We start from the raw sequence: 140,263 nt of genomic DNA, 5'->3' as shown, positions 1-140,263 counted from the left end.
CGGGGGCCTGGAGCCTGGGATCTGCGGCCAAGCCTGTCCGAAAAGGCCCTGGCTGACCTCAGGTTCTCTTTCAGCGGGTCCTTGCCTTAGGGATGGAGTATCTGCTTTCAGGAAATTCCATTTGTGTAGTGTGTATGCCTGTGCACACGCCTGGACCCATAATCATAATATCACAGCAGCTCGTGGGAGCCAGTGCTGGCCCTCCAGCACGTGGGCCGGGGACCCTCCAGACCGTCTTGCTCCATCTCCTCGTACTGAGAGCCATCAGTACGCCGGGGGCCCCCCTGGGTGGCTTCATGCCTCGTCGGATGCGCTGCCTGCTGCCTTGCTCCTAGAAGGAGGAAATAATCCAGGAGAGAGCACAGAGCTGCTCTGCCTGCTGTGGGGGGAGGGGCAGGTTCCAGGTACTGTGCGCACCAGACCCCGGAGGAGCCCCAGCGCCCATGCACAGGTCCACAGCGGGTCCACAGCGTGAGTTTCTTTTCTCTGTGTCAGTCATACTTGTGTTGCTTGTACTCTTCTGGTACGGTGTAGCTCCTGGCTTGTTTGTTTTTATTGTTCATTCGTTTATTCATCCATTCATTCATCATTGTGTGTTTGGGGTGCAGGTGGGTGGGTGTTCGAGTGTATAACACGGCACCCACGTCCAGAAAACTTTCAGGATTCACTTTTCTCCTTCCACCACTTGGACAAGGGGATCAAACTCAGGTTGTCAGGCATGGTGGCAAGCACCTCCGCCCCGCCCCCTGCCCCCCCCCATCCTCTGCTGAGCCGTCTCACCAGCCCCATCTTATTTTGGAATCTAGCCTCAAACTCACTGAGTAGCCAGGGATGACCTTGAACTGATCCTCCTGCCTCCACCTCCCAGGTGCTGGGGTGACAGGCCTGAGACATCACCTCGGTTTGTGCATGAGGTGGGGCCATACGGGGCCCAGGGCTTGGTGCTTGTCAGGCCAACACCACACCAGCCCTTCTACAGTCTGGGCCTTGAACTGGTGATCCTCCTGCCTCAGGCTCCTGTGTAGTTAGGCCTCTATCACCAGGCCCAACTTGGAAAAGCAGTAGACTGCTCTCAGAGCCCTGGCTTTACTCCGGCGGTCCGGCGGTCTGGAGAATGTTCTAGTCTGTGGATAGATGGGCCACCCATGCCCTTTCCGGCCTCAGGGCCTGCTGCCCTCTCGCTTTGCTGATCTGTCAGGTTGGGGACTTCGCTCTGTTTATGCTCCCAAGCACCTCCAGATCATTGATGATTAAACCCTGTACAAACAGCTGGGGTAGGATTGCCGGCAGCCACGTGGACGAGGCCGCTGCAGGGTTAGGAGAGCGGCTGACGGCTCCTTCCCGTCTGTTTTGTTTATTTCGAGTGGGTGAGAAAGGCTGTTTAGAGACAGGCTGGCAGGCCTTTCATGCCAGCACTCGGGAGGGAGGCTAAGGCAGGTACAGCTCCAGGTACAACTCCAGCCTGCCCGCAGAGTGAGACCTGATCTCGGAAAACAAATGCAGCCTTTGGGGATGGACTTGGTGTCATGCCTGCCCAGCGTACGCGAAGCACTGGGCCCGTCCCCAGCTCTGTGTTAATCCCAGCACGCAGGTGGCTTCCCAGTTGCTTCAGCCATGTTTTTTTGCTACAGAGCCTCTCACTGGGCCTGGAACCTGCTGGGTAGGCCAGACTAGCCGGCCAGAAAACCCCAAGGATCCTCCTGTCTCTGCCTGCAGCACCGGGATCAAAGGCACGTGCTACCCGCCATGCCTGGCGTTTGGCTTGGATGCCCGTGTGGTAGGCGCTTGACCTGCTCGGCGTTTTCCCATCGACCTTCCCCTCCCCAGGCCAGGAAAGTAACGTTACACGCTTCGTTTGTAATTTTAAAGTACTGAAAACAGTTTCCTTTCTATTTCACGTCTCTGGGGGGGGTGCATGTACATGAGCATATATGTAAGGCTGAGTGTACTGTGTTCACAGGGGCCGCAGAAGGACCTGGGGGACCCTGTTCTCTCTGCCATCTTCCGTCATAGTCCTTGAGACAGGCTCGCTCACTAAGCTGGTGGTCAGGAAGTCCAGCCATGCTCCTGCGTGTGCCCCTCACAGTGCTGGGGCTCTAACCATGCCCCACTGTTGTTGGAAGTTAAATGGTGTTGGGATAAATGACATTTATTATTTGCCTTGCAATTATTACGGCAGTATTATTTAACCCATTATCATAATCAGTAAGACACAGACATCTGTTAGATTTTATAACTGCTTTATGACACCTTGGGCTGGGCATTTTTACCTACACTATCTCAATAACCTCCCCATCCACTTCCCAGCCCCCATCCTGGCCATTTGCCCTAACCATTACCTGGGCCGCCTTCCATCCATAATCTTATAAATAGTTGCTCATCCTTCATCTGGATCGCTCCTTGTTCCTTTCCACACCACTTTTGGAGTCCTTCCTCCCAGCCCACGTGGTTCCTTTTCCATGCTAACACACCATGGCTTCCTCCTCTCTTCCCGTGATCCTCCTGTTCCTAAAGCTGGGAAACCTTAGCCACACCTACCCCATTCTGCCCTGCCCAGGTCAGGCCTCTTAACCAACCAGGCAGGAATAATGTCTTAGGCAAATTTACACCGCAAGGACAGGGCAGTAACCAGATCTGAGGGCCAGTCATTAGCATCAAAATACAAGCGTCAGACCAGCCCCCAATACCCCCATTGCATGTGGGTGCTTGAGTCCAAACTCTTTCTTTCTGTTTGCCAAGCAGTGTCAGGTCCTGCCACTGGCCATCTCTCTGTCCCTGTGTGTGTGTGTGTGTGGGGGGGTGTTGTTTCATTTTGATTTTGGTTTTGAGACAGGGTTTCTCTGTGTAGCCTTGGCTGTCCTGAACTCACTTTGTAGACCAGGCTGGCCTCAACCTCACAAGAGATCTGCCCGCCTCTGCCTCTCGAGTGCTAGGATTATAGGCACACTACCGTGCCTGGCCCCCTCTGCTTTCTTTTCTTTTCTTTTTTTTTTTTACTATAGTTATTTATTTATTTTGTTTTTTGTTCATGGTTTGGTTGTTGTTTTGGGGTTTTGTTTGTTTGCTTTTCTGAGACAGGGTTTCTTTGTGTAGCTCTGGCTATCCCAGGTCAGGCTGGCCTCCAGCTCAGAGCTCGGCCTCCGCCTGCCTCCTGAGTGTTGGGATTGAAGGTGTGTGCCACCACCGCCCAGCTGTTGTGTGTGTGTGTGTGGGGGGGGGGGGGGGGGGGGTTGCATGTACCAAGTGCGTACCACGTGCAGATGGAGGTTAGAACACAACTTTCTCCTTCCACAGTGTGGGCCCCGGGACCAGACTCAGGTCATTAGGTTTGGCAGCAGCTCACCCACTGAGCCGTCCTGCTGCTTTTGAGACAGCAGTCTCATTCTGTAGCCCAGGCTGGCCTCAGGTGCACCGCAGCCCCCCTGCCCCAGCCTCCCAGTGCTGGGTTACAAGCATGTGTCAGCACAGCCTGGGAGAAATGTGTGGTCATTTCTCTTCTGTTGTGCACTGGCTCTGTGAAAAAACCAAGGCAGAAAAGCGCGAGAACTTAGAGCCAGGCACAGCGACACACACCTGTCCTCCCAGTGTTTGAAGGCAGCCTGGGCTAGTCAGTCTTCCGCATCCCACCCCCACCTCCAGCACTCCAGCGCGCTGTGGGTCGGTCAGCTACCTGGAGAAGTGGATACCCTGGCTACTGCCCTTCCTTCTGACGCTTGCTCTCTCCTCTTTGATGCGTATGGTTGCCTTGCCTGCATGTATGTCTGTGTGTTACATGTATGCCTGTGTATTGCAGAGGCCAGAAGAGGCTCATACATGCCCCCACCCAGCTCTAGTTGCAGGTGGTGGTGAGCTAGCTGACCTGGGTACTAGGGGCTGTCCCCGGGGCTCATGATCACTGAGGGGCTGGGTGCTAGGGGCCATCCTAGGGGCTCAAAGATCACTGAGGGGCTGGGTGCTAGGGGCCGTCCTCGGGGCTTGAGATCACCGAGCGCTCTCCACTCCTGAGGCATCTCTCCAGCCCTCCACCTTTTGGGGGCAGGAGCGGGTCACTAAGTCTTCTAAACCCAGGGCTCACATGTTCAGCTAGGCCGGCTAGCCAGCAAGTCCCAGGGACCCTCCTGTGTGTGCCCAGGGCTGGGATCACAGATGTGAGCTAGCCTCACCCAATAGTTCCGAGGGTCTTGGGAACTCATGCTCATGCTCATATAACTCATGAAACCATCTCCTAGCAGTGTGCTTTTGTTTTGAGAGGCCTTTTCATCATTATCATTATCATTATTATTATCATTGTTGTTACTGTTGTTGTTATTTGTGGTGGGAACTCCCGTTGAGGTCCAGGGTGGAGCCCACAGGCTTGCACAGCAACTGTTTTTGTCCCCCAAGCGATCTTGAAGGTTCCGTTGGAGAGGAGGCCATACTGCAGACCCATGCTGGCCAACACTCTCCAGCCTTCTAATGTTGAGAATTCAGGCCGTCCAGCTTTGTGCCCAGCTGGCCGTGGAGTTTTCACCAGGCAGACTTTACGGCCAGAGCGCTTTCCAGCTTCGTCATTTATTCCACAGTTCTAAGTCGTGTGGACAGTACAGGTTTTTCTCTCACTTCATCCTACTTGCCTTCCTCAGGGAACCTGATTTCTGCTTCCCTTCTTCCCACACTTGCTGGAGGTGTCAGTGGTTGTGGTTAGGGTAGATGGGGCCAGCCTCCAGCTCCATGTCTAAAGGTGACCTGGACTGTATGATGGTTCACCTTGGGGGTCCGGTTAGTGGGGTTCAGAAGCCCTGGCGGGCTGGACTGGGTGCAGCTGGTAGAGGGTTTGCCCGTAACTCAAGAGTCCCTTACCTTTTGAACCCAGGGTAGTTAGTGGTCCATGTCTGCCGGCACTTGGAAGGTAGAAGCAGGAGCATCAGAATTTCACCGTCATCCTTGGCAATCTATAGAGTTCAAGGCCAGCCTAGGCTACTTAAGACCCTGTCTGGGAAAACAAAACCAAACAGTAGAATCGCCATGGGAACAGAGCAGGCTTGTCCAGGAGGCAGCTCCTACAGTGTTAGCTGAGACCCACCTTCACTGAGTGGTGGCATTCCATTAGCTCCAGGCTGAATGAGACCGAATGGACCAGCAGCTTTCAGCTCTCTGCTGGTGTCAGCCTCAAGGCACCTCCTGAGCCACGGGTCCTGGGGAGGGCTTGGAGTGGCCTCACTCCCCTGCCTGGGTCACTTGGGGTTCATCCACTCAAGAGCTTCCGTCTGTAGGCCAGTCTTCGCTGTCACTGTAGGCAGCCTTGGAAACCTTTTGGCCACCATGTCTTTAACTACCCTTCACTCCTCGCGTTCTGTTCTGCTGGATCTGACTATGGACGGCAGGTCCTCAGGGTTAATAAGTCCCACTGTCCCAGGGCGTTCAGCATTCACTCCCAGTTTCTTTACTCTGTCATCAGGGATGGGTGAGTTTTATCCTACCAGCTTCAAACACCTTCCTTTTCTTTCTTTCTTTCTTTCTTTCTTTCTTTCTTTCTTTCTTTCTTTCTTTCTCCCTCTCCCTCCCTCCCTCCCTCCCTCCCTCCCTCCCTCCCTCCATCCTTCCTTCCTTCCTTTCTTTCCATACTTCCTTCTCTCCCTTCATCCTGTTGTTCTTCTTGTCTTATTGTTCTTACTGTCCTTGTTCTTGCTCCTCCTTTCCCTCCTCCTCCTCTGTATAAATGCCAGCCCATATGTGGAGACAGAGGACAACGTAAGGTCATCGGCACTCTCCTCCCACTGTATGATGGAGGGATGGAGCTCGGGTGGTCATGCTGTGTTCCTGGGGCAGTGTGTACTGCCAGCCTGTCCTGTTCATTGAGTTCTTTTCCTCCTCTGAAGGATGAAGGGATATTAACTGATACCCAGGACTTTGGACCCTATTGACTGTTGCGCTCCAGCAGCCATCCTGGGTCACCTGCTTCATCCTGCCCTGTGCTCATGTGGGGCTTCACTGCTCCATGGCTACTCTCTGCTCCCCTCGCTGTGCTCCTGATCCAAGGGAGCAGCTCCACCTGTGACATTGGGATCCCACAGGGTCATTCTTCCCTCAAAGCCAGAGACTCCAAGAAAGAAAGTACTCTAAAGCTTTCTAACTGGGCACACCTTCCCAGCCTGCTGGTGTCTGTTTACTGTCCTGAGCATTGTGCCCTGGTCCTCCTAAATGCTAGGCAAGCTGTTCGACTGCTGAGCCACGCTCCAGCCCCTTACTGGGAGATTCTAGCAAGCACTCTGCTGCTGTGAGACATACCCCTAGCTCTTCCCACCTTTCATTTTGAGATGGTGTCACTAAGACTGCTGAGGCTGGCCTTGAACTTGCACTGTAGCCCAGGCAGGTCTTCAACTTTCCATCCTCCTGTATCAACTCCCTGAGTCACTGGGATGATGGGCATGTGCCCCCAGGCCCAGATTGGGCTGCTCTGTGTTGGGATGGGAGAGGTGGACACCCCCACCTGTCTGCAGCAGTGGTTACATTGCTGGCTGTTATTTCAACCCAGTGCATGCTGGAACTTGTGGCCGCTGCTGTGAACCATGTCTGTATCTGTGTGTGATTTGTTGCAGCATGCGTCGTCTTGAATGTCGTGCTGCCATGGCAAGTGCCGATGCTGGACAGCCCCACCAGAATCTGCCAAACTCCCCACTTGGCCAGTGAGGAGGCTCAGGGCACCCAGCCATACCTGGCCTGTTTACTGATGCCCACAGTGGCTGGATTAAATGGCTTCAATCGTCCCAGCCTCAAACTCTCAGCTGCCATTAACCCTTAAGCAACACAATAACATTTTCTTAAACATCCATTCTCTGTTGGAGGGGGTCGTGAAATTAGTGCAACCTCTGTGAAAATCATTTTGGAGATTTCCTTAAAAACCTAGTGCCCAGCTATTTCACTGCTGGGCATATACCCAGAGAACGTCACACTCCACAATGGAGATATTGCTGCTCTGTTCACCATAGCAAAGAGCTGGAACCAACATGGTTGTCTATCAACAGACGAATGGAAAATGAAATTTGGTAGACACACCCTCCCTGGAATACTATTCCACTGGGAAGAATGATGCAGCTGAAAACGGAAAGTGGACGGGCTTAGAACGTGTACCATGGGCAAGGTCGTGGGACTCACTGTGTGCTCTCTACCATATGCTCTATCTCATCAGCATATTCCTATGTGTAAACCGTGTAATATGGGGCTGTGCTGTATGACAGGGAGAGAAGAGAACAAGACAGGCCAAGTACTGGGACGGGGAAGACTGGGTGGTAATGGACACGGATGTCCAGCTGACGGGTTTTCTCGTTCTGATACTGACGTGGGTTGTCTGGGGTAGGTAAGTGCATAAACTATATTCCGTCCCAGAAGTGCAGAATTTAGTGTGAAGCGCCACACTTTTGCTCCGAACCCCTTTCTAGCCGTATGGAAGTTGATTGAGCTGCACAGACTTTGGGTCTAGTTAATTTTCATGTGAGATGTTTCTATTCATAAGGTTTTTCTAACAAAGTTCATAAAATTACAAAAAAAAAAAAATCAATCCTTAAAAGTTTAAGATCTGCTAGTGGCATGGGTGCCGTGGGCGCGAGGTCAGAGGACAGCTGGGTGGGCTTGTCCTCTCCTTCCACCCTCATGTGGTTCTGAGGATCAGACTCGGTTCTTCGGGCTCACGGATCAAGTGTGTTGACCTCCAACCCCTTCGATACTGCGGACGTGGGAAGTCCAGCCTGCGTCCCCAGGAACTCCAGGATGACAGCGGGAGAGACCACTGATGAGTGTGTGGGCCTGACGCTGGGGAAGGGACAGTAGTGACGGGGGCAGGAGCAGGTCTCTGTGCTAGACCAAGGCCAGAGGGCAAGACGGAGGCAAAAGGATACCCCCGAATGAGTTCAGCCCCAAGGCTGAATGATGCCAGCCCCAAGGAGGAGGGCCAGGTGCCAGGAGAGATGGACCAGGGGACTTGCCATGAACGGGGTCAAAAGCGTGGGACACCAGCCTTTTAAGCGCAGGGAGACACAGTGGAAGCCTGGAGAGGGCAGAAGTGCAGTGGTCTGCGGAGTAGCAGCGTGCCGTCTCGCAGAACGTGCGAGGCCATGTTTTCCTTTTTCAGATAGGGTCTCGCGTGGGCAGAGCTGGCTCTCAACTGGCTGTGTTGCCAGAGATGCCCTTAAACTTGTGGCCCTGCCCCTGCCTACCAAAGGCTGTGGTGGCAGGCACACAGACAGCTTTTCTTTGGCCATGATGTGAACATCCCTTCTCTGTGGCTCAGTTTCCCTCTGTGGAAAGCTGGAATGTGATGCGTTGGTCGCTGCTTCCCCCTTGCCTAAAGGAGCACCCTGAACACCCACTCAGCCCTCCCTTTTCACTGGAGCAGGCAGTAAAAAGGATCCTGGGGCCGGGGAGGGGGCTCAGCGGGGAAGAGGGCCTGCTGTACGTGCATGAGGACCTGTGTTCGAATCCCCTGTGTCCAGTCAGTGTAAAAGCTAGGCCTGGCGGCTCGGGCCTGTGCCCCAGCCACATTTCCAGTAGGGAGCGGAAACAGCCTTGCCGGCTGCTGGCACAGCTCCAGGTTCAGCGAGACCCTGTCTCCAGGGAATAAGATGGTGAGTGACGGAAGCAGGGCCCCCCCCCACCCCCTTCTTGTCTCTTGCACACACGCATGTGCACACACCACATACATATATGTGCACATACACACGTGGGCCCTAGAAGCTTCAGCTCCCCAAGAACAGCAGGTCCTGCTCTGCTGGTGCGCAACGAAGGAATGAGATTTGTTTCCACAAAATGAAAGTCATTTCCTTATTGTCAGCGGACCTCTGCCAGCACGGCAGTGCTGCCTCCCAGGAATACGTCTGCTTTCTCTTTGCTTCCGGGCCCCAACTTCTTCCATGTTGATGGACTAGGCCAGCTGCACCTACCCATGCCAGATAGGCCTGGGTGGGGCTGCAGGTAGGGACTGGGAGCTGCCTGCTGCAGCCAGCCCTGTCCCACCCACCTGGGTCCCAGCTCCTGGGCTGGGCCGGGCCAAGTCTGGGCTCTGGCCTTTCCATATTAGGAAGGTAAGGCTCGCTCGCTGGCCCGGGGCTACAGAGAGGAAGTCCTGGGTGCGCTGAGTTGGCCTCTGCCGCGTTTGGACCAGTGGAGCTGCTGTTTTCGAACTAGCAAAGCTTTCCTGCTCTTTAGATGGGACCCGGGGAGATAGCAGGCGTCCCCAGCACAGAGCCGTGTCAGCCGTGGTGCTGAGGCAGGGCTGAAGCCGTCACGTGGCTGGCTTGATCATTACTGTTCCAGGAAACTGCTCTCATTCCAGAAGGACAGGCTCTGCCACTGGCTGCCCTCCGGGCCGGTTGTGTGTGGAAGATGCCTGGCCCTTTCCGGGAGACTCTTCCTGGCTCTGCCGTCAGCTCCCTAAAGGGTTTCCTGAGCCAAATTGGACAGCCTGGACCTGAGCCTTCAGAAGTTGCCAGAATGGAGAGATTGAGAGCCTGCTTCTGCCCTGGCTCCTCCACACGAGGTTTCATTGATACTTTGTCCTGGTCCCCTGTTTGGTGGCCTGGCCTTACAGGACTTGTGGCTTTTTCTGCAGTGTTCTGAAATCCGTGTTTACCTAGAAGTACAGCCAAGGGATTCCTACAGCTTGTGTTTACAGCAGATTGCGCGTTCAAATAACAGCAGGTACTAGTTCTGTTTTTATAGCACTGGAGACTCAACCTGAGGCTTGACACAAGCTAAACAGGCTGTCTTCCCTGACCGACTGCCCCCCCCTCCCCCCCCCCCCCACTCATCCCCGCCCTCAGCTTTGCTTTTGAGATGGGAATCTCACTAGTTGCACAGCCTGCCCTGAAACTCAACAGCTGTGAGCACAGGCAGCTCACACTAGCCGTTCTCCCTTTCCAGTATCCCAAAGGCCTGCCCCATGAGGCCCAACTAGATTTAACTATTATTATTATTACATGAAATTCAAGATCTGGACAAACAATCCTTGACTTCGCTAATTGTTCTAAAATACAGTGCACTTGGCTTTATTCTTAAGGAGCGCTGAGCACTGAGGCAAAGATCAGGCTCCCCCAGAGCAGCTCACATCCAGGAGGAAGCAAAGCCGTCTTCAGCAAGGTAGCATTAGCTGGGGAGGCAGCTCTGGCCCAGGGTTCTTTGAGCCCTCCTGAGTACTGGATCTGAGTATCAATCAGGTTTGCAGGGCAGGAGAGAAGCTACCCACAGCGAGACTGGGGGTCAGGTTCTTTCTGTCTGCCAAGGGAGTCCACTCACCATACCTGTATTCACTCGGGTTAGCCTCGGTTTGTGTGTGACAGGGCCTGGGTCAGACGTTTTTGAGTACGAAGCCCAGTATGGTTGCACACACCTTTCAGCTCAGCACTCTGGGGGCAGAGGCGGGCGGATCTCTGGGAATTTGAGGCCAGCCTGGTCTACTGAGGTCCTGGCCAGCTGAGGCTATCTAGAGAGGTGTCATCTCTAATTACATGGATGTGCATATGCGTGTCTTGCCTGCACGTATGTATCACATCTGTGCCTGGTGCCCTTGGTGGTCAGAGTAGGGTGCCAGATGCCCTCTGTGTGGCGGTTACAGAGCCTGTGAGTCACCGTGGCAACACTGGCAATCCACCCAGGCCCTCTGCAAAAGCAGCGAGTGTGCCCTCTCCACCCAGCCCCAGTTTGCCCAGTTTCTTTAAAGTTCCAGAAGGCCTGAGCGCAGACAGCCCTCTGTTCCATGCTGTCATGGCTGTGCCCTCCCCCTGCTCGTTTCCTGCCGTCTCATACGTGCCAGGCAGCACACCACCAGCCGAGCGACATCCTAAGCCCTTGCTTTGACTGTTCATGGTTGTTTTGAGCTGTGTTCTCAAGCCTAAGCTGGCCTCGAGCTCGCAGCAATCCTCCTGCCTCAGCCTTCTGAGTGTTAGATTGCGGTAGGCATAGGCCGCCATGCCAACCTTTCACCTTCAGTGTGCCACGACCTCTGGCAGTTTGGCAGATGTCCCTGAAAGCATGCTCTCCTGAGGACATCCCTTGCGGGGCTGGCGGTTGGGTGCCTGCTAAAAATGCAGCTCCCCAGGGCCAGCCGGTTGCCCGGGTGTCAGGAGTGACGCTACTGATATGATCGCAAATCCCCCAGGAACGGAGCTCAGGACACCTCACAGCAGAGCCTGGCCACAGTGACCTGCCGGGTGTGCACTTCTGAAAAGCTGGGCTGATGCACCATCTGTGCGTGCGTGCGTGCGTGCGTGCGTGCAGGTCAGAGGCCAGTTCTCTCCTTCCACCTTAGGCGGTGGATTTTAGGAACCGAACTCAAGTCATCTGCTCAGCATGCACGTTGACCCGGTGCCTTTGGCCAGCTTGGTGTGGTTCCCTGGGGAGGGCTGGCGTATCCGACTGTTTTGATCTAGCCTAGAGAAGCCACTGCCGACCATCAGAGACCAGGGGCTGGCAGCAGTCACCCGCCCCAGAGCCTGGACTGAAAGGGCCCTTGGTGCATAGGTCCCTGTGGTCCTAGTCTTTCCCGCACCCCTTCACACTGACCCAGCACCGTGACCCCGGGACCCACGGCCACAGCCACCTCGGCTCAGCTTTCTGGTGTTCCGGCAAAGTGGGTTTCCTTCCGTGTGCTCATGGGTAGAGGTGGGCATCAGGTGCCCTCCTGCACTCTCCACATTATTTTTTTGAGACAGGGCCTTTTACTGGGACCCGGCCTGGCCAGTGTGTCCTCTCATCTCTACTACCCAGTGCCTGGCTTTTCCGAGTGGATCCTGGAGGACCTGAACTCAAGTCCTTGTGTGCTTGCACACCAATCGCTACCCGCTGAGTCACCTCACCAGCCTCCGCTGAAAGATGTTTTAAGTGAAATACACTAGAAATTGTGAGAACTCCTGGCTTCGGGACTTGGGACTTGAGCACTACTGATCACTAAAGGCTACTGTTCATCTGGCCCCCAGGGTGGAGGGCTCGCCTGGCACGCCTGAGGCCCTGGGTTCCAGCCCAGCGTCCCATAGCCCTGTGCGAGGGGCACACCTGTACCCACAGCGCTCAAGAAGGTGGGGCAGGAGGCTCAGGCATCCCCAGGTCGTCCTCGGCTACTTGGAGTTCAAGACCAGCCTGGGTTTCAAAATAGAAAAGCTGTTCCCCGATCCAGCTGTGGTTTTCCTCGGCGCACACACAGGTGAGGCCTCTGTGCCTCTTGGCCTCCTAGGAAGAGCCCCGCAGCACACAGGAACCGGAGGGGCAGTCTTGGTCACCGTGCCCGGTGCCCGGCAGAGTTCCCTCTTAGTGGAGCCGAGGCCTGGGGACTCTCCCCTCCTATCCCCACACAGAGCTGGGCCAGGCCAGTGCTTTGCTGGCTCAAAGGCACTCGGCCACAGGCAGAGCCTTCCGGAGTCATTTGCTCCTTACAGGAAATGGCTGTCAGAGGACTGGCTGCAGCAGCAAAGGCCATGGGAAGCTTGCACTGCAAGGCAGTGCCATGTCCCTCCCTGGGATTGTCATAGCATGAGAATGACTGAAGGGAGCCTTTGCTGGTGGAGGCCTTAGCTCATGTCTGTGGCAGGGGACCCGTAGCTACCCAGAGGTTCAGTGACGGAGAGGATCCGTGGTTTTCCCAGAGTTTTCAGGCAGGGGTGTGTGAGTGTGTGTGTTCCTCTTCCTTCACCTCAGTTCTTCAGTTCCCAGCGTGGACCGCACACCCCATTTATGCGGTGCTGGCGAGAGAACCCAGGGCTCCGGCTCTTTTCCAAACAAGCTTTGCCTGATGTCAGCTCTCAGCTGCAGTCCATTGCTCATTGACCCCTCAGTTTATTTCATCAGCATGGCAGATAGTTGTTCTGTTCCTCAGTGGGTCAAAAACTGGAGAGTACTCCATTCCATGGTGCGGGATCTGTCACATCTACACGGACTTGTAAGGTACTCATTGTGGTTAACCCAACTGCTGGACGGTATCAGCATCCTTTAAAATGGCACGTGACGTCACTCTAGAAAACAGATTCTCAGCCCCCCCGCCAGGGGCTCCTCGAAACACACAGACTTCTTTAAGCCAGTTTGTATTATATTGATTTTTAAAATCTTGTTTGTGTCTGTATGTGTATTTCTCTGTTCTGTGTGTGTGCGTGAGCGCGCACACACACATGCATGCCCATGTCACAGAGGGGATGAAGAGGTCAGAGAATAGCCTTTGAGAGTGGGTTACACTACATGGGTTCCAGGATCAGACTCAGGTCATCAGGTGCCTCTGCTGGCCGAGCCATCCTGGCATCCGATTTGTTGGGTTTTGTTTTTTCATTTTCCTGAGACAGGGTCTCGTATAGCTGAGGCCTGACCTCGAACTTTCGATCCTCCTACCTCCACCTCCCAAATGCTGGGATCACAGTCGCATGCCACTATTCCAGGTCCAATTTGTATTTGAAGGAAAATCTGGAGTTCTGAGAACACCCAAGCAAGGCGAGTCTGGGGTAAGTTCCTGGAGCCTCATCTGCCAGTCACTGAGCTGTTGTTAGCTGGGCAGCTTTATGCTGTGAGGCCTCCTCAGGTAGTTGCTCTAGAAAACTCATGCGTCAATTAACACATTTTTCCTTATTGAAAAAGAAAATTTGAGGCCAGGCATGGTGGCACACACCTTTAATCCCAGCACTTGAGAGGCAGGCGGACAGACCTCTGAGCAGGACAGCCAAGGCTACATAGCAGATCTCTGTCTCAGAACAAAACAAAACAAAATAAAAAAAAAAAAAAAAAAAGAAGAAAAACACAGTTTAGATGCAGGAGAGATGGCATAGAGATTAACAGCACTTGCTGCTCTTCCAGAGGACCTGGGTTCAGTTCCCAGCACCTACCTGGCAGCTCACAACCAGCTGCAGCTTTGGTTCCAGGGGATCTGATGCCTCTAGAGGCAGCAGCCAAATAGTAGCGCTCAGAAATGTGCTCAAGCAAAGCGTTTGTGCACATTGGATTTTAAAAAGCAATACCATACAAAGGGGAATCTAAGTGCTCTTCTGTCTTTTGAGGCAGAGTCTTACTGTGCTAGCCCAGGCTGACCTTGGCTTCTCTCTGCAGTCCAAGTCTGCCTTGATCTTACTCTGCAGCCTGAATCGTCCTGCCTCAGCCTCCTGAGTACTGGGACACTGACAGGAATGCGCTACTCCACAGTCTGCCCCTCTGGGGTGTTCACACGAGAAGTGGGGTGCTCAAGGCACTGCTCTCACCAGTGGGGAGTGAACGGGCCTCCCCTCCAAGCCCGAGACGTTCCTCACACGAGGGTGGTCGTGGGATGGCCTCACCCTCTGCAGAGGCTCAGGACTCTGTCTCCCCCCCAGCGCCCTCCCCCACTGTCCCTTGGGTTGGCTCTGCTAAGCCAAGTGAAGGCCTGGTGACGGAGGGGAGGGCATGCGGGCGGCTGTGTAGAGGACAGATGGTCGATTCTTTTTAAAAACTGTGCTGGAAGCCTGCCAGTGATCCTCGTGCGTCCCTGAGGCTGAAAGGAAGCTACCTTTCTCAAGGCAGTACCCCGTTCTGACCTTCCCACACTTGGTAGCGCCCTTGATGGCAGATCCCTCTTCCAGAGATGGAGTTGAAAGGACATGGTGGCCAGGCTTTGGGCAGAGGCTGAAGCAAGAATTCTGAACAGAGCTCGAGCTGTGCCTGGGCTGCAGAGGAGAGCTCTGCCCCGAAAACGGGGCGGACTCTCTTTTGTTCTGTTTTCTCTGTGTGTGCATATAGAGCAGGCATGTGTGTACCACACAGGGTTCTAGGGATTCGAACTCGGGTTCTTGCACTTGCCATGCCAGAGCCTTTCCCTCTGAGTCACCTCCCCAGCTCCAGCTGAGGCTGTGATGGTCACGCCAACTGTGTACCAAGCTGAGGCCTGATGCCGGACAGTGTTCGCATCTCCGGGAGAAATCACCCCAGTCTCAGCAGCCCAGCCACTGGCCTCCAGACAGGGCGGGCCTCTGTGTGCAGCTCACGAGCCTTTAGGCAGGAACTTTGGTATAATTTGCCAGCCACACAGCTAGTCATTTAAATCTCCCCCGTTGAGTGACTAGTTCTAGAATAGAGTTCCTATTCACTCCCAAGAAGCCACACCCCAGCGACCAGACCAGCCCACCCTAGTCAGCTTTCACAGTGAGTGTGTGTGCGTGTGTGTCCATCCCTTTGTGCCATACGGTATGGATAGAAGTCAGAGGACCACTTAAAGGAGTTGGTTCTCCTCTGTCATGGGTTAGACTTGGTAGCAAGTGTATTTTTTTACCCTGTGAGCTATGTTGCACCAGGCAAGAATGTTTTAGAGAGACTCCTCAGCTGGGAATGGGGGTATAACCCTGTAAGCCAACAGAGAAGAGGCTGAGGCAGAAGGATTGTTCTGAGTCCAAACCAGCCTCAGCCACAAAAGAGACCCTGTTTTTATAAGTAAGTAAGTAAAGTAAGTAAGTAAGTAAATAAATAAATAAATAAATAATCGAGCAAATGAAACCCAAAACAGCAGAGACCCTGTTTTTAAAAATAAACAAATTAAATAAATGAATAAGAAACAAATGGAAAAAAAAAAAGCCGAAACAGCAAGATTTCCCCACTAGGTGGGTGCTGGCATGAGAGTCTGCCTCTATGGTAGATTCCATGAGGGACCACAATCCCTGCCTGGTCGGAATCGTGACCTCAGCAGGGTGGGGTCAGAATTGTGAGTGGAAGGTCAGAGCAGTGCGTGACACCTTCTTGAAGATAACTGCAAACAGCTATGGTGGCTCACATCTGTAAGTCACGGCAACTTGGGAGACTGCAACAGGAGGATTGCCACGAGCCCCAGGCCAGTCCTTCATAGCAAGGCCTTGTCTCAAAATCAATAAATAAAGGTGGGGGAGGGTCAGATGGGCACAGCAGCACACACCTGTATTCTTGGCACTTGGGAGCCTGAAGCGGGAGGATGAGGAGTTGGAAGTCAGCCTGGGCTACAAATAAACATCAGAAAAAGAGACCAAGACTATAGTAGCCAAGGCCCCGGAACCTGAGAGCAGGTCTTAGCGGGAGCACTGTGATGGAAGACAGTGGGGGTCCCTTGGGGAGACAGCTTGGCCTGGCGCCTTTCTCACCGGCTCCTGCTGACAGGGCGGCCGCCTTGGGTTGAGTTTTGGAAGAGTGAGGCAGGAGCTGTCCCAGCAGGTAACCTAGAGATGGTTATCACCAAACCTGTTGCCAGTGCAGCAGGGTGTGGTACAGCAGAGGGCCTCAGTCACGGATGGGCGGGACTTTTATGGCTGTGAAACAGCCATTCCTCCCCTCCCTAACCTCCGCAGCAGCACGAAGGGAGGAGAGAGGAGGGAAGGTTGGTCTGCTGAAAGTCTCCAGCGACATCACGAGTTCACCTTGGGTTTTGTTTTGCCTGGTGGTACTGGAAGTAGAATCCGGGGCCTACATACATGTACACAGCTCTCCCGCCTCTGAGGTAGCGCTCTGGCCACTCGGGCTGGGGGGACTGTAGCCTCGGCCACTCAGCTGTACCTCTGGCTCTGACTCTTGGTTGGGGCTGGAGAGGTGGCTCAGGTCAACAGACACGTGCTGCTGCTCTTCGAGAGGACCACAGTGAAGCTCCCAGCCTGCATCCCGAGCATCCTTGCACCCTCCCAGCAGAGTGAGCTGTCCCATGTTGGCTCCCTGTTCCCTGTGGGTGGAGAGGGAGGAGAGGCACATGTGGAAGAACTAGAGGACATTTGTTCCCATGACAGCCTTCCTGCACAACAAGGGTTGACCATGTACGCACGTGCTCACACACAGGGACACGCGTGCACGTGGGCTCCCTGTTCACTCAGCGCAGGCAGTCTGAAGTCACTCAGCCAGCACAGCTTGCCCGCCAACAGCCCCCAGCCCGGCCCCCTCCTCAGGTGGCCCGTGTGGTCACACCCAGACATCATCAGTCCTGTGCTAGATGGCTTACAAAAGGCTTACAGGCACGCACAGCTGACAGTACACAGACTTGAGGTCTTAGAGAAATGACTGATACATTTTCTGAGTCCAGGCACTGACAGAGGAACTGGGGCAGACAGCCTGCTGGGGGAGGAATGCGCCACAGAAGCCCGGGGTCCTGAGCTTGATCCTCACAGCAAAACAAACAAAACCACAAAATACCCAAAAAACAGCAACAACCAAAAAACCAGGTAACCCCAGCACTGGGGAGCTCACTGGCGGCCAGCTTAGCCTAGAAGCAAGCCTGGATCCCGAGACGTAAGGTGGGGAGTAGCTGGGGAATGCCACCCAAAGTTGGCGTCTGCCCACCCCACACGCACACAGCTGCCCCATGCCTGAACTCACAAACCAAGTTTCTGACAATAGCAGAACTCGTCACTGGGCCGAGAGACGGTAACCTGGGTAGAAGTGGATCAGATGTGTGTCTCAGGCCGTCCTGAACTCATTCTGTGCCTAACGCTGGCCTCAAATCTGTGTTTTTTCCAGGGTGTGTATTTTATTTCGTATGTGCGAGAGCACAGAGACAGGCAGGTCCCCAGCTTGCCAACCAGCCAGTGTAGCTGAAATGGCAAGCTCCAGGTTCAGCAAGAAATCCGTTAAAATTCAGGTGGAAAGTGGCAGGGGAGACACTCAGCACGAGCCTCCAGCCTCCACACGCCCACCCGCATGCACACCAGTTAGATGTTAGGTGTGCTCAGCAGGTGATGCCCATTTCTTAGAGATGGGGTGAGCTGCCCACCTTGTTTGAGCATGTGGCGTGGTTTTGAGGGTGGGCAGGGGAGGGCAGGGCCTTCCAGGGTCAGATTCGTTTATCTGTGTGTCACCCAGTAGACACCCCAAGCTTAAGGCTTGTAAGCCTCAAGTTCAGTGAGAAGGCAGTTAGAGAACACACACACACACACACACACACCCTGACTAAATGTCCATGGAGCATCCCCTACGTCTGTGTGGTGGCGTTAGTTTATGCCTTTAGGGTCTCGGCATAAGCAGGCCGTCGTGGTGTTCGCCTGTCCTGGCACTCAGGAAAGGGCAGGAGGACCTCAAGTGCCAGGCTGGTCTGGACTCCGTAGTGAGCCCTGACTTCAAATGAGTGAGGAGTAGATGGGTGAAGTCTGTGTCCTGGTGAGCCAGGGTCCTTCAGCTGTTTCTTGCCAGATGGGTAAATGAACAAGGGAGCAGTGAGCGAGTGAGGTCTGTGCGTAAATGGTCAGGCTCGGCTTAGCTGTTCCCGCCACCCCACCCTGGGGCCCAGGAACCACAGTCATTGACCCCACCTCTGTCCTGGTTCGGGTGGTACCTGCCGGGGGTGTTTCTATCTTTGTTCACAGGCAGAGTATCGCTGATGCCAGAGTAAGCCTGAGTCTGTTTCCAGGGTCACCATTCTGACGGGGACACCCCACAAGCCTCAGGCTCGAGCTGCTCCTGCCACGTGGGTTCGTGTACCTGGTGACCAGTGCCTGACCAGCCTCTGTCCTCCCTTTACAGATGCACCTTCCGGTTCCCGAGCACGGCCATCAAGATCCAGTTCACTTCCTTGTACCACAAGGAGGAGGCCCCCACATCGCCGCTGCGGCCACTGTACCCACAGATCTCCCCACTGAAGATCCACATTCCGGAGCCGGACCTCCGGAGCCTGGTCAGCCCCATCCCTTCCCCGACCGGCACCATCAGGTAAGCGTCCGCTGCAGCCCCGCTCGGGGAGATTAGCCTGCAAGGGAGAGTCACCCCCAGGTCACCACCTGCCGTGTGGCCTGATCCTGTGACCCCAGCACTGCAAAGAAAGGCTAAGGCAGGAGGATCTTCAGTGCATAGCCAGCCAGGGCTGACATGGGCATCCAAGGACATCCTGGTCCCTTGGTGAGAGAGACCTTGTCTCAAGAACAAATAGGCTGGGCTGCAGCTCCCTTCGGAAGAGTGCCGTGTGGGTCCTGGGTTCAGTTCCCAGTACCTCACAAACTGGGTGTGGTGGCATATGCCTGTGATCCTGAAGGCATGAGTTTGAGGCCAGCCTGGGCTACGTGAGACCCAGTCTCAAAATAGAGAAGGGAGCGGGGTTCAGATTCTGACAGGGGTTTCTCAATGAGCCAGACTTCCCTCTCTCTGCCTCTTGTGTTTGTGATGCTTTTGGAGGCGCTGTGCTACCCGTTAGGTGCTGGGGCCATGCTGCCCCTGAGCCTTGTAGCACAGGCCAGCCCTGCAGAGATGCCAGACAGTGGCCGGTACTCTTGTGACAGTGGCATAGGCGTGGCACACTCCTTGGGGGCAGGACTCTGGGGACCATTGTCTCCAGCGGAGCCAGGATTGTGCTGTCCATCCCTGAGCCCTGGGCATGGGTCGCTTCTATGGGCACCTCACTCGGTCCCCAAAGTTTTACCTCCTTCTCCAGGGTGATACTTCATGCTAGCTCCTTATTTAAAAACTTTTCCCCCCAGTGCTAGGAATCAAACCCAGACTTCTCCGAATACTAGGTGTCCTGGCTGGTTTTGTGTCTGTAGATTCTGTGTTCCAGAGGTTGCCGAACTTGATAGTGTAAGAAGGGGTCATGGAGAGCAGCTGAGGCTTGGCGCTGTGTGAACCCAAGAGAGGCCATTGGTGAAGGTGCAGCCTTAGCGGCAGCTGAAGGCCCAGCACTGAAGGGGTCATGCAGGGAAGTTGAGGCTTGGCACCAGGAAGAGAGCCTCTGATGAAAAGGCTACTGGTGACGGTGCAGCCCGGTTGCAGTAAGGGAGCCCAGTGTTTTGGAGATGCGGTTTCCGTGGGATGACCACCAAGAACAGCAGCGGTGGGGTGGAGTCATCCAGAGTCACACAGAGCCTAGAAGGCAAGCTGTGTGTGCTGCAGAGGGCAGAGCTGGAGAAGTGAGCGGGCTCATGGGAGGAGCCCAGAAGATCATGAGTGAATCCCACATATTGGACATTGAGTTATTTACACTGTTGGAGTTTTGTTTGCTTTGATTTGATTGTGACTGTGGCCTGGTTCTTCCTTCTTGAAGAAGGTATTTAATTTCATTTTGATTTTTACAGGAGCCCACAGCTCCTTGAAAGACCTTGAACTTTTAAAAGAGACTTTGGAGTTTTAGAGAGATTGGCTATTTTAAAGAGACTAATATTTTAATGTGCCTGAGTTTGTAAAGGCTGTGGGACTCTTAAAGTAACTTATGTTTTTAATGTGGTCTTGAGGATGAATGAGAAAGGATGTTGGCTTAATAGCGATGTGTTTGTGTGTGTTGACACGCGGTCGGTTGTACTGGCTGCTATTGTGTCAACTGGACACAAGCTAGAGTCCCATCAGAGAGGAAGGAGCCTCAGTTGAGGAAGTGTCTCCATGAGATCCCGCTGTAAGGCATTTTCTCAATTAGTGATCAGTGGGGGATGGGGAGTCCTAGTCCACTGTGGGCCGGGCCATCCCTGGGGCTGGCGGCCCTGGACCCTCTAAGAAGGCAGGCAGAGCAAACCAGCAAGCAGCACGGCCTCTGCGTCAGCTCCTGCCTCTGGGGTCTAGCCCTGTTTGAGTTTCTGTCCTGACTTCCTTAGATAATGGACATATGGAGGAAGTTTCAGCCAGATGCACCCTTTTTGCCCCAACTTGCTTTTTGGTCATGGTGTTTCGTAACAGCAATAGTAACTCTAAGACACTAAGACACTTTGCTGTGACGAGACACCGTGACCAAAGCCACTAACGTATAAAGAAAATATTCAATGGGGGACTTGCTTACAGTCTCAGAGGGTGAGTCCAGGACCATCGTGGTATTGGGCATGGCAACAGGCAGTCAGGCCTGGCACTGGGGCAGAAGCCAGATCCGCAGGCTAGAGGCAGAGGTGGGGACCACGGCTGGGCGTTGTCGGCTCTGGAACCTTGACGCCCATCCGCAGGACACAGCTCCTAATCTTTCCACCAACTGTGGACCAAGCATTCAAATACATGAACATGTCTCATTAAACCACTACACCGGGCAAGGGCTCACCACTAGCCACACCCTTACCCCCTATTAGACATGGAAGCTTCCTGATGCTCTGATACTCGGGCTGGCCCGGAACTCCTGCTCCTCTGCCCTCCGTCCCCAGCTGGGAATCACAGGCCCCGAGCCTGGCTGGAGGTCACTGCTCTTTTGAGTTTATATATAAGGAGTTTTTTTTTTGATTCTGGGTTCTGGAGGTTCCAGGTCAGGGGCTCACATCTGAGGGTGCCCTTCTTCCTCGGGGAGCCCTGAGGTGGTTAAAAGTATTAGCAGGAGTAAGTGTGTGTGTGTGTGTGTGTGTGTGTGTGTGTGTGTGTGTGTGTGTAGGAGTCCAGTTAACCCTTGGTTTCCCTTTGGGAACTTGCTTTGTTTCTCACCGTGAAATGTGTGCACAGGCACCCTTGTCCAGAGTAGCTGTCCATCCTCCCAGGCTGTGCCTCTCGGCGAGCTCACAAGCACAGAGCTCAAGCGTAGAGCCCCAGCGTGGTCCTGGCCGTGTGGACAGTGCTTTGTGTCTCTTGTTGGGCGGGCCACATCCTAGCAGCTTCCCACAGCACCCTGTCTCCCCGAGTGTGAAGCCTGCAGCAGCGGAGCCCTCGGGAAGGCGGGCGAGAGTGGACAGACAGCCCCTGTGCTCAGCTCTCGCCTGTGTCGTCGTTCAGGCCGGGAATGGCCCTGCTCTGATGCCCAGATTCCGTATGCCTGAGGCATCCTCTTCCAGGTCTTGAACTTGGATGCGGCCCCAAGGCTAGTCTCCTTAGGGGTCACAGGTGGTCAGAGCACTGGGGAGGGTCTGTCTGTGTAACTTGCTCTGATATTGGTTCATTTCTTAATTATACTGATTTATGTGTTTGTTTGGTGGTTGTTGAGAGGGGCGTGTGAAGGTCAGAGGACAAAAGGTGGGGCTCATTGCTCTTCTCTGCAGCGTTGAGAATCCTGAGCCCCCAGAGCCCCGGATTTAGCTTTTGAGACAGGGTTTCACACTGTAGCAAGGCTGGTCCAGGACTCACTGTGTAACCCAGTCTGGCCTGAAACTTGGAGTAATAATCCTCCTGCCTCAGCCTCCCAAGTGCTGGGTTTCAGGCACTAATGTTTGTGAGAGACCGATGGTCCCTGATAGAGTCCCTCCAGCCCAGCGGTCATGTCCTACCACTTATCCCCAGGACTCATGGCCCACGGTTAAGAAAGCTGCGGCCTGTTATTTGGACAGAAATCACTTAGCTACGAAAAGGCCCAAGGTGCTCAGGGGAGGGGCAGGTGGTACAACCTGGAAAGCTTGATGCTAGAAAGGGCTTATGTTCAAGACCAGCCTGGGCTGCTGGGCTGGGCAACTTCGCCTGTAATAAAAAGAGGCCTGGGATGAGGTCACGACACTTCCTTAGCCTGGAAGGGCCCAGGGTTTGGCCAGGCAGCACTCCCCCGAAATCCCAGCTCTTGGGAGCAGAAGCCCGGAGATCACATCGAGGCCAAGCTGGTCCACATACTGTGTTGTAGACACACCAGGCCCACGTAGCGAGACCTCATCTCAGAGGCTCTGGGTTCAACATCCAGCGCTAGGGTGCATGACTGTGGCATTGAACAGGCTGCTTTTTAGTGCTGTTTGCTTCTGAGCAGGCTCGTACTGTGTGGCACGACTGGCCCCCATCCTCCTGCATCTGTCTCCCAGTGTGCCACCATGCCTGGCCTCCTAGAGCACTTCCATTAACAGTCCAGGTAAGGACAGCAGTGAGGGGCTGGGGCCGTGGCTGGCTCGGTAGAGTGCTTGTCTAGCCAGGAAGCCCTGGATGTGATCTCCAGCACTGTGTAACACCAGGCAGGCCCAGTGCTGCATCCCAGCCCCACCCAGCACTGGGGAAGTGGAGGCAGGAGGATCAGAAGCTGTGCGCCATCCCCGGCTACACAGAGGGCACAATTCAGCATGAGACCCTGTCTCAGAAACTGATCAGCAGCCAGAAAACAGCAGCCAGCCGGTTAAGACCCTGGGTGAAGGCTGGGATGTGGGTGGCTTTTGACCAGGTGGGACAGTAGCTATAAAGCCCCTAGCCCCCTCTGCCGAGTGACTGAGTCCAGACTGTCTACCATGGTCCAGGCACCGCAGGGAGGGGCCGGGCCCTCGGCTCCTCAGTTCCCACGGGGTCCTTGGTCACCTGTGTGTGAGATGGTGGCTTGGGACCTGCTGTAGCCTCCGTGGGCCTGTAAGCGTCACAACAAAAGATCTCTGTTGACATCCGTTTATCTCCCCGCTGTGGAATTCCATTGAGCTTTTGTAAAGCTCGGGAAGGCCTGAGGTTCGCCTGCCAAGACTTTCTCAGTTTGAGTTTCAGTGTAGGGGTGGAGCCCACGTGTTTACAAACACGCCCTGCCCTTCCTCTCCCAGGCTGCGGGAGCCGGGGCGGGGCAGGCTTGGGGGAAGGGCTTGGCTTCCCAGCCGCCGTGGGCCCCGCCCTGAGCAGTCAGCTTGCCTAATTTGGTGAGCTTTGCTAGCGGGTCCCGATTGGCCGACTTGGCCGACCTGGGTGCCGAGGCCAAGGGGCCTCCCAGCTGGGGCTCCTCCCTCCCTGGAGCGGGATCGAGGCTGGGTACCTGCCCCTCGTCCCCTCTCCTCCACTCCACCCCCACCAGGCCCTGTCTCCGCTTCGCTGACCGGCCTGGGCGGCTCCATGTTTCCTAGGGCGGCTTGTTCCACTGTGGTTTTGTTGTGTGTACGTTGGGGTTTTGTGGGGGGTGGGGAGTGGGGGCGCCCTGCCCCAGCCTGCAGAGCTCCGCCCAGCAGATGAATGAGCTCTTTGAAAGAACCGGCAGCTCCGGCAGTGTTTTGTGACCTTGCTTTCTGCGAAGAGCAGGCGATTTAGGAAAGCAGGGAGCTGGTTAATGATTTGCCGAGGTTACTCAGGCCAAAGCAGGCTCCTTGGGGCTACACTTAAGCCAAGTGCCACAGCAGCCATGAAAGTAGCATGTGGAGCCCCGCACAGGGCAGTTGCCAGTAATCCCTGCACGATGGGGCCCAAGGCAGGAAGACTGTGAACTTGAGGCCAGCCTGGGCTGCATAGTGAGCTCTCGGTTAGGGAATTGCTCCGTGGGTGAGTGCTGTGGGCCCCCTGGGAGCTCAGGGTTCATGGATCCTGTCTCGTCTCGAACGTTGAAGTGGAAAGGCTACGAGATGGCTCAGTGAGTGCTTGCTGCCGAGAATGAAGACCGGAGTTTGGTTCCTAGAAGCCACATGGCCGAGGCGAGAGCTGAGTCCCGGCTTCCACACCTGCTGCACAGCGCCATGCCCTTCCCTGGGTATAAACAGCAGAGGCCAGCAGTGGTGACCTGAAAGACGGAAATGGAGGCATCAGAACCGCAGAGCCCCAGCCCTTTAATCGTGTGTCTTCAGCACGGTTGTACTTGATTTCGGGCTCACTTCAGCCCTTGTGCTCTCTAGTCTCTTGTTGTGATCTTTTGCCTTTGGAGGGCATCTAGTCTGCATCAGAAATCACTGCCCCGCCCTATGCCCCCCCCCGTCCCCGCCCACCCCCTAGACTTAGTTTCACTTGCTTGTGGTTTCACTTACTCACAGTCCAAAAATACCAAGTGGAAAGTTGCAGAAAATGAACAGCTTACACATTTTCAATCGAGAGCAGATCTAAGCAGCTCCATCCTGCATATGACCCTCTGCCCAGGGTGCCCGGTGGCAGCTTAATTCCCAGATCGGCACTGGGGGTGGGGGGTGGGCATGCAGCTCCCTGGTAGAGTGCTTAACCTGGCATGCACCAGGCTCTGGGTTCATCAGTGCTAGGTGGGGAAAGAAATAAAAAAAAGTCTGTCTTAACGAAAATAATGCCAAAAATTCAGGTATGCCCGAGCCCAGGTGGCTGTGCTGGTGAATGAGGAGGTGTCCTGCAGGGGTGTGCGAGTGTCGGAGCAACAGGGCATATAGCGCTGGGTGCTGTCCCGGGCCCCAGGCGCGCATGGCGGCCTCTGCGCGTGCGCCCCCAGGAAAGGAGCCCCCTGTGTGCTTGTCCTCCTGGCACACTTTGGTTCCTCCTTCATGGTGTGTAGCTTTTCTGTGCTTTCGTTAGAACCTGAAGACTCTGAATGCTTTGAATGTTTGGGTCTGGGCGTTTATAGACACTGAGGTCTGCTGTCTCCTGTTCCCGTCTGCACCCACAGGCCTCACCCTGTTTCCTTTTCGTCTGAAAACCTGAGGGCTCCTCCCCACTAGAGGGCTTAGGGCCCTCCGTGCTCCCTTGGCTTCTCCCTACTGTCTGCACATCCCCTGGGACAATCTGGGGTGCTGCAGCATTGAGTTCTGGGGTCACAGGGCACATCCGAGCTGCACGTGTGCGGCATCACCAGGGCGTGTCGAGTGGTCACCTGTGGGCACAGTGCGTGCCCTGACCGCCCCTCCCCAGGCCTCCCACCGGTGAGAAGCCACAACACAGAACTGACCCGGCAGAGGCCAGAGAGGCCGGGTCCAGCACCCGACCCCACAGAACTGTGGGGTGATTGCTCCCCCTCCTGTCTCAAGTCTGGACAGGTGGGTGAGCTGAGGACCCGAGTTCTGGTTTCCAGAACACAGCTGTCGCATGGGCCAGCCTCCAAGCTCATCCTCCACACATACCTACTACGATCACACACGTGAACGTGCATGCACACATACACATAGGTAATTACATATACGTACATGTCATATATACACATCTTTAAAAAAGAGTACCTGACGTTGGTGTGTTTCCCACCTTGGGCACTGTGCGGTTTCAGGAGCACAGTGCTCCTGGGAGAACACATTCCTTTTTTAACACGTGTTTATTGGTGCGTGTGGAGGTCAGAAAACAACTTTCAGGGGTTGGTTCTGCCGTTCTGCCACATGGGTCCGAGGTGTTGAGCTTGGGGTGTCAGGCTCGCCTGCGAGCCCCGTTATCCCCTGAGCCATATCGCCTGCACAGAGCACAGCCGTTCTTGAAGAGAAGTCTAAGGCATTTGGCTCTGGAAATGCGCCTTCCCTGTCCTTTTGTTTTGTTCAGACTCAGCAGTAAAGGGTGGAAGTCATGTCATTCCCACAGTGGAGGGACTCCCCCAGGCCCCTGGCCTCTCACCACATCGTCTGCCATTTGCCAGCACCTTCCTGAGTCATGGCTGTGGGTGGCTGCCCTCTTTTTGGTTGTAGCTCTCATGTTTGGGCTGCTTACAGGGACATTCAGATTTCACTCCTCCCTCTCCCCGGTAAACTTACATCATCCATGGCTCGGCTCCTGTCAGCATTTTCCTATTGTATCTGTGTCATAATTCTGGGGCCTAGCCACTTCCTTCCTTATACGCTGCCTCGCTTTCCCTTCTTAGAGTGTGTGATTCCTCTTTTCTCTTTAGTTCAGCCCTGCCCGTGTCCTGCCCCCTCCTTGGCTGGCTGCTGCCTCCCCCAGCCTGGACCTGGCTCCAGAACCTTCTGACCCGGGAAGCCTCATCCCAGACCCCTCAGGAGACAGGGTGCCTTTCTCTTTGCTGATTTCCTGCTTTGTTTTATTAAAGGAACGCTCATCCTTTTCTTCCTGAGAAAGGGTCCAGGAGAGGAGACAGAAAAAAACTCCAGCCCGTTTTAAAAACGTGTTGAGGTACGGGCAGTTGAAGCCAGGACTCAGCATGCTAGGCTCGAACTTGCGGGCTGGTCTCGAACTCACTATGTAGCCTAAGAGGCCTTTAGCGTCATATTCTCTTACCTTCCTGAGGCTGGGGTGACACCCCTCTACCCAGAGCTGTGGGGGAGGATGGCGGTGCGCAATCTTACACGTGTGTGTGTGAATCAGGTTCGGCCTCAGGTACCATCCCTCCGGTACCCCAGGGAGCCCCAGGGTTCTCCACCACGCCCAGCCTTTTGGCATGGTTCTGGACATCACATGCCCATCCCCATTCCCCACAGTGTCACCACCCCAGCCCTGACCCTGGTCATGCCTCCAGGCCGTACCCACCCCCGACTCTGACACTACTGTTCCCCTGAACCCAGCAATTCTGACACTGGAGGAAAGTGGCCAGACTGCCCCCGCTGCCCGACATTGTCGGGGTGTTGACCGAGGGTATCTGCAGGAGCACCCCCGTTTATCTTGAGCAGGGGGTGGGGTGGGGTGCAGTTGCTCCTTCGTCAGATTTGTTGTCTCGGCTTGAAATCTGCTCGCAGTAACAGGCAGAAGTACAGTGGGGCGGAGGTGGGAGAGCCCGGGGTTCGAGGTCTCCTTCAGCTGCACAGGGAGTTCAAGGCCAGCTGAAGAACTAAACCAGGGCCCTAGCTTCAGCAGCTCCTTTGCTAAAGCTGGAGCAACGCAGACAATGTTAAAAATGAAAGAAAGGAAGAAAAGAGAAAGAAAGCTGACCGAGCGTGCCCCTGCAGGCCGCCCATGCCTGTCGGGAGCGCCGGACACCTGCGCCAGGCAGGGCTGTTTCTTGGCACGTCTGGGGAGTCCAGAGAAGCACCGTTGGAGCCTGACTGCCGGGTGTGGCCCAGGCTGTCTCGGGGCCAGCTTGAGATTATCAAGGTTGCTGCTGGAACAGGCCAGGGCCAGGCTGGTCCCCAGGAGCTGACTGGCGCCCAGAGTCTTCAGGCTTTCTCACTGACTCCAAAGTGTGCCCGCCGCCAGGCCCACAATGTGTCTTACGTATGTGATGTCACGTGTGTGTGTGTGTGTGTGTGTGTGTGTGTGTGTGTACAGGCATTTTTTTAGCTCTGCTCCCCGACCCAGATGCCAAACTCAGACTCTATCACACCATCCGCCAAGTCCTGGCTTTCTCCCTGGGAGGTGGGCAGCCAGCCTGTTTTAGGAATGGGGCTCGGGCTCTTCGGGGAGGGGTCTGCTCCTGCCTTGGCGCAGAGAGGGTTCCTTTTGGCTTTGGTTGCTCCGGATCTAAAGGCAGAGTCTTGCTGCAGTTGGCTGGTCTGCGGCTTTCCACCGCTCTTGCTTCTGGCACGCCTGCTGTGAGTTTCTCTTTCCCAGGTGCCTTTTCCAAGGCCCTTGAAGTGTTCTCCAGGCCAGGAAGCCCTTCGGAAGCCCTGCTCACTCCCTCACTCCGGGTCTGGGATTCACCTGACTCTCGGTGGATCGTTTTAGGGCTCTGAGACAGCTCCAGCAGCGGGTTGTCCTGCCACAGGCTTGGCTCTCTCCTTGCAGCCTGCTTGCAGGGATGGGTCAGAGGGGAAAAAACAGGCTGCCATGAGGTTGGGAAAAGAGTGATTAGAAGCGTGGCTGTCCTGGAGAAGCCGCTGGGAAACTGCCGTCCCAGGCCGAGAGGCTGAGGCCACATAGACATCACTCACAGACAGGCGGAGACAGAGGTTGCTTTCTCAGGACACACGCACGAGTGCACGAGCGCGCACACACACACACACACACACACACACACACACGCACACACACTGAGCCCAGAGCCCCACACATGCTAGGCAAGCACTCTAGCGCTGAGCCATGCTCCAGCCCCTCACTTTGAGACAAGTGCTCTACCACTGAGCTACATTTTCAGCCTGTTTTGATTGGGAGGGGGAGATGGGTTGGGGTGGGACTGGGACTCATTCAGTCTCCCAGGCTGGACTTGAACTCATTCTGTATCCCAGACCAACCTTGGCCTGTGATCCTCCTGCCTCAGTTTCCCTGCAGCCGTCAGGCCTGCCTCCTGACTCTCTTCCTGGCTCTAAGATGGGCTTTGCCAAGCGCTGTATGTTACTTCCGTGTAAACCTTCCGTGGGCTCCAAAGACCTGGACCCTGGATTTTACACCAAGGAGCGAGGGTGTAGCATACAAGACACCGGCCTTGCTCTGCATGCCCCACCATCACCCGTGCCCTCAGAACGAGCAGGAGGATGCCCAGGATGGCCGCTCTGCCACCTCCACGGCTTCACACAGCTTTCCAGGGTCCTGAGAACTCTCCTGCACCTGCCTCCACCCACACTGCGTGTGCGTGACCTGTCACTAACTAGGAGGTGCGCCGTGTTCTGTGGTGACTTCTCAGGCCCATGATCACCACTGACTTAATGCCTCCGGTCATTCAGGCAGACTCTGAGGGCAGTGAGGGACCCAGGCCTGCGCAGTGTGGGGCTGGTCCCGGTGAGGCCAGTCTTCAGTGGTGTGCTACCATCCCATGAACACGTCTCCCTTGACCATGCCTTTGCTCCAAGTCTAGTTTTGAAACCTAAAATCTTTGTTTGTTTGCTTGTTTGTCTGTCTTACCATGGGCTGGCCTCAAATTCACTATGTAGACCATTCTAGCCTTGACCTCCCCGAGACCTGCCTGCCTCTGCCTCCCGAGCGCTGGGATGAAAGGAATGCTACACCATGCCCAGTGAAACCTTGTGTTTGAGTGTGTGCATGCTGAAGGGACGTGCTCTCGCAGCCTGCCCACCTGGTACTTGAGATTATATTTTAGATTCAGAATTAACTTCTGGTTGGTGTGGCAGGCATGCTGGAATCCCCATGCACGGCCACAGAGAAAGTTATAGTCCGTCTTGGGCTTCGTAATGCAAGTCTGTTTCGAGGAAAAGAAAAAGAGAGAGAGAATTAAATTCAAGCCAGACATGGTGGCTCATGCCTCTATTTCTAGCACTCAGAAGATGAGGCAGGAGGATGGTGAGTTTGGGACCAGCCTGAGCTACATAACAAGACCCCCTTTAAAAAGAAAAAGAACCTCAGGGAAAATTTCCTCTGCTTTGCTGATTGACCTTTATGTATGTGGCCAGGCCTCAGCTGGTCCCAGGGACATGGGCGGGGAGGAGGCCATGGCGTAAGCTGGAAGAGAGCTCCACAAGCACAGGAATGATCAGATTTTGAGGTGGTCAGAAGAGAGCATGAACCCTCAAACCAGAGGCTTTAGGATTATGTGTGATGTGTACCTACCCCTCCTTCCTACGGAGGGGTTGTGACCCCGGAAGGAATTCACCCACTATGCCTCAGCGAGCTTTCACTGGTCCCTTGCTCAGTCCTGAGCAGCTCCCAGGAAAGGGAGATGGACCCTCAGCCACCCACAGGCTTGCACCCCAGGCCTGAGGGACACTGCACGTGGAGGCAGCATCCTGAGCGAGTTTGGGGAACCAGGAGCCATCCCCGAAGCAAAGGTAGCTTCAGGATGAAGCAGAGGACAGGCTCTGGAGAGCCCTGAGCTGGGTGTTCCCACAGCAGGAGCAGCAGGCAGCGGGAGGGAGCAGCGTCCTGACACTTGTCCCATGCAGACACAGGTTTTCTGCAGTGAGGGCAGAGGCAGGTGGACCACACTGGCGAGACCCCACCCTCTTCAGCATTTGACTGCTTTTCCCTGTTTGAAAGGTTTGGTTGGTTGGTTGTTTTTTTCAACTTCTGCATTACATTGTGTTTCTTTGTGGGGTGTGTGTGCGTGCTTGCGCCCAGTGGCACACATACCACGGTACAGGGGTTGAGTCAAGACAGCTTGTAGAAGTCTGGACTCCCCTTCTGCCACCGGGGCTCTGAGCATCAAACTAAGGCCAAGCCTAGAAGGATGCACCTTTCCCACCAAGCCATCTCGTGGGACTCTGTTTTAACAGGAAAACTTTTTTCTTTTTTTTTCAAGACAAGGTGTTTTGTTTTGTTTTTCTCTCTTTTCTCTGTGTAGCCCTGGCTGTCCTGAAACTTGGGCTGAAGACCAGGCTGGCCTCCAACTCAGAGAATCACCTGCCTCTGTCTCTGAGTGCCGGGATTAAAGGTGTGTGCCACCACTGCCCAGCTAAGGGAAACCCTTCTTAGAACCAAGACTTTGGGTGGAGAAGCAGTCTGTATTATTATTATTAACAATAATATCATTGCTTTGTAAAAGATTTTGTTTCTAATATTGTGGGGGTGGGGCCTTGCACATAAGTGAGCCCAGGCATCCACAAAAGCCAGGAGGGGCCGTCAGAGCCCCTGAATCGGGTTATAAGTCGTCCTGAGCCACCTGACGTGGTGGGTGCAAACTCCAGTCCTCTGCTCTTAACTGCCGAGCCATCCCTCCAGCACTTAACTCATTCATTCACTCATGGTTCATTCGTCCATTCATTCATTCATTCCCTCGCTCATTCATATGCGTGCCTGTGTGTGTGTCTGTCTGCACCACGGTACACACGTGAGGGTCAGAGGGCACCCTGCAGGAGTCTGTGGGGGTACCGGGGATTGAACTCAGGTGCCCTGCCTCAGCAGCGAACATCCAGCTGGAGCTGTCTTAATCCATCAGCTCACCCCTCAGCCACCCAGCGGCAGCCATGGGTCTGGGTGGGGGCCGGCTGGGTCCTCTCCCGCACAGCTCACAGCTATGCTGCCGTGGCCTGTGGTGGGTCCAGGTGGTGCTGGAGCCCAGGGCAGAGTCCTGAGCCCCCTCCCCTCCCTGCCAGCAGGCCACCTCCCGAAGCATCTGTTTTAACTTCCCTCCTGTGGAGTTACTGGCCGTCCAAGCCTGTTCTTAGGGCGCCATCTTGTGGTCACCGTCGCACTAGCCATACCTTTACCGCCTGGAGCTGCTTTCCTGCTTAGGGACTCTTGGCACGGAGTCTCGGCTTCTTGCAGCTGTGCTCCTGGCCTCAGAGGAGAGAGGAAAGCATGTTGTCCTCTCTTGGGTTCCGTCGTTGCATTTCTGGAGTTTTCTGTCGCTGGTCTCCCAGAGTAGCAGAAATAATCCACTCCAGCCATTATCCATGTGTCCGTACCCAGCCTCACCTCCCCGGGCTCTCAGGCTGACCGTGTGGTCTTTGTTTTCTCTTCAGTGTCCCCAACTCCTGCCCAGCCAGTCCTCGAGGAGCTGGGTCTTCCGGGTACCGCTTCGTGCAGAACGTGACCTCAGACCTGCAGCTGGCCGCGGAGTTTGCAGCGAAGGCCGCCTCTGAGCAGCAGGCGGACACATCTGGCGGGGACAGCCCCAAGGTCTGAGCCTCAAACTCGCTGTCACGTCTTGGTGGCCAAGAGCGAAGCAGGGTCCTCAGGGTGGCTCAGGCAGGCGCTCCAGGGTGGGCCACTTCCCGTTGGTGGGGAGCCGGAGACCTGTCACCCAGCCACTTCCTTCTTGTTCCGTCCACTCCTGGAGAGACGGTTTTAGAGTTTAGTAAGAGTCTTTATGACAAGTGACACTTTTTTCTTTTCTACCCACCCTCTTTTTTTTTTTTTTTTTTTTTTTTGGACAGGGTTTCTCTGTGTAGCCCTGGCTGTCCTGAACTCACTCTGTAGACCAGGCTGGCCTGGAACTCCGAGATCCACCTGCCTCTGCCTCCCAAGCCCTGAGACCACAGGTGTGCATGGCCACCCAGCCCAACCACCACCCTCTTTGGACAGTGCTGGGAATTTAACCCAGGAGAGATTTGTCACCAGGCTGTTCCACCAGCCTTCTTTTTATTTCTATTTTTATTTTATTTTTTTGTCAGGGAACAGAGTCTCAGTAAGTAGCCCAGGCTGGGCGCCAGGGTGTCACTGGGATTGTTCTGGGACACCGTCTTGCATTTCCCAAGGGTGCTGTGGACCCAAACTTGGGTCTGCCTTCCTTCCCGGCAAGCACTTCCTGCGCTCAGCCGTTTCCCCGGGCCCTCTGTTCTGTTCTTTCGTTCTCTGTTTTTTTGAGAGACTCCCGCAGCTGAGGCTAAAACTCAGCCGGCCTGGGACTCCAGGTTCGCAGCACACCTGGCCGAAGGGTGCTCTTTTGGCTTCCCGCTGTCGTTTGGGGTTTTTAGACACCGTCTCAGTCTACCCCAGGCTGACGGCAAGATCAAGGGCCTCCGCCTCAGCCTTCGGGTTGCCGGGGCAGGTGCTCCATGGCTCTGAGTCTGATGTGGGCATGCCAACGGCTGACCTACTGCAGCACTGCTGTCTGTGTCGGGCCTGGGTGGTCTGGGTGGGGGGACTCTGTCCCATGTGCCCCTCCCCCGTGACTGTTTCCCGTGAACCCCGCCTCCAGGATGAGTCGAAGCCGCCGTACTCCTACGCGCAGCTGATCGTGCAGGCCATCTCCTCGGCCCAGGACAGGCAGCTGACACTAAGCGGCATCTACGCCCACATCACCAAACATTACCCATACTACAGGACCGCCGACAAGGGCTGGCAGGTGAGGCCGGGGGCCGGGGCTGTGCCAAGGATGACCTCCTGCTCCCGAAATGCCGGGACCGCAGGCACGCACCACAGTGTTTGTGCAGTGCCGGGCGTGGACCCCAGGGCCTCACGTGGGCCAAGCACGCTACCCACTGAGCCACATCCCAGCCCTAAAGTGGTCTGTTTGACCACTTTCCCTCCATGCCTGGTTGCAGCCTTCTTTCTAAAATCGTTTTGAGACGGCGGCTCATTCTGTAGCCCAGGCCAGCCCTGACATCATGGCAGCACCCCTGCCTCAGCCGTGAGCCCCCACACCCCTGCCAGCTGACTGTGCCTGTGCTTGTTGCCCACTGTGACCCCGCGTGACGGCAGCAGCTCACTGCACGCAGCGTTTAATCCTGCAGTGCGCATTCGGGAGTTCTGTGCATTGTCCCTTCCCGGGAGGCTGGGAGGGCCCGTTCTTCCACCTAATTGGCACAGATTGTACCACTTTATCCTTTTCTTTGTAGTTAGCATTTTCCATCGGCCAGCTTAGCCAGCAGAATCCTTTTGTTTGGGGGGGGGATATGTTTGTTTTTTTGTTTTTCTATTTCTTTTTTTTTTTTTTTTTTCTTTTTCTATTGAGTCAGGGTCTTGTGTAGCCCAGGCTGGTTTTGAAGGTTTTGAACTATCTATGTAGCGAACAGGGACCTTGCACGCCTGACCCTCCTGCTCACGCCTCCTGAGTGCGGAGGTTCCAGGCATGCACTAATGGCGCCTGGTGTCCGTGGTGCTGGGGACAGAGCCCAGAGCTTCCTTCGGGCTAGGCCAGCAGGCCACCAGCTAAGCCACGGCCCCTAGCTCCACAAGGAGCTTTTCTGAGCCTTGAGCTTGCTCACTGGGTAGCCCAGGCTGACCTTGAACTCATGATCCTCAGCTTCCCAATCACTGAGATGACAGGCGTGAGCTCTCACACCCCGCCTCCAGGATGTGCTTTAAGCCCAGCCAGCCTTGTCTGCATCCCTGACATGATCCTGCACACCTGCCTGCCTCCTTCCTCAAAGAACAGTGGTGGATTTTACTGTGTGGAGTTCGAATAGCAGACGCTCCCCTGTGCCCCATGCATTCCCCAGGAGGATGGTCACCTGCAGCCACGTGCCTGTCACCCGCTTCTGCTGTGTCTGCTGTGAGATCTGTCCCCTGGTGGCTGTGACCCACAGATGTCTCTCTCTGTCTCCTACAGAACTCTATCCGACACAACCTCTCTCTTAACCGCTACTTTATCAAAGTCCCTCGGTCCCAGGAGGAGCCTGGGAAGGGCTCTTTTTGGCGAATAGACCCTGCCTCTGAAGCCAAGCTTGTGGAACAAGCATTCCGAAAGCGGAGACAGAGAGGTGTCTCCTGCTTCCGCACCCCCTTCGGGCCTCTGTCCTCACGGTAAGCCCCCCCATGGTCCTCATGCTCTTCTGAGAAGCTAGAGTCTGGGTCACAGCAGGGGGAGGAACTCGGCGCTTGAGGACTGTGCTTGCTTTCTGGCGTCCACTCTTAGACCATTACACTTCTGTCTTTGCTGCTCTCTGGCTTCAAGACAAGGTCCGACTTTGTGGGCAGGTCGGCCTTGAACTCGTGAAAATCCCTGCTGGGTTTGCAAGCATGCACTGTGATGCCCAGTACGATGCCAGCTCTCAGACCTCCATGCTGGTTGGTGCAGTCAGCGAGGTGGTCGCTGGCTCCTTGTGCAGGAGGCCGAGCCAGCCGTAACCAGTTCAAAGGGTGGGGATCCTGAGCTGTAGCTGATCGGCCAGGCTGCCCTGCTCACGTCCGGACCTTGTGCTCCCTCTGCCATTAATGGAGCCCTGTTGGGAGCACAGCTCCCCCACTGGCGGGTGGCTTTGGCTGGATGGACTTGACCATCAACAGTTCCCCTGGGTGCTGCGCCTGCCTGGCCGTTTGCACAGTTCTCTGACTACATAGTAGCAGAAGTGCCGTAGGAGCCGGTACTTCTCCAGACAGCTGTGAGTGTGCCTGTGGCCACCTGCCGATGTGCAGGTAGCCAGCAGGTGGCAGGGACCCTGAGGAATGCTCCCACGTGCAGGAACCCAGGGTCGCTGACTCCTCGGGTAGGAGTGTGTGCGTCTGTGCTGGCCTCTTGTGCTTCTGAGATATCACAGTCCTCACGCTCGCCCAGGAACGCTCTGGGCTTTTGTAGTGCTGGGGATTCAGCCAAGAGCCTCATCCTGCTAGTCAGGGCTCTTCCGCAGAGCCACACAGCCAGCCCCTTGCTGGATCCCAGGCAGGTACTCTGCCACTGAGCTGCACCCACAAACCTGTTTGCTCTGCTTTTCATTTTGAGTCAGGATCGTGTTAAGTTGTCCAGACTGGCCGTGAATTCAGTCTAGCCCAGGCAGGCCCTGAGCTTAAGATTCTTCTGACAGCCAGGCTCCGTGGAGCTCGCTGTGATCCCAACACCCGGGAGGCAGAGGCAGGCAGATATCTGTGGGTTCAAGGCCAGCCTGGTCTACAGAGTGAGTCCAGGACAGCCAAGGATACACAGAGAAACCGTCTCAGAGAGCAAGAGAATCCTCCTGCCTCTGCCTTCTAAGTAGCAAGCCTTTTCTTTTGGCATAGGCTGAGCCGCTCCTGGAGAGGGAAAGGACCTTTTAGGCAGTGTATGCTGAGGATTTGCCCTCGCTGGGGAGCAGTCCTTCCTCCTCCCCTTCAGCCTGTTTAGTGGAGTGCCTACCTGCCTACCCAGCTGCCCACTGAGGGCAAGTGGTAATGCTGGGAATTCACCACCAGGAAGCCTGAGAGCCAGGAAAACTTTTGGGAGATAAAAGAGAAAACCCTGGAGGTGTGGGGCCTGCACCTTGGTTACCGTTGGGGTGGGCTGTGCTCAGGATCATCGGGTTCAGGGTAGGGGATTGACATGGGGTGTCCGCAGGAGTGGCTGAGCAGAGGTGGGTTTGGCTGTGGGTGTGTCTTCTGCACTCCGCTGTTGTGACACCGCCCTGCTGTGCCCCTTTGTCCTCACCAGGAGTGCCCCAGCCTCCCCCACCCACCCTGGACTGATGTCCCCTCGTTCCAGTGGCCTGCAGACCCCAGAGTGCCTGTCTCGGGAGGGCTCCCCCATTCCACATGACCCTGACCTGGGGTCGAAGCTAGCCTCTGTTCCCGAGTACCGCTATTCCCAGAGCGCCCCAGGTAAGGCGCAGGCTCGTCCTCTCCCCCAGTGTGGCCGATGGGCTGGCACCCACCCACATCACTGTCCTCTGTCACCCTGCAGGCTCCCCAGTCAGCGCCCAGCCGGTGATCATGGCTGTCCCTCCCCGACCTTCCAACTTGGTGGCTAAGCCTGTCGCCTACATGCCAGCTTCCATAGTGACCTCCCAGCAGCCCTCCGGCCACGCCATCCATGTGGTGCAGCAGGCCCCCACCGTCACCATGGTGAGGGTGGTTACCACCTCTGCCAGCTCAGCCAACGGGTACATCCTGGCTAGCCAGGGCTCAGCCGGGGCCTCCCACGACACAGCAGGCACAGCCGTGTTGGACCTGGGCAGTGAGGCCAGAGGTAACGTGGCCACGCTGGGCAGTGTGAGCCTGGGCCGTAGGCTCAGAGCCCACAAAGCGGGCGGGAAGGTGGGGCTCCCACTACTGCCTTCCTTTAAGACAGCTGGATTCTCCCTGGGCTGAGTCCTCCTTGTTCACTTGAATTCTGTTTCCCCCAAGGTGACATTCAGGCTGCAGTCTTTATGCCTTTCTTTCTGTCTGTCTGTCTGTCTGTCTGTCTGTCTTTCCTAGATCGGTTTCACTATTGTTCTGTGTGTATGGGCACTTTGTGTGCAGTGCCTGGGGAGGCCAGAAGAGGGCATCGGATGCCAGCAGACTGGATTGACAGTTGAGCCACCCTGTGACGAGCCGGGCCAGCTCTCCAGCCCCGGCTTATTTTAGATGGTGTTACGCTGTGTGTCCCCGTCGAGCTGGCGTAGACTCACTGCCCTCTTGTCTCAGCAGCGCTTAGATCACGGGCATGTACCCTGTACCCGCTTCCAAAAGAAAGCCGGTCTGGGGAGCTCAAGGAGAGATGCTGGTGGCGCCCTTGGTTTTGTGAAAGGCAGCCCCAGAACTTTCTGGACAGCCGTGTCCCTTGGACGTTATTCCCTCGGGGGACTCGGGCTCACTATTATCTTCGTATTTTCATGTCATCCTACTGGAAACAGGCTTGAGCTGACGGCACAGGCCTGTCTTCCCCACCCCTGGGAAAGTAGAGGCCAGCCTGGGCCGCTCGGCGAGCTCAAGGCCAGCCTGCGTTGCTAACTAGACTTTGTCTTAAAAAGTTGAAGGGGCAGCAGTGGCCCTGTGGGGATGAAGCTCAGACCAGAGACCCAGCACGCACGTAGCCTTAGCTAGGTCCAGCCCGTAGCGCCGCCAGCAACAACAACAAAGTAATAGTGATTATAATCACAGACCCGACATCTTGGTGAAGGGGATAGTCACAGTCGTAGAAGCAAACTGTCTCATTCTAAACAGTACATTAAATTTGGGTTGGTTATGGTTATACAGAGTAGATTATATTATGTTATGTTATATTCAGATTATATACAGGTTATACAGATTAAATTTGGGCTGGTTATAGTCATGTGTGTGTGTGTGTGTGTGTGTGTGTGCGCACGCGCGCGCGCATGTATACTTTTTTCATTTTGTTTTTGGTGTGTGTGACAGTCTTGTGAAGCCCATACTGACCTTAAGCTTGAACTCACTATGTAGCCAACGGTGACTTTCGAACCCCTGGTTCTTCTACCTCCACTCCCAGCATGTTCTGAAGTCCTGTTAATTTAAACATAAATTCCAGGGTTTTCCTTGGGAAGCCCTCTCTCCCAGTGCCACCTCACTCCCCGGCCCCTCGGCCAACCCAAGGCTTTGGAGGGTCTTGGTGTCTGGGGCCGTGTGTGGTTCTCACTGGCTGCCTGCCCCACAGGTTTGGAAGAGAAGCCCACCATAGCATTTGCCACAATCCCCGCAGCCAGCCGAGTGATCCAGACGGTCGCCAGCCAGATGGCCCCTGGAGTCCCCGGACACACAGTCACCATCCTACAGCCGGCTACCCCAGTGACCATCGGGCAGCACCACCTTCCGGTCCGGGCTGTCACTCAGAACGGAAAGCATACCGTGCCCACGAATAACTTGACTGGCAACGCTTACGGTGAGGCCCCCCGGCCTGCCCTCAGCCTGAACCTGGCGCCAGGGATCTGCCCACAGGCAGGGCAGCGCAGCTCAGGGGATCTCTCGCTTTCCTCATCATCAGCTCAGTGTCCCGAGCCTGCTGTGTGCCAGGCAGGGACACCAGATGTCGACCAGCGTGACAGTGGGGGTTGGGCAGCCTGCAGGGTGGGGTGCTAGACGACAGTGGACCCCAGGATGGCGGTGCTTTTTCTTGTTGCCATAATAAAATACTCAGTTCCAAACGCAGTTTAAGGAAGGAAGGAAGGAAGAAGGAAAAAGGGGAGGAAGGAAGGGAAGGTTACTTTTGGCTCGCTTTGAAGGTACAGTCCACCATGTCCGGGAAGGCATGGTAGTGGCCAGGAAGCAGGGAGAGGAAGTTGGTCCTCAGCCAGCAGTCAGGGATCCCAGTGTAAGATGGCGTCACTGCAGCTGGGAAAGGTCTTCCCTCTTCAAGACCCCGATCTCGAAAGCCCCTCACAGACATGCCCGGGGGGAGGGGCTGTTTCCACTGAGGGGACAGTAAAGATTAGGCACCAGAGATGGGGGGCGACCTCAGAGCGACAGAAGCAGCAGCTGAGAGGGTCCCTGAGTGTCTGACCCAGACTCAGCGAGGGCGGGGGAGGAAGCCTGTGTGTGAGGTGTTGACAGATGGCAGTGTGGCTCTGCCTGACTGCTCGGGTGAGTTAGTGGGGACCCTCAGGTAACCTCTTCTTCCCACCCCCAGCCCTCACCAGCCCCCTGCAGCTCCTGGCGGCCCAGGCGAGTTCGTCCACGCCGGTGGTCATCGCCCGGGTATGCGAGGTAGGGCCCGAGGAGCCAGCAGCAGCCGTCTCGGTGGCAGCCGCTGCCACACCGACCCCAGCCACCTCCACGACCACGTCTGCCTCTTCCAGCGGGGAGCCTGAGGTCAAGAGGTCCCGGATAGAGGAGCCCAGTGGGACAGCCGCCCCGCAGCCCACGGCCCTGGCAGCCGCCGGCCCTCAGGGCCCGGGGACCGGCGAGTGAACTGGCCTCGGGAAGGTGGAGCGGGACTCACGCCACAGGAGCGCACCGGCGGCTGCACCACGGACCGACCCGGAGAGAGGCTCACAGCGACCTGCCACACGCACGTGCAACGAGGGTGGCCGCCATACTCGGACAATTTCCTTTTTATCTCCTGTCCTCCCAAGGTTTGAAACAAACACATAAACACGTTCAGACAACTTGATTGTACGAATCTGGGGGTTCTGTGTGTGTTTTTTGCCCCTCCCTCATGCCATCGCCTCTCCCCAGTTGTTGTGGGAGAAGGCCTAGCCCAGCTCCTCAGGAACCCATCCCAGCCAGCACCCACAAGAAGAGCCCGCACCCAGGACTGGGCAGAAGCGCAGCGCAGACCGAGGCTGCTGTCTCTGGGAGCCGGTCCGCAGACTTCCTGTTTCTCACTGTGGGGAAGAGACCAGAGGACGACGAGACCCTCCCAGCCACAGGCTGGGTCACAGAGCCCACTCCCCAAAAGTGACAGAGCTGCGGCATTGATTGGGCTCACGGAGGTCTGCTTTGGCTTTGGACCCTAAATATTTCTTTCAGTTAAACGTGGAATTTGGCCTCATCTCAGATCTGAGACCCACGGAAGGGGCCACGTGTCTTTGGATCCCCGGTGGAAGCCAGCTGAGGGACGACAGGCCCGGGCGCACACCCACAGCAGCCCTGTAAACATGCCGCTCTCCCCGATAACTCCAAGAAGGACTGGCACGGCTCCCACGCTGATGTTGCAAAGTGCTTCCGGTGGGGAACCGGCCCAGGGTCAGTGCCCATGGCGTCCATTCCCACAGCCCTGGCAGAGCCCAAAGCCGCAAGCTGCAGTGGATGTCCAGGAAACCGGGCAGCTCCAGGGGGTGTCGGCCAGCCCCTTGCTCAGCAGGGAGGATGTTGGCGTGTGCCCTCGGACAACAGCAGCGGGTACGCCCCTGTGTTCCTGGCAGGCAGCGAGGGACTGTGAGGTGCGCTGCTCCCCCCCCCCCCCCACATTCCAGTTTTCCTGAGCGCCCGAAGACCTGTCCAGTGTGAACATGGAAACCCTCTCTTCTGCCGAAGCCGGGGGTCCGTGACTGTTATCCACCGGAAGGGAAACTACCTCTCCGGACAGCTGTTGGTGCCAAGTTTGATCCCAGTGTGGCAAGAACCAAAGTGTGAGGGTCATGCGAGGACTCCGACTCCCAGGGACGGCCCCTTTGTATGCCCAGACAAGCTGCCAGCAGCACTTTAACACCAGGCCACTTGAGCCGGAGACAGTGAGTGTTTCCCTTGGCCTGGGCATGAGAGTTGGTTTCGCAGAAGCAGTGGAAGCAGCTGCGAGACAGGAGACTCCAGGAACTCAGCGCTGGTCCTCCTGGAGGGCGGGCCTCGGACTCCAACAGCGGACAGAGCCCGTGAGCGAAGAGCAGCGGATCTCAGCGGGGCCTCAGCCGGACAGCCTGCTGGAAGGGCTGGCAGGCTTCGACCTGGAGGCTGTGGTCGTGGGAGGCCGCCAGTCCCCACACATCAGGGATAAGTGCGGAGCCCGCCTCTCTGGAGCTCGCTTCCAGGCTCCCCAGCCGGTCCTTTCTGTAGTCCCAAACCTCAAGCTGGAAGGAAGCTGTGCTCTGAAGGCCTCCTGCCGGTTGCCTCGGACAGAGAAGTTGGGCTGGGGTGATGGTGGGGGAGGGTTTGTGGGTGGAGCTGCCCCTTGGAGTGGGCAAAGGGCTGTCTCCCACATCTCCTCTTTGTACCTGGCATGAGCATGTTCTCTCTGTGTGCCTGGTGTGAGCATGGGGTTAGAAAAGTACAAATGAGGTGGGTCTCTGAGTTGCTTTGGGGTCTGGAGTGACAAGGGATGTTGATACCACCTGCTGGTCTTCCGCTCCATCAGGTTCCCCATCATTTACTCCAGGCCTGTGCATGGCTACCCTCCAAGGCAGATAAGATTGTGTGTGGATTGTCATGGTAGGCGCCATGTGTGGCCCCTGCATGGAACTGTGGGTCACCGTGCCATCACATCTGTCATCAGGTCCCCTCAGTCTGGCCCTGAACAGTTTGCTCTCCTGGGTCCTGAAACATCCACCCTCTGTTGCAGACCCTCTTACCTCAGCATGTGTGCGGAAGGATGTGGAAGGAAGAGTGGGTCACACAACTGTCCCAATGTCCTGCGTGGCCTTAAGGCAGAGGATCCTGAGCCCCTGGTTGGACAGCCTGAGCTAGAACGGGAGGCTAGCCTGGTGCCGCTGCCTCAGGAAGTAGGTTGGCCATCTAGTGGACAGCACCCCAGCTCAGACCCAAAGTAGCCCGTGCTCAGAGCAGGAATGCACAGCTAGCCGGAGCGTGCCCCTGTGAGCTCCGAGCCACCAAGTGGAGATCAGCTAAGCCGTCTGTGGAAGCCAGAGCTTGGATCAGGAGCCAGGAGAGTCATCATTGTGAGGACCGTGGCTGGGAGCCCTGGGTTCAGGCACAGATGAGAAGCCGGGGGCCTGTGGCTCAGAGCCCTCCAGGGCTCCCGTCTCTGGCAGGGCTTCATCGCTTCATCGGAGCTTGTCTTGCTTTGTTAAGTGTTCCCTGGTAGACCAGGTGTCTGCTGTCCACACCTTGACTCTCTCTGACTTTCGTATCTGGCACTTCCTAGACTCAGAGGCTGCAAGCTTGTAAGAAGTCACCATGGCAACTGGAGGTGGAGAGACCCCTGCCTGCCTTCTCACGCTGCTCCTTCTCCCTACCCTTCCCCTCTCCCTTCCTTCCTCTATTTCTCCCTTCCTTTTTCTATTCCTGCCCCCCCCCCTCGCCTCTTCTATCTCCCCCACACACTCCCTCAGCTTTCAGTCCAGCATCCAGGGCTCATAAGCATGTCTGTCCTTAGCTCTTGGTGCCTTGCCTCTGTGTAAGATGGGCTGTCCGGCTCACCGTCCATGAGGAAGTTCTGCAGATCCTTCCCCTGCACTGTAGGCCCCCACCCCTGTCCCACGGCTCTCCCTGCCCCCCGACAGGCTGCCAGGGATTGAGGTAACAGGCAACCACTCATCTTCCCTCTGAAAGGGGGAGTGGCCTTCTGCAACCCTGTGGGAGAGCTGAAGGTGGGTACAGCCAGGTGACAGGGGCAGTGTCTTCCTTGGTAGAGGTGAGGGGGCCCCTCTGCACAGGGATTAGACAGAGCAAGGTGGGGTTAGGTAAGCACAAGAAGGAAACCGTAGAGATGAGCAGGTGGTGGGGTGGACTGTGAGGAATTACTATTCCTCAAGAACCTCACGGTCTGCGTTGCTCTCCCCAACCTGCTCAGCCAGCCCGACTCTCCCCACATGAATAGCTCAGTGCCTGCTTAGAATAATTCAGAAAGGAACACGAGCCTTTGTTCTAGTGAAAGATCCCTCGTGTGTGGGGAGCACCACATCCAGATCGCTAGCGGGGAAGTCACAGATGGCCACAGGGTAGCCCCTTGCTTTGGCTCAGGGTGACAGAGCGGTCACCTGTGTCCTGGCCTCCAGTCTCAGAATACCTCTGTTTAGAAGCAATACCATAAAGGGTAAGTCAGGTTGTTCCAAAGATCGACGCCTCAGGTACCAGCTTCCCCCGAGACGGCCCTCTCAGTGCACTGTGGCTTGGGGATGAGGGTGGGGTGAAGAACCCCACACAGAACAGACAGTAGCCAAGGCTCTCCGCCGGCCTCAGTCCTCTTCCACCTTTCATCTTGTGGCTTCCCTGCTCCAGGCCTTGGGTTCAGGGTGGCTCTTGTCCCACCTACTTGTTGGGCTCTGTTTTTTGTTTTGTTTTGTTCGCTTTGTTTTTTGTTTGTTTGTTTTTGCTTGATTTTTTTCTTTTTTCTTTTTTTTTTTTTTTTTTTTTTTTTTTTTGTCTTGTTTCTTCCTGTGCCAGAGGTTAAACTCAGGGCCTCTCACATGCTTGCTGAGCTGCACTCCCAGCCCTTTTGATTTTTATTTTTTTTAAGCTTGAGACGGAGCCATACAAAGCTGCCCCGGCTGGCCTTGAACTCGCGCTTGAATTGCATGAATTGCTGGAGTGACAGGCCTATGTACCACCACGGCCCGGTGCTGCTCATAGTTTGTTTTTTGTACCAAAAGCTGCTACATTGGTGACACAGAGCAGGGTGTGACCTGGCTGCCCCCACAGACTGGCACGTGGCACCCGCTTCCTAAGGCTTGTGGTTTGAACAATTTGGGACTGTCCAAGAAACTGTCGTTCTTGGAGTTGCTGCTTCCCTTTCTCTGGTTGCCCCTCTCGCCAACCCCCTCAGGGACAGCCGCTTCGCATGTGGACTTTTTTGACCCAACCACAGGTGTTTCCTTTGAAGTAAAGCACAGACCCGTTTCACTGACTTTGTTTAGGGGAAATAGTTTTCTACTCATGTTTTAAAACACAAAAGCTCTTCGAGTGTTTCTGGCTGCTGGTCCTACCTGCTCCTCTGTTCCCCCCCCCCCCGCCCCCGCCCCCGCCCCAGGCTTGCCTCCAGCAGGCTTCAGCACTGCTGCTGCAAGGAATGTTTCAGAGCCACCCTTCAGGGGTCAGGCACAGCAGCCTGCCTAGGCGCGACCCACAGATGAAGCCAGCCACGGGCCTTACCAGAGGCACCACCTGGCCTCCAGGCAGGACAGAGGGTCCCTGAAGTCCCTGATGGGAGGAAGTGTCCAACCAGAGGGAGCATGAGGGGGAGGTGAGCTGGCGGGACTGAAGGCCGAGGGCCGCCTGAGCTGGTGCAGGCGGTGGTAAGGAAAGCAGACCCCTTAGCGGTCATTCAGAGGGCTTCAGCCACCATGGAAAGCAGCACGTGTGTTTCTGCACTGGGGCTAAGGCTACCTAGAGCCCCCAGGACCCCTTTCCCCCGGCCCTCGTCTACCTCCCCGCCAGCTCCACCAAGCCCCACCTTGCGAGAGGACTGAAAGAGCCTGCTGGAATCCTACCTCCGGAGCCCTTGCTCCTTGGACTGCTCACAAGGTGACCGGTGTGGAGGAACCTGGGCCCCAGGAGCCAGGAAGAATCGTGAGTGCGAACAGCGACCAGGCGTGGTCCACAGCCCCTGCATCTGAAGCTCTTGCTGCCATTGGAGCAACGGCGGCACCACCTCCTGAGTTCCTGGGGCTGGCATGCCCGCTAGAGCCTGCCCCACGATCCACCAGGTTCATCTTCTCTGGCCTGTATGTGTCCAAATGGCGCCTTGGCTTCTCGGTCTGAATTAGCTGGTCCAAGAATTTTTTTGTAATTGGTACAGTTGGGAATTCAAAAACCTAATATTTTTAATTGGGCCCTTCCCTCCCATCTTCCCTTCTTAACGCCCTTCCTGGGCGGACGGGCATCTGAGATCCCTGATAGTCCTTAGCGTGACCCCTGGGGGAGGGCGGGAAGGAGAGGGCAGGCTGTCTTCCAGGTCTCTCCTTGGATTCTGCTGTGTCCTGGGGGACAGCAGCTGTGCACGTGTGAGGGAGGGGCTAAAGCCAATAGTGAGGTGGTTCCTTTTCTTAACCGAATGGTAATTCTGTAAAAGTAATGGGGGGAGGGTGTTCAGGGAGTGTGTGTGCGCGCATGTGTGGTTTTGTTTTTGTTTTTTACAGTGGCTGTCTAAAGTATTTTCATGACATGTTTAACACGTAGTGCTTTAAAAGCAGTGGTATCCTATGCTGGGAATCCTACTTCCAGAGATGGGATGTGAAAAGGTCCCACCCAGGAGGCGGGGTGAGAAAGGCCTGCGGACCTCGTCCCAAGCAGCACCCCGGGGCGCTCATTTCAGATGGGATACAGTATTTTTTTATAACAGAACCATCCTTTTTTTAAAAAATGTTTTGACACCTGAATGTGATTTCTAACTATTATTAGATGTTCATGTTTTAAAGCTATAACAAAGTGGAAAAATTCTACTTTCTTTTTCATTCATTTGAACTGTTCTTTTATCTATTCGATTGTTGTATGTGGGTGGGGAAGCTCTGTTTTCTCCTCTTAGCGTTTGTTTCTATAACAAAGAAATAAAAATTATATATTAAAGAGATACACCCACGGGTGAGAGTGGTCCCTGTGAGTGGGCGACTGTGGAGGACAGACAGACCTGGACACACAGACAGATGGCCTGGACACACACCCCTGCTCCTGGGAGGGAGAGACCTGACCCCAGGTGCTTCCGATATGGAAGGGAAATGGCTGGACACTCTGCCTCCTCTCAAACTTCCTGGGTGTCCAGTCCAGGAAGACATGGCGTCAGAAAGAGTCCTGCGGGTGCCCGTGATCTGAGGACTCCAGGGTCCCCTGTGTGTCACCCGAGTTCTGAGGAGATGGAGCTGGTGTACAAAGGACAAGAGCAAGCCCATCGCCCTGACTCTTGACACAGGTCCCCGGCTAGGCCAGGGTGTGTCTGCAGGTGTCCGTGCAGAGACACCATGACAAAGGCAACTTATTTTAAAGGGGGGGGAGGGGCATTTAATTTGCAGCTCGCAGTTCTAGGGGTAGAGTCCTATGACCATCTTGACAGGGAACATGGCAACAGACAGGCATGGTGCCGGAGCAGTAACTGAGAGCTCACAGGTTGGAACAAGTAAAAAATACAGCTAACTGGGAATGTGTGGGCTCTTGAAACCTCAAAGCCCCACCCTAGTGACACACCTCCTTATAACAAGGCCACGTCTCCTAATCCTTGTCAAACTGTTCCACCCATTGGGGACAAAGCATCCACGTATATGAGCCTATGGGACCCATTCTCATTCAAAGCACCACACCATGGTTGCCTCAGCGGCCCTGGCAGACATCTGACACCCTGTTTGAGACAGGATCTCTTTGCCACTGTGTAAGCCAGAATAGCTGGTCCTGTAGCCTCGGGAGATTCTCTTGTTCCCTCCATCTCCTGTTGGTACGCTGGGATTACAAATGCTTACACTATGATGCGTTGCTTTGACGTGGGTTCTAGGGACCCAAACTCAGCTCATCAGGCCTGTCACCCACTGTGTCTTCTTCCCTGCCCTGCCTTGTTCTTTGAGACAGGGTCTCTCATTGCCAAGTGAGATAGGCTGGCTGTCCAGGCAAACCCTGGACACTCCTATCCACCTCCCCAAGTGATGGGAATTTGACGTGGCCACCTAGGGATGGTTCTCGTGCTCGCAGAGAAAGCACGTGATCAGTTGAGCCATGTTTCCACGTCTGCCCATTTCTCTCTGAAGCCTGGCTTATTCTAAGTCACAGGCACTAGGTATTGAGAGCCAGACAGACATGGGGCCAGGTTCCCACCGTGACAGCTCCTCTGTCTATGTCAACTTCCTTTTTTTTTTCTTCTTCTTATTTATTTTTGGTTTTTTGAGACAGGGTTTCCCTATGTAACTTTGTCTGTCCTGGATTCGCTCTGTAGACCATGCTGGCCTCGAACTCAGAGATCTGCCTGCCTCCACCTCTGGTGTGCTGGGATTACAGGCGTGCCTCACCACTGCCCAGCGTGTGCCTGTATATTTTCGTGTGGCGCAGAGAACTCAAGCTCTAGTCCTCCTTCTTGCATGGCAAGCAACTTGCTGACTGAGCCATTTCTCCAGCTCTATTTTTTTTTTTCCACTTAAACTGTTAGGCCCAGCATGAGCCTAATTTTCAGAAGTGATGAAGAGAACCCAGGAGACCAGATCTCATCGATGCAAAATCGCAAGAGGTTTATTCTGACCATTGCGCAATGGGGTCACCCCTGCTGGTCAGCAAGGAGTGGCACTGGGAGACAAAGGCCTGGGGATTTTAAAGGACAAAGCACCGGAATTTTTAGGGGTTGCAGTCTTGGCAATTCAGGATTGGATGAGGAAGCTATAAAGTGAGATGACTGGTTAGTCTTAGGTGCTCAAGCTTGGCCAGTCCTGCCAAGTGTGGATGCGGCTGCAATTGAAGGTGGGGGTGGTTAGCTCATCCTTGAATGACCGGGGCTTCGGGCTTTTGGCTGGAGGTCAGCGTCTACTCAGAAGGATTGAGGCCATCTAGGTTGGTTGCCAAGAAACACTATCTCGAAGACAAGAGTCTGGTCATTCTTTTTGCTGAGTGAAGGTCGTTGCTTGCTCACTTTTTTATAATCTGTCCTCACAGATGGCCAGGGTCACATTCCTCTGTTCTCTGGAAAGGTACTACGAGGCTTTAGCTTAACCTGGGCCTAAAACTCAAAAATATAGGCTTTAGAAGACATATAGGTTACAAAGTTAGTCTGATCCTTTCAAAACTATTTTCCACTAATAAGACCACCAAATAACCTGCTACAGATTTTCAGAAACAGATCAAATACCACCCATGGTAATACTGCTTAGTGGGTGTATGTGTGTGGGTAGAGGAAGGGAAAATGAATGATCAGTGCCTGGCACACAGGTTCCTGTCTTGCTGGAGATGGTCCCGGGGCCGCACGCGGGCTAGACAAGTGCTCTAGCACCGAGTCACGCCCTCAGTCCCTTACTGGGTGATGCTAGGCCGGCGCTGCAGGGCTAAACTGTGCGCCCAGTCCCTCCAGCCCACAACCTACCACTAGCAGTTCCGGGATGAAAGGGAGCTGTTCCGGAGCCAGAAGCCCCGGCCTCAGAGGACCACAGTTCCGGAGTCCCCTGGCTGCAGGCTGACCGACGCCCCAGGGCAGGCCGGAACCGGCTTCTGTGCCGCAACTCATTGGTCCACGGCGTCCGCCCCGCCCACCTGCCGCAGCACCGGAAGCCGGTCTGGCTCTAGCAGGGTCCGCCCACTTGATGTGACACCGGAAGCCGGCAGCTTGCGCTCCAGGTTCTCCCACGTGACGCGGCCGGGGCGTGGTGGGGGCGGTACTGGGGATAAGAGGGCGGGGCGAAAGGGGCGGGGCGATCACGTGAAGGTCACGTGACGCGCTCCCGGAAGTCCGCGGCAAGGCTTCGGGAGCTGGTGGGGCTGAGGTGCGGCGGCATGTTCCCGGCGGGCGCGGAGAGTCTGCTGCATCAGGCCAGGTCTGCGGATCTGGGGCTGAGCCCCGAAGCCGGGGAGGAGCGGGGAGGTGGCGGTCACGCGGCGCGGCTCGGGTCCCCGCGTGGCTTCGGGGACGGCCAGCCTGGAGCAGTGAGGCGCACAACCCAACCAAGGAATTTCCTCTGGTGCCAGGCTAGCGCTGGCCGTTCTCTGAGCGCCTAGGTTGCGCCCGTCTTCCTAACTAGCCCGTCCAAGACTTGATGGCACTTGATTAAACGAAGGAAATGGCAACCAGAAGCCCAGACTTGATGCATTTGGTAAACTTAAAAACCAAAGGGACAAATCTGGACTCTGAGCTGAGCCACTTGTCTGGGAAGATTAGAATAGAAAGGGTCTCTGGGATCTCAGGGAGCAAGAGCGTGGAAGAGGTAAAGTCTGGGGTCTGCGAGCAAGGCAGAACTCCCAAGATAGGGATTGCACAACAGGTCAACGCACTTGCTGCCAAGCCTGAATGACAGCCGCGGTTCCACCCCTGGGACCCTCGAGGAGCAAGGAGAAAGCTCCTTTTTTGTCTTCTGATCTCCCCTCGAGGGCTCCCCACATGCACATAAGTAAATAAATGTAAATTTTGAAACAGCAAGGTAATTCTCTGAGCTCTTTTAGGGAAGCGCTTGGTGACCCAGCCTCACAGCCTGCCACGGGCCCCAGCCCTCCTTGCCTTCAGTGCTGGGTGTGCACTTTTAAGCAGTGTGTTACATGGGGACTCTCGTGTTGCTTAGCATGTGACCTCATGCCAACATGAAAATGAGGTTTCCCACTCAGATTCTACTCGGGGTCATGAAGCGGAGGAAATGAAAGGCAAAGGAATGCATTGGCATTATTTCTGTCAGAGCTGTAGCCACAGGACACAGGGTATCTATTCCGGTCATCCTGTCTTGTAGAGGATGTGGTTTATCGCTGTGCCCCGGCTAGGCACAGCCCCGGGCCAGATCGTGTCTCCCTTTCCGTAACCTGCCTGTTCTGCAGGCACCCTGGCTCTGGGTGGAGAATGTAGAAAGCAGAGTAGGCTGGTGTGGTAGCAGAGCTGTTGGAGATCACCTGCAGCCTTCAAAGAGCACTAGGACGGGTGAGAGCCGCAGAGACATAGGCTGCCTGGCTTCCTCTTGGTTCCCAGGAGCCACGTTCAAGCAGCTGGCAGGCAGGTTCAGAATGGGGCAATGTGCAAACTGCCGGCCCTGTCAGGAGACCACAGTGCAGGTGTCAGCCATGGCTTAGGAACTTGAAGGCCCTCCTCAGCGCCCACAGGCACCTCATCCATTTCATTCAAACATGTTTATTTATTTGGGGTTGGGTGAGACAGAGTCTTACTTGGTGTGGCCTCTGGAACTCACTCTGTAACCCAGGCTGCCTTCAAACTCACAGAAGTGCACCCGCCTCTACCTCCTGAGTGCTGGAATTAAAGCTGTGCGCCACCACACCCAGCATTTTTTCATCATGGGCCTCTATTTTGTAGTGCCGGGGATGAAACCCAGGCTGCATGCGTCTGCGCAAGTGCCCGTCTGCTGAACCGCAGTCCAAGCTGTTTTCCTGCTGTTAAGCTTTGTGTCCAAGCTGAGAAACAGATTTTCATACCGATGGCTGGTGTATTCGAGTTGAGCCAGTGACATGTTCTTTCAGGCCTACCTTATCCTCTGCTCTAGTCTTTGTTGTTCACTATAGAAGGTTTGTAGTCTTCTCACAAGTGGGAGGCTCACTGAGGCATGTTTGAAAGCCAGCTTGAGAGGGCTGGTAATGGAGCTCAAAGGAAGGGTGTTTCCTTTTTATGCCTAAGGCCCTGGGTTCAAACTCCATCAGTGCCATTAAAGGTGGGGTTAATGGGAGCCAGGTATGGTTATGCGCCCCTGTCCATCATGGGAGGATGAAGGAGAATAAACAGCTTGAGTCTGGCCTATATGGCAAGACTCTCTGGGGGAAGAGGAGGAGAGACAACTTGGATTAAAATATTCCTGACTTTTGAAAGGCTCAGAAAGCCTTTCTGAGTGTGGTGGCTCACTCTTGTAATAGAAGCACTCGGAATCTGAAGCAGGAGGATTGCTGCCAGCTCCACCCTCGCCTGGGCTGCAAAGTCTCAAAAATGTGGTGTTTTGTTTTGTTTGTTTTGTTTTTTGCCATTGGAACAACAGAACAAGGTTGTTTGTGTCACCACTTAAGGGTGTCACTAGGAAACTGGAGGTGCTGCACATCAGTTCCTGGAGAGGAGCCTGCCCACACTCCCCTTCTATAATTGGCCCCTGGGCACTGTGAGCCTGGGTGACTGTTGCGCTGGTTAGGGATGGCCCCCCCAGCTGGGGATGTGCCTATGGCTCAGGACAGCACCATGCTCCCTCTGTCTTCCTTAGGGATATCCAGGATGAGGAGCTGCAACGCTTCTGCGCCCGGGTCACTAAGCTGCTGCAGGAGGCCCCGGGGCCAGCCACCACGGATGCCCTGCAGAGGCTCTTCCTCATTGTCTCAGCCACCAAGTACCCCCGGAGGTGAGCGACTAGCAGCACTGGGTCCCTGTGCCTCCAGGGCGTGCCGACGCACTCGCCAAGGATCTGATCTGTCGCCCGCTGGGATCTAACCCCCCCCAACCCTGCAGGCTGGGGACGATGTGTATGGACCTACTGCAGACGACCCTCTGTTCACCCACAAGCCCAGAGCAGCTACAGGTCCTCTGTGCCGCCATCTTGAGAGAGATGTCACCTCTCGATGACCTGGCCCTGTCCTGTGATCACACGCAAAACACCCGGCTGCTCAGTCTAGTGGCCTCTGTGCTCCTGGCCCAGGTACCACAGTTGCCACGGGTGGGGGTTCGGGGGTGGCGTCTGTTTCCGGTGGTTCTGGTGTCTCCGGAATACAGCAGGCTGGTGTGTGTCCCTCCATGTACCCAGGTGTCACGGGGAGCCACTCAGCCGGGACCCCACTTCCTTGGATGTCTAATGACTATCTCAAGCGAGCATAGGCCTCTGCGCTCCCCCGCCCCACGCATGGGTGCTGGCACACCAGGTCTCTCTGTTGATAGCTCGGCCAGGCTTCAGGCCTGGGCTGCCTGTGTGATGTTTCTGAGCATCAGCTCCCACCCAGGATGCTTCCTGGGGACTGAATTCGGGTCCCCAAGCTGGTAGGATCCTCACTTTTCGTGCCCTCAGCTCTCTGCCCTGCTTTAAAGGGAGACAGAAAGGGAGAGATCAGATGTGTGAGCCAGTGCATCTTCCAAATCCTCGAGAACCGGCTACCTGAGGGGCCCAGTGTCAGGCACCTCCTCCCCGCCCTGTCCACGATCATTGGCCTGGCCCCAGGCGCCCTCCTGGAAGGTACTGGACACTTCCAAAAGGCCTCCTTGCCTCCTTTCCCATGGCGGCTGTGGTCTAGGGTGCGGTGGGAGGAGGGTTGAGCTGTCTGGAGAAGCCTGTGGACCTCCCCAGGTTATCTCCCTGGTGCGGGGTTCTCCTGAGCAAACTCAGCCCCTCCTGGGAGTCTGGGGGTTTACCTTCCCCCCCTGCACGCCCTCCCCTCCCTGCAGATCAGACCAACCTGCTCAGCAAAAGGCTGGTGGACTGGCTGCGCTACGCCAGCATCCAGCGAGGCCTTCCATATTCAGGGGGCTTCTTCTCCACGCCCAGGACCCGGCAGGTGAGTCCCAGGCAGCAGAAATCACAACAGCCCCGTCACATGCTGGGGATGTGGCTCACTCAGCGTGCTCGAGGCCTGAGCCCCACAACCCAGGAGAACCGGGATTTCAGTCATCCTCTGCTGCGTAGCGAGTTTGAGGACGGACTAATGTACATGAGACCCGGTCATGAAAACAAAAACAGCCGTAGTCCCTCCTCCGGTAGCGCTTGCTCTCTCTCCGACACATGGACGGCACGCATAGCCAGTCTCACCAGGCGGCTCCTGTGGACACTGCACATCCGTCCTCTTGGTTGTGCTAAGGTCCCTCGTTGTTGCCTCCACCTTGGAGTGGTGGGTGCCGTGGGATGGGGCGTGCACTTGGAGTCCGGCTAGCCCTAGCTCCTCAGCTTGTGTGCCTACAGAGGGTGTAAGGCATGTGTCTGAGCTGGAGTCTTTAGGTCTTGGGGTAGGCCTGCCTGGGTCTAGGAGTGGGTGCGTCCTGCCATACAACCTAGGGAGGAGGCAGGTACCGCAGGCCCCTGGCCATGCTGGCGCTCGCAGCCTCCTAGTTCTGCTCTCCTGAGGAGTCTGTGAGCCTGCCAGGCTTGTCCCAGCCCCGTCCTTCCTCCCACAGCCGGGTCCCATCACTGAGGTGGACGGAGCGGTGGCCTCTGACTTCTTCACCGTGCTCTCCACGGGCCAGCACTTCACAGAGGACCAGTGGCTGAACATGCAGGCCTTCTCCATGCTGCGGAAATGGCTGCTGCACAGCGGCCCGGAGGACCCGGGCAGCCCAGATGCAGGTGCTCCAGAGGGAGGGAGGAGGGGGCTCAAGTACGCCGTGTCTCGGGTGCAAGTAGGGGGTGGGCAGGAGGCAGCTGTGCCCTAGCCGGACAGCACAGCTGTTTGTAGGCCAAGCAAGGTGTGTGATGAGTTTGGAAGCCAGCAATAGAGGCCCGCTGGCCCCAGGAAGAGTTGAGAACACAGCCAGGAAGTGTTCCAGAGTGTTCCCAGGTAGGCAGCAAGGTCATCGAAAGCAGCCATTCATTCACAGGCCTGTGTGACCTCGCCCGTCTGCAGGCTTGGGTTATAGACAAGTCAGGCTGAGCTGTTGATGGTGGTATGTGACTGTGAGCCCAGCACTTGAGAGGTGGAGGCAGAAGGATCAGGAGTTCAAGACCAGTCTCAGCTAGTTTGAAGTCAGCACCGGCTACAACCCAGGCTGTTTTGACACCCTGTCTCAAAAACAACAAAAACCCAAAATGAAGCCAAGTGCAGCAGTCCATACCTATCATGCTGGCACGTGGCGTTCTGAGGCAGGAGGGTTGTAAGCTTGAGATCCAGCTCAGCTACACAGCAAGGCCTGTTTTCATACACTAAAATACGGAAAAGCCAGCTAGCAGCCGGTGGCGGCAGCCTCATACTTGAGGTGAGCTTGAGCATTCTGGGAGGCTGCCTATCCACACAGGGCCATCACGCTTGTCCCTTCCTCCTCCAGACGACAGGTCGGAGCTGGAGGGCTCCACCCTGTCCGTGCTCTCGGCCGCCTCCACCGCCAGCAGACTGCTGCCCCCTCGGGAGCGCCTGAGGGAGGTGGCCTTCGAATACTGCCAGCGCCTGTTGGAGCAGAGTAACCGAAGTGAGTGCAGGCTACCTGGCGCTGCCCCACAATGCCCTCCAGGGTGGGCTCTTGTCACCTAACAGCCTTTCAGGGCAGTGTGAGACAAGTCACCTTTCTCTGTTCCAGGAGCGCTGAGGAAGGGGGATTCCGACCTACAGAAAGCTGTAAGTAGCCTCGGGGTGGCCGGGGCAGGGGCTGCCTGGACCCTCTGACGCAGCTGTGTCCCTGCAGTGCCTGGTGGAAGCCGTGCTGGTGCTGGACGTGCTGTGCCGGCAGGACCCCTCCTTCCTTTACCGCACCCTCTCCTGCCTGAAGGCCCTGCACAGGAGGCTGGGGGAAGACCCAGGCACCGAGCGGGCACTGGTGCCCCTTGCCCAGTTCTTCCTGAACCATGGTGAGTCTGGGTACATGGGAAGCAGGCCGCAAGAGCAGTTTCTTCCAGACACTCAGGTTATCACATTTACAGTTTTGTTTTGTTGTTTATTGGCAGTGCTGGGCATGGAACCCAGGTCCTTCATATATTAGTCAAGTGCTCTGCCACTGAGCCACACCCCAGCCCCTCACAGGGGGATTCTAGGTAGGTGCTCTGCCACTGAGCCACACCCCAGCCCCTCACTGGGGGATTCTAGGCAGGTGCTCTACCACTGAGCCATACCACCAGCCCTTTTTGAATTTTGATTGCTCTGTTCTGTTTTTACTCGGTTGGTTGGTTCTTTCTTATTTTTAAACAGGGTCTCATTTCTGGCTAACTTGGAACTCAGGGAGATCCCACCTGCCCCTTTTAATCCTAAGTGCTGGGATTAAAAGAATGTGCCACCATACCCAGCTTCCTTTATTTTGAAATGAGTTCTCATAAAGTTGCTCAGGCTGGTTTTGAACTTGTGATTCTTCCGCTTCAGCCTCCTAAGAAGCTGAGGTTACAGTTCTGTGCCAAGCTCGGAACCCTGCTGTCAATTTGAGGCCTACCACCTTCCTGACAATTCCCCATGGTTTGTGCCCCATGTCCTCAGGAAGGTGGAAACACCTCCAGGCTTTTGGTGTTCTGGAGCTCCGCCAGGCTGTCTGAGCCCTGGCCTGTAGAACTACAGGGAATCCTTCCTTTGAGTGCTCGTGCCCTGGTGGCATGTGCTGTCTTTCAGGTGAGGCAACAGCCATGGATGCAGAAGCCGTCTACCAGCACCTGCTCAGCAGGCTCCCTTCCGAGCGCTTTCACAACCCGACCCTGGCCTTCGAAGTCACGCACTTCTGCACGCACAACCTGGCCCTGTTTGACCCCAACTTCCTCAGCCTTCTCAGGATGAGCTTCCCGAGTCTGTTCAAGGCACGTGTGGGCTTCCTTGGGTCTGGGCCCTTGGCTCCCCTCCTTTTCATTTGATCTCAGTTTGGGGTACAGGTGAGGTGTTGGGGCTAGTGCTCCTCATGTATATCATAACATACAAACAGTGTCATCTCTGACAGCCACATGAAAACCAGACGTGATGTTTCATACATGTTATCCCAGCAGAAGGGAAACTGAGGCAATCGGCTCAGAAGTAGGAGTTCAAGGCCAGCCTGGGCTCTGAGACACCTTGACTCAAAAAGCAAATAAAGCCAGATAAAGTGGCGTACACCTTTAATCTCAGAACTCAGGAGACAGAAGCAAGAGGATCTCTTAAGTGTTTGAGGCCGACCTGGTCTACATATTAAGTTCTAGGTTAGCCTGGGCTAAATAGACTGTGTCTCAAAGACAACAAACAACAAAAAGAAAAATCTAGGGGCTGGAGAGATGGCTTACTGGTTAAGAGCACTGTTTGCTCTTCCAGAGGTCCTGAGTTCAATTCCTACACCCACATGGTGGCTCACAACCATCTACACTGGGGTCTGATGCCCTCTTCTGGCATGCAGGTATACATGCAGATAGAGCACTTATATCCATAAATAAATAGTAAAATAATCTTTAAAAAACAAAAAAACTACAGTCATGTGTAGGCAGGAGACAGTATGGGTTACTTTGAGCTGGCCGGCCTCCGCTTTGAGATGTTTCTGTCTGGGAAGCCCAGCATCCATGAGCTGGATTACAGGTGTGTGCAGTTGTGCCCGTCTTAACCCGTTAGTACTGGTCTGTGATGGACCTGTCGGGGCTGAGGGTCTGCATACACTTGTGTGCATGTGCTTGGAGGTCAGAGGTCAACCTCAGGTGGTGCCCTCAAACAGTGAGGCCTCTCTCTGATCTGGAACTCTCCAAGTAGACTAGCCTGTGTCTAGGAGGCCCTAGAAATCTGCCTCCCAGCGTGGGAGTACAGCATGCACCCCCACCTCTGGGAGGTTGCCCCGGGCTCTGGGGCGTAGAACCAAGGTTCCCCATGCATGTATCCTTAACCTGCTCTTTCCTGCCCTTACAGCCTCAGCTGTGCGTGCGTGTGTGTTCTCGCGTGCGCGTGTGCATATGTATTCAGTGTGTGTGAGTCTAGGTGTGCGTGTGTGTTGGTGAAAGCACAGACTTGGGTGTTGGGGTTCTTACTTTCCACCTTGTTTGAGATAGGGTCCCCAGTTGCTAACCACCGCATACAGCAGGCTAGTTGGCCTGTGGCCTTCCTGGGATCCTCCTGTCTGTGCCTCCTCGGAGTAGGCCTACTGGAGTCACAGATCTGTGCTACCAACCCCAGCTTCACGTGGGCTCTGGGAGTTTGGAGTTTGTGAGCCATCCCTCTGCCCTGCCCACCACCCCTCTTTTGAAATAGAATCTCCCACATTTCTGGGAGCTCAGGGGTGTGGCTAGGCTGACTGTGCTGTTCTGCCTCCCCAGCGCTGCAGTTTGGGGTGCCCACTGCCGTGCCCACCGCTTTGCATGTGCAGCAAGCCTGACTGAGCCATCCCCTATCCCACAACTCAGCCCTTTTTTCCTTTTTCTGAAGAAAACGAGAGTAGTTCAGAGGTGGCTCCCTTCGCTACTGGCACGAAATGGGCTGCAAAGCACAAACTAGAATAGCAAATATGGCCAGAGAGATAATGCCAAACCTGACAGTTCCTGGGACCCACACGGCAAAAGGAGAGACCCTTTAGCTTCCATTCATGTGTATGTGTGCATACACAATAATAATAGTAAGTAAACCTCTCAAGACGTAGCCAAAGACAGACAGCCTCATCAGAGCACAGAAGGAGCGGGAGGGGTGGGCCCAGGTGCCCCTGTCTGAACTGAGTGTATTTGTGAGGCGAGTGGGCAGTAGGAGGCCATTGGATGAAGCCACGGCCAGCTAACATCCCGCTGCCCCGTCTGAGCCTGTTTCTCCGCAGTTCCTGGCCTGGAACAGCCCTCCCCTCACGGCCGAGTTCGTGGCACTCCTCCCAGCTCTGGTGGATGCTGGCACCGCCGTGGAGGTGTTGCATGCACTGCTTGACCTACCCTGCCTCACTGCTGCCCTGGACCTTCAGCTCAGGTGGGCCCACTTGGTCCTGGTCAGCCCTGTCCCCTCCCATGCAGCCAGGCCCCAGCTCTGCTCTCTCCTCACTGCTCCCGCTCCCCTGGACGGGGCTTCAGGCCACAGACAGCACATCTCTGGGCCCTTCGCCACCCACCCACAGCTGCCCTGAGCCCCAGGGCCCGCAGCACATTCATGTTCATCAAGGTATCCTCCCACGTTCTCAGTCCCAGACTCCTTCCCCAGCCCGGGAGCCTGTGCCGCCTCAGCTAGGACTCCCAGCAACCGGCCTAACAAGGCCGTGGTTGACACTCTGGGAGTGGCATCCAGCCTCGCCTCTGTCTTCTTAGGGCCACGCAGACGCCGTCGGAAAGGCCGCTTTGGGATGTCTCTCTCAGGGTCCCCAGCTGCCTGGAGGCCTTCCGGGACCCACAGTTCCAAGGACTCTTCCGGCACCTGCTTCGCACCAAGGCCAGCGGCTCCACAGAGAGGTAGGAGCCCTGGGCCAGCCCATGACGAGGGACTCTGCCAGAGACAGGGCTGTGTTCTCACACGCAGCCTGGGGAGGCAGCCGTGGTCCTCATCACTACAGCCCTGGGCATGGAGGGGCTTCTGGCCCAAAGCCTGGGCTCCGCTTACTGACCAGCCCTCAGTTGATGCTGAACATCTGCTTTCTGAATGGGGAAGCTAAGGCCTGGTGTGTTCTGGGAACGGGAAGACCCAGAGAGGCCTGCGGGCCTCTGGTCAGCCCTCGCTGACCTGTCCCTGGCTCTGCTGTCCTGGGGACCCCGTGGAACATGTGACCCCAGGGAGCGGTGACCCGTGACCACCTGGGGCTGGCCGCAGCGTCCCTTCTTCCGGTTGCTGTGGGGTCACTCAGGAAAGAAGGATGGGTGGCCGCTCAGCAGCCGCACTGTGTCCCCAGCCTGACGCCGCTTCACCAGCTTCTGAAGCCCCTGGCCAGCTGTGCCCGGGTAAGCCAGTGTGCAGAGGCAGTGCCCGTGCTGCTTCAGGCCTTCTTCTCAGCAGTGACCCAGGTGAGCCGCTGCCCGGTCCCCTCCTCCATCGACGCCACACAGCCAGGAGGCGCCAGGCCAGAGTGGGGCCCCTGGGCCATGACCCCACGGGAGCTTTGTCATGCTGCACCCTCCATGGACAGGGAAGGAGCTGCTCACACCTCAGCTCTCAGCACTGGGCAGGCACATGGCCTTGAGGCTGGCAGCACAAGCCAGAGCAGCAGGGGCCCCGGTACCTGCGGGTCCTGGAGCCCAGTGGCTCGCTCCTGGCTGCGTGCTCACAGGTGGGATGGCTGGGAGCCCACAGGAGCCCTTGAAGCAGGCTAGCCACAGAGTGGGACAGTTCGGGGTCATTCAGCCGTTCACGCAGAGCCTTAGCCTCAGGGAGCAGGCTTGTTTTATTTCTTCCTGGTTTTCTGAGCCGCCACCTCTCAGTGTAACCCTGCCGGCCTGGAGTCACCGTGCAGGCTAGGCTGGCCTCAAACTCTCAGATCCTCTTGCCTCTCTTCACAAGTGATGGGGTTAAAGGTGTGTGCAACTGAGCAGGGTTCCTAAGGGAAGGGCAGGGCAGGAGCAGGGCCGGGAAGCTGGGGCCTCCAAATCCTTCCCAGAACCCCACGTGCTGGGGAGGGCAGGTAGTGACTGAGGAGCCCACATCTGTGTGCCCGGGACTGAGCTGTCTCTGGTCTTGACCCCAGTGTGCCGACGGGGCCCTCATCAACCAGCTGGCGCTGCTGCTCCTGGAGAGAAGTGACTCCCTCTTCCCAGGGCCGCAGTATGAGGCCCGTGTGCACAGGTAGGCTTACCAGCCCCTCTGCCCTCCCCATCCCCCGAGGGCCCTGAGGACTGGTCCTGCATCCTGCCAGACCCTCCCATCCAGAACACGCCAGTGTCTGCCTTCCTCCAAGATGCTGTGTCCTCTCAGGGTCGGCTCTGTCTAATGCAAACATTCCCGTCCACCGAGGTCTCTTCCTTTAGGGCAGTGGTTCCCAGCCTTCCTAATGCGGCAACGCTAATACAGTTCCTCCTGTTGTGGTGACCGCCAACCATAAAGTTATTCCATTGCTACTGCATAGCTGTAATTTTGCTACTGTTATGTAATATAAATATCTGATATGCAAGATATCTGATATGTGACCCACAAGTTGAAAACCATTGCTTTAGGGGGTTTATTCACATACACATACACCCACCCTGGAGATTAAACCTAGGGCCACCTGAATGCTAGACTGAGCATTCTAACACTGTAACTCTCTCAGGTCTACCACTGAGCCACACCCCAGCCCCTCACTGGGGGAGTCTAGGCAGGGGCTCTACCACTGATCCATACCTAGCCCCTCACTGGGGAATTCTAGGCAGGCCATCTACTCTTCAGTTTTATGATAGGTCTCACTCCAGTCCAGGCTGTCCTAGAACTCACAGCGTTCCTTCTGCCTCATTCTCTCAAGTAGCCTGGATTTCAAGCAGTCATGTACCTGGTGAAGTGAAAGGTTCCCTATGCGGGTCTGTTCTTACCTCCCTGACTTGAGGTGCTCCTGGATCTGCTACTCTTATCAGACAGGCTGGGGTAGGGTCTGCCCTGAGCACGCACAGCTTCATGGGTCCCCGCTCTCCCGGCAGGGTGCTGAGCTCCCAGCTCTTGGTGCTGTGTAAGCTAAAGCCGTCGCTGGTGGTGGAACTGTCTCGAGAGCTTCTGGAGTTCGTGGGCAGCGTGAGCAGCATCCACAGCCAAGCCAGCATGTTCACCTGCGTGGTAAGCTTACACCGCCACCCACCGGCAGCCAAGAAGCCCCGGCACGCGCTGAGCTCTCTCTGCTCTGGGCTTAGGTGTGGGCCATCGGGGAGTACCTGTCGGTGACCTTCGACAGGAGGTGCACGGTGGAGCAGATCAACAAGTTCTTCGAGGCCCTGGAGGCCCTGCTGTTTGAGGTCACTCAGTCCCGCCCCTCGGCCGCCCTGCCCTGCTGTCCCCCACAGGTGGTCACTGCGCTCATGACCACGCTGACCAAGCTGGCCTCCCGGAGCCAAGATCTGATCCCAAGGTATCCCATCTAGGAAGCACAGAGCGGAGCCCACGGAGGACAGCTCTCTGGGTGCTTGAGGGCACTGGTCCTTGGCAGCGAGTAGCTGAGCCCCTCTCTTCCCCAGGGTGTCACTGTTCCTGTCGAAAATGCGAACCCTGGCCCAGAGCCCAGCCTCCAGCTCAGTGCACAGTGAGGAGGATGCAGAGTCCATCCGGACCCGGGCCACAGAGCTGCTGACCCTGCTGAAGATGCCCAGTGTGGCCCAGTTTGTGTTCACACCCACCGCAGGCGTGTGCCAGCCCCGCTACCACCGAGATACCAATATGGCGCTGCCTCTAGCCCTGTGCACAGTCAGCCGGCTGGTGGAGAAGGACACTGGCCTCTTGCCAGGTTGAAGGGACAGTCACCACCTGAACACTGGCTACGTTTAAGAGCCTGGTGGTGAGCCTGATTCGGAGCTGAGCTGCAGGCTGGGGAGGCTACCAAGAGTTGGGAGGAAGATGGGTGTGGCCTCGGGGGGCTCACCACCTCCGTGGAGGAGCCATCTTGAAGCTTGGGGCAGGCCGCACTCAGCCTTGAGGAGCTGACAGAGCACCTTTTCCTAGGCTGAGCTGAAACGGCCTGTTCTGCCTGCTGCTATTATTCATTTCTAGGGTTGAGATCCTGAGAACAGTACAGGAAAAATAAATTTTAAGAGCTTACTTATACCAGGCCGTGATCCTGGGATAAATAATCTTTCATCCCAGTACTTGGGAGACAGAGGCAGTCTGAGTGAGCTCCAGGACAGCCAGGGCTACACAGAGAAACCCTGTCTTAAAAAACACACTGCAGTGGATCAAGACAATTTGGGGGTCTGTTCTCTCCTGTGGGTCCTGGCAGGTTGTCTGTCACAGTGACAAGAGCCTTTACCATCTGAGCCATCTTGCCTAATCCAAGTAAACCTTCAAATGCTATATAGAGCCCATATCTCAGTCCTCCTCAGGCTGGGCGATAGCCAGGGAGCCTGGCCTTGGTCTGGAGCCTGCCCTTCCCACCCTGCTCTGTGTGTAGGGAAATCCTGGGTCTCTTGTGTGGTTCCAGTTTCCGAGGTGTGACAGAAGTGACACACTCAAAGCTGTGAGTTTAAGCCCCAGTGTAACCCCAGCATTTGGGAGTGGGAGTTAGGAGGGTCACGGAACTTAGAGGGCATCCTTGGCACATAGAGGCCTTGCCATATAAGCCTGATGACCCACGTTTGACACCACCCCCCACCCCCCCATCCCATGGAAAAAGCCGGCAGCCACTGTGTGCACACACTGGTGGAGAAGGAACAGCAGTTCAGAGCCGATGGCCTGGTACGGAGAGTAACAGGAGAACAAGATGGGAGGCAAGGGCCAACCCCCAGGAGACATGCCATGCCTTGTCCACACACATTTTAAAAGCTAAATAAAATTCAGGAAGTACTCGTGAGGGTCTACCCGAGGGCCGTGTTTGTCCAGTTCTGCTGCTCCGTCATTCACAGGCTTGGAGAGGAATCTTCCGCACTCCCACGGTCCTGCACAGAACCCCCAGGCCGCGTGCTGGCGCTCAAGGCTGCCCGGCCCTGCGTGATCCTCTCTGCAGTTTTCCGGAGTCCTGGGCCAGGCTGCCCTAGAACAGAGCCCGATGGCACGAACTGCTCGTGGCCACTAGGTGGCGCCACTGCCTTTCGTCTCGCTGGGCTTGCCTCTGACCCCACCCGCAGCTCCACCCTCCCCTTTCATTCCGGGCTGGAGCTCCTTAAGGGAAAATCCGGCTTAAGGCTCCAGCTGAGGCCTATGGCTACGTGGGCTGCTCCTACCCAGGCCGCAGGGATCACAGCCTGTCCCGGGTCACGTGCAGGGAAGACTTTGCTTGTTGCTGCTGGGCCCTGACCACAACCCTCCCTGAGCTGGGCCTGCGCAGATGTGCTCAGAGAGTGCTACCTGTTCAGTGTGGGGGCAGCCCCTCCCCCAACAGTGGCATTTGCCATGTTCTTCAGTCAGGAACTTTGGTGGTTTAAAAAAAAAAATTGGGGGGTGGGGCTGTTTTGAGACAGGGTTTCCCTGTGTTGCCTTGGCTGCCCTGGACTCACTTTGTAGACCAGGCTGGCCTCGAACTCACAGAGATCTGCCTGCCTCCATGCGTGTGCCACCGTGCCCAGCTAAAGACTAACCTTTTGTTTTGCCTGTGTGCATGTCAGCGCATCGTGTTCATGCGCTGAATGCGGAGGTCAGAGGACATCAGAGGCGCTGAACTGGAGCTGCAGCTGTGAGCCACCGGTGCTGGGATCAGACCCAGGGAGAGGCAAGAGCAGCCAGTTCTTAAGCAATGGCGCGTCTCTCCAGCCCAGCACCCAGGCACCCTTCCTAGAGAATTCTCATGACTGCCCGGAGCTGAGAGCGCCGTGCCAGCAGGGAAAAGGGCAGAGGCGCTTGAAAATGCACTGCCCTCTTCCTGGTGGGCACCAGCCAAAGCTTAGTGCCCACTCAGACGGCAGCGCCGCCCTGGCTACTCTATCTCAGAGGCGAGCTGGGGTAACAGGCACACACGGGCTTGAGCTTTGCCTGCTGAGGGCAGGCCTGGCCTGGGCTGGGCTCCCAGGCTCTCGGGGGCCTGTGGAGCTTTGGCACACTCACTCCGGCTTTTAGCACATTGTAATCATCTTTCACAAGAATGCCTGACAACATGCTTGCACTCACACCAGGGATGTAGTATGTTTGTGTGTGCCCGTGCATGCACCGTAGAGGCTGGAGGTTGGCGTCCGTGCTTTCCTCAGTCGCTCTCCACTAATTTGATTCTTCTCTTCTATTTGGGATCGGACAAGTTTTCAGTCAGTTCCGTCCTAGGGATGGCTCTCAAGTTGTCAGGCTCCGCAGCGGCTGTTCTTGCCCACCGACCCATCTCATCAAACCACTTTAAATTTTTTTTTTTTTAATGAAAAGTTTTCATACAATTTATTCTGCTCGTTTTCCCCTTCCTCATCTCCCAGATCCTCCCTACCCTTCCAACCTCATCTCTCTCTCTCTCTCTCGGGTTTTTCAATGCAGGTTTTTTTTCTGTGTAGCCCTGGCCGACCTGGACTCACTTTGTAGACCAGTTTGTGAGTTTGTGTTAGCCATCTGCTCTGGGCATGGACCTACCCTTAAGTGCACACAGTGAGACTCCCTTGGAGAACCTCATTTTTTTCTTAGGAACGGTGGTTAGTTGGAGCTAGCTTCTTGGTGGGGGATGGGTCTACTTCCTCATGTCAGCACTGGGACCTTGTCCACTTTGGATCTGTGCAGGCCCCTGAAGGTCGACAGTCTGAGTTACCATGTGCTGTACGTCAGTCCTGTTGTGTCTGGAAGACTGTCACCCACCCCCTCTGGCTCTTCCAGTCTTTCTGCCTCCTCTTCAGCTAGCTTCCTGAGCCCTGAGGAGAGGGATTTGATGAAGACGTCCTTGTGACGAGAAGTTCCAAGGTCTGTCTCGCCCTGTGTATGTGCAGGTGGACCCACCTTAGTGAGACAAGGGTTTCTCATTGAACCCCCGAGCTCACAGACTCCGCTGGCTTAGGCAGGTCCAGGGACCTTCCTGTCACTCCCACCATACCCACCTCCCCCGCACACACCCACATATCAACACCCACCAAACTAGCACTGGAGTTACAGGCACACAGCCTTGAGCTTTTAGAAGGATGAGCTACACTTGAGCTACAAGCATGTTGCTGAGTTTTATCTCATGTGCTGTGCTCGTTTCTTTAGGTTAATTCCTGGATAACAAAATGAACCAGTACCAGAATTGTGGCAGTGACACCCATCTCCCCGGGAACCCTTATCCATGCAATCTGCTCCACTGTTTAACCCTAAACACTCTCAGTGAGAAAAATTGCTTGAAAAATTGAATTTTTCCCTCTATCAGGAAGTTTCAGGGAACTATACTGGGGTTCAATATATTTCCTCATTTTGTTCTGAATCGGAGTCATGCTGGCTCACTGCAGAAGGCTTCTTGCTGAACTTCTCAGTCCTGTAACCCTGCCAGAATGTGGGGTCCCCTACTCTGCTCCATAGCATGGGGCTTGTGACCAAGGGAGTCAAGAGTGAGGACCAGGAACCCGACCTGCTTCAGCCTCTCAGGTCTGCTCTGGGCTGTAAGCATTTCTTCTGAGTGAAGCTGTGGATTTTAAATTGTCCTTTAAGAACTACACTTAGGAACGGGTGACTGGAGAGATGGCTGGTGGTTGGGAGTGTTTACTGTTTTGGCAGAGGACCGGGGCTTGGCTCACAGCACCCACATGGCAACTTGCAACCACTGGCGCCCTCTTCCAGCCTCGGTGGCTCCTGAATGTGGACAGCACCTACAAACTCATGAGGACACACACATAATCCATAGAACATTTTAGAATCTTGAAAAACTAGACTTGGGGCAGCACAATGACTCAGTGGGTAAGGGCTCCACGCCAAGCCTGCTGACCGGAGTTAAAGCCCCAGACTCCGTGGTAGAGAGAGCTGACTCCCACAGTTGTTCTCTGGTCTCCACATGCACACCCTGGCATGCATGCAAACCTCCCCGTCCCATGCACACGAAATAATAAAAATGTAACCAAGGGGTTTTGTAATTAGGATCTTTATATACTCGATCCAGCATCTTGGGCCTCATCGAGTTGCGGCTGGCTGTCCACGCCAGGTGGAGGCTTGCAGCAGGTAGAAAGCTGCAGTGGATGCACTGCAGCTCCCAGTGGCAACCAGGAGAGGGCAGCATGGAGAAGCATGGGGGCAAGCAACAGGGCCAATCCAGGACTGCTGCAGAGGCCGGTGCCCTCCACAGAGATCCCTTTCACGCCTGGGTGTCTGCAGCTGACGGGGACTGCTCCCAGACTCCCTCTATTCCTGTTGAATCTATGAGGACCTTGGGCTGGAGAGATGGCCCAGTGGGTGACACCCTTGCCATACAAGCACGTGGACCTGAGCTCACACCCCAGAAGCTGCATAAAGCCAGCTACAGTAGCCAACGCACCTGTGATCCTCACACTCCTACAATGAGAGGGGAGGAAGAGAACAGTGGATGCCCTCAGGCCACCGAGCCCGCTGCACACATCAGCCAACAAAAGAGTGAGCTTGCCTGTAACAGGGTGAGGGACGACACCTGAGGCTGTCCCCTTCCCTCAGCACATGCTGGGGCACCTGTGCACCTCAACACACACGTGGACACACACGCACACACATGCACGCACACACTGAACTCTTTAAAAAGATGAGTGTGCACACTGAGACCGTGAACATAGCTGCTGCCTGCTGATGGACAGCGTGGCCAAGCTTGCTCACCCCAGTGTACGCATGTGCCAGCTGCTACCCCAGCACAGCCAGGCCCTGGCTGGAGAAGGAGGCTGGCTTCCCAACAGTGGAAAGGGAAGAAGAGCCTGGACCCTCACCTTAGTGTTAAGTGTTCAACCACCTGCCTTGGTGACGGGCGACAGCGGAGAAGAGTGGAGGTCGGCTCAGTAGGCTGGGGGCTCAAGGCTGGCTCAGGCCTGCAAAAACATCAGCCTAATCATCTAGACAGGCATGGGGGCTCACACTGCAAGGCCTCAGGTTGTTGGGAGCTGCCCTGAACCACCTCCTTCACAGTATGTGCCACACCAGCCTGGAACCAGTCTCAAACAAAGGACCAAAAGACAGGACCACCGTGACTTGTGGTTCTTGTTTCCCAGCTGCAAAAAAAGCCGAAGTTCTGGGGTAGAGGGTCATTCAAGTAATCGACAGCCTAGCTTGAGGAAAGCAGGCCTGTAATTAGAGCTGCTCAGGAGGCTGGGGCAGGAAGGTAGAAAGTTCACAGTCTGCTTGAGCTACACAGCAAGTTCAAGGCCACCCTAGGCAACTCAGTGAGACTGTTACAAAACAAAATATAAAAAGAGGGGCTGAGGGCGGTAGCTCAGTGGTAAAGCCCCTGCCTAGAATCTCCCAGTGAGGGGCTGGGGTGTGGCTCAGTGGTCGAGTGCCTGTCTAGAATCCCCCAGTGAGGGGCTGGGGTGTGGCTCAGTGGTCGAGTGCCTGTCTAGCACATCAAGACCCCTGGGTCCAATTTGCAGAACCAGAAGCAGGGCAGGGGACCAGTAAGGAACTATATCTATCATAATCCATACTAGGCGCACTCCTGGCTTCTGTGCTGACTGGACAAGAAGGGTTGCCACAGAGCCGCTGGCTTCCCTCAGTGTTGCACTGCAGATCCTAATCCCCCTGTAAGAATACGAAAGATAGTTTATTGAATCTAACTTCTCCATTAAAGTCTTTAAACATAAAAGCTCTGTAGGAAATGTCACAACTTAGTGTCATGTGTCATATAAATAAATATACACTAAAATGTACACTATCAACAGGTGTCCTCAACGTGAGGCCACGACACAGGGACTCACTCCATCCACATTAAAACCCAGGACTGGCTGGACTGGGGAGTGTGGGCTGGTAGCGAGGGGGGGTGGTGGTGCCACCTGGCAAGGAGACAGGAAGCGGGTACTGGGGTAAGGGTCTTTGGTCTGTTAGGAAGGGGGCTTTCGGACGCGGATTTTCTTGGCTGTCTCCACATCAGACTTGGCAACCAGAAAGCGCATCTTCTTGCCTCCGTTTCGGATCAGATCTACTGCCCTAAAATCAAGGAACACGGTGAAGCTGGTACGGAAGGGGCAGCACGGACTGCTCCCCCAGTCCCTGCTTCTCCCCTCCCCAGGATGCAGGACTGGCCTGCAGGTGCCCCCACCAACTCCCCTGGCTACTCCAGTGTCCCAGGCCAGGGGTGGCACATACCTCATGTAGCTGACACCCATCAGGTTGCTGCCGTTCACCTCCAGGATTCGGTCTCCCAGTGACAGCCGCCCGTCAGACGCTGCGGGGCTCCCAGGAAGCAGGGTCTGTATGTAGAGTCCCGGGGACCCCAGAGATGTGTGCTGGGAAGAAGCAGGGGCCTCAGGACACGGCTGGTGCCAACAATGTTCTCCCCAGCAAAGACCCTGCATCCCCCCAACCCTCCCTGTCACCTTGGGCATGCCTAGTGCAACCAGGTCACAAATTACGGTTCCCATGTGTCCCACAGGGGAACACTGGGGCCCATCGTTGCCCCGAAAGGCAGGCCCATGAGGCAGTGCAGGTATTTCTCACAGGCCCTGGCCACGCTCGCACTGTAGAGGAACAGTCTGCCGTAACGGGAGAGAGGGCTGAGCTCCAGAGTCCTCACCATGCCATCAATCAGGCCCATCCCCAGCCCTGAGGGGCCTCGCTCCAGCTCCACCATGAACACGTAGCAGAAGTCCTCGGTGCTGGAGCTGGGGCTGGGGCCCTCAGCAGGAGGCTCAGCAGCAGCCTGAACAGGGTCTCCTGCGGGCAGAGAAGGGGTGGGGGGATAAGGAGCCCAGCACTCATTCCCTGAGTCAGAACACAGGGGGCCTCTGGGGGACACAGAGATGTACCACGTGACAGCACACAGCAAGTGTTCCTGGATCCCCAGAGAGACGACGGACAGAACATGACAGCAAGCCCGGGGGAGGGACAGGCCCAGAATCAACGGGACATCAACCCCTTTGAGGCCAGCTGTTTCCCAGAGGCCAGGGACCCAACACATAGGGGCAGCCTAGCCTCCCGCCGCTGTCCTATTTGCCTCCCTCGTGCCACCAGGAGGAACTGTAAGTCCACCCTCCCTGAGGCCTCTCATTGTGCCCAGGGCCTGCCCCACGCCCCAGCCTAGCCAAGGGCCACCCTGTGCCTTTCTACAACAGAGCTCGCATCTGGGACTGCGCCTGACCTAACAGTTCTGAGCCCTGGTCCCAGAACCTGAGGAGGTAGCTTGCCTCCTTGTCCTGCTCCACCCAGCACCCAAAGCCAGGCGCCTTCCAACTTGAAGGAGAATCCAGGCCACAATGATAAGAGTCGTCATGGGGCCAGGCGGGCCCCACTGTGCACATATATGTACATGCAAACACACATACGCATCTAGACATGCTCATCCCTCAGTGCACATATGCACGCACCTGCCCGTTCTGTCCCTGACCGGGCACTGAGGAGCACACTCTGGACACAGGGTTGGCTGACAGGGCAGCCCTGCTATCAAGAGACAAGGTGGGGCTGCTACCCAGTCAGGAGCAGGCCAGCCTCACCTTCCAGAGCTGCACCGGTAGGACCACCTGGCCCGTTCCTCTGCCCTTCAAGAGGTGCTTTTCCACGGAGGCCACTGGGCTCTGGCCAGGTGGGACCTCCAGGCTCCAGGCCCAGTGGTGTGCTGGGAGGCGTGAGCAGGCAGGAGGAGTCAGTGTGCAGAGAGCTAGCCTGGGAACCCCTTCGGTCCCCTCGGATAGGCTGTCTTCCGGGGGGACCTTGTGCCCGGGGAGCTCCAGTGACAGGAAGAGAATGGGCTGGGGCAGTTTCAACAGCTCCTCTGCCTGGGTCCCTATTAGCCAGGGGGCAGCCATGGCCTTCCAGATGCCCCTCAGGAATCGTGTGGTACAGGCCCTGGGAAGAGAGGTGGACAAAAACTGAGGCTCAGAGAAGGTGATGGGCCAGGTGCCCACGGTGCCTCCCTGTGAGGAGAAGAGATACAGACAAGCCACCCTGGAGGATACAGGCCCAGCCAGGCCATGCCAGGCACAAAGAGTGAGTGAAGTGTTTGCAAGCTGGTACCAAATCAAATGACCGGGATGTCTCTGTCATGCCTGCTGCATCCCCCAGCCCAACGCAGACAGGCTGTGCGGTGACAGTCAATGGAAGGCTGCTCTGAGTGGCTCAGTCCCTCCCTCCCCACCGACATCCCTGTCCCACTGTACCTCGATGCTCTCGGGATGGGCAGGCCCACTGTCAGGGCTGGCTGGGCTCCGCAGCCCCCACAGGAAGTGGCGGATGTAGAGCAGGTGCTGGTAGATGCTGTCCTCCAGGCAGTCTGCGTCCACATCCACGTGGAAGCCCTGGCTCGGCAGGACGATGGGCGGCGGGTTCTCATAGGACTCCAGGATGTCCTCTGTGGGGGAGGAGCAAGGCGCTGGGACCTGGCCTCTCCTCCCTCCATCTCTGCTGCTCACCCACCCATGGGACATGACAGCAGGATCTCAGACAGGGGAGTCCTAGCCTAGTCTCTTCGTTTCTGAATCCTAGCAAGGCTGTCTAGACTGAGCGTACCTCCACACACACCCGTGTGCCACTAAGACACACACGTGTGTACATGGGATGTTACTGTGTGCCGGTCCTGGGTGGGAGGCAGGAGGAACCTTTCTGATGCCAGCTCCGTTCCCAGCACAAAGCCTGGTACACGGCAGGGAGAGTGAGGGAGTGTTCTGATACCAATTAGTTCAGCAGACGGGACCCAGTGGGATCGGGCAGACCCAAGTGCACTGTTAGAGGTGCCCTCTGTGCCCAGCCTAGCCAGTGGTGCCCAGGCAACAGGAGGACAGTGGGAAGCCTTATGCACACCCGCAGCCTGTCAATCAGCCTGCACCTTTTATCTGCACGCTCTAAGCCGTGTTTATGAAGGGAGCTGTGTATAACCTACAAATTGAAGTGTGTAAGTGTGTAAGTGTGTATGTATGTATGTATGTATGTATGTATGTATGTATGTATGTATGTATGTATGTATTTATGTATGTGTGTGTGTATGGCCCCACCAGGGCATGGGTGTGTGCATGTGTGTGAACAATATGCACGCTCAGAGCTGAGGAATGTCTCCAGAAGCTTGCAACCTCACCCTCCTGTTCACTTCCTGATCATCTGGGTGCCAGCTGAGCCCAGGCTGAAGCCCTAAGAGCAGAGGTGAGACTGACATGGGGGTGGGGGGCCATGTAGGGTCCTGGGTGGAGGTGCCCGGTGGAGCAGGCTCCGGTGTTCCTGCCTCAGTGGGCTGCTCTGATGCTTTTCTGAGCCACAGCTTGGGGTCTCCACCCCCCACCCTTACCCCCACCCGCCCCTCCCCACACGTTGGCCACTGGGAAGGCTCACCGGACTGGAAGGCCTCTGGGCTGTCTTGGGCTCCTGGCTCCCAGGCACTCATCGGGCCCATGGCAGAGGCCAGCTGGTACTGAGTCAGCAGCCAGTGCAGCTGAGCAGGGTTCAGGGCAGGGAATGTGGCCCGAAGGGTGGCCCAGTTCATCTGGGGACAAGATGCTCAGTCAAAGGCCTCCAGGCGCACGAGGCAGCCCCCTGCTCACAGGCCCAGGGACAGTCCCTCCTCAGGTAGGGCGCTAGTCCTCTCACTCCAAGGGTGGGCAGATGGGACAGTGCAGACAGGGGGTCCTGGTCCGTGAAGGGACAGAGCAGAAGACACCACAGCATGACGCACCTTATCCTCAGTGAGGAGGCTGGCCTGGGCTAAAAAGTAAGACCCTGACTCAGGAAACCCAGGAGCAGTGGAAAGAAGGGAGTAAGGCAAGGAGGAAGGAAAGCCTATGTGCCAGAAACAGTGACATCAGGAACTGTGGGGTGTGACTGTGCGCAGGGTAGGAAAGCTCTCCTAAGACAAAGCAAAGGGACAGCCAGGCATGGTGGTGCCCACTTGTAACCAATGCTAGCACTCCCAGGGGTGAGGGAAGGAGGATCAGGAGTTCAACCCCAGCCTGGGATACATAACAAGGCTAAAGCCACCCTTAGTGCTCTCTGTCTCTCTTCCTTTCCCTCTCCCTTCCTTCCCCTCCCTCCCTCCCTCCCTCCATGGCTTCATTTCCTGCCAACAGCCACAGACCTGGGCTGAAGCCATCCAGAGTCTATACCCCAGGGACAACCAGACAGCCAGAGCCTCAGGGCTGTTGGCGCAGGGATAGGAACTGACCCAGGGCCACATTCTTACTGGCAAGCCCTGCACACAGCCCTCCAGCCCAGGATGCACAGGGGGAGGGTTGTTTCTTCACGTCTCCCTCCCCTTTCTGCGGCCTGCCCCCAGGCTGTCAGGGAGGGACCAGCCACAGTCACATCCCTCCCTCTCCTCCTCTGGCTCCTCTCTGTGCTCTGCTCTCCAGTGTTTGGGTGGCACTTTTGTGAAGATTTCCTTCACTCTTAACTCCACTCCCTCCCACTGGGCCTTTTCACTTCTGCTCCTGGAGTTTTAATTGATAAGAATTCTTGATCGGTTTTGTTTACCCACATAAAGTCCTGCACCAGTCAGCCGGCTCAGCGGGTGAGGCGCCTGTCACCTGAGCTGAAGCTCCAAGACCTACGTGGTAGAAAGAGAAGCAACTCCTCCAAGTCGCCCTCTGACCTCCAAATGTGCATGTGCCTACACACAAGCACATACAATAAATAAATAAGTGGAATTTCAAAATATCAATGGGGCCGGGGCGATGCTTCAGCAGTTAGCAGCTAACTGTGCTTGCTGCTCTTTTTTATTAATTAATTCAATTTACATCTTGGTCATAGGTCTTTTTAAATTTATATATATTATAAATATAAATGTATATACATTTTTATTTATATATATATATATATATATATATATATATATATATATGTATGTATGTATGTATATTTCCGAGACAGGGTTTCTCTGTGTAGCCCTGGCTGACCTAGACCACCATCCCCCCTGCCCTTGTCCTCAGAATAGGGGAGCCCCTATGCAGACACCCCAGCTCATCTAGTCACATGAGGACTGAGCTTGTCCTCCTCCCCTGTGGCCTGGCAGGACAGTCCCACCAGGGGGAGGTGATCAAAAAGCAGGAACCATAGTCCATATCAGAGACACCCCCACTCCACTGACTATCGGGCCGACGTGAAGCCCAAGATGCCCATTGGACTTGTCTTCTTGGGGTCTGTGCACTGTAGTGCGTGTATCCTGTACTGTAGGACCAAAAACTCTGGAACATTTACACACTGGAATCCTACTCAGCCATTAAAAACAAGGAAATCATGAAATTTGCAGGCAAATGGATGGAACTAGAAAAGATTATCCTGAGTAAGATAACACAGACTCAGAAAGATACGTATGGTGCTTGCTGCTCTTACAGATCCAAGGTCAGTTCCCAGCATCCACACCAGGCGGCTTACAGCCAGCTCCCTCCAGCCGGCAACCAGTACCCTCTTCTGTAGGCACCTGCGCAGACATGGCATTTACTCACATACATTAAATAAAAAAATCAATCTTAGCCAGGTACGGTGGCTCACGCCTGAATCCCAGCACTCAAGGAGGCAGAGGCAGGAGGATCTCTGTGAGTTTGAGGCCAGCCTGGTCTACAAAACGAGTCTAGGAGAGCCAAGGCTACACAGAGAAACCCTGTCTTGAAACCCGCCTCCTCTCTCTCTCTCTTATATATATATACATATATACACATATATATATACATATATACATATATAGAGAGATGTATGTATATCTCCATATATGTTTATACATATATATGTATATAGAGAAATATATACATATATATACACACACACACAATTTAAAAAATAAATCTTTGCAAAACTGTTTTAAAAAGGACAGGGTCTCTTCATGAAGCTCAGGTTGGCCTTGAATTCATGATCTTCCTGCCTCAGCTTCCAGAGTACAGGAATTACAAAGTGTGTGTCACTGTGCCTGGCCCCCAAAAATCTTGTTATCTTATTTACAGGTGCATTGATACTTGTGAAAACTATTTCTTCTCCGATTTTCACAAGGATAGAAATACTCGGTTTCCTCTGCAGTTGATTTATGCTGGCTAGTCTGAGCCTATCTGAATAAGACCCTCAGGCTAAGGACACTTTCTTTCTAGAGGGTTTAGAAGCAATGACCATGAAGAATATGGATGAATGGCCTCTGTGTGGAAAACAAGACTAAAATACCTGCTACCCGGCTCTTGGCAGACTGAGTTTGCCACTTGTCACACCTCACCCTACGACCCACAGTGCCCACCAGGGCCTGGGCTGGCTGGCTTCACCGTGGGGCCTCCCAGTCTCCCGTGGCTCCAGCCCTCAGTGTGGGAAGGGGCAGGCACCTTGCTGAGCAGACAGGAGCAGCCGAGAGAGAGAGAGCAGGGGAGTCAGCTGCTTCCTTCCTGGATGAAGCACTCACTCAGACCCGACACACAGCTGGGAGGAGGGCCCCGGTGCTCAGGTGTTTGCCTCCCAAGCTCAGCACCACCCATGTGAAAGACTAAGTGCCCTGCATGGAATCCCGTGGAGAAGACAGGCAGATGGCCGGAGCTCACGGACCAGCTAGCCTACTACCTGGCCAAGCGCCAGGCAAGGAGACACCCTGTCTCACACAGAAGGTGAAAGGCGTGAAAGGCGCCTGGGGAGTGACAGTCAAGGTTGTCTGTCCTCTTATCTACACACACACACACACACACACACACACACACAGAGAGAGAGAGAGAGAGAGAGAGAGAGAGAGGCTGCACAAATCTGAAATACTCAACCTGACGGCTTTTCTCAAATGGACATGCTGCCACAGCCCCAAGGGCCACCCAGAGCCAATGTGAGGAGCAGTAACAAGAATGTTGGCCCCGACCGAGGCCCCGTGTGAGCTGAGACCCATGAGCCCAAAGCATGAGCTCTGCTTCACAGACCCAGCTCAACAGAAGGGCGGAGGGTCAGCCGCCTGCGCTTCAGCATCTCACATGCTGAACGTCACAATGACTGTGACAGACTTTGCCCACACACAGCAGCTGATGATAAAGGACCTGGACGGGAACCGGGATCTTGCATGAGCTGAGCACGCACTTTACCACTGAGCTACATACGCCCAGCCCATCATTCCCTTTTATCACTGTCATTAGGTGTGTGTGTGGGCGGGGGGGGGGTGTTCTCACACATGTGGGTCCAGCAGGCAGACCTCACGTTCAACACTTTGTGGTCCCTGCAGAAGCATGCTTGTCCCTTCACTGCTTTTCTGTTTCTTCAACTAGAGGACTTTGAATTTCATCCTTCATGCAAGCTGCTCCTTCAGGCCACTCCATCCAAAAACCATACTTAACAAAATTTCTCTTGAGGGCTGGAGGCATGGCTCAGTGGTAGAGCACCTGCCTAAAGGGCCCAGAGGTGTGGTTCAATAGCAACACCTAGAATCCCTCAGTGAGGGACTGGGGTGTAACTCAGAGGTAGAGCACTTATCTAGAATCCTCCAGTGAGGGGCTAGGGGTGTGGCTCAGTGCTGAAGCACCTGCCTATCATGCCCAGGTTATCATGCTGGGTTCCATCTCCAGCTAAAGAAAATAAAAATGCTTAGTGACTCTGCGTGCCAGTCTTGCAGCAACTTGGCACAAGCTGGAGTTATCTGAAAGGAGGGAACCTCAATTGAAAAATGCCTCCTTAAGATGCAGCTGTAGCGCATTTTCTTAATTGTTGGGTGACTCCATCCTTGGGCTGACGGCCCTGGGTTCCGTAAGATAGCAGGTTGAGCAAGCCATAAGGAGCAAGGCAGTCAGCAGCACCCCTCCACGGCCTCTGCATCAGCTCCTGACTCCAAGTTCTGGCCTGTTTGAGTTCCTGTCCTCACCTCCTTCTTTGATAAACAGTAATATGGAACTGTAAGCCAAATACACTCTTTCCTCCCCAAGTTATCTGTTCATGGTGCTTCCTTGCAGTAAACCTAAGTGATATTTGGGAAGGAAGCAAATTAAATTCACATGTTCCAGATGCCAGACATGCCCACACACATAATGGTGAATTTTTCACTTTATAATGAAAAAGATTCGACTACTTTTCAAAACCCACACTGTAAACTTCATGTAAGGCAGAGTCCTGGGCCTGGTGAAACGGCGCAGCAGGTAAAAAGGCTCTTGCCATTGCATTTGCTGACCCGAGTTCCATACCTGGGACCCCAAGGTGGAGGCAGAGAACTGCTCTCTCACCTCCACGCACTCACTGTGGTACGGGCGTGTGGGTACACACACATAAATAAGTAAAGAAATACAATCTTAAAGCACGGTTTCTAACAGGCGACATTTCTAGTACTTGCTGATGGACAACGGGCACGGGAGCCCTAACTGGAACCACAGCTCCACTAACACCCATGGTGTGGCCTCGGCCTGGCTTTCCAGAAGGGCAAAGCGCTGCCCACCCTGCCCACGGCAGCAGAGCCTCAGTGATAAACAGCAGCCACTGTCACACAGTGCAGAGATGCCGAGACACAGGCATGAGGGTCTGCAAAAGGAGTATCTTTTTCTTCTTTCTTTACTTTTTTTTAAGGTAGGATATCCATATGGAGCCCAGGCTGGCCTGGAACTCACTATGTAAGGCTAGCCTCAAACTTTCGACAATCCTCCTGCTCCTGCCTCCAGAGTGCTGCTGGGATTACAGGCCCGAGCCACCAAACCTGGTGGGACTACTCTTCTTTCAATGAGCTAGCTGCCCTAAACCTGCCTGCGGCTGAGCAATGTCACCATGCTCCCCAAGGAGCTTTGAGGGTAGGCTTTATGCTGCAGCTCTCCACTCCCAACCCCTCACAACGTTCACCACCTCAGGCCAATGTAACACTGGTTTCCACACAGGAGGAGAAACCACTGCAGGGTTTCCGTCAGCCATCAGATGGGTGCTCTAAGGAAGAAGGTGCCAAGAGCGGAGGGAAGAGGGTGAAAGCCTAGTTCCAGTTGCTGTGGGGGTAATGGCCATGAACTTGAGGACAAACAATGCAAGGGTACAATCCCACAGGGCTGACTGGGACAGTTCTAGGACAGTGGTTCTGAACCCGTGGGTCACGACCTTCGGCAAACCTCCACCTCCAAATCTACTGTTACGATTTGTAACAGCAGCAGAATTACAATGGAATAATTGTCTGAAGCACTGTGTCCAGGGCACAGGCGTTAGGAAGGTTGAGCAGCACTGCTACAGATGAGGGCCTACTTCTTCACAGCTGTGTTGTGTGCTCTGTTCCTCATGGCTGTGGGAATGAGGCTGTTTCTGGGCTGGCTTTGACCTGGGACTGCCCTAGCTGCCAAATTCCCAGGCTCTTGACAGCAGCCACTGTGAGCTCTCCTCCGAAGCTCAGACCCACTCTGTGGATCAGTCAGATTAGACGAGGCCAGCAGGGGACAGAGATCATGTCCTCTTCAAGGCCTTTATCTTGGTCACACCTGCAGAACGCCCTTTGCCACACAGAGACCAGTACAAAGCCCAGGGACTACCCACAGACACCTACGGGATTATCCATCCTGGTGTGGGTGGGGACAGCTGGGGAACTGAGCAACTCCACGAGCTACCTAGGGAATGTGTGTTTTGCAGGTGCAGAGTCCAGGCCACCTTAACTTTGTTTGTAAGCCAATGACCTAGAGTCAGAGTCCTTCTCTGCACTCAGCCCTCCTACCTGGACGAGCTGAGCGCTGGGAGTGGCCAGCAGATGCAGGGTGCAGGAGAGCTTCCGAAAGAAGCGCTCGGCGGGTGCCCCGAGGCCAGCGCCCCTGGCCCACTCCAGGAACTGCTGCAGGCGGGCACAGGCCTGGACACTCCTGGGCCAATGGAAGCAACTCAGAGAGGGCCCTGGAGAGGGAATAAAGGAGGAGAGCCACACTAAGGTCCCTAAAGCACCGTCTCCCTTTCCAGGCCACTTCAATGTCCTCTCTCAGTCTGCAAGGCAATGCAAACTACCCACACCCTGGGGCAAGAGGGGCTGTGACAGCCACCAGTCCTACCCTCCTACCCTCCATCATCCTGCCTGTGCGGCAACAGGCACGTGCTATGGCTGTTTGACACCCAGAACCTCAGCTGCTGATGGAGAAACAGCACCTCAGTGAGTCAGGGCCAGGGGTCAGCATCAAGGGAACTCTGTAAGCGGTTCAGACTGGCCCCTGCAGGCTGCTGGCAGGTACTGAAGTGTCCTGCGAGGCATGCTCTAAGCTTTTGTCCCACCCTGGGTCTTGAGCCATCCTCCCACAGGCTCAGCTCTAGCATCCAGGCACGGCAGAGCATTCCCTTGGGAGCACATTTGGCTTTCCCAGCCCCCGGCACTCACCCTTGTCCAGCACCTGGTTGAGGAGCAGCGTGCCAGAGAAGAAGAGGAGATAAGCAAGCATCTGGGAGGCCACCTCAGGGTGCATCTGCAGCTGCCGCAGGAGGTCCGAGGTGGCCTGGAACACAGACACGACGCGTCGAAGCTCCTCCGGCAGAGCGGGGCCTGAGCGCCAGCTCTCCCTGTGCTCGGTCTGAAATGGAGGGCATTCCAAGAGGGCCGGGAGGCAGACGTACAGGCACTGCAGGGAGAGAGAACCCCCAGAGCCATGTACAGGGATGCCAGGACTGACCAGGAGTCCCAAACGCAACAAGCCTAAGGGAAGAGTTGGAGTGAGGCCCAGCAGGAGCTGCCTCTGGGACTCTCGGAACAGGGACAGGAGCTGCAGGTGCAAACAGGGCTGGGCATGGCAGTCGCCGAACTGTGCGGTAAAAACCACCATGACTGATGACCAGAAGGCTGTTTCATGGTGGCACTCCTGGTATGGGGAAGGGAAGGGCAGGAGCAAAGGCCTGAGTGGAAGCAGTGGCTGCTTCCTCCCTGCTGGAGCTGGCTCATGCCAGTCCCTCCCTCCTGCCCAAGGCCCTGGAGAGGCGCTGTCAACATCGCGGTGGCAGCACGCACCTTGGAGAGGTAGTACACACACTGCTGGAACGCATACAGCACCACCTCCTCCAGGGCCGCCATGGCCTCCTCACTGGCCGTCAGTGTGCAGGAGAACAGCGACTCCTTGGAGCCTGTGGGAAAGGGGCCACAGAGGCGGCTCACCAGCACAGCAAGTGCACGGGAGCCCCCAGCCATGAGCAGTCATGACGCCACCGTCTGCCCAGCTACTTGCTGGGGGCTCTGCCCGGCCTGTCAGCACTCCATGTGGCTGCAGAGGTATGGTGATCCCAAACTTGCCCAGTAGTCACACCGGGCAATCTGAGAGGGAGAGCTGACACACACGTCTCCATGCTACTGAGACAGAGCACAGACGGCTCTTCCTCCTTCAGCCCTCCCTCGACACTTTTTCTCTCTCTCTTCCCTCCTTTTCTTTTCTCTTCCTTCTTTCTCCTTGCATGTCATTCAGTAGGCTACCAAGACTAGCCTTGAGCCTCAGTCCTGCCTCAGTCCTCCAAGTAGCTGGATTAAGAGACTCAAGCCTACAGGCTGTGTTCTCCATCAGAAATGGCTATTCCACGGCAGCAAGTGCAAGCCGGCCCGGAAGCCCATCTGTTTTACCGCACAGGAAAAAGGTTGTACATCAGCCCCTGGGAAGCTGTCACAAGGCCATGGCATCAAAACAATCTCTCAAGAAAACGGAAACCTCCAGAACTCTGGAGGCAGAGGCCAGTCTCATCTACACCTCAAGTTCCAGGCCAGCCAGGGCTACACAGTGAAACCCTGTCTCTAAAAACCAAAGCAAAGCCAGGCAGTGGTGGCACACGCCTGTAGTCCCAGCACTTCGGAGGCAGAGGCAGGCAGATCTCTGTGCGTTCAAGGCCGGCCTGGTCTATAAAACAAGTCCAGGACAGCCAGGGCTACACAGAGAAACCCTGTCTCAAAGAAACAAAAACAAAGAAAACCAACAACAATACAGTAAAAAGAAAAAAGAAAAAAAATAAAAGGGAAACAGAGTCCCAGACTGCTGCTGACAAAGCCACCTGAAAATCCAGATTCACCTCACCCTTCGTGCAAGGGCAGAGAGTGGGCTGACCAGGAGAGGAAGCAGGATCAGTACACTCCAGAGAGGGCCTAAGACACCAGGCAGACACCTGAGATGGTATCCAGTGGACACAAAGCCACAGGGCCCTCGGATCAGGTGCTCCTCAGCACTGAGGAGACCAGCCTCACCTTCTGTAGGCGACCACAAGGTAGACATAGCCACTACGCAGATGCAGTCAGCACCGCCTCCCACTAGAGCGTGGGCCCTCAGCGGCAGGGCCACAAGGTCCCTTTTGCACCTGGGGGAGGCCGAAACAGCCCAGGGATACAAGGAGCGTGAGCGGCTCCAGGTCCTGGTATGCATGGTCAGGACACAGGAAGCGCAGGTCTCCATGGCTCTGTCAGAGCCTCCCAGACTATCTCCAGCATTGCCGTCAGCAGACATGTTTCAGTGAGACCACCTGTGACCTCAAGGCCTGGCTCCACTCCACCGCCTTGTGTTTGTCTGGTGTGTGCGTGTGCCTGGAGACCAGAAAACAACCTCCAGCATCATTCCTTGGGGCCATCTACCTTGGTTTTTCAAACAGGGTCTCTCACTGGGATCTGAGGCTCACTGTTTAGGCTAGGCTGGCTGGCTAGTGAGCCCCAGGGAGCCTCCTTCTTCCAAGACTGTGAGTGTGAGGATGCTGGGATGGCATCGGGTTCTCACTCCCGTGCAGTTAGCACTGTGCCAGCTGAGCCATGTCCCCAGCACAGCTCACAATGTCACCCTCCTAGAGCCCCTCCACCCCACCCCTCGGTGGATCCACCTGTCCTAGAATGTTCTGGGAGTTTGAGTATTTGGAAATGCTAATTAAGGAAGCCTACCCACATTTCTCCCCTGACACTGACATGCCCATCTACCATCTTAAGCTGGGATTGGCAGCATTCTTCCTTTCTGCAAGAGCAGGACACCTCGGAAGCCCTCACTGGATTAAGTGAGCCTGTGTGTCGTCCCCCAAGCCGCCTGTGCACACTGTCAGCCTCCCTCAAGCACATCAGAACACTCTACAGTGCATGTGTGTGGTGGGCGCAGGACAAAACAGACCAGCAAAGTGTCATATGGCAGGCCTCGGGGCACCAGGTCAGCCTAACCCACCAACACTGGCCTCGTGCGCCATCCCAAACCACTGGCCTGGGGCCCAGACAGCTCCACACTGCAGGTATGTGTGTATGAAGCCACAGCTCTGCCAGCTGTGCCCGAGGCTGGGGCTCAACCAGGGCATCCCAAGGGCCATACCTGTCACGTCCAGCTCCTCCTCCATGCTCTGCATGTACAGCGGGCATTTCTGCTGCAGGAAGTACAGCAGTTCAATGGAGTTTGACATCCAGAACAGGATGTGCTGCAGGTCGGGAACCAGGTCGGCCATGGGGAAGCTGGCCCAGGAGATGGGTTCCTGGCTACCAAGACAGAAAGGCTACAGATTACCCTGGGTGCAGGTGAGGAGCCGAGTCTGCTGATCCGTCTGTATGGGAACAATCATCCTGGTGGGACACTAACAGAAGCAAGCACCACTGTCGATTCCTGAGATGTCAGGAGCCTATGAGATGCTCCAAAACCTAACGTGAAGCACGTCCAGGCAGCCGCAGGCACCAGCAGAGGACTGCCTTCACAGCTTTCTTTTGGAAGCCGATGTTCAGCAGCTGTGAATGCTGGAGCACGTGTGTACCACACGCACACACACATGCACAGAGTGTGTGCAGGGGGCTTGCCATCCATGGCTTTTGGGACAAGAAACCTGGGTTTAAACATGTTATTTAGACAAAGAAAAGGGAACTTTAACAGATTACTTAACGAGACAATTCGCAGAGAAAACAGACTGACAGAACTATCTGAGAGATTACTGAAATACTACTTGATCAGAGAAGGACATCAGCAATGTGTGAAGGTGAGGAAGCAAGAGGCAGAAATCAGGGCTGGGGTGTGGATCAGTGGTAGAGCCCCTTCCTAGAATCCCCCAGCAAGGGGCTGAGGGCTAGCTCAGTGGGAGAGCACCCACCTAAAATCCTCCAGTGAGGGGCTGGGCTGTGGCTCAGCATTAGAGCACCTCTTTAGAATTCCAGAGTAGGTGTGCTGGAGCTGAAACTCAGCATTAGAATGTTTGCCTACGACCAATGAGAACCTGAAGAAGATAGCTCACTGGCCGTGCATCTGTCTAGGTTGTGCAAGGTCCTTGGTGAGGTCCATAGCAGCACAAGAAAAGAAAGTGGGTGAAAAGCAAAGTGTGTTCTTCAGACTTGGACTAACCATTAGAAAATCCCAGCGTGGACACAGTCACTGGAGGTCACCTCCTGGTCTGAAGGGGACCAGGACCATCCTGTTTCCCACACTTCCTTCTGCAGGTTGGTGTGCTAGCCACAAGGGGGCACTGTTACTCTGGTTAATGAAAACAGAACTAGGCACCGCTCAAGGGGCTACCAGGTACCTGACACCCAGGCGGGCTCCTGGACAGCTCAGACCCCTCCTCAGATTCAGGGCCAGGAGTCTTATCAATTGAACTATCCAAGCCTTCTGCAGCCCCCGCCTATAACCAGCCAGAGGCAAGTTCCTTTCTCCCCAAGCTTGCCACCTTCCAGATAAGCATCTCCTTTTCAGAGGACAGTGGCAACGGCTGGCGCCTGCTTTCCTTGATGTCCTTCTGGCCCTAGCCTGGCCCCCACAGACTCTAGGACACTCCAAACCATCTCCCCTGCTTAGTCTCATACACCAGTCCCAAGAGATGTGTGGGTGTCAGTCACTCAAGTGACTTGCATCTATCTACGTTTTATTGTCCTAACCAGACTCCTGTCAACTTGTTGTATTCGCATGTGCTGTGCTTAGAGCCCTGACAATTCACCAAAATGTCAACATGCATTCATTGCTTTGTTTATTTGTTTGTTTGTTTACTGAGATAGAATTTTGACATGCAGTCCAGGCTGGTCTTGAACTAATGAACTGTCTGCCTCAGCTTTCCAAATGCTGGCACTACCATGCCTGGCACACCCTGGGTCCCTGGGGCTCAGGGTCGTGGTTTCTCCCATAAGCCTCCTCAGCCAGTGCTCAACATCCCACCTAGGCATGTGCTTCTGGAACAGTGCATACTCCCTTGGAAGGATGACCCCAACATCTGACTGGGCTGACCTCCTGTGAGGAGAAAGTCCCAGAATCTCTCACTGGTGGCCTCAGTGTCCCTCTCTGGGGGGGTCCTGAGGGGCTGCCATTCCACCTGTCACGGAGCAGGTCAACGTGCAGGCCGAGAAGCAGACATAGGGCTCCCTAACCCAGCCTGGAGAAGATCAAAGCTGAAGACTGTGGGGCCACAAGTGCCTGCCATTTGAGGTTCCCACACAGTCTGGGGCTCCGAAGGCAAAGGTCACACCCGTGGGGACATCTGGGGGCTAAATGGGGCTGATGTGAAGAGTCATGAAGGAGGGTCTGGTTTTCTCCTGCTGTCCCAGAGCGGCCAGACTCTCCTGCAGGCCCCACTCTACCCAGCCATTAATTTCCCTTCAGTCCACAAACAATGATGACCTCTGGGTCTTGGGCCTGGGTGGGGAAGAAGCTGGCTGGCGCCCATCTCTCTCGTTAGCTGCTACAGGCTTGGGAGTTTAGTGCCACACTTAGCTTGCACAGCATCGAGTTCTCCGCCCCAGCCTGACCTATCCACTGGCACGCACAGGAGCTGCGCACGGTCAGAAGAGCATTCACTTCACTCTTCAGAGCCTGGCTCCCTTTTGTTTTCAAAATTCATTGCCCCTCCATTTCTCCAGGAAGGCCCCAACTGGGAAGTAAAGCAGCTGGAGAGCCCAGCAGCAGCAACTCCCGTCATGCCCTAAGGTGGCCCTCCAGGAAAGGAGGCTCCTGGGAGCTCTCTGGCTGGCCAGCAGTCTAACCCACAGCAGCGAGCTCCAGGCTCAGTGAAAGGCACTCTCTCAAGAGGATAAGGCAGATGCTAGAGCAGGACATGGCCTCCTCGAGCTTCAAAACACACATGCATACACGCAGACTCACACACACACACAGAGGCACACCCACACAGAGCAAGGCAAATGGACACATTTTTCTGACCCCAAGTCAAAGAGGTGGGTCAGCACACAGCTGCACAAAGTCACCCCAGGATGACATCAACTGGGAGGAAAACAGTCCACGCTGAGGGAGAGGAACCAGAAATGATGATTAGGGAAAAAAAAAAAAAACAGCAAACACTGCTAAGAAAAAGAACAAGGCCAAGTTGAGATAAACACAGATTAGAAATGCAAATTACAGCATAAGGTGCAGGGAGGGATATAACAGGGCTGGAGCAAAACAAGTAAGAAAGTGAGAGGCAGGAGGCAGAGAAGGAAATGTTAGTGTGTCTGGTGGGGGGAGCAGGTGGGGGGGGGGACAGCTGTGGTCAGGAGGGTGCGTGTGTGTAGTGTGGGAGCGGCGCTGGAGGTGGGGCTGTGGTGCCGTGGGTGATGGAGGGCCTATGTGGAGGTATGAGGCCGCTCCAGACATTTAGGTGGTATGTGTGGAAAGCACAGCAGGGAGGTAGCAGTGTGTGTCTGTGTGGGATATGAGTATGGTGGCGGTGTGTGTGTGTGTGTGTGGTTCCGAGAACAACCTTAAGTACTGTTCCTCGCAAGCACTGTCGATTTGCTCTTAGGGCAAGGTGTCGCTGACCTAAGGCTCACTGAGTAGGCTAGGCTGCTGGCCAGTGAGCCCTGCGGTGTCCCTGTATCTCCATCTCCAGTGCTTGGGACTACAAGCGTACCACCACGTATGTGTATGGCTTTTTTTTTTTAATGTGACTGCTGTCTGTCTATCAAGAACTCAAGTTCTTCCGCTCCATGGCGAATACATATCAACTAACTACTCCTCTCCCTACCCAAGATGTTAATATTTTAGGAGTACCTTTAAGAGCACTCGGGCGAGTCTAACCGCATAGGAAAGTGTGTCTTTCCAAGGACACTTGGTACAGTATACAGAAACAGCAAGAATCCTTTAACACAGATAAGCAGGCTGGAGGAGACGTGGCAGCACATACGTGTGATCTTAGCACCTAGGAGGTAGCGACAGGAAACTCTCAAGTTCTAGGCTAGAAACAGGTTCCAGACTAGCCTGGGCTGAGCAGTGAGATTCTAATTAAAAAACCCAAGGGCTGGGGTCAGTGAGACAGGGTAGAGGCCCCCCAGGTCACCCTGGAAGTGGGTGACACCACTCCACAGGCGGGGACCTACACGGAACAAAGTGGAAGGGAGCAGGAGCCTGTGGGCATGGGCATCTCTCCCTGCTTCCTGACTGCCACAGGTGAGCAGCTCTGGCCCTCCTCTGCCTGCTGTGAGGAGGAGGCTGCGTTACCACAGCCCAGGGGTGCAGAGGCAGCCCTCAGCTGAGCCCTGTGAAACCATGAGCCAAAACAAACTCTCCCTCTCTTAAGCTGGTTGTCCTGTATCTTGTCAGTGATGAAAGATTAGCTAACACAACAAAGCATAGCCTAACATAAGGGCTTGGACTGGAAGTGCATGGTTGCCAGGCCAGGAAGTGTGGGAAGCAGACTCCATGTCCAAAGAGCAGAAGAACATTAATTATCAGTCACAGAAGAGACACGTTAATCTGGCAGCCTGTGGCCAACCTGAGCCCAGATGTGAGGTCATGAGACTACTCTGCTCTGTACAGTTTTGTGTTCTCGTATGATTCATCATTTTCAAAAGAAAAAAAGGATTATTTAAAAAAGCAAGCATGCATTAGGGATGAAAACAGAACTCTGAAAGTTCTGCAAATACAGCGGCATTTCCTGTAAGGAAGCAGGGTCCGCCCCACTCCTACACTTCGTTCAGCCCACATGCACCGAGGCTGCAGGCCACCCTGCCACATGCACCCCGGGAGGGGAGGTCCCAGTGCAGCAGGAGGAGGGTTTAGCACTCTCCCATCATCTCCATGGCCTCTCGGCCCCCTCAAGCCTGGCTGTCCTGGGAGCAGGCCCTTCGTCCCAGCCAGCAGGACCAATACCCTTGCAGCTCTTCTGAGACCCGCCATGTTGGCAGTTGCCCTTCGGTATCACCGCTGCCTCCGGCTAGTTCACAGAGCCGGCTCAGGCCAGGAGGCAGCACCTGGTCTCCCCATGCAGCTGCAGATGCAGGGGGCCTGACTCTCACTTCCCGGCTCTGGCCTCTGACACTGACAGGAATGGGAGGTAGCCTGTGCTTACCTCCACCTGCTGGGCTTTGAGAAAGGCAGGATCCCAGCCCACTGTCCTCTTTCACTCAGAGCCCTGCTGTACACAGAGGAGGCTGCTGCACAACTCTGCGGCACCCATAGGCAACAGCATGCTGCTGATTCTGAATTAAGAACATGCTAGCAGCAGGTGGAGCCCTTGGCCTCCCATCTCCGGCCTCCTCGCAGCTGCTCTGAGCTCCAGGAGACCACCTTCAGCTCGGCCTCAGCCTGGGCAGGAGAGCAGGCCTCAGGGCTACGCTGGTGTGTGTGGGCACCTGCACAGGTCTAAGAACCTTTTCTTTTAAACACACAGTCTCGTGGAGCCCAGGCTGGCCTCGATTCCCTATGTAGCCAAGGATGACCTTGAACTTCTGATCCTCCTGCCTTCACTTCTGAGTGCTGGGATTTATGCAGTGCTGGGGATGGCCACCTGGGCTTCCTGTATGTCAGGTGAGCCTTCTACCAACTACGGCGCAGCCCTAGCCCGGGCATGAATTTCTGAACATCACTTTTCAGGACTAATATGCCGGAAGAGCCATGCTAGAAAGGCCATGCAGTTCACAGACTCCCTCTTTGTCTGCAGCGGACAGATTTGCTGCTGCTACCCTGACAGTTCGCACAGAGAGGGCCTCTTGTGAAGCCCTTTCATTCTGGGAGGCAAACGGGCCTCTGCGTCAGCCGGTCTGGTGGAAGATAATCCAGAATGATCCATGATCCCACCAGTGTGCAGATGTGCTGTCCATGGAAGAGGGACTAGGGTGTGCTAACCCGGGGAAGAAGCCGTGGGGCAACTCAGGAAAGAACTTCCCTCTCTGTGTGGAAGATGTGCTGGGGAATTCAGTGTGTGTGTGTGTGTGTGTGTGTGTTTTGCACATGCTAGGCAGTTGCTCCACCGCTGAGCAGCAGGCGTGCCTTTCGCCTTTCGTGCAGTGTCTGCGGTTGGTTTAGCTCATGACTGGAGCCAGGTCTTCCCTGGTGCTAGGCAGGTGGGCTACGCTCAGCCACTCCTCCAACTCCTGGGGTTCTAGGCAGGTGGTCAGCTGCTGCCTGCACTCCCAGCCACTCAGCCAGAGAGTCTAGGTAGAAGCTCTACCACTGAGCTATTTTTACCATTTAAGGTAAAAATTTTGACGATCTAAGTTAGCTACCCAAGCTGGCCTTATACTCAATAAGTAGCCCAGGCTAGCCTTGAACTTGCAATCCTTCTGCCTCGGCCTGAAAAAGTACAGCTATCAAGTGCCTGCACCACCGGGCCCACGAGGGAATTTCCCATTACCGTTTCCCAAGATGGCTGGGGAAAAGGAAGGGGAGGGCAGTGACTTCAGTCTGGAGCCAAGGTCAAGGAGCCTGCAGGGAACGTGGTGTTGCAAGGGAGGAACCGTAACTAGGTCACACTTACAGTTGTGCCTGCTTTTCCGCCAGTTCTTTGGTTTTCTCCTATAAAGGAAAAAAGTAAAACAAAAGCAGACGTGAGAAGGACAGAACAGCACTGGGACTCAAACACACGTCATTCGGAGTCTGCTGATGGCAGTGAAAAGTGTACTTGCCACAGAGCCCCTAATTCTATCCCTGGAGCCCACATAAAGGCAGGGACCTCGCTGCAGCCTGGCTGGCCCCGTTGTGAGGTGGTATTGACTGGCAAGCACATGGGCTGAGGGCTGCCTCAAGGGATGTGGAGCCACTCCACCCCACGTTGTCTTTCGGAGTTTCCTCAGTGGAGAGGTGTCAGACCTGGTAATGGGGACTCCCTACAAGCCTCAGACCTGTCAAGTATGCAGGCGTGGGCAGATCCTGACTTCTACTCCTCCTAGCACTGAAGACATTACCAGAGGCAGCAGCTGGCAAAGAGACACACAGCTGTAAACCCAGCACTCCCACTTGGGAGATGGGGGCCAGCCTGGGCTGTGAGGGCCTGTTTCAAACAAACAAACAAACAAACAAACAAACATAATTTAAAAATAAACTTTTAGGGCTGGAGAGATGGCTCAGAGGTTAAGAGCACTGGCTGTTCTTCCAGAGGTCCTGAGTTCAATTCCCAGCAACCACATGGCGGCTCATAACCATCTAGAGTAAGATCTGCTGCCTCTTCTGGGGTGCAGGTGCACATGCAAACAGAACATTGTATACGTAATAAATAAATAGATAAATAAATCTAAAAAATTAAATAAATAAACTTTTAAGTAGGCCTTAGTTTCTAGATTAAGAATCTTTATTTCTTTTGGGGGTGGCTGTATTTTTTTGAGACTGGGTCTATGTACCCTGGCTGTGATGTAATGGAATTCACTGTGTAGACCAGGCTGGCCTTGACATCATGGAGATCTGCCTACCTCTGCCTTCCAAGTGCCAGGATTAAAGGCATGCACTATTACGCCTGGCCCTATTTATTTTTCTAATCTTTATTTTTGATTCTGTCCTGTGTGTGTGTGTGTGTTTATCTGTATGTGTACCGCATGAGTACAGTGCCCATGGGGGCTGGAGGCCAGAAGAGGTTCATCAGGTCTCCAGAAACTGGAGTTACAGGCAGGTGTGAGCTGTGTGGTGTGGGTCCTCTGCAAGAGCAGCAAGTGCTCCGAAGTGCTGAGCCGTTTCTCCACTCCTTAGGGCCCCTATTTCTAAAAACTATGTGACACCAATTCCTACACCTTCCATCTTTGATGAGAGGAATTTCTCTCATAACAAAAATTATATTCCCTCTTTAGGGGTTTCATAAGCTTTATTTTCCTCAACAAATATTAAAGAGGTATCAAATTTAATAAAATACATGAATAAAAAGGTGAAAAGAGAGAACTGATTGCATAGGTTGTCCTCTGACCTCCACACGTGTGCCATAGGACACACACACACACACACACACACACACACACACACACACACACACCACACTTCCCAGCTCCATGAAAAACCTGGCAGCCAACCTCAGACACCTGGGCTCTGCTAGTTCCTCTCTTAGATGGCTTTTCCACCAACTCAGGTTTCTTCTCATTTCTGCAAACAACCCCCACCTCCTCTGACAGAAATGGCACAGCCTCCATTTCACCCAACAACCAGCCATTTAAACACCAGGAGCGATAGAACAAATACTCTATAAACAAAATGAGCTGCCTCCTGCCATGCTTCCTGTTATGTCCCAGTGTATATTCTCCCGTGTGTGTGAGCGCGCGCGCGCGCGTGTGTTCCTCTATCACTCTCTACTTACTTATTTACCTACCCTGCAGCTAGAGCTCTGTTTTAGCGGGACTGACCAGCCCCTGGGATCCATTCCTCTCTGGCCCTGAATCCTGATGAGCAAAATCAAGATTCTTGAAGGCCTCCAACATCCTTGAGCAACAGGGACCCTTTTGGTCCCCGGGAACCAGGTCACCTTCAGGCAGGGAGCCAACAAAGAGGCGGAAACCTTGAGCTACCCCAGGCAGCCTATTCCAATGCTTTTGCTGGCACAGCCCAGCAGGTGGCACTGCTGGGCTTTTGCAGGAAGATTCCTTCATATGTGTGTGGCCAGGAAGGGGACAGGCTGTATCGGGAGAGGCCATGGACCCTGCTAAGTATCCCATGACATATAACAGGACTGGCTCCCCAATGAGGCTCCCACCCATCCGCCCCCAGTTCTCCTGGCTCATACTGAGAGGCCCTGACCTGGACGGAACGTGCCAGCAGCCACCTGCTGCCTGCCTGCGGCCTTACCACCAAACTGACCTGGTGGAAACTCAGCCCATGGGCAGTGTCTAGAGGACTCAGACTCACTCTGAAGACAAAATGCTACACTGAGGCCTACAATGCGCAGCCTAGTGGCCTGCTGAGGAAAAAGGTGAAAATGGAGAAGCCAGCCCTTTCCCCAACCTAAGGGGCTGTGAGGACAGCAGAGCAGCAGCAGGCCTTCAGCCCTGGCAGGCAGAGCCCAGCCATCTAGCAACATCCTGTCAAGACACCGGCCATGACCCTAACTCACCCAGACCGTGTCTCGCACCCTCTTGGAGATGTTGAGCAGGAGGTGCCTGAAGGTCCCCGGCTGGAAGCGAGTGGCCGAGTGTTGGATGCAGAGGCAGAGGAGGAAGGCAGGCGTCAGTTTGTGGTCATCACCGCCAGGCTCGATCAGCGTCATGATCCTCTGCAGCAGGGTGTCCTCCATGTCCGGCTCAAACTCCAGGAGCAGGGACCGCCTCCGGACCATAGCAGCAGGCAAGGAAGCAGCCCCTCGGGCTCTGAGCACCGCACCACACATCCTACAGCTCTGTGGCGCCGCCCCGAGACGGGCGAGGGCACAGGCAGGCAGCGGCTGCGCCTGCCCAGGGTCCTTGAACAGCAGCAGGTAGTAGAGACCCAGGGAGAGCAGGTCGCCATGTTGTAGCACCACGGGTTTCCTCCCCACTTCAGAGAAGTTGACTGAAACCGGCGCCCCAGCGACGGGCTCCAGCACGAGCCGGGGCCCGGCCCGGCCACCTCCTGGGGCCTGGTGGCGGCGGATGGTACAGTGCAGGGGCAGGATGTCGGGGGCGGACAGGCTGATGCTGGGCTTGCTGGAGGGTGTGCGCTGGCCCACGGTGTGCAGCTCCCGGCTGAGCACGTACACCAGGCTGTCCTAAAGAGCAGACAGGCCACTTAGGGCGGCGTGACACCAGCCAGGCCCGCGCCCACACAGCAGCGTTCCTAGCCTGCAGTTGGCCACCTCAAGGTCACTTACTTCAACTGGGCACCCCAGCCTGTCCCAGAGGACACTGCTTCCTTATACAGAAGAGACCCATCAAGAGGCGAGGGCATTGCTTGGTCTGCCAGCCATGAGCTAAGAGCTGCCCGATTCCCCAGGTCACCCAGAGAGCGGTGTAGCCCTGCTCCTCGTTCTCAGCTCAGCATGGGGCATCTCAGGACAGAGCCCAGCCTTCCCCCCCCCCCCCCCCCCCCCCCGCAGGGGCCGCCCAGGCGCGGCGCCCGCCCCCCCCCCCCCCCCCCCCCCCGTGGATAAGTGACGGTAGGATGTCGTCAAGGGCTGGCTCCTCGGGACCCAGATAAAGAAGTAAGAAATGGCTCTGGGAAATGAGTCTGCTAGCACACACCAGTCACCTTACATATAGGAAGAAAGCCGAGGCAGAAGGACCATGTTCAAGGCCTGCTTGGGTGACACAGTGAGTTTCACACCAGCCTAGGCTACAGGGGAAGACTGTCTCCAAAAGGAAAAAGAAGGGGGGAAGGGGGTGCTCAGACAGCACAGCTACAGTCATGATCAGGTCCCACTGTCACCTAGCCAAGGAGGCCCTGGTGTCTCTGTCTGTCTCTGTCTCTCTGTCTCTCTCTCACACACACCCCTATCCCAAAGGCCCTAGACAAGTTGAAAAGTAGTCTGGCACAAAGACCCAAAGAGGGCTGAGGTCAGTGACAGTTCTTGCTGATAACTGGACACAGGCAATGACCTTGTGGCCCCCTCCCATCTCCACAGCGGCCTCATAGCCAGAGGAGAGGCCCCAGAGCTGCCTCTGTGGGAGGGAGGCTGAGGCCTGACCCCAGGTCCGTGGGCTGGAAGGGGCGGTGTGCTGGGGCTGGGGTGGCTCACATGCTGCTGGCTGTAGCCCTGCAGCAGCAGCAGGTGCGGGCACTGGTACAGTGAGTAACGCATGCTGTCAGGGACGGGCTCCTCGGGGCTCTGGGCAGCGTCGGGTAGGGTGGGTGCCGGGCTGAGGCTGGTCTCGCTGACTGTACGGCGCAGCCGGGTAGGTGGCGCGCTCTGGGCAGCCTCTGAGGTGAGGGCTGGGGTTCCCTTGGCGCGGATACGCTGGAGCCTCCGGGCTTGGGCGTTTATCCCTGGAACAGAGTGAGCGAAGGAAAGTGGTCAGAGATCTCATCACACCCACTTCTCAGATTGTCCAGACTTTGGTTCTCACTGAGTCACTTAGACAGCTGTCATCATTCTGTCAAGAAAAGGTCTGGAGGAGGCCTATGGCCGAGAGCCATGTCCTTTGGAAGTTTCGGCATTGCCTTGATGGTGAGGAAGCTCCAGAAAGCCCTGCCCCAACAGGCAGCCACAGAGCAGGTAGCCCAGCTGTCCATTCCTTATTGCTCAGAGGTGACCATCACATACCTTAGCCTGCACCATGGTCCCTGTCACCAAACCCAGAAACATGTCCCCTACAACAGCATTGCTCATACCGGATCACCGGGTCCCTGCCACACCTGCCCTGTCTTTCCAAGCCCATGTGTGTCAGAGGAAACTCTGGGGTAGGGTATTCCGGCTAGAAGCGATGGAGCCAGTTGTTCACTTTACAGGGCAGAACGGGCCAAACTGCCAGTCAGTCACCTGCTGGTCTGCTTCTGCCACAGCATGGCTGCCACCTTCTGGAGGGCACCATGAACCCCGGGCAGGCCGGAGGAGGAGCACACATACGAACACACATTTAGGCACAAGTGCACATGCACCCAAATATACATACTCACACTAATGTATACATAATATATAAATAATATAATGAATAAATAATGATGTATAAATGTACACAGAAGCCCTTGTAAAAATGTACACAAATATACATGCACACACAAACACACACATGCACAAACAAATGTAACACACAAACACCATAAAACACAGATATTCATGCAGCCACAAACACATGCACACAAATCCTGCACTTCACTCTCCTGTGTGTAACGCGCAAGTACAGAAACATAAACACATAGAATTCACACGCTGGGAAATAGCATTACACTCCACGAAACAACTTGAAAGCCCTCATGCGCTCAAATGCAGGAAATACTCTCTAAAGCACCACTGTGGGAAAGCTCCCGGCAGGATGGATGGAACCCTGGGGACCAGTTCAATGTTCCCAACTGACCCTGGAGCCTTCTTCCCTGAGCCCTCTGCTGAGTCCCCTCCATGCAGCTTTGTCCCTGTCTGTAGCATCCTTTCTTCCAGCCACTACAAACAAGACAAAAGCCAGAAGGGAGGCCAGGAACTGGCTGCTACGTGCACCTTACCGGGAGCTGGTGGCTGAGCTCTGAGCTCTGCCCTTCCTTGCAGAAAGCTGCTTGCGCATCTGCAGCCCGCAGGGGGCTGGGGCTGCAGGATGGAGGCTGGCCAGCCGCAGTGCCAGGCTATGAGGCTGCTCCGCCTGCTGCAGAGCCCATCTGGCTAGCCCAGCAAGAGACAGGTGCCCAGCAGGTGGGGCTGGCGCCCCCTGGCCTGCCTTGCCCTGCCCTGCCCCAATCTGTAAAGAATGCCAGCTGCTCAGCTTGGCCTCAGTGAACAACCATGGAGCCAGATCTGAAAGAAGAAAGCAAGGTCCAAAATGATGCCTCCCCCAAACCATTCCCCAAATTCAAGGCTGTGTGGTGGGAGAGGAGGGGTTTTCTGGGGATATCCCAGTTCTGGTATTGCCGGAAGCAGCTGAGTTAAGGTGGTCCTTTCCTCTTTTGTTTCCCAGGGCTTCCGGAAGGCCCTGAGGCTCCATGTCAGGGTCCACATTAGATACAGCTGACTGAGATTCTGTCCTGAAAAAAACAGACACCCTCCCGGGTGCCCCTCCTAACCCAGGCTTGTCTAACCTGATTGTCAATACTGACGACAATGCAGGGGCCTCCTTCCTCCCCTCAGGTTCCCTTCTCTGATCCTGGCTAGGCTCGGTGAGCTTCCAGCCTGGACCGGGGAATGAAGGGCCAGGCCTTTGCTCTGCTGGCAGGGGCTGGCTATGTACCCAAGCTCCTCAGGAAGCACACGGGGGCCTGGACAGGAAAGGCGGTGCAGCAGCCACAGCCTAGCTTACAGTAGGGACATGAGCAAAACCATGGGCACACAGGGTCAACAGAGCTCATGCCTCCCTCCTCCGTCACCTGCTGTAAGGACACGCACCGCAGCAGCCCGCCCAGAGTGGGCTACAGCTCAGTGTGCAGATGCTGCAGATGACACTTCAGGGTACATCAGGGAAAGATGTCTGCCTCAATACCACCGGCTCAGCAGTGTACAGGCCCTATGCTACCCCAAATATGGCTCCTGCTCTGTGGAGAAGTGCACACGGGGCCCTCTCTTAGGACAGGAAGGCTGCAGTGGACTCACAGTCTGGCTGGGCTCACAGGAGGGATGGAACTGAATGTCGTGATGGACATGCTGGGCTTACAGGAAGCCTTGTGTACAGCAGGCATACTTTATCATACCACTTTTTATTTACTTCCTTATGTATTCTGGTAGGGTGATATGTATGTGTGTGCGTGCAGTGGGCATGAACATGGAGATTAAGGGTCTGTGAAGCAAGTTTCTCATGTGGGTCTCAGAGACCCCACCTAGGCCCTACCTTGTTTTTAAGAGTCTCTCACTAGCCTCAATTTGCCAAACAGGCTAAGCAGTCTGGCCAGCAAGTGCTGGGATCCTCCTGTCTCTGCCTTCCCAGCACTGGGGTCAGACAGCTGTATGCTACCACACTTCTGGCTTTTTTAAAATGAGGAATCTGGGCTCAAATTAGGTCCCTATGCTCGTAAGGCAAGCGCTTTCCTGGCTGGAGCTTCTCCTTAGCCCCTATCTTGCTTTGTTTTGAGGACAGTTATGAGATCTTCCTGAATGTCTCCCCATGGCTGGGATTACAAATCTATACCACTGTGCCTGGCTTTATTTTATCTTTAAGAATTCTAAACAAATGTGACACCTCTCAGAGGCAGGCACCTAGGTGTCAGTTATACATAAACAATTCCTATGGTTTTCTTCCTAGTTTTTGGTTTTCTGATACAGGGTCTTCCCACACAGCCCAGGCCAGCCTGCAGCTCCTACTTCTCCTGCCTCAGTCTCCTGAAGCCTGGTGTTGCACGGCTGTGCACCATGCCTGGTTGTTTTTCTTTCCTCTTAAAAGCTCTTCTTCAAATGGGCATCATGGGTTCTTACTGTTCTGAAGGCATCTCACATGAGACTTTCCGACTTGTTCCCTCCTCAAGACAACATCATAGAAGGCAAGGGCCCAAGCCATGGCGTCAGGGAGACCAGTCCTGAGGGCCTTCTAGGCCCTGAATTCTTGGAAACAGAGCTGTGGTCACAGTGCCACTGGACCCATGAACCTCATTACTGACATATCAGCTCAGGTCTGCCCGTAAGCAGTGACCTCCCTGTGTGGCCTCTGAAGGCCAGCAGAGGCCAGCACAGGCTAGGATCATTCACAGCCAGTCCTGAAGCTATGGAGAACATCCATGGGTGGCATCGTGGCCGCGCATACCCTGAAGCTGCTAAGGGGCTCAGACCTGGTGTCACATGACCTAAAAGGAGCTCGGGGAGTTGGCAGCCAAATGGGCATGTGTCCTCGGGTCATACACAGCTCAAGTCTTGGTCAAGAACAAGGTTGCTCCAGATGCCACCTACAGCCAACCAGAAGAATTTGCCAATGTGAGGAAACAGTGAGACACAGCTCAGAGGAAGCTACCATTTCCCACATCCTCACTCTAGACAAGCCCACTGGCAAGAGTTGATTCAAAGCCGTTCCTAACACAGCAATTTTGGATGGAAAACTAGTCACAGGTAAAGATGCCAGGCCTTGGCATCCTCTGCCACACTGATGGTCCCAGCCAAGGCGCTCGTGCCTTGCTCTGATGTGGCTGAGTTCACTGCAATCAGAGGCTCTGACTCAGATCTCAGGGACACCCCGGTGACAGTCCTTGCCACGTCTGACCAAACATCTGACACACAAACCACTTAAAAGATAAGGGGTTTTTTGTTGTGGTTTGGTTTTGGGTTTTTGTTGTTGTTTTGGCTCACAGCTCCACAATACATCATGGACTGGAAGTCAGTGATGGGTGGAGCACAATAAAATAAGCAGCTTGACCCTTGGTGTTGGGAGCAGGAAGCAGCAATTCATGTGGCTGAGGACTGGGAAGCATAGAACACAGGCCAGAACCAGGGATGGGAACAACCTTCAAAGGCCAGCCGAGCTCTGCCTCCTAAAGATTCTGTAACCTTGAAAACAGATCCACCAGTGGGAACAAGTGTTCAAAGCATGAGCCTGGCCAGGGACACTCGCCACCAAGCCTGACACCCAGGACCCACAAGGTGGGAAGAGAGAACCCACTCCCACAAGTTGTCCTTTGACTTCCACGTGTGTGCCCAGGCATGTGCTTGAGTGGGAACACACACACACACATACAAAAGAAACATGATAGATCGATAGGTCGATCGATAGATAGATAGACAGACAGACAGACAGAGTATTTCCAGCTGGGTGTGGAGCTGAAATCCCAGCACTCAGGAGGCAGAGGCAGGTAGATCTCTGAGGGTTCAAGGTTAGGTTGGTCTACATAGAGTGTTCTAGGCCAGGCAGAGCTACATCAAGACTCTTATCTCTTACACACAAAAGTACAAATTTGGGGACCTCTGTTGTTCCACAGAGCAGACTATCCACCCGACAGACACTGGAGTTGTTGGTGTGCCCTCTTCAGGGAACTCAGAGACCACAGTTTTCCACACCCTCCCTGCCCCCAGCCTGGCATTTGCTCATCCACAGCTTCCCAGATCCAGGAGCAAAATGAACATGACACAGTGTTCCATGAGCACATGCGCTGGGGCATGTCTACCCATAAGGCTCTGCAGGCCTCCCAGAGGAAACACCTGAGCAAGCAGCTGGGACTGGAGGAAGCAGTGCCTTTGGCACTGGAGCTTAGAATGAACAGAAGAGTGCCAAGTACAGCCGGGACATCAGTGTGCGGACCACGAGGACTCCAGGAATATGAGGCTGGCCACCCCCCTCCCACAGAAGGTGGCAGCTAATGCGGCTCTCTTGGTAAAGATGAGTGAGGCAGGGGTGGGACAGCACTGACAGGAGCCGGTCCCTGTCATCACAGCTGTCATCACGGGTCAGCTCCCGCTTCAGAGAGCCCTGGAAAGCACAGTACGGCTCTTCCTGAACATCACCTGCTTCCCTCATGGCCTCATTCAGTGGATCTCTCCCCTGTTCGTGTTTGGGCATCCCTCCCTGGCTCTGTGGTTAGAAATAGCACAGCCAGGAAAGTACTTCAGCGTTCCCTGCCCAGAGCCCTGGATGCAGGAGAGGCAGCCTGCTGCTGGATGTGTGGGACAGCACTCCTGCGGTTTTCTAACGTGAGGGAAACAGCCTGGAAAGGGATGGCTGGTACCAGCTAGGGCCACACCTCAGATGGTTCTCAGTGAGTTCACAGTCAATTTCATCTTCATAATAAGATTTTGTCTCAAAAACAAACAAACAAACAAACAAAAAGAGTGAACTGGGGACATGGAGCTTGCCTGGCATGAAGCTCTGGGTCCACCCCCAGCACTGCTGTACTGAGTGCAGTGAGCCACATCTGGCCCAGCACTGAGGAGGTAGGAGCCGGTGGGACAGAAGCTCAAGGTCATCCTCAGCTACAAAGGGAGCTCAAAGCTAGCCTGGGAGGGAGACTGACTCATGGCAAAACCAGTAACATTTTTCTTTTTGAAGAGCCACTTAGGAATAACATAACATGGGCAGCCTTTCTCTAGGTAACGAATCCATTTTAAATTTCCCGCCCACAACCCTGAGACATAGTCTCACTATGTACCTCTGACTGTCCTGGAACTCACTTTGTAGACCAACCTGGTCTATAAAGCGAGTCCAGGACAGCCAGGCACAGAGAAACCCTGTCTAGAAAACCCAAAACAAGAAAAAGAAAAAAGTGTGAAAGATGCTGCATGGTCTGGATGTTATCACATCATAAAGTCTTAAAAACACAGCAGATACTAGTTCTCTAAGGCAGCCGAAGCCTGGCAGAAGCAAGAAGGACAGACTGTAAGAAGCTGCAGCTGATGAAATACTCAGTGTAGAAGCCGAAGAGGGGCCAGCCCTCAGGCGGCAGAGGCAGGAAAGTCTCTGAGTTCAAGGCTAGCCTGGTCTATGTACAGTTCCAGGACAGCCAGAAACCACACACTCACAAATAAAGTAAGGGGCTGCAGAGATGAATCAGTAGTTAAGAGCGCGTGCTGTTCTTGCCGAGGACCTGGGTTCAACTCCACATCAGGTGGTTCACAATTGTTCACTATCAAGTATAACTCTAGCTCCTTCCAACATCTTCTGGCATCCTCCAGTACCTGCACATACAAGGTGCAACACACACTCTCTCTCTCTCTCTCTCTCTCTCTCTCTCTCTCAATAAATCCAGAACAACAACAAAAAATAATGCATCTGAACTTTTTGGAGAAAGAGAGGAGAGAGAGAAAGAGAGAGCAAGCGAGCACATTGAATTACTAACGAATAATATGCCAGGCACAGTGCAACTCATGCCTGTAATCCCAGCACTCGGAAGGCTGAAGAAGAAGGAATGCAGTGAGTTTGAGGCTACCCTGTTTCAACTAATCAGACTCTCCTTGGTGTTAGGTGTCAAGAAAAAGCAGAGAGGCTAAAATGATCATCATCACTTACAACAAAAGCTAAAGTTGATGAGATAAATCAATCTTGGTGTCTTAGTTACTGTGCTATTGCTATGAAGAGACACATGAGCAAGGCAACTTTTAAAATGGGGTGTGCCTACACTTCCAGAAGGTGCATGGTGCTGGAGCCGTAGCTGAGAGCTTATATCCTGATGTACAAGCAGGAGGCAGAGAGAGAGAGCATGCCTGGGCCTGGTGTGGGCTTTTGAAACCTCAAAGCCTACGTCAGTGACACACCTCCTCCAACAAGGCCACGCCTCCCCATCCTTCCCAAACAGCCACCAACTGAAAAGCAAACATCTAAAAATAGGACCCAATGGGGCTGTTTTATTCAAACCACCACACGCGGCATATCTTCAGTGTGTAAAGCAGTAAATACAAACAAAAATCCTGAGTTGCTTATTATTTTGAGAGTTTCACTATGTAGCCCAGGCTGACCTGAAAGCTAAGACCCTCATGCCTCACCTCCCCACACTTTTTGAGACAGAGTCTCACTTAATAGAAAATAGCCTTGACCTTACTGTGGCGGGGGATGACTCTGTGAACCCTGATCCTCCTGCTTCTGCCTTCCAAGCGCTTGGGATAACAGGCTTCTTCCCAGTCGGTGTGTGGCTAGGAAGCTAACTCAGGGCTTCCTCCATAATGAGCAAACGCTACCAACTGAACTGCATCTACAGTCCCTAAAACCTTGACTTTTAATTGAATTCAAACTGTGACCGCAATGAATGAGGAGAAACCACCTGAATGGGGTGGTGTAGACGGCTCACGTTTCTGGCAGAAAATCACTAGAGAATATTTAAAGTTCCAAAAAGTAGAAAGTGCTAGGACAACACTGTCATTGTAAAACACCGAGGGGGGAAGGGCTCAGCCAGTGAAGTGTTTCCTTGCAAGAACAAGGACCCGAGCCCAATTCCCAGAGGGCAAATATAATGCGCTGGCTAAGACAACAGGTGCTTGCAGTCCCAGCCTGGGGAAGGCCGAGACAGGCAGATACTCTGGACTCACTGGCTAGCCTGCTAGCCCAGCTGGCAATGTCCAGGTGTGTGACAGACCCCGTCTCAAAACAAATGAACACAAAAGTAGGAGAGCACCTGAGGAACAACACCTGAGGCGGTCCTCTGACTTCCACATGTACATACAAGCATTCACACCCAAACCAACATGCAGACGCACACACATGCACACACGAATACATGAACACATGCACACCAATGCCAAAAAAAGAAACAGCTCATGGCCTCTGGGGACAGCCAACTGGGAAGAAGGGGGAGTTGGCAGGGAGTCAGGAATTTTGTTTTTATTTGGTCTTAAGCACCGATGAGAAAGTATCCCTTTTAACTGTATACATCTAATTGAGAGAGCAGGCTTTGAAACGACATGCTTTTCAACGCACTGAAAGGACAGATATGCGAGTGTCCTCACCTTCGGGGTCTACTCTGCTTCCCAGGTGTGAGGTGTGCTTTCTTGTTCACACTCACACCTCTGACACTGGGAAGCAACCCCGGTTCACCAGGAGCTAGGCAGTGGCTGGGATTCAACAGCTCGCCTGGTGTTCCTGGGGCAGACCTGCAACACTGTGGACACAGGAGGACAGGCAGAAGTTCTGACTGCTCATTCCCAGAACCTGTGCCTTCCGGGGGGCGGGGGGACACTGAAATGTGACCCTTCGATCAAGCTTAGGACATGGAGGATGTTACTGTATGTGTAGTGTAGCACTGGAAAGAAGCCCAGGGTCTCAGTGGTAGAGCCCCTGCCTAGAATCCCTCAGTGAGGGGCTGGGGTGGGGCTCAGTGGTAGAGCCCCTGCCTAGGATCCTCCAGTGAGAGGCTGTGGGCATGGCTCAATAATTGAGCACCTGCCTAGAATCCCCCAGTGAGGGGCTGTGGGCGTGGCTCAATAATTGAGCACCTGCCTAGTTAAGGACTAGCATGTATTCAATGGCAGAGCAACTGTAAGCCCCAAAAGATTCATCCCAGGTAACACACACACACATACACATACACACACACACACACACACACACACACACACACACACACAGTCACACATACACATACACACCTTGAATTCCAAATATATTTGACTATTACACACCTGTTTGTGAAAGCTCAGAATTAACTAATACAGAGTAAAATCCATGTGTAAATCCATGTTTAGATTTAGCAGATTTCTTTCTCTTCTCATTTTCTTACTCTGTAACCCAGACTGGTTTAAAACTCACTATGCCGCTCCAGTTGGCTTTGAACAACAACCAACAACAACAACAAAAGAGCCATGTGAGGTGGTGTGTGTGTGTGTGTGTGTGTGTGTGTGTGTGTGTGTGTTATGTGTGTAGTGAGAATTTTGCTTTATTAAAAAAACCAATTTTAGGTGTTGTTTTGTTTTGTTTTTACAGGAACAGGGGTACAAGCCTGTAATCCCAGCACAAAGGAGGCAGAGCCAGTGGATCTCTGTGAGTTCAAGGCCAGCCTGGTCTACAAAGTGAGTCCAGGACAGCCAAGCTACACAGAGAAATCCTATTTTGAAAACAAAACCAAAACAACAGAAAAACAAAACAAAACCAGAAACAGTTCTATTATATGAACCTTGTTTTAATCTGAAGTGTGGGATATGGAGCTGCTTCAAATTGTCCACAGAAGCTAAGATTTGCCTCACGCCCTGGCACGGCTGTGAATCTGCCAGCTGAAAATAGTTTACATTTGGAATTTTGGGGACTCTTGCAAGGATATAAAGAATGCCAAGGACCTAAAAGAAAGTGGTGGCTGCTGCTGGTTCCTGCTGCTGCTTTTGCTGGTTGCTGGATTGCTGGCTGGAGATATCCTAATGAAGATGAAGACTGGACTTTCCCTAAGGAACGTGATGCCCTAATCAAAAGGAAGTACTCTAAAGAGATCTACACCCCCTTTCCCCTCTATCCTTCTTTCTTTCATACCTACTGTTGAAGGGAGGGGGTGGGATTGGAAGCAACTGGGGTGGAAAAGGTAGTAGGTAAAAGAACCCAATAAAGTAGCCAAAAGCCAGGCAACCTGTGTAAGTGTGTGTGTGTGTGAAAGAGAGAGACAGAGACAGACAGACACAAGGAGAAAGACAGAGACAGACAGAATAGAGAGACAGATAACAGGGTAAGTGCAAGGCAGCATGCTCAGAGGGTACATGTCTCTGCCGAGCTCACTCCCAGGTTGTGGTGCACAGGAGAAAAAAATCAAGGTCATTTATCCGTTAATCTTAAAATGCAGAGAAGGGGTCCTTGGCACATGTGTTCCTTCTGATCTGAGGGATTTCTTCAGCTGGTTGCAGAATCAAAGCCAGAGAGAGCCAAGAGAAAAGGGGGCAGGGAAGGATGGAAAGAGAGAGAAAGGATGCAGACTGTTTTCAGCCCGTGACCAGAGCTGGACAAAGGCCTCCAGATGGCAGCACCGGCACTGCGGCTGGCCCTGATGGAGCTGAGTGGGACAGAGTCAACCCTGTGCCCAATCTCCACCAAGAGAAGAGCATGTGGTCTCAAGCTGGTCTTTTTGCTGTCAAGAACAATTACAGACATGTTAGGTAGTATGAGGAAACCATGTGCAGCTGTAACAAGTGTCCGATGCAGGAGGATGTGGGGAGAACAGCTGAGACAGGAAGCTGAGGAAAGGGAAGGCCAAGCTGTCAGTGGGGATGGGGTAGGCCAAGATGGTGCTGGAATGAGCAGACCTCACAAATGGAGACCAACAGTGCTGTCAGCAAAAGGTGGGGGTTTGGGGCTCAGCGAAGGATTGGAGGAGGGGGTCCTTAAGCCAGGAAGAGGGCTCACTGAGTCCTGAGGGCTGGGGCGCAGCTTGTGGCAGAGAATGTTTAGCATGTGTGAAACTATACATTTAATCCCCAGCAGCCAAAGGATGAAAATGAGAGAGACTGAAGGAGAGAGAAAGAGAGGAGAAAGGAGGAAGTGGAGGAGAAAAGGGAAGGGGAAAGGATGAGGAAGGAGGAAGAGAAGAGAAGAACGAGAAGGGGAAAGAAGGAAAGGGAAGGAGAAGAAAAGGACAAAATGAAAGTGGGAGGAGATGGAAGGTTGGGGGAGGGAGGAAAAAGGGGAGGGAGGAAGGGGAAGAGAAAGGTGAGCAGGGGAAGAAAAGGGAAGGGGAAGAGTAGGGAAGGAGGAACTAGAAGAGGAAGGGGAGGGGAGAAGAGGAAAAGGGAAGGAGGGGAAGGGAGGGAGAGGAGAGGAGGAACAGAAGAGGGAGGAAGGAATAAAGGGAAGGGAGCCCTGTGAAGAAAGGAGAAGTTGTCGGCAGTGACCCAAGCACACAGCCTTGGAGCACTTCAAGTAATTACCTGGTTTCTGACTGCTGCTTTACAGTGAGGGAAAAGAAGAGACTGACAGTTCTGGGAAGCAAGAAAACAGCCAGGACAGGGTGACTAGGAAAGGGTTGGGACACCTCATTCAGAAGACAAAATCAGAAAACAACTGCCCCAAGTGTGGCAGAGAGGAAAAGTCCAGTGAGGGGCGTGGACCTGCCTATAATGAAACTGGAGAAAGATTTAAAAGGCAGAATGCATTGCTGGGGTGCCTCTCAGTGCTGGAGCAGGCCCAAGGCCTGGGTTCTATCTCTCCAACCCAGCAAAAGTGAGAAAGCAAACTTATTTCATGCTGGAGCTGGAGAGAGAGCTCAGCAGTGAAGAGCACTTGCTACTCTTGCAGAAGACCTAAATTCAGTTCCCCACACCCACATCAGATGGGTCCCAACTGCCTGTAACTCCAGCTTCAGGGCATCTGTCATCTCCTAGCCTCAGTGAGCACCAGGCATTCATGTGGTGCATATGCATGCAGGCAAAACACCTATACATATAAGTCTTAAAAAACAAACAAACATACAAATAAAAAACCCAAAACTAAAACCCTCACACTTCAGAGTATTCAACCTCACAGGAGCCTCTTTCAAGGGATTAGGGGCTTGTCCACGGATTTTCTCAGGCCAGAGGACCTCAAGGAAACTTGAGCACTGTTTGACTGTCCAGGCTAAAAACAGAAGGAACATCTGTGGGTGTGGCCTTTGTGCAGTGCAGTGAATTCCCAGGAACTCCCATGCAGCCCAAAGGCTCTTGGGAAAATTCTATCAGTGGAGATGGCCAGAGTGAACATGACAGAGCGCATGCAATGACCAGATCCCGACAGGACAGAGGTTGACAGACATGCTGTCACCAAAAAGAATGGGTGCCCCAGAACACAAGGGAGGACCCAGCAAGTAGCACTGGGAGTGCAGGAGGCAGGCTCAGGAGGTTATCCGAGGCCTGGATTTGAAGGTCACTTGAGGTCACAATGGCCCACCTCCTTGCTGATGCTGTCACCTGCGCCTGTCTTGCCACTGCAGGCTGTGGCTGTTGGGCAGGCAGTTTCATTTTCAAGGAGGGGTAAAAGTTATGCCAAAGGGGCTGGAGAGATGGCTCAGTGGTGAAGAATATTTGCTGCTCTTCCAAAGAGTTCTGTAGTCAGTACCCACGCAGCTCATACCCACTAGTAACTCCAGCTCCAGGGAATCTGATGCCCTCTTCCAGCAACTACACTCATGTACGTACATACGTACGTACGTACGTACGCACACACACACAAACACACACACACACACACACACACACACGAACAGGCACATGAATAGAAAGAAATCTTTAAGATAATTGTTCCCCAAGAATTGCACTTTTAGGGTCAGGCATGATGGCTCACACCTTTAGTCCCGGCACCCAGGAGGCAGAGACAGGAGGATCTGTGTGAGTTCAAGGTCAGTCTGGTCTACACAGTGAGTTTCAGGGCATCCAGGGCTACAGGGAGACCCTGTCTCATAAAACAAAATGAACAAACAAAAGAATTGTGTTTTACGGATATTCCCCAGAGCCCTCAGCCACACCTCATTTGCTTCTTAAATGATTAGATTCTGGGCTTGAACTGATTTCAGATGACCTTAAGGTGGGGTGAGAGCATCCTGCCTGTGAAACATAAGTATGGATCGCTAGGGTGCAGGGTTGGGCTGTGGTCACCCAATGACTCCAGCCTTAAGTGTGAAAGAGGCCTGTGCAGATCTTCAAGGAGTCAGTGGCAATGCTGTTCCAGGCTGGTTTTTTAAAAAAGGAGAGGAGCTGAGCACCAGCATTCAGCAATCTCTGCTTCCTGACCAAACGGCGCTGGACTGACTGTCACATGCTTCTGCCACATCAGGCCTTCTCTCACTGTCATGCCTTTCCCGCCAAGATGCACTGCCCCTGCCTGCTACTTGTGGGCTCAAACAAACTTCTTTAAGTGGCTGTGGCTGTTAGCTTTGTCAACTTGACACAATCCAGAATCCTCGGACCATGTCTGTGGTGGGAGGGGACAGTTCTTGATTACATTGGTTGAGGTGGGAACAGCAGTTCCGTATGGTGGCACTTTGGCCTACTCGAGGGATTCTGGCATGCACAGAAGTGGATAAAGAGAGCCAGGGAGATGGCTCAGTGGGTAAAGGCACCTGCCACCATATAGTACCAGCCATAAAGGATTGTACCCCTGAACCCTAAGAAAGAGGAAGCCCTTCCTCAAGTTACTTATTTGTAAAAATGCAATTAAAAGATTTGTGTTGTTATTTATGTACGTGTCTATCTGTGAACACCTGTGCTGGAACCCAGATGAGCAGAAGAGAGCATCAGATCCTCTGGACCTGGAGTTACGGGTGGTTGTGAATCAGCTGAGGTGGGTGCTGGGAATAGAACTCAGGTCCTCTGGAAGAGCAGGAGGCACTCTTAACCATGAGCCATCTCTCCAGCCCCTTATGTCGTCACTTCCTGCTGGTCACATTGATGGTCACACCAACATGAAAGTAGCCAATACGGAGAAATATTTTGGCCTTTTTCCCATATCATCCTGCCCTCAGCAAGCCTGAAGAGGAAAGGTATGAAACAGTGCAGTGGGGAGAGACCAGGGTGCCAGGGACTGGGGGAGCCACCAGACCAGTCCCTTTCCCAAAACAGTAATGCCCAGTATGTGCAAAGAAACAGACCTGTATCAACTCCAGTGATTCCCTGGCCAACTGCAACTCTTGGCTGATATCCAAAAAGTTCAGAAAGTATCATGGTTCAGTACTGCGTTTCTAATTATAACACATTCTACACACAAAGAGGTATTCCCAACTTCTGGAGGTTTTAAAAAAACAAAAAACCACGTTGCACCAACCACCCAACCGAAAAACATGGCCACTGCAATCTGCTGCTTTCCCACCTGTCCCCACCAAAGGCAGACAGCTAGAGTCTTACAGCCTTTTTTTTTTTTTTTTTTTTTAATGAATCCTTGTGATGGTCGCTGTTGTCAACCAGCTGGGCCTGTGAGCATTACCGGGATTATCTTGTGTTAACTGAGGTGGGCACACCTGCCCACTGTGGGCGGCGCCAGCCCCTGGCTGAGTTCTTGGACTGTAGAAAGGCAGCCATGTAGCTTTCTGCCAGTGAAGTGTGTTTGCCTGCCTCCTGCTCCTGCCTCCTGCTCCCGCCACCTCCCCTTTTGACCTGGAAACCACAATACTTTCTCCCTTGGATTGACTTTGTGAGGTATTTTATCACAGCAAACAGGAAAGAAATGAATACAATGTCATTTGATCTTTGGTCTGTTCTGAGATAGGGTCTTGGGAAGTGTCCAGGCTGGCCTGTAGCTTGCTATGTAGCCCAAGCTAGCTTTGAGCTTGGGGTGTCCTGGTTCAGTCTCCTGAGTGCTGGGATTCCAGGCAAGCACCAAGGCCCCAGTTACACAGTTATAACTCCACGTTATAGCGCTCTTCTGTGTATGTAAGCCTTAAGTTACACCACACTTTATGTATCTGGGAGGATTTGCATTCTTCCTCAGCACGAGGAAGACATCTTCATGGCTGCACGAAGCCATGGCTTATTTGACGTCATGGTTTTAGGCTTCTTAATGCAAGAAGAATCCTCCCTATTTCCTCCCTGACTGATGGTTGTTATTTCTAACTCTGGGCTATCTCTAATCAGCAGAGCACCTGTCTCTGGGCTGCCATCAGACAAGAGGCTCTCGGACTCCCTGACTCCATGCCGTGTACAGGAAAGCACAGTTTTTACACGGAATACAGCAGAACGAGGGTGTGGCATCCTCAGTGACGTGGATTAGCACCAAGATGAAGCACATCTGTACCCACAGCATGATGCAGAGGGCTGGGAGGAGAGAAAGTGGAACCTTTTATGTGGGCCTGTGGTGAGACACCCATGCTATTGTTTATTGTGGTTATTTTTTGAGACAGTCTCATTATGTAACAGCGCAGGCTAGCCTCGAACTCTGTATCCTCTTATCTCCACCTCTTGAGTGCTGGGATCAGAGGCATAGATCACCACATCTCGAGCACACGCACTCCAGTGTGTGTACATGAGCGCACGAGAGAGTGCATGAGAGAGGGGGGCAAAGTATGTGAATGTAGGCACACATGCCACGGAAGACAGAGATGAGGTCAAGTTTCAGGAGTCTGTTCTTTACTTCCATGGTGGGTTCCAGGGCTTGAACTCAAGTCATCAGGTTTTTGCAGCAAGTACCTTTATCTTCTGACCCATCTTATTGTTAGCCTTGGCTTGTTGCTGATTTTTTTAAAGATTTTATTTTTTATTATATATACAGTGTTCTGTCTGCATGTACACCTGCACATCAGAAGGCAGCAGATCTCATTATAAATGGTTGTGAGGCACCACATGGTTGCTGGGAATTGAACTCAGAACAACGGGAAGTATAGCCAGTGCTCTTAGCCTCTGAGCCAACTCTCCAGCCCTTGTTATTGATTTCTAACTTACAATACTACAGTCCTATGTGAATACTTAGAAATAGGTTGACCCTTACTTTCTGACTTAGTACCCCAGGAACCGTGTGCACTTGTCAGGTGTTGAGTAAGGGGTCTATAATAAATATCCATGGGATTATCGTGGCCAGTACTTGCTGGGGGTGGGGACAGTGACAAATCCAGGCAGAGCCATCTGCTGCTGTATTATGTCTCCTCACTCTACAGGGCAGAATGAAGCAGCTGCGGCAGAGACCATGGGCTTCCCAAAGGTGGAGTGCTCACTGGCAACCCCTTCCTACAGAAACGTTCAGCGAGCATTACACTACACTGCCCAAAGGCTCGCTGTTAAAGAGACAGATTTTAAATGTTGTGTGATAATGGCGCACACTGAGACCTGTTCATCTTTGCTTTGCTATTTCCCGCTGAAGCTAAGTGATCCAGAGCAAGCATGTCATGAAGCACCCCCACCCCCTGGTTTCCTGGCACGGTCTCTCGCGTCATTAATGGGGCCTCCCATCCCTGTCTACCCAAGCTTCTTCTCACCTGCACATCACACCCTCACACTGTATGTGTCCCCAGCTCAGCAGCAGCCCCCCAGCTGCACACTGACTCTCCACCTCTCCGCAGTCCTCCCTCCCCTCGTCCTCCCGCTCAATACTGACAGTCTGAGATGCTCCTCCTCCTCCACACGGACCATGTCTTCCTCCACGACAGCATCCACTTATGCAGTTCGCCCCCTGCCCCCACCGTATTCCTTCAGGCCACTAAACAGAGACTGGTCACCAGCTCCCAAGTTCAAGTCACCCTGCACCTCAGCTTCCCGAGGGCTGTCGTTAGAGAGCCGTGGCGCCACACCTCGCTTCCTGTCTTCCTCTTTAAGGTCTTTCCTGATCTGCCGCTTGAAGCTTTGGTGTGTCTTCTGCAGGCACTACACCCTTTCCATCTCCTAGACTCAGACACATCACCCAGCCTGCCACCTCCTTCAGAAAAGGGAAGAAGTTCTGGGTCCCGGGATGCAGCTCAATGGCAGAACGCTTGCCTTGTGCATACAAGGCTTTGGGTGCTATCCCAAGAATCATAAAAAAAAGAAAAAGAAAATGAACATCTGAATTCTTACATCAGACTTAAACATTTGGCCAGGGTTTTAGTTGCAGGTTGTTCGGCATTTATTTTTATTGTGTTTGTAATGGAGAAATACATTATCTGCTTTCAAAATAGTGCTTGAAAATACAAGGAGTACAGAAACCACGTGACAGCAAACTCTGCTCCAGGAGACAGTACGCACAGCACATGAAAAAATAGTCTGGTACTTACGTAATAAAAACTAGACTTCAAAAGCTCCAAGTTTCCAGCTTGGTTTTAAAAAAAAACAGGTATAGTTACACAAAACACTTAATAAACATTTTTTTTTCCAATGTGTAAACAAAATGAGACTAAATTTGTGCCTGGCAATCTCAAACAGGCCCCATAGCTATTTGAAATGCAGAACCTGTGTGCTTTTCACCTGACTTATACTGTGAAAGGGCAAGGTGAGCTTGCACAGAGCAGAGGTGTGACAGACACAAATCCACTCGTCTAGTTATCAGAAAGTCTCAATTGCTGCTTCGCTTAAAAGGAAAAAAAGACTATAGTCCAACACTGAAAATTAATCTAGAAGGACAAGGGAGGGTTGAACAGTTTTGGTTTTACAGGGGAGAAAACAGGCAGAACAGAAAGGAACAGAGTTTTAGAAGGATGGGGAGAGACAGCTGGTTGTACGGAAAACCTGTTAAGTTTGCTGTGTCTGGATTAAGGAAGACTAAACCTATCATTTAATGACCTCCGTTTGGCCCTCGCGATGCCTACGTACGGAAATTCTGCTACTCTACTGAGCAGCAGCTCTTGACTTAAAGTACCCTTTTTGGTAGAAGCGCAGACAGCTGACTACATGCCAGGTGCTTTGTGGGATTTTTGTATGACTGCACACATAAAATTGGATAAATTCTGGTACCGCACTAAGAAAAAAATAAAACATGGCTTAAAGTTGTTGAAGTAAAAATGCCTTTTTGCCTACATATTTAAAATTGAAAACTGTTTTTCTTCCAAAGCAGATATTCTGTGATATAGAAAATCTCACATCTGTGGAGATCAAGAAATTAACCAACATCAGCAATCCGTTTCACAGAAAAAACACTGACCCAAATTTTCCTGAGCTATTTGCCACAGAGTCAGAATCTCGTATTTTGTGCCACATAGCCACAGAACTTTTGGATTCACATCATGGTTTGGATATTAATATTCTGGATTTTTAAATAACATTCATGCATGCTTAATGCAAAGAGGATGAAGGCAAAAGGTGTTTTGTTTGAGGACAAATGATTAAGGACACAAGAATGTGGAACTCTGAGAAAATACCTAGTTGCTAATTATACAGTCTCCCAAACAATTCTACAGATAAAACCCATATACCATTTCTTGATCTTGTCCCACAGAAACCAAATATTCAGTAATTATGGTTTTGATGTCAAATAAATGCCCTCAGAATTGACATTCCATTTTAAAAGGTGCAGCCACCTCCTGGGAACTGAGATAGTTTTGTGCTTTCTCAAGTATATTACTACAAAAATAGCATGCAACTTTAAGATTAGTAAAGAAACCTTTTCAGGGAGAAAAAAAAAAACTGTGAAAAATCACCAAAGTCAAAAATTAGTTCTAGTTCCTAATGGAAAAATTAAATTTAAAAATCCCATAAAGTGCTAAAATAAGGGGTTCTGATAGTTGGTATTGCAACTTTTCCCAACAATGGATCAAACATAAATCCAATACTTATGTCAGTCATGGACAGAAGTGAATACAGCTGGAGGGACTTTTCTCTCTTCTAACAGTAGTCCTCTGAGATAATGTAACTGCTAGCGACATGCTAATGATCTGAGGCATGAGGAAGAGTACTTCTTGTTTTGAATGCTAATCTGGACTTTGGTTCAGGATTAGGCCAGTGAAAAAAAAACCAATCAAGTATGAATCTATTCTGAGTCACAGCTAGTCTGGTTCCCTCATTTTCCTTTAACATCCGAAAGCAACAAGTTGAATTTGCAAGAAATTTGTGTAAGGGCCTTTGAAGTGGTTTCTATCCATTCAATCTGTTTTATTGAACTCTCAATAAAAGGAATAGGATCTCTAGGAAAAACAGGGATACCGGGCTTATCTGTTCCCAGGTGTTTCCTGAGAGACCAACAGAGAAGCTGCTGTCTGAGTAATGTCTAAGCTGGACCCGTCTATCTGGTTCCTCCCCTTCTGTTGGGTTTCTTGTTCCTTTCTTCTTATCAGTGAGAATTTCTAGACTCCTAGTATAGGATTGGGTATGCTGGCTGCTGCATTTCCTGAAGATCTAGATGGACGGTTTACTAGATGTGTGGAAGAGACAACTCTGGTCATCGTAGGCTTAGGTGGTGGTGCAATGGTGGGTTGTGAGGGAATCTGAGGGATGCTTTCACTCAGCGCAATCCCCGAGCTTTCTATGGGATTCACATGCTGCAAGGGAACTTCAGGAAACTGTATGTTAGTCACTGATGCTGCCGTAACAGCCAGAGCAGGACTCTTTCTGCCCTGAGGGTGTCCAGTCAGTGGGCCTGTCTTCATGGTACCAGTAGGTGAAGGTGCTGACATGTTGTTTTCACTGTCTACAGACAAGAGAAGGCTGCTGTCATTCACAGCTGTCAATCTTACACCTTCTGTTAAATGTGTTTCCTTTTTCTGAAGAACATGATTTGGAAGTAGCTGATGAAGTTCCTTTCTTCTTAAATGCATTGCAGCAATTTTCATATCCATCTCAAACATCTTACTGTTTATCGCTTGTCTATACACTGTATCTGTGAAAGACTGAATATCATAGGTGAGATCAATACTCAGAATTTCAGAATTTTCTGGCTTCTTTAACACTAACCCAATCACCCACATGGTACGAAATTCTTCCTTGTCAACATTTTCTTTTGGTGCTGGAAATGACTGGGGATTCACATGAGCCAGAGTAATGAACTCATTCTTTTCCAGGCTCCCAACCAGGATTCGGATCTTTGATTCCACCAAGCCCACCCACTCTAAATGTTGTTTCTCTGTTGGTGCACTTGCCAGAAGTACAATATAATGCTTATATTTTTGAAAAAAGCTTGGAGCTTCAAAAAGTTTGGACCATTCTGCCTTGTTCAGCAAAATTTCATGTGTGATAGCAAGCCCTTGCTTGAACTCCTCAATCATGACCATCCGTGTTGAAACAGACACATTGTATGTGGAGTTCTGCTGTGGGTATGCTGGTGTGATTATAGGCATAAGATGGTATCTGTCACTGGGGTTCACTCTTGGGTCCCAAACAGGCAAGTTGAGATTTCGTTCTTCCGGTTCTTTTAACAACACTGGATTTGGCCACTCCCACTCAGAAAACACCAGGAAAAATTTTCGTACAAGAGTGGATGCTATTGCATTCGGATAAAGCTGGCAAGTTCTTGCTACTAGCATAGCCCAGGAAACACCTCCAAGAAAACCCAATATATTGGAATAGATATTGTGGCACTTGGCCCATAATTTAATGGCTCTCAGTGTTAACCTGAAGCTGTCAATGTTTGGTACTAGATGTAAAATTTCATCAGTTACCCGGCAACCATTAAGGCTTCTTATGCACCTAATATCTAAATTTTTAAGCAGACTATCATCTCGTAGGTCCAAATCTTCCGGGATAGTCTGCAATGCTAATCTTGCGAACAAAATATCAATCTCTATCCCACCAAAACACAGTTTGATAACTGGCACAAAGGCCTCCTCAACCGCTCTTAAATCTTTTACTTCCTCCTGTAGTTTCAATTTGTCATAGAAGGAGGTGAAAAAGTCATTCCGATCCACGTGTCTTGGTGCAACACACAACGCATCGATATCGGCACCTTTTGTGTGTACTCCTAGTCGGTAAGAGCCAAACGTAAAAATTTTCCCCCCAACACTCTCAATTACAGCTTGTGGAAGATTCCTGCTTTCACTGATTTCTCGGATCCATTCCTTCACCAGATTATTTAATTTCTGCAAAATTAAAATCCTGCGCTGCAGTTCCTCTTCCTCTTCAAACACCCCGAAGGGCTGGAGGGTCTCAACCAGCTTCTGGGTGAGTTCGCGGTCTGTGTCCTTGGGGGCGGCCAGGCTGATGGGGGACGATATGCCGAACTGCTTCGGGGCGGGAGCGGGCTGTTGTGCTCCTTGGGTGGTCACCGCAAATGGCATCATCTCTAGCTCCCGCGCCGCCAGGGCACCTGCCCCGCCACCGCGACCTCGGCGGCCTCTGCTCGGCTCATGATCCGAAGGCGCGAGGGGCGGGCTCCTGCCGGCCGGCCCTGTCGGCCCCCCGCTCCGCTCCGAGCCCGCCGCCTCAAGCGCTTCCCCTGGTACCCCTCCGGGCCAACATGGCGCCGGGCTCCTCAGCGGTCGCGTTCCAGAACCGACGGCGCACGCACGCGCCTGCGCACCGGCCGCTGCCGCTGCGGGTTTCACGAGATTGGAGGGAATTCTCGCGCTGGAGGGTTTCCGGAAGAGCCGCCCAGACTAGGTCCTGCCCGGGTCTGAGAAGTGGCTGTTGAGGGAGAATGCATGGGCCTGTATCCCCAGGCAGGTTCCAGAGCATGCTCCAGCCTGGCCCAGAGGGGCAGTGGCGCTCTCCCCAGGCCCTGGTGTCACTGTTGCGCCGGCTTCTGCTTTCCCTGGCTCCTGCTGGGACGGTCCCAGCAAGCCAAATTGGCCCCTTCTGCCAGCCGCACTCAAATCTCTGTCCTCGTTGTTCCATGTTTTCCGCTGCTCTGTGTGCAAGGTAAATCTGCTGAATTTACAGGGGGGCGCTGGAATTCTGCATCAGAGTGGGAGTCCTCTTCATTTCACGGCCTGTAGAAGATTCCCACGCCTATGCCTGGAATATGATCTTCCCGACATTCTCTTGGTTCTCTTAGATACACAGTACACCTTCCCATCTTCCCTGTGCTCCACAAGTGTGCTGGTTCCTGGCTGATGTCAGATCCCCCACTCTCACTGCAGCTATCTGCAGTCTGTACTTTAAGCACCGCTGAAGTGTATTATTTATTCTTGTGGTACTGGGGATGGAACCTAGGGCCTTGCACGCTGCCACTCAGGGACAGCCACTCAGGGACAGCCCCAGCCAAAGTATTCTTTTAAATACTTACCTTTTTGTTACTGGAAACACTGTTGTCCCAGTTTCACTCCTGTTGCTGACCAAAACAAAACAACAACAACAAAAGAAAACCCACCTAGTGGTAAAGGGGTTTATTTGCTTACAATTCCAGGTTACAGTCAGCTACAGGAAAGGTGAAAAGCACTTAAAACAGCCAGCCACATCATCGTGTTCACAGTCAAGAGCCCTGGCAACAAATGCACCTGTGTTTGCCTGCTGTCACCCATCTTTCCCATTTATACTGTTCAGCACCCCTTGCCTAAGGATGGTAAAGCCCACAGTGGGCTGGACCTTCCTAAGTCAATGAACAGTTAGGACAATCCTCTAAGACACACCCACAAGCCAGCCAGGTCAAGACAACCCCTCCTTAAGACTCTTCCCATGGGCTGGAGAGATGGCTCAGCGGTTAAGAGCTCTGGCTGTTCTTCCAGAGATCTTGAGTTCAATTCCCAGCACCCACATGGTGGCTCACAACCATCTATACTGGGACCTGACGCCCTCTTCAGGTGTGCAGGTGTACATGCAACTAGAGCACTCATACAATAAATAAAACTTTAAAAGAATAGGGTATGAGGCTGGTTCCCAGCTCAAAACCACCTGCGATTCAATACCTCTGGCCTCTCTGGGCACTAGCGCACACATACGCACACCCCCACAGCATACCCCCACATAGACACACAGACCTACACAAAATTGAAACTGCGTCCCTTTAAAAAAGGGACTTTCTAGTGTCGGGTTGACAGGTTAAGCTAACCAGCACAATTATCTTTTCCTTTAAAATCTATCTTTGTTTTGGAGGTGTCACTGTTGTCATCCTATCCTTTTTCTTTATACCATTTCTTCAAATATGGTGAGCACACTTTAGTATCCTACAGCCAATAATGCTCCTGAGAATCTAATTCTGCAGTTTGTTGTCTGTTATGAACTTCTACACACTTTCCCTTTCGTGTCCTCTTATTTTCATGGTGAGCTCATTTCTGGAGAGGACTGGGATGTTCACATAGTGGATATATTCTTCCAAACAGGCTTCACTTTGGTTCCACCAGATGCTCTTATACCTACTAACCTGTGTATAATGTGATTTCTTTCTTCCTTTCTTCTTCTTTTGAGATAGGGCCTCTCTATGTAGCCCTGGCTGTCCTGGAGCTCGTATGTAGACCCGGCTGCCCTCAAGTTCACAGAGATCCTCCTGCTTCTGTTTCTTGAGTGCTGGGATTACAGGTGTGCCACACCTGGTATGATTTAATTTCATGCCCACTATAATCCTTGTGCCAGGTTGGTACTCAACTTCCTCAGACAGGAGGCGAGTCTCACTGCTAACTGCCCACCTTTCTGAGGTCTCAGGGGCTCTGGCTCTCTTTAGGTGACTGTCAAGCTAAGTTTCTTTTACTGTGATTCTAGTCTTTATTTTTTGTGTATGTGTGTCTGTGGGTGAGTATGCACACACACTCGGCAGCTATTGTTACATGAGTGCTGGGACTCACACTCTGGAAGAACACCTGTGCTTTTAACCACCGAGCCATTGCTCCAGCTCCAAGCTTAAGTTCCGCAGTTGTACAAACTGACGCATGCCTCCCAAGGAAATTATAGGTTCAAAACTAGTTGAGACCCTTTGCTCTGTCTGGGGAAAGAGCTCAGTCAGTAAAGTGTTTCTGTGTGAGCATGGTGACCCGAGCTCAATCCCTGGATCCCATATAAAAGAGGGCACAGCGGGGCACACTTACAGTATTGGAGAAGGAGATACAGGCAGATCCCTGAAGTAGAAGGCTAGCAGAGTCTGCTTGCTGAACTGTAGACCAGTGAGGTGGACAGTTCCTGAGGAACAACACCTGAGGTTTTGCCCTAACTTACACACAAACATACGCACAGGGACTCACATACACATGCACACATATTCACCAATACACATATTGATGCACATACAAAAAAAAGATCCCATGGTTGATCCTCTTCTTTACCCTCAGAAATGTCCTTTATTTGGAGTGTGGTACTAGCCTACACATTTGAAAGATAATTTATAATGTTCATTCTTCATTTCTAGCTTCTTTACATATTTTCTAGAATTAATCTAATATCTGTCCAATTCAGTGAGCCCAATGATCTTCATTCTCTATGAAACGTAGAAACCTCATGTTTGGCCAATAAGCCCAGCACAACACCATGTTGTGTTCTATAGCCTGTGTATCTCTGGACACTTTCTACTTTCTCAGTCTGCATTGCTGGCTTCTCCTCCTCCATTACCTGACCTCTGGATGTTGGTGATCCTCCAGTATCTGCATAGCCCTCATCCCTCATCACTGTATGAACACTCACTACCTGCATGCTCTACCGGTTTCCACAGCTCCAATATCACAAGCCAGTCATGGTGGCTTATGCATGTAATCTCAGCATTAGAGAAGCTGACGTAGGACGATCGTGGGATTGAAACCAGCCTGGACTACATAGTGAGTTCCAGGCCAGCCTGGGCTAGGAGACTCTCTCTAAACAAATATCACCCACTTACAGATTAACTTTTTATACTCATACCCTCTCTCCTAAGCAATGGGTCCATTCCATGACTCCCACTTTGCCAGCTTGAATGGCTCAGACTTTGCCATTTAAAGATAACACTTGGGTCAGCACAATGGCTCAGGGGGTAAACGCTCTTGCTGCACAAGCCTCAGGACCTCAGTGAGATCTCCAAACCCAGTGGACTGGGAACGGATTCCCGAGAGCTGTTCTCTGACCGACACATGTGTGCCATGGATGTACTTCAATACATAATAACCAGATAAGAAAGGTTACTCTCCTCCATAAGCTGCTTCACCCTGTAGCCTCCATTTAGAAAACTGTGCCTCCCCCTACCCTGAACCCTGAGCTCTTGGCACCTTTGTCTTTCTCATTCTCAACATCCAAACCTCTTACCAGCACTGTTGATTCTACTCACAAAATATTTGGACTCCACTCCTCTCCACCTTGTAACTGGAATCTAAGCCACCGCTGTCTCTCATGAAACTTACCTAGGCCACTCATTACTGACCTTCTCAAAGGAGTCTGGCCCCAGGAGCCAGTGTGGTCTTGTACATGGTTCATTGGTCTCCTATACTTTACTAAGTCCAGAGTAACTCTCTGGCACTGCTTTCCAAACAGTGGCTGCCCAGCCTTGCTGTTTGCTTGTCCCTGGGTCTTTGAACAGAATTGTTCCTTTGCCCAGAATGTTCTTCTTGCCCCACCAACCGTCCCCTGCTGTTCACCTGGTGAGTGTGTTATCATCTTTGACAAAGGCTGGCTGAAAATTCATCTCCTCAGAATTTCCTAAACCCATAACTAACTCATTTTTATAGTGCCTTTTAACCTTTTTTTTTTTTTTTCCCTGTGTTGGGAGTTGTTTGGGAATAAGGTTATTGTGTAATTCAAATGCTGATCCCCCCATATCTAGTTGCAATCCTTGTTCTAAGAATCTCCTGTCTCAGTGTTGAATAAATATTGCTCCCCAATTCTCCCCTGATATGTCAATAAAGCAGATTACAGCCAATCGCTGAGCAGGGGAGAGAATAGGGCTGGGCTTCCTGCCAGCCAGGAAAGGAGGAAATAGAAGAGGAGGTATGGGTTTCAGCCATGGGAGCAGTCCAGAGAGACATCAGGAGAAGGAGCTGAAACAGGACGCTACAAAGTGCAAGTATCTCTGGGGGTATGCTGGGAAGGAGACAAATTAGCTTACAGAGTTAAGAACAGAGTTAAAACTGCTCAGTTCTTGTGCTATTAGGCTTGTTAAAATATATAATAGAGTCTCAATTATTTGTATGATAGCCGGGTTAGGAGAGAAAATGAAAAACACAGTTTTGTAAAAATAACTTTAACATTTTGGCATACCAATGTGGGACAGAACTTACACAAATCTAGCCAGACTTATATAAAATCTAAACGTAAGCAAAAAAAGTTTCTTAGATCTGTTCGTTAAGAGAGCAACTGCAATTTCTAAGGCAGGCGCTTACAGCTTCTAGATTACATCCTCCACAGAACAGCAAGGCCTCCAACAGGCTACGAAAACCAAAAACTGATACAAACCCCCAAAATGCAGTTCTTTCAGCCCCTGGGGGGGAAAAAAGGCTCTTTGACACAAGCAAGCTTTTTAAAGCCAGACTTTCCTAGCCAAGGTAGAAAACTAAATCCCTTTGAAAAGGGGCTCTTACTGGCCTGACTTGTGCGGGCCACAAAACAAACCTTGTGGACCCAATAACTTCTCAGAGTGGAGGAGGGGTCAAGATCCAGTAAGGGAGGGGGAAAATAGCCTCTCCCTGAAAGCAGGAGCCAGAGACAGACTGGGAAGCCTCAAGCATTTATACTGGTAAGGTGTAGAAGGAAAGCCGGGTCTAAGAAAATGTCCTTAGGAAGTGGTTTTGAGATTAAAGATGATTATTTTCTCTATTAAAACTGGAGGAAGGCAGTGACACAGTGCTTCTGGATTACATGTGAGTTTTTTTTTCTTAAGATACAAATACTTTTTTCATTGATGATTTCAGTTTTATATATCCTCTTTGGGAGATATCAGAATAAGACAGAACAGAGGTTGGAGGAATCTTTGAATTGAAATAGGGAACTTTCAGAGAAATCCAATCTGGAATTTACAACAACACCAATAGGGGTAGTTCCAAATGAAAAAAGTCCACTGAGACTTGAAGAAACTGCAGAACGGCGGCCCACTGAGATGCTGGGTAGAAAGGCTTCAGCTATAGACCAACATGGTCAAATTGGATATTGTGTGTATACAATATTCAATATTGCGTGTATTGAATATTCAAGATTCACTCACTGGGTGAAGGTCTATGTGCTAAAGCAGAAATGCAGCTCCTGTGTGGTGTTGCCTGGAACATGGTCAGACAATGGTTTATGTGTTCCATGTTATAGAGATTAGAGAGCTGAAATATACACACCATGCCATGGGTTCACAGAATTCCAACGGGCTTTTTTCCTGTTGAGAATGATTCTAAGGTTACATATTTGTTAGAGATGGTGAGTGTCATAGAGGTGCCTTTGCAAATTGGGGCTGATGGTGCTTCAATATGTATATCCAATGGAATATGAGTTTTTAGACATTATAACATGAAAGCTGTCACAGATGTAACTTATAATCCTATAGGACAAACAATTATAAAAAGATCTAATAATAATTTTAAAAGGTGGTCATTAAATAGAAGATGAATATAATATCTTCTCAAAATAGATTAAATAATGATGTACGGATTTAAATTTTTTAAATGAGACAAGTAGCACACCTACTAAAATGCACTGGATTTTAGAAAGAACTGCTTAATTAGACCAGCATATAAAGGTGCTAATTCCTAAATGGAAGAAAGAAAATGTGTTGCATTGGGGAGGAGAATATGCTGCTGTCTCAACAGTAAACAAAAAACTATGTATTCCATCCAAACTGTTGAAAATCAGATTTGACCAGGGGAAACCTCCTGAAGATCTTGGCTGCAGACAGAAGGAAAGAAATAAAAAAGACCAAATAGGACAGGTAACATAATTTGCTGATCCCTCCACATGGGAACAGCTCTGAGACTGACTGAGACATGAAAATGTCTCCGGCCAGGACTTCAGCTATTCATAGCCAATAAATCTTTGGCTATAAAATCCTCAACACTTATCATGCCATTCTTTTAAATGACATAGATACAAACTGATTTTACAGAGTCTTTAACTGAACTGTTCTCAATGTACACTTTTTATATTAATATATGTACAAAAATATACAATACCTTTGAAAGTTTATATATTTTGCAGAGCAAGATGACCAAACACCAAAGAAGACAAAACAAGTAGCCCAGGTGACCCACCCTTGCAGAAGACCTCAATAACTGCTTCCTCAAAACTACATCCAGCACAATTTCAGAACAGCTAGCTAGATCATCCAGCATCACAGACTGTTCCAGTCAGGACTTCAGTTAAACTCTGAACTTTCTCAGCATTCAGAGACCACACAACAAAAGTTACAGCTAGCTTTCTTAAGACTTGACAGTATCCCAATTTTCTTGGGTCCCCCAAAAGATAAACTAGATCCCAAATCAACAGGAAATGATTTAAGAAAACTATGCCCTGTTCCCAAGAAGGGTTGGACGTTTTTTGTTCATTCTATGGATAATAGATATTTGTTATTGTTTTAAAGGGGTTGGTTATAGGAATGATAAATAAACGGGTACATTATTGAATCTGCTTTTGGACCAAAGAACATTAATAAATCAAAAATCTTATATTGGTAGAGCTTTATATTATATTTTGTTACAACATGCTAAGGTACTGAAGCTATGTAATTCTTAAAACTGCAATGTTAAATTCTAATCCTTTTAAAAGCTACTATTACCAACTGTTTAGGATAATTAAGAAAAGCATATTAGCAGTCAGATAATCAAACTCATGGTAATGTTAGATACTAGTTTAATTATAAAAATGTTTCTTAGATTGACAGAAAAATACCTAGAAATAAACAATTCAGATAAGTAGATAGATGGTCTTCAAAAACCCCAGAGACCTACAGAATATGGCATTTAAAGATTTTACTAACTTAAGGCTTTTTGACAATGAGACAGGTCTGCTCCTCACATCACCCCCTTCTACTTCAAAGAGCAGCAAAGGCTTCATATATGGTAAGCTAGCCACTAGGTGTAAAAATGCCCTTATGTCAATTACAGACAGAATTCTGTCCAAAACTGAACAAACTGGATGCAGGAGAGTCAACTGCTGAGCTTTGCAAGGACAAGGTAGTCCTTTATAATTCCTGATTCACAGAAAAGTCTGTCAAATATTCTGAGCCAAAAGGCTGAAGATGATGCTCCAACATTATGAAAGAATTTTAGGGGACTTTACAGGCAGCCAAGTATCTCTGTCATTTCTATACTTTTGGAAGCTACTTGCCTGCACTTCCTACATATCAGGTAATATTTATTCCTTCTTAAGTCTCTGATGGGGTTTATAATTATAGTCTCACAGTTAAACTTAAATTGTTTAAGATAATAGAAATTGATAGATAGTAAAATACTTTACCTAAGAGTGTCAAACATAGAAACATAAATCTTACCTAATAATTTTAATAATTGTTTGTTGATATAATGTTCCTTTGGAATGTATACACCTTACCCTTGTTCATTCAAATGCTGATTTCTCTCCCCCACTATCTGGTTTCAATCGGGACATTGCATTGTGATACTTATTCTAAGCATCACCTGTCTCAAGTTTGTGTAAACATGCTACCATTTGTTCTCTAAATTGTCAATTAAAAAAACCAGCCACAATGTTGAGCAATGGAGAGGAAAGGGTGGAACATCCTGGTTCAGAGTGGGAGGAGAGGAAGGAAGCAGGAGGAGAGGAAAGAGTAGGAGGGAGAAGAGGAGCAGGAGAAGGAGAGGAGAAGCTGGGAGAGAGGTCTTGGAATGAAGTGGAGAGATGGACCGGACCTAAGATAACACTAAAAGCAAGTATGATGGGTAAAATCTGAATGGTAGGAAATTATGTGGGCTTGGAGGTTTAGGATGGAATAACTATTGCCCAGCTATTGTGATCTAAGTTAATTAAATAAATCCCAGTCTCCAGAGACTCATACTCCAACCAAGTACCATGCATGGAGATAACCTAGAACCCCTGCACAGATGTAGCCCATGGCAGTTTAGTGTCCAAGTGGGTTCCATAGTAATGGGAAGAGGGACTGCCTCTGACATAATCTGATTGGCCTGCTCTTTGATTACCAATCCCTGAGGGGGGAGCAGCCTTACCAGGCCACAGAAGATGACAATGCAGGCACTCTTGATGAGATCTGATAGACTAATATCAGAAGGAAGGAGAGAAGGACCTCCCCTATCAGTGGACTTGGGGAGGGGCATGCGTGAAGAAGGGGGTGGGAGGGTGGGATCAGGAGGGGAGGAGGGAGGGGCTTATGGGGGGATACAAAGTGAATAAAGTGTAATTAATATAAAAATAAAAAAATAAAAATAAATCCCAGTCCCCAGTGGTGATCTGGTTATACAGCTGTTTAGGATTAACCACAGCTTTACTAAAAGATATTTCAATAGCAAATATTAATGACATAATATAACAATTGTTATTGTTACATATAGTTTGTTATGCTAAGAGAAAGAGCCTTTTATTAGACTAAAAGGGGGAGATGTATGGATAAGGTATTGTGTAATTCAAATGCTGATCCCCCCATACTGGTTGTAATCCTTGTTCTGAGAATCTCCTGTCTCAGTGTTGAATAAATATTGCTTCCCAATTCTCCCCTGATATGTCAATAAAGCAGATTACAGCCAATCGCTGAGCAGGGGAGAGAACAGGGCTGGGCTTCCTGCCAGCCAGGAGAGGAGGAAACAGAAGAGGAAGTAGGGGTTTCAGCCATGAGAGCAGTCCAGAGAGACATCAGGAGAAGGAGCTGGAACAGGACGCTACAAAGTGCAAGTATCTCTGGGGGTATGCTGGGAAGGAGACAAATTAGCTTACAGAGTTAAGAACAGAGTTAAAACTGCTCAGTTCTTGTGCTATTAGGCTTGTTAAAATATATAATAGAGTCTCAATTATTTTGAGACTCTATTAATTAATCTGACAGCCAGATTAAGTGAAACTGAAAAAACAAGCACAGTTTTGTAAAAGTAACTTTAACAGTATTGAGCTGAACACATTCTAGGCAAATGTGTTACTACTGAACTGCACTCCTCCCCCCAAAACTATTTGTAGTTACTTTCCTGGAAGATTTTTTCATGTGTGTGGTGGGTGCAGACATACGTGTATATGAGTAGTGTCTGTGTAGGAGTGGAGGCACCCTACCTTATTCTTTTGAATCAGTCTTTCTCCAAACCTGAATCTCACAATTTGCAGCTAGGCTACAGCTCTGATGTTACAAGACTAAACCTGGGTTTTTATGTGAGTCTGGGATTAGAACTCGGATCCTCATGGCTGTGTAGCAAGCTTTCTTCACCCTTAAGTCATCTCTCCAGCTCCTTAAGAGCTCTTCTGGGAGCAGAAGGAGTGTTGAAGCAGGATTTGTGTAATCCTGACTGTCCTGGACTCACTCTGTAGACCGGGCTGGCCTCAAACTCAGAGCTCCACCTGCCCCTGCCTCCCGAGTGCTGGGAATAAAGGCGTGCCCACCACTTCCTGACACCTTGAGAGCTTTATCTTCATCATTATTGCCATTAGATTCTCAGCTACCCAAGAGCCAGATGTGTTTAGCTTGTGAATTACCCTATGTGCAGCAGTACCACACCAAGCCTAACACACAGGAGCTCCTCGGAATTTGCTAGGAAATGACCAAGAGTGAAGCCTCCTCCTCATCCAAGTCACCTCAAGTCAGCATCTGGAATAACCCTTCTGTTGGGGGTGAGTGAGCTTCAACCTCCATCTCACTGCTTTAGGAAAAGGAGTGGTTCCTTTTTAGATTATGTATTTGTGGCAGGCTGTGAACTTCGCAACTCCTCTGTGTTCTATTGCAGAGGCTGGGACACCAAAGTATTTGAAGGTCCCATTTTTTCTGTAGCTCAAGGCAGACCTGGGGCACAACTGGCTATTACGACAGGTTGCAATACCTAATACAATTGAGCAGATCAGGAAAAAAAAATCTTTGAACCGACAGTACCATGGGAACGAGCAGATGTTAACGTGGCTCTGATGAAGTAGTAAACTAGAAGGCAACTGTTACTGGAAATGATTCAAACTGTGAACAGAAAATGTGTGATCTCTCCTTCAAATTCCAAATTCTCAACATTGTTCTGATGATACCTGCTTCTAGATAGCCTTGGCAAGGCTCCAACAGCTGAGGAGAAGGCTCAGGAGACAGAGAGAATTAGTCAGGCAAGCATGGCAACCTCCTGTGAGCCCGGGACTCAGGAGGCAGATACAGGGACGCCAGGAACAAGCTGGCTAGCAAGAGCAGCTGGGATCGGTGAGCACTGGCTGCAGTGAGAGGCCCTGCCTCACTAAGAGAGAGTGACCAAGAAGAGACCCAGCCCAGCTTCATGCATCCACAGGCATGCACACCCACATGCGTGAATGCACCCGCACATGTGCGTGAACATACACGTGTACACCAGACATACACACGAAGAAGTAAATAGACACTAAAAAGCCTGGAGTTTTGTGCAGCATGAAAAGGTATTTAAAAAAAAGAAAACAACAATAAAAGGTCACTGGGGTCAGAGAGAGGGATGGCTCTGGTTAGGAGCACTGGCTACTCTTCCAGAGGACCCAGGTTCAACTCCCAGCATCCACATAGTAGCTGACAGGACATCTGACACCTCTTCTGGCCTCTCAGGGCACTAAACATGCATGTGGTTTACAGACATACACACAGGCAAAACACCAATACACGTAAAATTTTAAAAATAAGTCAGGTCATTATCAGCTGAGACTGTAGCTTCATGCTAAAGCTCTCAGCTAGCATGAACGAGGCTGTAGCATGAACCAACCCTACAAATAGGTCACACCAGCTACACAACTGCTGACTAATGACCGGGACAGTGGTAGCACACATGCCTTTAATCACAGCACTTGGGAAGCAGGGGCAGGCAGATCTCTGTGAGTTCAAGGCCAGCCTTGTTACAGAGTGAGTTCCAGGACAGCCATGGCTACACAGAGAAACCCTGTCTCAGGAAAAAAAAAAAAAAATCCTTCTCAAAAGTTTAAGTTGGTGTCACTAAAACAGTCAAGAGGTTCTGGAAAGTCTGAGAGCTGCTTAATCCATAAGCATTATGACCACAACAATCATAAACACACAGTGCCATCTGAAAATCCCCATCTGTGTGAAGTGCTAAGAAGAATGGAGAGTTTTGAACTTGGTGAGGAATCCGAGGGCGAGGGATTTCCAGGATTCTCTACATGTGTGTGCACGCACACACACACAGCCTCAACCGCATACCTAGTGACATTCCCCTTCCCAGGCCCATGTGCTAACATGTGGAGAGACCTGGAGCAACTGAGGGGCAGTCCATTCCCTGTTTACCAGCATACATTTTCCTTGATAGCTGAAATTCTTTCCTGGGTAAAAGCTGTCAGAATCAAAATGGAGTCACTTGTGTCAAACCTTAACAATAATAAAGTGTTACAAGGGAGAACATTTCACACACACATACATGATAACAAGATCTCCCAGGACAGTCTGCCGGAACTGCAACCTTCTACAGACACAGTTCCTATCTCACCCAGAAAACACTTCCAAGGACATCTGCTCAGCAACTGCTTGCTATCTGGGACTACTGCCAGCCTGCTGCAGCCAAGGGTGACCATTTCAAACCACCTCATCCAACTTTTAAAGGATGTTTTCTCCTTAAAAACTCTTTTCTTTGCCACCTTGACGGCACATGTGACTTACTGTGACACATATTCATTCTCAGTTCGCCTGTCTTTGGAAATGGCTCAGTAGGGTAAGTTAAGCCTCTTGCTGCCAAGCATGGCAATCTGAGTTTGTTCCCCGGAACCACGTGGTGTAAGGAGAGGACCAACTCCTCCAAAGTATCTTCAGACTTCCAGATTTCTGTCATAGTGTGTACCCCCCAAATAAACAAATAAATATAATTTTTAAAAAATTTAAAACAAAGAACATTGTTCATATGTCTGTTACTCTGGCATCTACAATCTCCTCCATCTCCTGCATGCATCCCTCACATTTGGTTTCAAATGTCATGTCTTTCAAACACCTCACATCATTGATGCCTCATCAGTCCTGGTGCGGGGACTGATGTCTCCAGCAGTGGCTCATGACAGTGCAATGGGCTATCCCTCCCCTGCCTTCTGTGGCTTGCTAAGCTGATGCCTTTTGTAGTTTCAGACTGCTGAAGAAAAGCTCGAGTTGGTTTGGTTTCCTCAAACCACATGAAATAAATATGTCTGAAAATGAGCCTACCACTAAATACCCACTGCACAAAAAATAGGAGGCTTGAAGGAGAGGCAGCAACTCCGGATGAACAAGCGCCTGAGTTCCCTCCCGCCCGCACCTAGGTCAGGAATTATTCAGAAATCAGATTCAAGTTGTGGGTGGTGCTCACCTGTCACCCAAGCACTAGGAATGTGGAAGCAAGAAGATCAGGAGTTCAGGGTCACCCTCTGCTACACAGCGAAGTTGAAGACAGCTGGATTATATGAGACCCTGCCTCAACAGAAGAAACTATTCCAAGAGCAAATGACCACAGGAGGTGGCTTTGAGGACAGAGCACACAGGACACAGCTGGCATATGAAGAAGCAGTGGCTTCACTGCATGTTCCTGGATGTTCCCAAGCTGCTGCCGCCTGTCCTTAGGTGACAAAGTTCATGACAAAATGCAGACTGTGACAACCTTGGCCACCAACTCCAAGAGGCATGTGTCTGTGTCCTGGCCACACCGCACTGAGTACAGTATGTCTTAACCCCCCCCCCCCCATTTTCCATCAGAAAATGCTCAACCTGGAATCTTGGGTACACACGAAAGCTGAGACCCACAGAAGACCTCTCTCCTCCAATGTGTGTGCGCGCGTGCGCGTGCACAGCGCATGTATAAGTGCTCAAGTATCTGTATGAGTATGTGGAGGCCAGAGTTTGTTTTGTTTTGTTTTGTTTTGTTTTGTTTTGAGCCATGGTCTCTCACTGAATCTGGAACTATGCTTCATCTAGACTGGCTGACTAGACTAATCTGGAATCCTCCTGTTTCCATTTCCCAGCACTGGAATTATGGCACATGCCACTATATACAGCTTTTGACACAGCTCTGGGGATCTTGCCTGCAAGCAAGAACTTTACTGACTGAGCCATCTCCCAACACCCCTCTCATACATTTTATTGATGCCAATAAATGCCAGGCACCACAGCAAACATTTGATGGGCTCTTTGGTTACAAGTCCAGTGTCTGCTTATCATGGTATCTCTAGCCACAAATCTCAGTGGCCCTAAATGCTTGCCTCCATAAAAATGGAGAAGACACCCAAAGATAAAAAAAAAAAAAAGGGGGGGGGGGCTCCAACTCCAGGAAGAAACACATCTAAGGCTGAGCAGGAAGAGGCCCAGGACAAACAGTAGTTCCCCACATTCCTCATTCTCAAGATACTGAGTGTCCAAGATCTCCAGCCCTCAAGGCAGCCTGGGTCATGAACAGTAAGCCACACATGTGGCCTCCAGGGTAAGATGCTGGGTGACAAGAGGCAATTGCCTGAGCTGAGTCCAGGCATTAAGACCTAACATGGACTCTCAATGGAGGGCAGGTCTACCCACCAGAGGATGTGTGGCAGTATCTGGAGACATTACTGTGACAGTGCAGGGAGACAGCCTCGGGGCCAGGGAAGCTGTGACACACACAAGTATACCCAATACACTTCCCATAGCAAGACCTTCTCCCACTCAATGATGTCCAGGAAGCTGAGGTGGAAAAATCAGGGCTAACTGCACTTTTCATAAGAAATAAAGGGCAGAAGGGGAACAGCCCAAAGCCAGGCATGACGACACAGAGCTGTTATCCCAGCTATTCCGAAGGATGAGGTAGGGGATCACAAGTTTGAGACCAGCACAGGCTCCATAGTGAGACCAAGGCCAGCTTGGGAAAAGCAATGAAAGCCTATCTCAAAATAAAAGAAAAATAATCTGGAGAGTTGGAGAGATGGCTCCATGGCTAAAATAATTTGCTATTCTTCAAGAAGACCAAAGTTCAGTTTCCAGCACCCACATCGGGCACCTCACAGCCATCTGTAACTCCAGCTTCAGGAAACCCAACCCTCTCTTTGAGCTTCTACAAGTACCTGCATACACATGGCTTACATGCATGTATGCACACACAAACATATGCACACATGCACATGCATACACCCATTTAAAAAACAATCTTTAAAATGTCTTTAAGAGAATTAAGACATAGCTTGTAGCTCGGTGACAGGGGTTGGCTCACTGGTAGTGCACCTACCTAGAATCCTCCAGTGACGGGCTGGGGTGTGGCTCAGTGGTAGAGCTCCTGCCTAGAATCCCCCAGTGAGGGGCTGGGGTGTGGCTCAGTGGTAGAGCCCCTGCCTAGAATCCCCCAGTGAGGGGCTGGGGGCATCTCAGTGGTAGAGATCAATGAACCTAGCATATACAAGCCCTTAGTTCCATCTCTAATACCACACACACACACACACACACACACACACACAGTGCGGGGAGGGAGGGAGAGAGAGGTTCCAAACAGCCCTGCTGACCTCACACTTGCTCTTGCCATGATTATAAGCAAGCCTTATCCCTCACCCTTCCTAAGGTGCTGACAAAAACCACATGGCCCTGCCATCACCCTCCCCACAGTGCATGTAAGTGATTGTCATCTTTATCTCAATGACAGGACACAGAGCCCTCTCCTCATGGCACAGGCCCTAAATTCCAGCCCCTGGGAAATTACCAAGAACTGCCTTCCAGCCCAGCCTGCTCCACATCCACCTTTGCCTCCCTCCCAAACAGCCCGTATTTTGATAAGCTGGAAAATCAGGAAATCACAGCACCAAAAAAAAAAAAAAAAAAAGGCAATGTTTATGGAAAACAGAACCCAAACACGACAAAGGGCATTTCCATGGTGCGCTGCAAGCACAGCAGTGATTCACAAGAGGCGGGTAAGCTGCCAGCTGGAGCCTGGTTCCCGCTCCCAGGGCAGCTTGGCTCCAGGCATCAGCCATCCAGGTGCTTCTACTTCGTAAGCCTAAAGAAGCTCCTAAAAGCCTAGAGCAGCCTCTACTGTGGCAACAAGAATGGGGCAGAGCCTGGCTCCGTGACAAATGCCTGTAGTCCCAGCACTCAGGAGGCAGAGGCAGCCTGATCTCTGTGAGTTCAAGGCCAGCCTGGTGTACACAGTAAGTTCCAGGCCAGGTCTGTCTGTCGTGGGGTCACTGTGCCGTGTTACCTGGGTGTCTGCAGGGCATCTTTGGCTCCTAACTGAGCCAGGCCTGCTCCTTCCTTTGCATCTCCCTAGGCCTTACCAGAGGCTCTAGAGTATGCTGCAATGCCAAGTACAAAGCACAACGGCTGAGGCTCTAGCTCAGTGGCAGAGCACTTGCCTAGCATGGGTGAGGCACTAGGTTCAATCCCTAGGACTGCCAGAAAAAAATTTAAAAAAGAGGGGGAGAAGGAGCCGCGGCAGGATGGGTATGCCTGTGGCAGCTAATCTAGCATAATCCTCACAGCCCTTGCCCTGACCAAAAGGCACAGGGCACCTTCATCACACCCAGAGAGAATGGCAGCCAGGAAAGTCATCCCTTGGGCTGGGCCTGCTTGGGCAGTAACATGACCCCCTAAGGCCCAACAAGTGGGTCACTCAGCCTGACCAATGAAGAATGGACTCTTTATTGGAGAGGTTTCCGTAGCCACCAGGGGAGAGAGGCTTTGAGCTGCAGAACTTCCTCCGGCCTGGCCTCATGTGAGCGGTGTTGAATGAGTGGACAGAGAAAAATCCACACTGCACTCAGAGCAGCCAGCAGCCACTACACCCCAGAACAAGCTCGCCAAAGAGCCCCCTCACTCAGGTGGCACAGGACAATGGCCTAATGACAGACAGACCCACGGTACTGGGCACCAGCGGCAACCCCTGCGTCTCATCAGGCCTGCTCTGTGCAAAAGAATGTCCACAATGTTGCTCCGGGGGCTGAGGAGATGGCTCAGTGAGTAAGAATGCTTGTTGTGCAAACACGAGGACGTAAGTTCAAATCCTCTGCACCACATAAACTGCTAGGTGTGGCCTTGGGCCTCTAACACTCACTGTGAGTGTCACGCAGAGGAAGACCACAAGCCTGTTCCAGGCTCAGTGCAGGACCCTGCCTTAAGGGAGTAAGGGGGAGAATGATACAGGGCAGGGTGCCTCGGTGTTCACACACAGGTACAAACACCTACACATGCACCACACACACCTTACACAAGCAAAAGGAAAACAAAGCAATGCTCCACATACCAATATCAAGGTCCTGAGCTCGAGGGCGTGGGTGCATGTTCGTGCATATGTGTACAAGCTCACATCTGCATGCATATGCAGCTCCAGCCCACATGACCTCTTCCCTCAAAAACCTCTCTTTTTGACTAAACAAAGATTCTACACACACACACACACACACACACACACACACACACACGTGGATAGATGTATAATTTTTTTTTTTAAACAAAGGGCCAGTGAGATGGTTTAGTGGGTAAAAGCATTTGCTTCGCAACCCAAGCTGGACACAAACTCTCCCCTTTCTTGCCCTGGCCTCCTGACTGCTGGGATTACACCTGGCTATGGGAAGTCTATGAAAACAGAGCATGGGGTTGGGAGGCTGGCCAACCGGGCACCTGCTGCCTAAGCCTAAAAACCCAGAGCTAGAGTCCCAGAAAATACCATGGAAAGAAGGAACTGACTCCACAAAGCTGTCCTCTGACCTGTGAGTGTGCCATAATATGCACACGCACACACGCGCTCCCGCACACACACTATATATGTATGTGTATATATATATATATGTATAATTTTTTTTTTAAATAAAGGGCCAGTGAGATGGCTTAGTGGGTAAAAGCACTTGCCATTAAGCCTGATCTCCTGAATTCGGTCCCTGGGACCCACGTGGTGGAAGAGAACTGGCTCGCAGTTTGATTTCTGACCTCCACACTGACGCCTGCCTTCACTAATCTCCCGACACAAATAAGCGCTCACATTATTAAAACAGAAACAAATCAAAGTTTTGAAAAAGCTGTCATCATGAAACCTATCACTTTGTGTCCTAACGTTAAAGAAAGCATGTGGCTGGAGATGGCTCGACATTGAAGCATGTATATTGCTCTTGTAGTGGCTCTGGGTTCAAGACCCATTATCCACAGCAGCTCACAACCATCTGGAACTCCAGGCCCTCACAGGGTACATATCCACACACATAAAACAAATCTGAATTTTTTTGAAAAAGTTAACTAAAAACTGTAATAACCTCTGGCAAAATAACTGATTTCTATCCACTAATTGGATAGCAAAGCGACGGGCACCAAGCCACCAAGCACGTCCTTGCGCCCATAGCAAGGCAAGCACCTGCTCCTGAGGCCCGAGAGAAGTATGACAACTGCGCCCAGGTCACCTGAGACGCTGACTAACGTCCTGCATAACTTCATGAGGGCACTTGGCACCAGAGGCCCTCAGGCTGGTAGTGTCATGAGAGTCTGTGGAGGATCCTTCGCTGCCCTTCTACCTAGTCGCCCTGAGACTCCTGGCATACCTGAGTGGGACTCACCCTGTGGCAGGTCACTGACCCGGAACCCACGGGTCTCTGGGACTAACGGACCAGATATGGCCTGGCACACTACAGAAGGTAGCTGAAGCCGCTGAAACGGGCCACCACGTGCCTGGCAGTCAATGTACATGTCCAGTGAGGTTACTCAGACCTCTGGGGACATCAATGACTAATGCAGGCCCACTCCCGTCAAACCAGCCTCACCTTCCCCCATGTGCTGTCCCCTCTGCCTGTCACCCTCCCAGCCTCCCTTCCATGCTCAGACCCCGCGCCCCTTCCTCACCTGCTGTGGTGGTATCCACGTCCCTCGCTGCCATCTCTTCCACATCAGACCTCTTCCTCAGCTCAAACCTCCGGGACAAGCCTTCTCGGGGCTTCCATAACTCCTGGATCAACAGGGGTTTCTCATTGTCCCCAAACACTCGGAAGCACTGGGCCTGCCACCGCTGTCCAGAGTCCCCAGCCTGGCCCACAACGTCACAGAGCACATACTGGCCAGCACAGCCAGGGTCCAGGGCATAGCGCTCTAGTGCCTCTTTCACCAGCTCCTGGGCGCTTGAGGTGCCAGTGGCCAGAACACTCTTGTAGTGGGTGCCTGTGCAGACACTGTCCCCAAACACCTTCAAGACGCCAGGGGCCGAGAGCTGGGTAGAGAGCTCCGCGGGGTCATCGCTGGCACCCAGGCTGCACAAGGTGGAGTCCAGGTCACGGTACTTGTAGCTCAGTGTCCGGGACAGCATAGTGGACAGCAGCTGGCTCTGTCGCTTTAGCTTGTTCTTCGTGGGAGGAGACATGATGAACTGAGTCCCATAAAACATGGTGGGCGAGTCTTCATGAATAACCACTGAGGCTTTCAGCCAACAGCTGGGGGAAGGCCGGAGCCTGGGAGAACAAAGGGATAAGGTTAGGGCAAGTGTCAGCGTATCAAGAGCAAAAGAGACACGAGTCCATCTCAGCCCAGGGAACACTTCCGGGCCATCCCAGCATCCACACCACCTGGAGCCAGGACCCCAGCAATGGCACTAAGTCAGAGCCTGTGAGGTGCAAGGTTCAAAGCAAGTCTGACAGAGTGCTTTCAGGGAAAGCCACTATGAAGAAGCACGAGGAAGTCACAGTAAGCCATAACTGCCTTCAGGCTGCATGACTTCTGAGAAGGGCTGGGAACAGCACTGCAAGTGGACAGGGGACAAACACACAGTCTCAGCAGGGCTGACTCTCTGTCCTGGCGGACATGCCCACCATTTAGCCAGGTCACAGCCAGAATAACAACATCAACAACAAGAAACAAAAAGCAAGCCATATTCAACTTGGGGACAGAGTTCTGTCCCTCTGTAGGTTCACTTTTTTCTATGCCAGTCTATACAAAAGACAAAGCTCAGCCCAAACAAACACTTGCAGAGCTAGGGAAATGGCCACAGCTACAACTATTAAAATAAAAAATAAAAATAAAAATAAAAAGCCTAGGACTGGAGAGATGGCGCAGTGGCTAAGGGCACTTGCTGTGCACACATAAAGACCTGAACTCAGATCTCCAGCACACGTGTAAAAATCTGAGCATGGCTATGCACACACCTATAACCCAGCAGCGTGAGGGGCAGAGACAGAAGACTGGCTGCCAACCTAACGCTAAGCTCAGAGAGAGACCCTGTCTCCAAAGAATAAGGCTGAGAATGAAAGAGCAGGTCACCTGATGTTCCTCTCTGGCTTCCATGGACACGCCTGCACTCCCCCCCACACACACACACAACAACAACACAAACCCCAAGAAAATGCTGCTCCCCATGACCTGGCAGAGGAAACTGGTCCTGACTAGAAGAGATCCCTGACGGACGGCGGAGGCTGGTCCCAACTGAAGAGATACTTCCGTAGGCCTGAAGCTGACCTGTCCACTAGGTCACTAGGCCTTGAGGAACCACAGAGTGCTCCACAGCCCGTGGAGACATTCTTGGAATGCTTGCACTCCACCCACCACAGCAACCACCCGGCCACTGGGCCCCCCCAGAGCGAGGCCGGCTCCCCAGGAGCTCCGAGGGAGCAGCGAGAGGCTGCCTGGCGCAGAATGCTAAGCCTAATGTCCTGTGGGGCTCAGAGGTGGAATTGCCCATCTTCCTCACAACGGTCTGCAGTGGCTGGGGAGCCCAGAGAAGGAAATGGGGGCTTTCAGCTCTGCCACCAGCCAAGATGAGGCAGAAAGGCTGCATGCACTCATCTCCTGACGACCACACCCACTCCTGCACCACAGACAGGCCAGCCAGATTGGTGAGGCAAGAGAGGAGCTTCTAGAAGGCTCACCCCAGACAAGTGTGTTCAGCCTGCAGCCCTGGGGCTGCGCGCAATCGAGGATTAGTTGCGAATGACACCCAACACAAAACTGTAAACATTTAAAACCCGGGCTTTTTGGTGGTTCGGCTTGGTTTTGCGCAGTGCCTGACTGTCTGCTTTATAGATGACGTCACGTTGCGATGTGAAAAGGTTGAACACACCTGCTAGTGACTCAGGACCCAGAGAAAGCACCAGAGACCTGCCACCCTGACTCCAGCCAGCCAGCTCCACTGGAGTCCCCGGCTGCCACTCACCCACATTTTTATGGGTTGGAGAAGCAGCAGCTGAAGGCAGAACCACCCAAGGAACTCTTCAAAGGACTCTCACAGAGCTAACAGGAGTGGGTAAAGGCCCTGGCCACCAAGCCTGCTGACCTCAGGCTGACCCAGCAGCCACAGCAAGAAGGGGAGAGCCAGCTCCCAAAAATTGTCTTCCCATCTCTCTATGTGTCATTGTCCGTGCACACATGCAATAATAATTTTCAAGTAGAAAAAAGATTCTTGGGTCTAGAGAGGGCGCAATGCTTAAAAGCATGTGCTGCTCGTGCAGAGGACCAGGGTTTGGCTCCCAGCACCACATGGCATCCCACACCTCTAAGTAACCCCCATTCCACAAGATCTGAGGCCGTCTTCTGACCTCTGAGGGCACCAGGCCCACAGGGCACACGTCCTGCATTCAGGCAAACACTCATAAAGTAAATCTAAAAACTAAACAAGTTTGTTTGTTTAAAAAAAAAGACTGAGTTTAGTAAAGCAGAGTGTGTGGTCCCCATCATCTGTCAGGAGGTGAAGGAACAAGGGTCGACCTGAGTTACACAGGACGCTCCAGGCCAGCCTGTGAACAAGAGACCCCCCTCTCAAACAAAATAAAACAAGACAAGGCAAAACCAACCAGCAGGGAGCCAGATGTGGCCACCCGTGCCTGTAACCTTGGAATCCCAGCAACTCAGAGGAGGCTGAGGCAGGAGAATCTTCAGCTGGAGGCCAGCCAAAGCTACTCACCAAGTCTGAGGCTACAAACACAGGAAAATCCTGTCTCAAAGCAAAGACCCCACAGGGAGCCAAAAGCAACTGCCCTACCTCCAAACTGACACTGAGGATCGGATTTCTTCCGGCTCTTTGCCTGAGGCCTCTCCCCACCAGCAGCACCTTCAGGAAGGAAGCCAAAAACCAGGCCGCCAAACCTAGTGCTTCAGAGCCTGCTGGCCTGGGTGCCTGGGCGTTGTGGGAGGAGTGTGAGCTCTCCAAGACCCTCCTGAGAGCTTTAGGCGCTCAAGCTGGAGCCCCCAAAACTAGCAACAGCCCTGTGGGATAGTCTCTGGGTCCTATCAGAAGCCGCTGCCCACCACAGAGCCTTAATAACGTACCCATTTCCTGAAGACTTGAGCTTACCTATAAATAGCTGGTGTCCAGAGAAAGTGGACAGAAAAGGGAATACAGAAGATTCTTTGGGGTCTCACTGAAGAAAGTCATGGAGGGGTCAAAGCATCGATCGTGTCTCTTCCCCTGAGGATCCTGTGACAAGCCTCGACAGCAACCCTGAGAAGCCTAGAACTGACTATGCTCCCCTGCATGTCACTGTCACTTACAAAAAAAACATTTTCAAGGAGCTGGCGAGATGGCTCAGTGGATAAGGGTGCTGGCTCTGCAAGCAAGAGGACGGGAATCCGAACCCTAGCATCCATGTACAAAGCTGGGCCTGGCTGCACACGCCTGACCTCAGCACTGGGGCTAACATACGGGCTCTGTGGACCGAGGCTCCTCCAGCAGAGATGTCCTCTGTGCTTCACAGAAGTGGCGGGGAGAAAGAAATGTGGGGCCGTGTCGTCTGACCAAGTGTGCTGGCCATGGAAGAGGCAGCTAGACAATGAACGCCGCCAGCTTCGGTTGGTCCGGCCTCTGCTTGTGTGGGACTGGCACACACATTCCCACACGCACTCCCGTGCCCCTCTCTGTCTCTGTCCTCTCTCTCTCTCAAACACACACACACACGATCACCTGTGCATCACATGCAACCATGGGAATTAAAGTTCCCTGTCCAGAAGCTACATGAAATGAAGACAAGACGACCCTGAGATCCGTGCCTCAGAAACACAAGATGACACCTCCCGAGTAACCACTCCAAGCCTGAGCTGGGCCCCTGCTTGGCCCACACCCCTTCCTTGGAAGCCTCTAGACCAGCGCACATTCTCGGATGACACGGGCTCCACAGCACTTCCACGAAGCACAGGGGACGTGTCTGTTGGAGAAGCCTCTGTCAGAAGTCTAACCCAGGAGGGCAACAATGCGGCCTCAGCCACTGACGCCTGTGGCCAGCTTCTGGAAACCGCGTCCAGAAGTAAACGGAAACACAATGCCAAAAGGTGCTTGAGCGGGAGAAAGGTCACAAGGAAACCTCCAGTGTTTAAAAGGGCCAGATCCAATGCAGAAGTCAATGGGCATCTTGTGCAGGCTACACATGCTGGGCAGGCTGGTACAGTCTAACTGTAGTCCTGCTCTAACAAAGCAGAAATGTTAGACTGGGCATGGCAGTGCACACCCAAAATCCCAGTCCTCCGGAAGTTAGAGGCAATAGGAGCAAAAACCCAAGGTCATCCTCAGCTACCCAGGCCACTATCAAAAGCGGAGAGTGGGGAGGAGAAATGGAAGCTGGCATGGCTCACATGGAATAGTGGCTCTCAGAAGGCTACGGCAGGATTGCATGGCAAGGCCTGCCTGGGGTATATAATAAGTTCCAGACCACCTGGGGCTGAGAGACCCCATCTAAAAGGAAGTAATGGGGACAGGGATGTACCTCAGTTTCCGGCATGCATGAAGTCTTGGGTTCCATTTCCAACACTGCACAAACCAGGCACCCTGTAATGCCAGTATTCAGGAGGTAGAGACAGGACAATCGGAAGTTCAAGGTCATTGGGCCTTCAAGATGGCAAAGGTGCTCGCTGGCAAGCCTGACATTCAAATGCCACACATCACATGCTAGACAGAGAAAATGGACTCCTAAAAACTGTCCTCTGACTTCCACATGAGCACTAATTAAGCATGTGCAAGCATACACAGAGAAGTAATAAATTTAAGTATTAAAAATTTAAAGCATGTGAACATAATGAAAGAATAAATAAGTCAACGTAAAAAAATTTAAAAAGAAGTTCAAGGTCATCCTAGGCTATGCAAAGAGTTTGGGCTCTTTGGCTGGGCTACACAGTTCTGCCTCACAATATATACATTAATAAGTGAGAGGAAAGAGAAATGGAAAACTACAACTACATAGTTCCTAGCTCCTCTCCTGGGGTCTTGGGAGTAAGGGGTGCAGGCTGGAACTCCAGAAGTAACCTCCTCCTATGCAGAGGGATTCTAAGACAGAGTTAGCAAAAAACGGTGACGAGCAGGAGGTGACATAAACTGGGTGAATGTGACTCAATCTTCTTAACCCCAGAGTCCCAGTGAATGCTGAGCTCTTGCTTTTTTGAGGCTCTCCAGAAAGCTCTCCTTTATGACCATCCTCCCCACGGCCACTACAGACAGTGGGCCCTGCGGGTGGCCACCTGCTCACAGGCCACTTCCCTTCCTAACCACAGAATCAAGAGTGCAGCCTGTTTGTCCAAACTGGACAAAAATGTTTCTCAAAAGGCCACTTGGAATTCAGGGAAAGTCCTACAGAGGAGAGCACGCCCTGGGTAACCAGATCTGTTTTTCTGGAAGTATGACCTGTCTTTTCCTTTTCTGCCCAATTCTCGCCTCTGGCACACAAACATTTGGGGACACCTCAGGTCCTGGAGAGTCACAGTCCATGCACGGCCCTCGCTGTGGCTGCCTCAGGAACTGTCTGTCCCTTTCCTTATCCTCCAAGAAGAATCGCATTTCTGCTTTAAGAAACAAAAAACCAACCAGCAAACAAAAAACCCCAAGGTTAAGTCACAGCGACCAGGCAGGCAGTGAGGTCAGTGACGGCTGACATGGGTGGAGGGACGTGTCTTTTCCAGCAGGACAATGTGGAACACATTATCATTCCACCAGAAGAAAAAAAACGAGCAGTCAACTTTGCAGGCGGTGCTTTAACCGGCCCCCCTCATCCGCAAATCCTATCTTTATGGCTCAGGCTGGAGGGAGGCTTCAAATGCGAGCATAATTCAATCAGGTTTCATTTGGCCCGCTAGTCACTTAGCAAAAAGGGACTGACTTCCCCCTGCGGGATCAGAGGCAAGCTCCTCTCTGGAATTCACAAGAGGTGGCCAGCAGCTCCGAGACACCGGTAATCAAATTCTTTTTGGCAATTCAGATTAACCAAACACTCGGCAGGAGACAGAGGCTGGCCGGGCAGGTCTGCAGCCTGTCAGGCCCCCACCCCGGGGCTCCCCAGGGACAGAAGCCAGATCCCTCTGAGGGCCTCGGAGCTCCAGCTCAGCATCTGTCTCGGGCGCTGCACTTGTCGGGGGGCTGGCTGGAAAATGGTACAGAAATAGCTGGAGAAACAATGCCTCTCGCGGGCACACGGGTGGGGAGGCGACACGACGCGGGACGGGTGTAGGCGGGGGTGTCACCACCATCCTGGTGGAAGAGTGCGGGACTCCCGCCTTGAGCTCTTTCGGGACGCCTCAGGTTAGACTGCACCCCCAAGGCGCTACCAGGGAAACTGAGGCCCGGAAGGGCCCCTCTGCCACGAGTGACGAAACCCGGATCGCCCCTGGAAGCCCTCGGGGCCACGCCACCCGCGCCCACCCAGCCTCCGGGTGCAGATCCCCCGGGCCTCTCCAGGTCCCGTGCGCTCGCCGGTTTCCATGGCAACCGAGCAAGCCTGCCTCTATCGCGCCCGGACTCGCCGCGGGGACCGTGACCAGCGCGGCCCCGCCCCAGCGCGTGCCCCGCCACCCGTGTCTCAGCCCGCGGTCTCCTCCGCGCCCTCCGCGCCCTCCGCGGGTCCCCGCAGCCTCCCCAGCGCCACTTCCTGGGCCACCCTCGGCCTCCGCCGACCTTCCTCCTCGCGCCCCGCACTCACCTCTGCGCAGCCCGTCAGCCGCGTCCCCCGCGCGAGGCTCCCACGCCCGCCGTTAGCCGAGCTGGCGCCCGGCTCGAGGCGCCTCCTGCCGGCCGCGCAACGGACGGGGCGAGGCCTCGGAGGGGGCGGGGCCAACGGGGGCGGAGCCTATGAGGGCGGGGAGCCGGGCGAAGGGACTGAAACCTGACACCTCGGCGCCCAATGGGCGGAGACGGAGCCTCTAGTGGGCGGGGTCAAACGCATTGGGGCTGGCCCGGCCGTCTGGGACTGATAGGTTGTGCACTACCGCCCCCTTCTGGTAGCCAACGGTAGGGCCGATTCCCAAGGAGAGGGGGCCTTTGAGTGGGCGGGGCCTGGTGAAGGGGCGGGGCTGCTTTTTCTTAGCAAGCTCGGGGTTTCTCACAGGGCGGGGTCTCAAGCAAGAAGGGCGTGGCCTAGGCCCCCCCCCGTCTGCCCCTTTGGAGCTGTGAGCTCTATTTTCACGGAGGCAGTGGTGTTTGCCCTCCGCCCCATATAGTGGACAAAGGTGGAAGGGTGGACAAAGGTGGACAGGAACATAACTGTGTCCTTTGATATTTATGAATATACATGAAACTGACTGGGGTCAGGGAGGCCAGAATTTCATTTAATATATTTTTATTTATTCATTGACACTTGCATATGTATATATACTGTGTGTTATCCAGATTTGGCCCCATTTCTTTAATTCAATATATTCTTTGTAGAATTTTATTTTATATTGTAAACAGAGTCTCATATCCCGGGCTGGCTGCCTTGCACCCCTGACGTTACCGACTCCGCCTTCCTTGCGTTGGGATTACAGACTTGCACTCCCGTGCCTAGCTTGTGTATCACCAGGGCCCCGCGTAGCTGGTGTAAAACCATGCAAAATGGCAGGGACCAAAATGTCTTCCTAGTAACTTGTCTTTGCTTTGACTTAGCCCTGCTATGTCTGTGAGTACAAACTGCAGACCCCGACCCTAGAAGCACGTCTTTTTGTTGACAGTTTATAGAGTACAATGCTGTAGAGCTGTAGTTCTCGACCTTCCCAACGCTGAAACCCCCTAACACGGTTCCTCACTGTGGTGGTTTGAATAGGAACGGCCCTATAGACTCCAGTGTTCGAATGCCAGGCCCAGAGCGAATGGCCGTATTAGGAAGTGTGGGTCTTGCCGGAGGAAGTGTGTCACTGTGGGGCGGGCTTTAAGGTCTCCTACGCTCAAGCTGCACCGACTGTGACATCTCCGCAGCTCCTTCTCCAGCACCGTGTCTGCCTGCAGGCTGCCATGCCTCCATGATAACAGACGAAACCACTGAAACTATAAGCCAGCCCCAGTTAAAAGTCTGCCTTTCTAAGAGTCGCTGCGGTCGTGACGTCTTTATGCAGCAATGAAACCCTACTAAGGCAGCCATGTTGTGGTGACCCCCAACCACAAAATTATTTCATTGCTTCTGCGACTCGCTGCTGTTAGGAATCGGAATGTAAATAGCTGATATGCAACCCCCCAGTGGCTGTCACCGCAGGTTGGAAAATGTGGGGTAAAGTAATGACCCCACGTTTGAGACAGGGGAAGGGGACAGACCCGGATGGGCCACCCTTTCTGACAGGCCCCGGGTTTAGGCTAGTGAACTTTTTACCTGAAGATAGAGGCTCAGAGAGTCAGGTGGCTGAAGGGCTGTCAAGACCGGCCTCGTCTGTGTGACGAACACCGCACAGACCTTTACAGGACATCCCCTCCCCCATCCACACCCTCCCCCTGACACACCCCCGTCTGAGAAGTCCGTAACCCGACAATACCCTGGAGTGTCTCCACACAGCTGGGAGGAGAGCCTGCCTGGTTCAGGCCTGGATGCTGCTTCTGCTACATCCCATGTGGGAACCCAGCCCATCTCCAGACTCCCCACACCCGCCTCTGGCAGAGACTCCCAAACTGCAGCATGGGAACCAGAGCCGGACTAGTTTCCTAAGTAAAGTTTTACTGGGACACAGCTGTGACTGTTTATACCAAGTGACTGACAATGTGTGGCCTGTAGTGGATTGAATGTACAATGGCCACGTCAGGCCTTTGCTTCAAACACTTGGCCACTAGTTGGCAGTGTTACTTTGGAAGATGGTGAAGACTTTACCAGGTGGAGGCCAGCTGCAAGAGGGAGGCCATGGGGACGGGCTTTTGAGGGATTGTGCTGGTGAACACTTCCTTTCTGCTGTTTTCTGTTACCCATGAGGTAGATCGATCTCTGACACACTCACTGACCATCACAAAGCTCTGCACAAACACACAGGGCCACGTGACCCTCTCGGAAACTGTCAAGCTGAGACACTCTTCCTCTTTGAGTTGTTTCTGTCCCGTATTTTGTCACTTTTGCAATGCAAAACTAACAAAGACACTTGCAAAAGCCTAAAAACTACTCGCTGAAAGGCCCCACTTCCTCTGACATTCTGGGGTACTAGGGACTGAGGCTTCGGCATCTGAATTTTAGGGGAGCACACAGACTCATCCCACGAAACCAGCTTTCATCGCCTAGTTTCCGTTTATCCTTAAAGACCAAAATCGAGGCTTAGTTATGTGGTGGCTGACCTCCAAGATTGCTGCCCTCAAGCCACGCTTCCTGATTCTCATCTGGCCCCAAAGACTCAGTTGCTGAGCCGGAATGACTTGTGCGACCAACACAACGTTGTCTCCACGGTACTAGGACTCTGGGGTTACACAACTCGAATGTTGCTTCTGCCCTTGCCTCCTCTCCCATCATTGGCGCTGAGGTTGCGCTGGCCACCACGGAAAGATGTGCGAGCAGCTCCGAGGGAAAAGAGGGCTGTCTACCAACAGCAGACCCCAGTGTGTGCGTGCCTGTGTGCTGCGCTGGACCCCAGGCTGTAGGCCTGACGGACGTTCTGGTTGAAGTGCAACAACCGACCCCATTGGGAATGGATCCCACCAACAGCGATTATGTTATGAAGGGCTTGGTCCTCAACGAAAGCCACAATCAGAGCTGGAGCTTTGGGCTAACTGACCAGATCCTGAGGGTGTGGACTTAGTCAATGAATTAACCGTTTGTTTGTTTGTTTGTTTGTTTGTTTGTTTGTTTGTTTGTTTTGCATGGGAGCACACTCGTACGTGTGAACGCAGGCACACATGTGCCACAGTATGTCTGCAGAGGTCACAGGGCGGCTTCAAGGTTCGGGCTTCACCATCCACCTTATGTGGACGGATCCCCTTGCTGGTTTCCGTTGAGTACTCCGGGCTGGCTGGCCTGGGGAGCCTCCCACCCTTACTTCCTGTCTTCCTGTAGGCATGCTGGGATCACAGATGCTTATCCTGTGCATCCGGCTTTTACACAGGTAGGTCCTGGGCTTTTACACGGGGATTCCAACCCGGGCCTCATGGTGTTTATGCAGTAAGTGCTTTTTCCCACCGAGTCATCTGCCTACGGAGTCCTAGTGTGACGCCTGAAAGGAAGGACAGCCCTGGACACACCAAGACCAAGTTCTCAGTACAAAGGAAGTTTACTTGCCCCAGAGGGACAAAGGGCAGGGAATAAGAGACAACGACAGGAGATAGAAGACGAGGGAAAAGGGGAAAGCAAGAAGGGAAAGAGGGGGAAGGGATATCTACCCTGGAGGGCCGAAGGACTGCTTCTGGAGAGAGGAAGCAGACATGGCCCCACAGGCAAAGAACAGTTTATAAAGGGAAAGCGCAGCGTCAGGATGAGTTGGCTAATTGTGATTGGGCATGTTAATTAGGGTAGCCAAAAGGGGCTTTTCATCGCTGAGCTTCCACGCTTTGATATTGATAGCCGTATTTTGGTAGTCAGCTTCAAGAGGAGGAAGCGGCCAAATAAGGGAATGGACAGCCGGTGGCTCGCTTTAGGAAGGTGAGCTAACGGTTTAGCGAGATCGAGGGAACGGTGCAGAGGGTGAAAAGCAGAACCTGTCGGCACCGGCACCGTGTCTGCTCTGCTTCTGTCAGTGTCTGCACGGGACTGCACCGGCCCTTCA

General features: G+C 53.0%; 4 protein-coding genes and 1 long non-coding RNA gene across 5 annotated transcripts in view; 2 read left to right on the top strand and 3 right to left on the bottom strand.

The window, feature by feature from the left end:
• Foxk1 (forkhead box K1) overlaps positions 1–43,558 on the top strand; it is a 62,762-nt gene extending 19,204 nt beyond the window's left edge. The window contains exons 2-9 of the mRNA XM_055598541.1: positions 18,433–18,618; positions 31,611–31,767; positions 32,789–32,935; positions 34,142–34,335; positions 35,933–36,099; positions 36,182–36,466; positions 37,874–38,098; positions 38,843–43,558. Of these exons, the coding sequence (XP_055454516.1) occupies positions 18,433–18,618; positions 31,611–31,767; positions 32,789–32,935; positions 34,142–34,335; positions 35,933–36,099; positions 36,182–36,466; positions 37,874–38,098; positions 38,843–39,123 (1,642 nt within the window). The 3' untranslated portion in view covers positions 39,124–43,558. The remainder of the gene's footprint in view (positions 1–18,432; positions 18,619–31,610; positions 31,768–32,788; positions 32,936–34,141; positions 34,336–35,932; positions 36,100–36,181; positions 36,467–37,873; positions 38,099–38,842) is intronic.
• A 3,164-nt stretch (positions 43,559–46,722) lies between these two features.
• Positions 46,723–47,743, bottom strand: LOC129670172 (uncharacterized). The gene is made up of 2 exons (XR_008719135.1): positions 47,591–47,743; positions 46,723–47,230 (listed from the first exon to the last, which is right to left on the bottom strand). It is a non-coding gene; the product is annotated as an uncharacterized LOC129670172 (long non-coding RNA).
• A 209-nt stretch (positions 47,744–47,952) lies between these two features.
• On the top strand, positions 47,953–60,411 carry Ap5z1 (adaptor related protein complex 5 subunit zeta 1). The gene is made up of 17 exons (XM_055598607.1): positions 47,953–48,038; positions 50,397–50,531; positions 50,639–50,825; positions 51,209–51,353; positions 51,563–51,672; positions 52,286–52,454; positions 53,150–53,290; positions 53,399–53,436; positions 53,504–53,666; positions 54,412–54,593; positions 56,546–56,688; positions 57,021–57,161; positions 57,596–57,707; positions 58,385–58,482; positions 59,307–59,439; positions 59,514–59,728; positions 59,835–60,411. The coding sequence occupies exons 1-17, from the start codon at positions 47,998–48,000 to the stop codon at positions 60,103–60,105; spliced, it is 2,424 nt and encodes an 807-aa protein (XP_055454582.1). The 5' UTR covers positions 47,953–47,997; the 3' UTR covers positions 60,106–60,411.
• Positions 60,412–64,316: 3,905 nt separating this feature from the next.
• Positions 64,317–136,316, bottom strand: Radil (Rap associating with DIL domain). The gene is made up of 15 exons (XM_055598685.1): positions 136,267–136,316; positions 129,236–129,834; positions 89,974–90,221; positions 88,378–89,007; positions 85,831–85,868; positions 79,494–79,654; positions 77,192–77,304; positions 76,571–76,808; positions 75,926–76,098; positions 69,658–69,808; positions 68,496–68,686; positions 67,833–68,184; positions 66,917–67,056; positions 66,490–66,629; positions 64,317–66,330 (listed from the first exon to the last, which is right to left on the bottom strand). The coding sequence occupies exons 2-15, from the start codon at positions 129,768–129,770 to the stop codon at positions 66,225–66,227; spliced, it is 3,216 nt and encodes a 1,071-aa protein (XP_055454660.1). The 5' UTR covers positions 129,771–129,834; positions 136,267–136,316; the 3' UTR covers positions 64,317–66,224.
• On the bottom strand, positions 108,888–110,816 carry Papolb (poly(A) polymerase beta). The gene has a single exon (XM_055598686.1). The coding sequence runs from the start codon at positions 110,814–110,816 to the stop codon at positions 108,888–108,890; it is 1,929 nt and encodes a 642-aa protein (XP_055454661.1).
• Positions 136,317–140,263: the final 3,947 nt, after the last annotated feature.

Source organism: Psammomys obesus, unplaced genomic scaffold (assembly GCF_907164565.1).
Source record: "Psammomys obesus unplaced genomic scaffold, mPsaObe1.curated_primary_1811, whole genome shotgun sequence".
NCBI lineage: Eukaryota > Metazoa > Chordata > Mammalia > Rodentia > Muridae > Psammomys > Psammomys obesus.
Note: the sequence above shows the minus strand (reverse complement) of the source record. Positions and strands in the feature narration are given on the sequence as shown.

What these genes read in the sequence shown, in the direction of transcription:
- Ap5z1 (XM_055598607.1), top strand. Translation starts at nt 47,998, where the DNA reads ATGTTCCCGGCGGGCGCGGAGAGTCTGCTGCATCAGGCCAG. An exon ending in GCCACCAAGTACCCCCGGAG is followed by an intron (nt 50,532 to 50,638) that starts GTGAGCGACTAG and finishes CCAACCCTGCAG; the next exon opens with GCTGGGGACGATGTGTATGG. An exon ending in CCCGGGCAGCCCAGATGCAG is followed by an intron (nt 52,455 to 53,149) that starts GTGCTCCAGAGG and finishes TTCCTCCTCCAG; the next exon opens with ACGACAGGTCGGAGCTGGAG.
- Papolb (XM_055598686.1), bottom strand. Translation starts at nt 110,816, where the DNA reads ATGATGCCATTTGCGGTGACCACCCAAGGAGCACAACAGCCCGCTCCC.
- Radil (XM_055598685.1), bottom strand. Translation starts at nt 129,770, where the DNA reads ATGTTTTATGGGACTCAGTTCATCATGTCTCCTCCCACGAAGAACAAG. An exon ending in GTGTGTACTACCTCTCCAAG is followed by an intron (nt 76,809 to 77,191) that starts GTGCGTGCTGCC and finishes CTCTCCCTGCAG; the next exon opens with TGCCTGTACGTCTGCCTCCC. An exon ending in CCCAGAGGCCTTCCAGTCCG is followed by an intron (nt 68,687 to 69,657) that starts GTGAGCCTTCCC and finishes CCTCCCCCACAG; the next exon opens with AGGACATCCTGGAGTCCTAT.